This window comes from Armigeres subalbatus, chromosome 2 (assembly GCF_024139115.2).
Source record: "Armigeres subalbatus isolate Guangzhou_Male chromosome 2, GZ_Asu_2, whole genome shotgun sequence".
Lineage (NCBI taxonomy): Eukaryota > Metazoa > Arthropoda > Insecta > Diptera > Culicidae > Armigeres > Armigeres subalbatus.
Window position 1 is genome coordinate 120,889,371 of NC_085140.1, and position 126,279 is coordinate 121,015,649.

The window sequence follows — 126,279 nt, forward strand, 5'->3', positions numbered from 1 at the left end:
ACCCCCCAAAATATTCCTATAATGGACACTCTCGTGTTAATTTTTTATAGAATTGTAAAAAATCATCTAATTTTACTTTCCATAGCATTTCCAATGCATTTAATCAAATCATAGGACTGTAAGGTAGGTTCTCCCGATAGAATTTCATAGGAAAATGTTGACATTGTGCTGTAATAATGCAAAAATGGCTGGAGGGTCCACTATTGGTTAGGGGTCCACTATTGGGCACTTTACCCTATATATCTATATTTATAACTAATATATCAAGCTCTATCTGGTAAAAGGGCGAATGTCGCAAGAGAGAATTCTCTTCGTTGACTTCCCCTCTTTTAAATAAAAGTGACAAGCTGAGAATTTCTTTGCAGTTTATCACCTCAGAATGCAAGTTCGCATTGTTTTCTATCGTGCTGAGGTGATGAACCACAAAGAAATCAGCTGCTTGTCACTTTTATTAAAAAGAGGGGAAGTCGACGAAGAGAATCCTCTCTTGCGACATTCGCCCTTATTCCAGATAGAGCTTGATATAACTAATTAAAAGAGATTAAAAGCATAACATGTTGACAGGATGATTCGGAAAACTTGTTACAGTAAAAGTCTTCGTAAAACAAAAAATATGCGGAATATTTTAGTTGGGATACCAACCCGCATAATCATGGACCATACGTAGCCCGCATCTGTTATAATTGAAGAGAATAAGTGGTATAGTAGCGATGGTCTCACTAGTAGCAGTCAACTATAAATGGACAGTCTAATATACTGTTTTAACAGTAGCTCAGATGGTAAATGGCCAAACTACCATATGAGTAATGGGCGGTTAAGTATAATTAACATTTAAATCTGGTCGTTTTTTCGAACAAAATTTTCGATGTACCATACATCAGTTGGTAGATGTACAATTCAAGAACTATATAATTACACATCGACAGCATGTTATGTATTAACAGTAAGTGTTGATGTAGGCTTGGTATGGTGAATCAAGCTTAAAATTGTATGCTAACAATGAAGTGAATAGTGACAATATATCTTATAAAGCACATGTAATTTTGACCGCATGGCATGTCATTTTTCATTATGCGGGAATACTTTCACTCAAAAAGCTGCTGACTGCATCTGACAGTTCGTGACAGCAGTTGACTGGCAGCAGATGAATTAGTTTTTTCACATTTTTTCCTCTTTGCAGGTTCCGTCAGGTCATTGTCTATATTTATTGTGCATTTAGTCCAAAACTGTTTGCCTGACGCTGATGAACTGGCAGCAAGGCCCACTTCCGACGAGATTCATTCCCATTCGAAAAAATAAAATAAATATGCAGCACTGCACGGTGTAAGCTGTCACAGAATCAAGCTTTGTTTTGTCACTGAAAACGTCGCTGGCTCTAATTTGAAGTTCGTAAGTCGATTTCCACACTTCCGAGCGCTCTTCCGACAATGTGTTGGTGTCAATCTCAAATTTTGTTCTGACAGTCATGATGTCGGAAGTAAAACTTCGGAAGTCAGAAATCAATTTAGTGCTCGCGACACAATATTTATTTTTAAAAACATGCTCAAAACAGGTAATCTCATGCGCCGGACTACAGTGGAATGACTTTATTTGAGAACCCGTCACTCACCGCGTGGTGCCAACTTTAAAAAGAAAAAATCTGCCTGAAATCGAAATGTCAAAAACTTTCATCAATCATCATCATCTTCGAAGGAGAAAAAATTGCGATCTACGTGTGAAAATTTTGCTTCGTGGAAAAAGATTATTTTTCATTGGTTTGATTAGTTTTTCCTACCGAAATAGGTGAATTCTTCAAGGTTATTGATGTGGTGAACGGAAAATATAGAAATTCGTCGTGGTAAGTCCCGCCTGCGGGTGGATATTTGATTTCTTTTTACGGGTAGTCACGCAACCCGATTTGAGGAGCGTGTCTCGCAGGCACCAATATGGCGTTCGGTCATTGCTTCGGTGGGAAGAGTATTACAAAAATAGGCAAAAAATTATAGTTTATATTCAATGTTATTGCTAAGTTGGTTTTGCCAACAAGTTCAAAGGATTTGATCGAAATTAAAAAAAAAAGACTGCTGATTCATTTGAATAATATGAAAGACGCTCTCCGGCTATCAAGATTTTGTCAACCGCACTGCAACTAATACCGTCATATGTCGAAATTGAAAACAGGTGACTGCGTCACAATAAGAAATCAATTTGGGGCCGATTTGCGATTTGGGCGTAACTTGTTTTGTAAACATAGTGCTATCTAATGAGCAGCTTAAAGTTGTTCCCGTCCTTTTTGTCAACAAATGGGCATAAGAAGGATGGAAATAACTTCGAGCTGATCATTGGACAGCATTAGTGCTCTCCAATGAACAGCTTGAAGTAGCTCGAAGTTATTCCCATCCCGCTCATTGTAGTAGCAGCGGATTGTTTTAAAATAATAATCAAAGATACGAAATGGAAGCATGAATTATTTGAATAAGATTTGAATTGCTAAATCGAAGCAATCGGCGTTCGAGTAGTAGGCGCCCATTAGCACACGAATATGAGCTCGATTGACAGAACGAAACGAAGAAAGAGACGATACTAATTCAAATATTAGGTACATCGCCTGTAAAGAGCTACTCGTTTAGATATTCAACGGATGTTCTAAGGATATTCGCTCGGCCACGACACTCATGTCCATTTGTTGACAAAAAAGAACGAACAGGACGGGAGAAAGTTCGAGCTACTCCAAGTTGCTCATTGGACAGCATTGCTATTGTTTAATGGATTCTCTCCGAAACTAATCCTCTTATTTGATAGAGGAAATATTCTGTTGGATGCACACAATAATTTCCTTTTGTTTACAAAATAATAATATACGCTTAAATCGCAAATCCGTCCCGAATTATAAAAGTTATTCGATAAAAAAAATTCGACATGGACTAAGATTTTCTTTTGAACAATTCAGCTCATTGTTTGTAACAGCAACTGTAATTTATTGATTAAACGTGTTCCTTTCACAATACTATCAGGCTGAGCAAACAAGACTTGTTATGCGCGAACAAGGAAATAATAGTGCTATCTAATGACTCAGCTTGAACTTACTTGAAGTAGCTAGGATTTACTCGAGACAACAAAGCTCCCAAGCTACTTCTAATTAGGTTGTCAATGAACGCTTGCCAAGCACAAGATAAATTTATTTAGTATTTTTTTTATTTGTTTTTTGGGATTAATGCAAGAAAAAACAGCCTTTACTTCCTTTGCAAAGTTGCGGCTTCTGTTTGGTAATTTTCAAAAGAGTCAAATTTTTTTTATTTTTTTGTCTTTATTAGCGAGACTTTTAGCCCTGGGCAGTCAAAATATCAAAATCCCGAACCAGGGCTGACAATAGTCATTCTCGTCGTATGAAGAAAGCGTAAAAAATATAGCGACACCAAATCGGTTTCTTCGCACCACATGCCTACCACGAAGATAGTCGCGCAGCCAAAAGTTATGACGATTTCCGTCGTCGTTTCTTCACATAGGGGGAATGACGGCTTTGGCAGGTTTTGTTCTATTATTGTCAGGGGAGTTTTTTATGACTGATTATGCTCAAATTTGGCCTAAACATTCTTTGCATATCAAAGAATATTGTGACCAAATTTCATAAAATTCGGTCGACAAAAACCCCCCTGCCAATAATGGAACAAAACCTGCCAAAGCCGTCTTTTCCCCTAATTGATTGCACGTCGTTACAGACGGAGTGGTTAAAAACATTGACTAAAAACATAACTTGTTTTGTAAACATGTTTTTAACCAATGTTTTTTTGAGTGGTTAAAAACATAATGGCGTCTAAAATAAACAAATAATACGAACTTTGGTAACATAAATGTTTCGATAACATTAGTGCTGTCCAATGAGAGCTTGAAGTAGCTCGAAGTTTCTGCCTGTCCTGCCCATTTGTTGACAAAAAAAAAACGAGCAGGACGGGAACCACTTAGAGCTACATTGGACAGCACTATTTATAACGTCTTGATACGTTACTTCAAATTCATTATTACAAAAAATTAATAAAAAATCTTCGCATGGTAGCTGTCGCTTGAAGAATAATGGTACGGAGTCTTTGTTCTTCGATGTCGTCATGACGCTTTGATTAATGCACGACAAAAGCAATAGTCGTGCGCGTCATTGACGATGCGTCGAGTGGCAATTAGGACAATACAACTCGTCGCTACTGTGGCTTTTCTTGCTCCAACGATGACTATTGTTAGCCTTGCCCCGAACTACCTCGAGTTGCTCGAACTAGCGGGAACTATAGCTTCCAATCTGTTTCAAGCAACTTGAAGTAAGTTGGATTCGGCTGAATGGACGACAAAACAACCAAAAGTTGGTTGAAGTAGCTGAATAGACGCCAAAAATGAATAAAGATTTAGGCAGTTTGCAAAGCACAGCAAAAAATTACAACAGAAATATTTTTTCTGGCGATACCGAGTGTCAGCTCATAGGCAATAAGGACTATTAGTAGTTGTGGATGCTTTCTCCAAGATTTTTGGACAAAAAAATAAGGCCTTCCAACTCGCCGGATTTGAAGCAGAATTATCAATCGGTATGGCTTATATCTTGAAAACCAGAGCAAACAGAACACCAAATACGTCACTGAGACATTCGGAATCAACGACACGGAAATCCCCGACGCTTTCTTTATTTTGTAATTTGTAATTTATTAGTGTTAACGAATACCTGGTAGTCACCTTTTTTTCGGTTCAAAGATGAAACAATCATTAAGTATTATAATTGGAAAAACGAATAGCTAAATACAAATCACCTTTGTAATAGACAACCTTAGATATCGTCCAGTGCTTTCTCAGAGTCTTCGATTGTTTTTGACTTCTAGGGGAAGTCCATTCCAGCTGAATGCTCCATAGACCAGCACACTTCTCCTGCTGCTAGTGATGTTTCTTGGTATGTGAAACGAACTGATTCGTTGTGATTTGTGAGTGGCTATTTGTACGTGCTGTAATAAGATTGTATTCAGGATAAGATTCGTAAAAGGCTCCCCGCATGAAGCTGTAGTGACGCGATACTGGAAGTGTTGCATGTGATCATGTCCACTCATGTCCTAAGATGCTTTCACGAACGGTAGCCGTTGAATCTTTTCTCAGTAAGTTGTACACGAAGCGAACTTCTGCTGCTTTGAAAATTTGATGTAGTTAATTCTTGAGCTGAGTTATCCAGGAAAGCAAACTGTATCGCCGTACGTGAAAAATGGTGCAATAACCGCCTGCATCAATTTCCTACGCATGGGAGTTGAAAGGACAGATGCAGGACTGGTAGCATAACATCATATTGAAGTCGAGGAAAAAAAGTATTTATCATCTCAATCCCACGCTTGAATCTGATAACATTTAGACGTGTCTTATTGAAAGCAGAATAAATATAAAACTCAAAGGTTCAGCCCAATCGGGTTGTATGCAAAGGTGACGTAGGACCACGTAACTATACGAAATGGATGGTATTTGTCATCATAGTTTGTGTCTCTTTATTAACATTGAGAAAACTGCTCGGAGGTCAACTGAATCAAGAAGCCGAATAGTAGCTCCCAGTTGGATGGACTTCGAGTCTCCAACCGTGGAAAAGGGATTAACACGACTCATCGGCCGCATCGCCGCTGAAGCCACTCGAGTGGCTTTCAGTGGAGGACATCACAATCCTAGAAGACACCAAAACACCAAGAATGTTCGAAATAAAGGAAAAATAAGCAGAATAGGAAGTGGCGCGAAACCAAACGCAAATATATTTATTTACAACGTTCGGTTTCCGCCCGCGATGGAAGCGTACGTGTATCGTTTTTTATGGCGCCGGTGGCAAAGAGAGAGGAAGTTCAAGAATTAATTACACACAGTCCTTTTCAGGACTATTTATCCAAGAAAAGGTATTGACCGTTGGGAAAAATCTTCACCCAGACAAACAGACTATTCGGCTCAGGTTTCGGAATTTATCCGTTTAAACGACAATGACGGTTCTAATCATTTATTTTTAGTAATGCGCCATTTTAAAGACTAAAGCAGCTAAACGAAACTTTCCACTAAGATGGCGTCTTCATTGGTATGGCTTTCGTCGGCGGAAAGTGAAATTTTCTGGCACGATTCTTTGATTTTGTTTCTGTTAGTCATTGGAAATGAAATCGATTTTTTCCGGGTCATTATTTTATACAAAAGAAGGTTAATCCGTGATGAATTTTCTTTAGTGCTAAACTGAATCGTTTGACGACAGAAAGTTTTCCTTGGTAGGGGAAAGGAAAATGAACACCTTAAGCAACAATTCAAATAATTTGATATATTCATGACGAAATACATAAATGAAGGAAGCCAACCAATGTCTGGTATGCACTTGTAATATATATATCGACAATATTTGGTTAAAATCATTATTCTATTACTTTTTTTTCTCTCAATTTTAAATTTTATGATATACTGGATAATATAGAAAGGTGCACATAAAATGAACATATTGTGATGGGGATATGAACATGGTCTGGTTGCAAAATGAACATATTGTGATGGTGATATGAACACATTGAGATTAAAACGAAGACATTATTTAAATTTACTGTACATTAGTTAAATAATTACCTACTTTATAAAACAAAAATTCATTTATTTCATGTCAATTAGTTACAAGCGGTGCAAACCACAATATATGGGAAAATTTGCGCCACATACATCACACAAAACATCTTCAAATTCCTCGTCAAGTTTCAATACTTTCGTTCGTTTTTTTCGGTGCCTGTTTATTGCTTTTAGGGTTTTCGTTGCTTTCCGAAATAGACAGTCCTTGACGATAACTTATACTTGTCACTTCAACAACTTTTTCGGCCTTCCTTTTCCGTTTCAAAGTTTTCGCTGCTGACATCTTTGGGAGAGGTAAAATATCCTTTGGTGAGATGTTGAAAGAAGAGTTCGGAAAGGCTTCAGAGAATGAATCAAAATGCGAGTCTGTTAGTCTTAATAACATCCAGCTCGGGCGTAGTGGTTGAAGTGGAGAGAGCAATCGTTGTAGGAAGAGTAATCAGCTGTACTGTTGATCCATCGATCACCATTGGATCGGTTACCGTGATTAACGTAACAATTTCTGGCTGATTTGTCATTTCAGATGGAGCAAATCCGCATCACAGAACACATTTCTGTCTAATGGCCAAATTCCTGTTTTACGAAAACCGTTCACTGCCACGTTAACCGAAGCAGCTTTCGGGATAGCTACGCCCAAGAGTTCCGAGATATCATACATACCAATCACTTGCCCCGGATTGGCACGCATGAAATTTTCTGTAGCACTAGCATAGTAACGTTTGAACGGCGCCATAAAAGCTACATCCAAGGGTTGCATTTTATTAGTGCAGTGTGGCGGGAATGCAACGACCGTATCAAAATTAGCACGAGCCTTATCTGCAAACGATAGATTTTTTGTGTGAGAGCTATGGCCATCTATATAAATCAGCAGTGCCTGTTCCGAGGGGTTAATATGTTTAACGAAGTGGTCGAACCAATCCAAGAATGTGTCGCAGTTCATATATCCCGACGGGTTGTAATTGGATTCTGTTCCATTCGGGGTTCCTTTTTTTTAGTGAAAAATCACAAATGGCGGTACATGTTGGCCAGTTGCGGACATGCATATCACACCAGTGGTTAATGTGCCTCTCCCGCCAGAGGAACCTACAACCAAACTAGCAGTTAATCTTACCGTGTTGATTCCCGTTTCGTCCGCATTAAATATGCGTGAAGGAGGGAACTTCTTAGAATCCAGTAAATTTTCGATCATGCCATAAAATGCGTACACAGACGGTTTATTGAAGCCTCTAGCTCGAGCAGCGGATGTAGCCTCCGGAATGAAATGTGCGTATTTCGCCTGAGGAGCCCCTCTAGCCAGTATCTTCCAGCTATTTCATGTTTGTGGTTGAAGTTGTGCTCTAACCCATTTTTAACCGCCAGTTCGTAAGCCAAACATCTGACGTCCTTCATGTGCACTCCATAGAATCTTGCTTCCATATCCAAGAGATGGTTTGCCAGTTCCTTTTCTTGTTCTTTTCTCGTTTCTTTGAACCGAGTCCTTTTTGTTTGGTTGGACAGGCAATCCATCTTACCAGAGTTACTCTTGGGATGTTGCATTTCTCGGAAGCTGATTTTACGGACAGCGGCGGGACAGCTTGCTTTGCTGCGGCAACCTGTTCATCTGTCCAGGTCTGCCTTTTTGTTTTCCTGACGTAAATCCGAGACATCCGGGAGATTAAAATAATGTTTGCAATATTCATTTTAACAGCACAGGCAGGCCTGGTAGCGAGTCACTTTTTAGTGACTTGGTCACTATTTTGAGTCTAGTCACTAAAAAGTCACTATTAGTATCCAAAAATCACTAAAGTCGCTATTTTTCTGAAAATGGTCACTAAAGTCACTATTTTTGTTAAAAAGTAAAAAAATATATTTGTGCCTACACATCAAATGTGAATGTGATAGCAATATATAAAATTAGGGAAATATGCACCAAAGAAGTTCCAAGTATGTTGAGAAAATCGTGAGGTTATTTCCCATTCATGTCGACTATAATATTTTTCTTCACGAATGGAATTTGTTAGAATGCGAAAGGTTGATCTCGAGTTTAGAGTACAGAATTGAGGAGTATTGGAACTAGAACCACGTCTGTTGGTGAACGGTTATAGCCTCCTATGACAAAGATAGTGAACAGCCTCAGTTTCATCACATGACAATGATGTTTGATGTTTCTCAACGTCAGGATGAATAATGAGCGATAAGGACGTTGATAACAGAAAGTACATAATGATTGTGAAATGGTTGCTAAATCCGCCTTACGATCCTTCGGGATGAGTTTCGAAAAAATAAATTGTAGAGCAAGTTATGTCAGAAGATAATTCTGGCACAAGCCATTAGGCCAAATGGCGTTTTGACCGTGCGTAAAAACAGGCTTTACGAAAATGAGTTGCGGATCATATGCAGGAAGTCGTGAAAGAGAAAATGCTTGATTAATGGGTTTTTCACAAAGAAAAATAAAATAACACGACACTGTTCATTTTTGCTAACCAGGGTGTTCATATTTACTGTGAGTTAGTACTCCTAACTCCGGTAAGATTTGTAAAGAACATTAGGCTTTCTGAGAGAATGTCTGAGACTTGGAAATTACTGAACCGATTAGCGTGAAAATGTGTATACAGAGGTTTTTGGGGCCGGGTAAGGTCCTTAAAGACCAGCATCACAGAATCCAAAATTAAATTCACTCACTTTTCAACACTCAAAATAATTTTCACTTAGAAGCTACTTGAAAATATATGCAGATATTTTCCATGTAGTTTCGGGTGTAAAATTTAAATGATTCATTAGTTATGGCACTCATAATCCTTAATTCACTAGAAAATAAAACAAAATTTAAGTGAATTTTCGTTTGGCCATGTACTTACATTTTAAGTGAAACTTCGATAATTTTTTATCTATGGTGTCCCCGTAGTTGATATCCCGTCCACTAGAAGCGGACGAGGACAAAAAAAGGAGTAGAAAATTAATTCATATTCAAACATATTTTTTGCAAATCGTGCTCATAATGCTTCTGCAAAATGTTTCATTAGCGATTGTTAATAAACACACCTTTCGCTCTGAGAACCCCACTCATTTCTTTTCATACATTCATTATGAGTAGAATTCACTAGAAGAGTATATAGATATTATTTTCTATGTTCTCTTATGAATTCCACTATATTTCTTATTAAGATGCACTTGTGATTTGAGTAAGTTTTATTTGATTCCAGTAAGGCCGATGAAAGTTTTGATTTTTAAAGTCTACATGACTTTTTATAGTGGAATTAAAGTGACAATTATTTTGAGTGAAGGGCACACCGCTCAATACTGAGACAGCGGACAACTTTTGTTTTTATTATTTCAGCTTTGCTGCGTCGCAGCATGCGTGGAATAATGAAAATGACAGTTGTGCAATGATTTCATATTGAGTGGTGTGCCCTTGAAAACGCGAATTTTGTTTTGGATTCCGAGATGCTTTTCCTTAATTTCGTTCGAGACCTCTCCCCCCTTTGGAAAGGGGGGCTCCCATATAAATAAAACACAAAATTCTTAATAACTCGAGAATTAATAAAGCAAACCGAACAAAATTTAGTGTATGGAGATTTTTGAAGACAACAAAATTGCGAATGTAAAAAAAAATCTGGAAATAAATCAATTTTAGGCGAGACGAAGTTCGTTGGGTATGCTAGTCTAAAATAAAACAACCTTACAATATCCATGTATATTTTTATATCCTATCCTTACAATAAAAAAATCGATTTTTTCTAAAACTTCTAGAAATTATTGTACATAATTCTATTGCCCACATTTGACCGGTAATAGAATCTATTGTACGTCTTATGGAACAACAATATGGCAACTTGATTAGTATAATATAGGAACAGTAGAATTTATTGTTTATCAATAAAATTTATTGTATATTTATAATATTTTATTGTAGAGCTATTGTATTTTTTATCTGGGTGTTCCTGAGAAGGACTAATTTTCTTTTCCCAATACGCCTTTTCAATAACTAACTGCAACCAAACGCTTGTCGGGACCTTGCTTTGGAATTTCACTCGATGAGTTTTTGCTAAGACGCCCCCATTTTTGGAATACATTGTCAGCATTGCCATTGGTGGCACGGGATAGCTACAGACGCCACCACTAACGCGATGGTTTTCCGTTGAAACCTCTACCAGAGCCATCGTGCTGCTGAGTCCGCTCTGCGTGAAATCTTGTTCGACCGCGCGCTCTCTGAAGAATCGAGATCAAAATTAAAAAAGAATCGCGAGCGTCGAAAATCAGCTTTCTTGTATTCAATAAAGTAAGCACGTTAGCCCCACCCCTCTGTGATCGGATATGGGTGTAAATATGATGTGCACTCACCACGATTAACGAAGGGGCGGAGCTAATGGATTTATTCATTAGGATACAAGACCACTGCTTTCCGGCGCGCGCGAGCTATTTTGATCGGGATTCAGCAGTGAACGGTCCCGGATTGTGAATTTGGTTGTGAGCTATTAATGAATCAAAATTTGTTTTGCTGAAAAGAGTAATATAATAAATTTTACCCAAGACGAAATTTCTTCATCGTACAAAACATATTCGCTTGGCGCCTGTCGGTCTGAGCTGAAGAAATTTTCCTCTAAAGTAGCGTCTTTATCGATTTGGCTGTCGCTGCAGAAAGTGAACTGGCAAGATTATTTTGGTTTGTTTCTGTTAGTATTTGATTTAGTTTCTGTTAGAAATCATTTTCTTCCGGTTCGCCATTTCATACCTTCTTAGATCCGAGATTGATTTTCTTCAAAGTAAAAAACTTAATCATTTGGCGACGACAGAAAGTTGCCCTTTAGTGGCAGAATCACAAGCACGCGTCGGAGGGAGATGAGGCAATACATTTGTTCGAATGGATGAAATAAAATCACTAACAGCAACCAAGCTACGGCGATGCCACCGAAATAGGCCATTTTTGCAATAATCCCTTTCTGTACAGAAAATGCTGGTCCTGAGAAGATCCAATTTTCTTTCCCCAATGGGCTTTTCCAATAAACTAGCTGAAACCAAACCCGATGACTTTTCGATAAGACGCTACCTTTTGGAATAAATTTTCAGCTTCGCTACTGCATCACGCGGGATCGCAAGAGATTTTAGTAATCCACCTTTTCTTCACATAAAATGCTGATTCGTTAAGGTTGAATGATGACCACTGACGCCGACGACCACCATCAATGCGATGGTTTTCCGTTAAAAATGATACCAGTACCATCGTGCTGCTGTCTATCATATTTTCGTGACGGTCTCTGATTTTTCCAATCGCAAAGTGTACGCCAATATAGATAAGACGTAGGACTACGTATAAACAAATTTGAAGACAAATAGTTCAGTAAATTGTGATGAAAACAAGTGATATTTCACGTATATTTGCTTAGAATTTAGTTCTGAGCCGCGCGGATTTGGCGCGGAATGGATTTCATGTCGATTGGTCCATTGGCGATAACAAAAAAAAAAAACATTTTTTCTGCCCAAGCTTTCGCTTAATATTGATTCAAAATCGTATTGAATTTCCTACTACCCCATGACTAAGGATAAACTACAACAAATGTGTGGATTAATTGATATGAAATGATTTCCTTTTTACTTTTACGACCAAAATAACACAAGTCAGTCAAAAAGCCGATTAGTGCGTTTTGGCAGTGTCCCGATCATATAACACTAAGGATCTTCGAGTCTTCTTTTAAAGGGTCGATTTGGGAGTTTGTTGTAGGAGAAAGGCAACAATGATACAACTGTACTTTAGGAAGATTCATAGTGGAAAAGTGTAGAACAGATCACTCGTCGTTAGGAAATAGGAAACTACTGTAGTAGGTAGTCTATTCAGATAACGCAGTGATGAACTCTATTTTTAAGAAAAATTTGGTACTCTAATAAAGTTAAAAAAACAGATTACAAGCTTCATTACGTGTTAAAGTGGAGAAACAAGATTTAATGTATGAATGAGTATTGAGATCAAGTTATTTTTTATTATATAACAAATCAATACCAAATTTTCAAAACGACTTATCTGCTTTTGTAAACAAAGATTCAAACGTCGATTGGTCGAGTCTGATAGCACTCCAATGCAAACCGATACCACCATCAGGTAGCTGAAGCATTCACCTACGTGTTGATGGTATTGGTTTGCGTGGGATTGCTATCAGGCTCGTCAAATCGACGTTTGAATCTTTGTTAACAAAAGCAGATAAGTCGTTTTGAAAATTTGGTATTGAAATAGTGTAATCTGAATAAGCTATAAAATGTTTAAATGAGGCCGAATCAAAAATACGGAGCGACAATGACCTCTATTATATTCGATGTCAGGAGTCCTGTCTATTATGCAGCCCTTGGATTAATGGTAATGAAAATTTGTTCAATTTAGTAATTGTTATTACCTAGAGGATTACCTAATATAACATTTCTATTTGAATTTCCAATTGTTAGGATCGAAAGGAAATGAGTCAAGTGAATTCTCGTTTAGCACTTAGATTTAGCATTTAGATGTTTCGACAACTTGTCAACTTGTCATGAATGTATTTCGGCATTCCTCGTCCACTTTTCCATTGGTATCAATCTGCACCGGGTGTTCATAATGCCCCTATTTCCCCTAGAGTTCTCAATATCTAGACCAACATTTGAAAAAATCGTAACAGCCAAAATTTATTCCTTCTGGTTCTTTGTCCACATATATAGCTATATATGTAGACGAAAAATCAGCAGGAATAAATTTTGGCTGTTACGCCCTTTTCAAATGTTGGTCTATCATCACTAAACGGTAATTTTAGCTTCAATTTTTTTCGGTTTTGGTTTGTTTTTCGCACAGGATTGTGCGTAGTTATATCGAGAGTTCGTTGTTTTAATTCCATTAAATTTTAATGAATAAAGCATACAAGTATATCAAAATCGACCAAAGGGCAGAGCTGCACCTTTTCAAGGAACGGTTTTCGGATTTTAACTAACATGACACTGACTCCATTCAAGATTTATATTAACTAACAACAGAACAAGCAGGAATGCGAAACTGCGCAAACGTAACGAGTAGGTATCTATACAATAAATTACTAACCGTCCTAACACAAAACTAATGAACATAATAATGGCTGGCTCACTGCTTACGGGACGAAAACCGTTTGAAGCCCCTCAGTCTTGGTGCAATGTACTTGGCTGGTTTCCCCGTGGTCGGCGTAGGAGTATTTTCCGTTGTGGGTACAAAATCATCCGAAATGTCCATTTTCTTCATTCCTTTTGTTGTCGTTTCCGGCATGATGTGCCCCTTCTTGCTTGTCGGACTGAAATCGAACGAAATCGGAATGTAATCGTCAGTTTTGAGCGATTCGAAGTTGAACTTGGCGAATTCGAACGGTTCGTCGAGCTGACCGGCCAGGGACTTGATCATCGTTACATTACGAGTGGCAACGGCGTTCGCCAGCTCGGAGAATAGTAGATCCGGGGTGGCTGTGTCGTTTTCACTGTAGAGCTTGAAGTCTATCGTGCTCGGCGGAGAAGGATCCTTGATGGCGTAGGGAGTGCTTTTAATTTTATCGGCAAACTCGCCCGAGGCTTTGGAAACCTGTTTGAAGGCGAAGGTTTTCGTTTCCGGCAAATACACATATTCGGTTTGGTCGAAGTCATCTTGGTACATGGAATTCGGGTCGAACGAGTTGTAGCTCTCGGGTTCGAATTCCTTGATTTTTGTCGGTTCAACCTTGGTGCTTAGCTTGCTGGCAGTTTTGGGTTTGCTCCAATCTTTTGGTGTGCTGGTTAGAATGCTTGTGTACTCTTTTGCTACACTAATGACGCCGTTATTCTTTTTCTTCATCATTTGAGCATCTGGTGGGAACATCACTGGTCCTGTGTCGTCGTTGGCCAAGTTTTGAGTTTTCAACAGTTTGCTTTGAGTTTTGGCTGCACTTTTGGCTATTTCAAGCAGCTCCGCTGGATGCTTAAATTCTTCCTGTGGGGGTTCTCGAATTTTTGGGATACTAGGAATGTCGAATGTAGGCGGTTTTATGGTGATTTTCTTCATTTTGTTCGTATCGTCTGGGGGCCAGTACTGAACTTGTTCTTGTTTCTTGTGGCCACTCAGATCAAACGTTTCGAAGAATTGTTCCGTGCGATCGCTGAACATTGTGCTGGTGGGTTTGGGTATGGATACATTTTTGATGACAGTCACAGTTTTCACACGCCCTCCATTCGAAGATCCCATATCAGTCGCGGCATAGCTGTATGTCATGTCTCCGAGCACAACGCCTCGCTTGAACAGCGAAAAGCTGTGTGGATGTTCGATTGATAACGGTCGGACGGAGTGGACTAGTGCCATAGTAATGGTTACTATCTGGAATGAGGAAGTAATGGAGAAATTTTTATTCATTTGATGAAATTTAGATGGTAAGTTTGAAAAATAAAAAAATAAAAAATGTACAGAATAACAAGAGCAATACTTTTTTTACACAATCCTGTGTAATTCAGCAACGTGAAAACTAATTCATGCGAGTAGTACCATTAGCATTAGGGATTATTTTTTTTTAGTTTAAGAAGATTAGGTTTCTTTGTAATTCAGATATCAAGTTCAAGTTTATATTGCTCTCATGAAAGTCAGATCGGTTTAATTAGTCTAAACACAGCAGAGCTCCAGCATTCTATTAACCGGTGATCAATTTTTATTTTTTATGCCTAAAGCTTAAGTACGAGTGAATTGTTTTTCGTCTAATATTGGTTTAGTCCGTCAGATATCTGTGCCGATGTCTCATCCGTCTGCTAGATGTGTGACCGAACTCAACAAATATTCGACGTTAAGACAAAGAGCGTACTAATACGCAATACGCAATGGTGATTAGTGTTTTAGTTTAGTCACTACACAATGATCTGATTCAGACTATTATTGAGTATCGATGCAAGTTCTCTGAAACAATTATTCAGACAATTCATCATGTGCTCTCGTTCTCGAAGAACGTTGCATGTGTGTTATTAAGGACAATCCTCACGGAATCCAAAACTAAAAGCATTCGTGTTTTCAAGGGCACCCCATTCAAAACGGAAGCCACGCACAATATTGTCATTCATATTATTCCACGCATGCTGCGACGCAGCAAAGCTGAAATAATAAAAATGACAGTTGTGCGTTGCTTCCGTATTGAATGGGGTGCCCTTGAAAACGCGAGTGAAATTAGTTTTGAATTCCGGGAGGCTCGCTAAACAACGCTCCCATAGTACTGGTTTCGGATAGATTAAATCTCAACCACAGCATTAGACCATAAGTTGCTTCACTCGTTGCCATTGCGAGGACTTACGAACTGAAAGGATTGTTGAGAATTCGCGGATTTCGTGATTTAGGGTAAATCGTCGAATGTTGAATGGCGAAGTTTTCGCCTATAATACGCACGTACATTTATTATGGATAACAATAAGCAAGAATTTTAGCCGTTCGAGAAGATGTTTGATTCCAATTTCGAGTCAATTACTCCAAAAACTAGAGTTCCAGCCGAACAAAAGATACAAGTAAAGAATAAAACCACGAGCTTTGGAATCTCTAAAATAACGGAACTAAAATCTAAAATTATGGGTCGTTATTACGGAACATAAAATGCTTAATTTGCCTCCCGTCAATTTCTGTATTTGGTAATAACACTAACGTCAACATTTTCGATTATTTGACTGATTTCAGATCAATTCAAGAAAAAAAATTAAAACGACTTATCTGCTTTTGTAACCAAAGATTCATACGTCGATTTGACGAATATGATAGCAAACCCACGCAAACCAACACCACCAACAGGTAGCAGGAACCTTCAGCAATAGGTAGCTGGTGTTGGTAGATGGTGTTGGTTTGCGTGGGAGTGCTATCAGATTCGTCCAATCGACGTTTGCACTTTTGTTTACAAAAGCAGATTAGTCGTTTTGAAAATTTTGTCTTGAATTTTCCTATAGAACAAAATTGTTTTGACGGGTCCAAGGGTCCCCCCCTTGGAAAAAAAAATCAAATTTTTTTTTTTTCAAAAACTGCATTCAAATGGACGCAAATAAATGTCAATTGATGGAAATAACTGAATCTATCTCCCTAAAGTGCAATTTTGACCTCTCTTATGTGATTTTCTTGTTACTTTTAATAAAACACTAGAAAGGCACCATCACCGCTAGGTGGATTTTTCTGGGTTTTTAAATAGTTAGAGGTATCAATAAATAAGGGTTGTTTGGGAAAATAATCGACTTAACAAAAAAACGAGATAAAAATTTTGACCTGAGAGGTTGAAAGCAGAAAAATGTTGATCCAGGTCTTGTACAAAATCTTTCCGAGCTGGAAAAAATAATTCAATAATACCTAATTCTGTTATGATACCTTACTTAGATATAAATTTGGGTTGCATAAGTTGTGTTTGCGAGATCGAATTTTTTATGCCAAATGTCTTTGTTTAAGACAGCGGTTCTTAACCTTTTTCTTGAGAGGTACCCCTTCGTGTTTTTGTATTAATTGAGGTACCCCCCATTTTAATAAGCGTAGTTCATAAGATGGCCTCATATGCCCAATCTATAAGAAAGGGCACAGACAAAGTGTGCCAATTACAGAGGGATCATCCTTCTGAACTCGGCGTACAAAATTCTGTTGCGTATCCTGTTTAACAGACTGAGACCGCTTGCTGAGTCCTTCGTCGGCGAATACCAGGCAGGTTTTCGTGTGGGCCGATCAATGACGATCAGATGTTTAGCCTGCGAATGATCCTTGATAAATTCCGGGACTACAACTTGCAGACTCACCATATGTTCATTGATCTCAAAGCAGCGTACGATTCAGTGAAGAGAAATGAGCTGTGGCAGAAAATGTCCGAACATGGTTTTCCGGCAAAACTGATTAGACTGATACATGCAGCGCTGGATGGCTCGAAATCAACTTTTCGGATGGCAGACGAAGTGTCAACCTCGTTTGTGACCTTAGACGGATTGAAGCAGAGTGATGCACTTTTGAATTTATTGTTCAACATTGCCCTCGAAGCGGCACTATCATCACACGGTTGCATTTGCTCCTCGGTTTTGCGGACGACATCGACCTTATTGGAATCGATCGCAGAGCAGTAGTGGAGGCTTTTGTCCCACTGACGAGGGAGACGGCGAGGACAAGCTTAACAATTAACTCTACCAAGACAAAATACATGATGACAGGTAAAGATTGGGGAAGACCTAGTGGTGTTGGTGCAGAGGTAGTGCTTTATGGGGATGTGTTTGAAGTTGTTGAAGAATTTGTTTACCTTGGAACGCTTGTAACATGTGACAATGTCGTTTCCCGTGAAGTGAAAAGACGTATTGCTGTTGCGAATAGAGCCTTTTACGGATTAGGTAACCAGCTTTGGTCCCGCAACATGAAGACGGAAAAGAAATTTTATTTGTTTAAAACTCTTATTCTACCTGTGGCCCTTTATGGATATGAAGTATGGACGTTAAAAGAGGCGGCCCAGAGAGCTTTCGGGGTTTTCGAGCGAAAAGTGCTGCGTATAATACTCGGAGGGAAACTATAAAAGGATGTGTGGCGCAGACGCATGAATCATGAACTGTATACTTGATACAAAGAAGAAAATATTATGTAAAATGGTGTAAAATACGGCAGACTTCAGTGGGCTGGTCACTTAGTGCGAATGTCGGAAGAAAGAATAGCGAAAACAATATTCAACAGAGAACCAGATAGGGGCCGGCGACTTCGTGGAAGGCCACGAACGCGCTGGCTGCACGCGGTGGAATCGGACATGGGGACCCTGAACGTTCGGGGAAACTAGAGGAATATCGCCCAAGACCGACGCTGTAGGTAGGTAGTTCATAAGATTATCTTGAAAGAGTGCTTTCGAACCTATTGAAACGAGACTTTTGAGCATCTTGAAATGACGTTTCTGAACCTTTTGAAAGTAGGCTTCCAAGCTTCTTGATAGAATTCCGAGCCACTCGAAAGGAAGTTTCCGAGCCTCTTGAACCTGGGCTTCCGACCCTTTTGAAAAGAGGGTTCCGAGCCACTCGTGGGGGTTGGCTAAAAGAATTCTCAGCTCCTCTAATAGAGATTTCTGAGCCTCTTAAAAGAGGTATTTCATGCAAGGGGTATTTCAAGCCTCTTGAAATGAGGCTTTGGGCATCTTGAAATGACGTTTCTGAGCCTTTTGAAAGTAGGCGTCTAAGCTTCTCGAAGGAAGAATTCCGAGCCCCTCCAAAGGAAGTTTCCGAGCCTCATGAAAGGGCGCTTTCAACCCTTTCGAAAAGAGGCTTCCGAACTACTTGAAAGGGAGCCCCTTGAAAGGAGTTTTCCGAGCCTAATGAAATGGGTCTTTCATGCCTCTTAACACTTACGTACCTGACCCCCAATTTCATGGAAAACTATTTTTTCAAAATGATGGTTCTCAGCAGTCTTGCATCGCAATTTGGTTCTGTTTTCTGCAATCGATCACAAAATTCCTATAGTTTTTGGGACATTGGTCATCGTTTGGAAAATGGCCATGGTTCCGGAGATATTGATGGGAGTACTGGGGTAACCTCCCATCCCGGAAAAATGGCCACTTCCTGATCAAGCCGGAAACATGACTTGCGTCGTGTCAAACTTCATGGTTTTTCAAAAGAGTTCATAAGAATGTGTTCTGAGGACATTCGGTCCATCTGACCCCATTCCGGCACACCCTGGGTTGCTGGTTCCCTGGGGAAGTGGCCACTTTTGACCGGTTCTGAAACCTGGCTTGCGACGTGTCAAACTTCATGATTTCCTAAGAAAAGTTCATAGGAATGTGTTCTGAAGACATTGGGTCCATCTGGCCACATTCCGGCACACCCTGGGTTGCTGGTTCCCTGAGGGAAGTGGCCACTTTTTAACAATTCTGAAACCTGGCTTGCGACGTATCAAACTTCATAATTTTTCAAAAAAGTGTATAGGAATGTGTTCTGAGGGCATTCGGTCCATCTGACCCCATTCCGGCACACCCTGGGTTGCTGGTTCCCTGGGGGAAGTGGCCTTTTTTACCAGTTCTGAAACCTGGCTTGCGACGTATTAAACTTCATGATTTTGCAAAAGAAGTTCATTGTAATGTGTTCTGAGGGCGTTTGGTCCGTCTGGCCACATTCCGCCACACCCTGGGTCGCTGGTTCCCTGGGGGAAGTGGCCACTTTTGATCAGTTCCGAAACCTGGCTTTCGACGTATCAAACTTCATGATTTTGCAAAAGAAATTCATAGGAATGTGTTCTGAGGGCATTTGGGCCATCTGGCCACATTCCGGCACATCCTGGGTTGCTGGTTCCCTGATGGAAGTGGCCACTTTTTAACAGTTCTGAAACCTGGCTTGCGACGTATCAAACTTCATGATTTTGCAAAAAAGTTCATAGGAATGTGTTCTGAGGGCATTCGGACCATCTGGCCACATTCCGGAACACCCTGGGTTGCTGGTTCCCTGAGGAAGTGGCCACTTTTTAACAGTTCTGAAACCTGGCTTGCGACGTATCAAACTTTATGATTTTGCAAAAGAAGTTCATAGGAATGTGTTCTGAGGCCATTTGATCCATCTGGCCACATTCCGGCACACCCTGGGTTGCTGGTTCCCTGGGGGAAGTGGCTACTTTTTGATCAGTTCTGAAACCTGGGTTGCGACGTATCAAACTTCATGATTTTGCTAAAGAAGTTCATTGTAATGTGTTCTGAGGGCATTCGGTCCATATGACCACATTCCGCGACACCCTGGGTTGCTGGTTCCCTGGGGGAAGTGGCCACTTTTTTATCAGTTCCGAAACCTGGCTTGCGACGTGTCAAACTTCATGATTTCCGTAGAGAAGTTTATAGGAATGTGTTCTGATGGCATTTCGTCCATCCGGCCACATTTCGAGACACCCAGAGGGCGCTGGTTCCCCGGGGAAAGTGGCCACTTTTTAAATGGCTCTGAAATCCGTCTTGCGACATCTCAAAGTTTATGATTTTGCAAAACAAGTTCAAAGGAATGTATTTTGAGGGTATTTGGTCCACTTGGCCACACTCCGGAACATCCTGGGATGCTGGTTCCCTGGGGAAGTGGCCACTTTTTGAATGGCTCTGAAATCCGACTTGCGACATCTCAAAGTTCATGATTTTGCAAAACAAGTTCAAAGGAATGTGTTTTGACGATATTTGGTCCAACTGGCCACACTCCGGAACATCCTGGAATACTGGTTCCCTGGAGAAAGTGGCCACTTTTTGATTGGCTCTGAAATTCGTCTCGCGACATCTAAAAGTTCATTATTTCGCAAATCAAGTCCAAAGGAAAGTGTTTTGAGGTTATTTGGTTCCAATTGGCCACATTTCGGAATATCCTGGAATGCCGGTATCCTGTAGAAAGTGGCAAATATTTAAAAGGTTTTAAATCTAGCTTGCGAAGTCTCAAATTTCATGATTTCGCAAAACAAGTTTAAAGGAATGTGTTTTGAGGGTATTTGGTCCATCATGCCACATTCCGGAACATCCTGGGATGTTCCCCGGGAAAAAGTGACCAAGTGACCAAGTGCATTCCTTAAAATCTTGGAATGCTGGTTTCCTAGGAATTTATAAAATTTAGAAATATCATTCCGAAATACTTTCACCATTCTGTCAATCAGACACATTACATACAAACCATTGGTGTATGGAATAAATCAGCTAATGCTAATTGTAATTAAGAATTGTGTGATTATCATAAGTTTAAAATTTATTAGTATTATTCATTTTGAAGGTGGTCCACTCATTGTTTGTTTATTTTTGTACATTTAAGCAAGGAAGGAAAACTTCGTTTTACCATCACTTGCATCCACGCTCGGTAGGCAGCTTCGTCATTGACTCGTGTTTGTTTTGATCAGAAGATCGGCAATGCAGGCACGAATATCTCGCAGCATGCTGTCAAACTTCCATACCAAATCCGATCTTCAAAAGCCGATTGATAACCGAGTGTAAAAAATGAATATCTACCGGGGCTGAATTGAATATTTGGAATTGTGGTTGATTTGCACCGATAAATGATAATTATTTTACTTTATTTACTAAACGGATGCATTTATTTTAGAAATCTGTCCTCAAAGTGTTAAATCCATGCACTGCAGTATGAAATGATATTCATTTTTTGAGATTTCAAATTGAATATCAATGAGCAACGATGAAGATACCTTTTGACAATGCACACAACAATGCTGACACCCAGAGTAGACGCTTGCTGCTGTTCGTGCACATGCCGTCCTATTCATTCGCACATTCAGATTTGTAAATGACTGGTGATTTGATTGTGTGTTGAATGTCAACTGTTTGAGAGTAGTTGAAGTGACTGTTTCTGTCCCTGAATTCATCCCTTTAATTGTTGTATCAACATGCAATTATAACATAAATCGCATCAAACTTGATTTGTTTTATTCAAAATCGTTCAACATTTAGAAAAACCCAGTATGCTTCAGGTTGCTAAAGCTGGAAGGGTACGATGGGCAGTACATGGTACAAGAATGCTGAACAGCAAACCCACTTCCGCACCGACAGGCGTAGAGCGCAGCGACGGGCTGACGGTTGACGGACCAAATACATAACTATTTAGCGAGCGTGAGCCGCAACCAAATATGGAGAGATGTGGTCTCGCATCATGTATTGTGGCGTCAAATTGTTGATTCAGTGTTACATATTTATATGTAAGCCTCAGACATGAAATCATCATTTAGATAACAAGTTTGAACGTATTCCACCAGGTTACAGGAATCACGTGTCTGAGCATTGCTCATCAGTCAATTGTTAACATTTTTCCCTAAAACGCCTATTTTGCTGCATCAGATGAGCCACCACACTTACGATGACTGTTTCCGGGAATTCAATGTAAACAAATTATCCGTACGTTTAAGTCGCTGTTCGATCTCGTGTTCAAAATGTTAAGTGATTCGGAGTCGGAAAGCTCAAGTATTGCCGATCCGGATGCAATTGGTGTCGAAAATGATATACTGAATGAGCAAGTTGAGGATGATCCATTTTATTCCGATGACGAAGCAGAGAGTAGTGAATATGTTTCAAAGTGCGGAAATATAAAATGGAGCAGTATCCCTTGGCCAAATAAGAATAAATCTGGTAGTGAGGGTTTTGGCCCCAAGTTCAATGTGGATCTTAGTAAAATAAAAACTCCAATGGATGCATTCTTATTATTTTTGATTCATCGTTAATTGATTTGATTTGCCGCTACACCAACGCCGAAGGTGCCCACGATTCAAAATTCAAACCATTGGAATATGACGAGTTTCTCGCTTGGATTGGAGTGTTATATGGAGCTGGCAAGAATCACGATTCGAAGACTCATATACGAGAGTTGTGGTCTACAGACGAAGTCACGAGTCGTGTATTCTACTCAGCAATAATGTCAAGAGATAGGTTTGATGATTGATAAATTTTCTAGAAATCAAATTCATTTGATATGTTTTCTATGCATTTTAAGATATGAGCAAATATATAAATATATTCGGTTTGATGATTCGCTGAGTAGACGCCCAGCTCGTGGATCAAATACAAGCAAACAACCATCCAAAGATCAGAATAGCCATGATCGCTTACGACTAATTAGAGAAGTTTCTGACCGTATTCAAACAAATATTTTGACCATATATGAACCTTCGAAAGATGTTACTGTAGATGAGCGAATGATTCCGTTTCGCGGAAAATGTGCTTTTCGGGTATATATGAAAGGAAAACCTTGCCGTTATGGTATAAAGATGTGGTGCGCAGTTGACGTTCACAACTCAATGCTTGCTAATTTCGATATATACGCCGGTAAGCATTTAACTTTTTATATACTTTATATATATATACCACTCGAATGATAGTTCACTAAAAATGTTTGAAAAATTCCATTAAAAATATTCATCAATTACAAAAATTGAGTACTTTACCTAATTCTAGGAAAAATTGGAAACAAACCGGAGAAAAACCAAGCTATGCGTGTTGTTTTACAACTTTGTGAACCGTTTTGCAGCACACATCGAAGAATAACTTTCGATAACTTCTTCACCAGCGTTCCGTTGGCATATGAACTCTTGGAGAAAGACATGGTGTCAATTGGAACACTCAGATCAAATAAAAAGGAAATTCCCGTAGAGTTTCTCGGTAACTCAAAACCCCCAGGAACGGTTAGATATGGATTTCATGATCCATTAATGTTAGTGTCATGGACAGCGAAAAGAACAAAACCGTTCTTCTATTATCGACCGATCCTGAAGCCATACCGGATGTGGAAACGATTGAGAAAAATCAGCTGAATGCTGAGTGTCCTCCCAGTTCTTCGAAAACTGACACAAGAACGGTGGTGGTGAGTAGAATGATTGAAGCAACATAGATAATCCATTTGTTTATTTTATTGATGTGAGATAAACAAATTACTCGATATACAACAGCAATTGAGCATATTTTTGACAAACATAATTTTTTTATAGGAAAAGCCGAAAGTGGTGGAGCTATATAACTCTCTAAAGGCTGGTGTGGACACTCTAGATCGTGCGACAGGAAGCTACTCATGCAAAAGGCGCACGGACAGATATCCTCTCGCAATTTTTCTAAACTTTTAGACATTTGCGGCCATAATTCTTTCCACACGTTTTTAGCAGCTCATCCAACATATCTTCCGAATGACCGCAGTAAAAAGCGCAAATACTTAGACTGGTTGTCAAAGGAATTAGCTTTGAAACACGTCAAATCGAGGAAAAATGAAACAGGTCTGCACCATGAGGTCAAAAGCAAAATCGAGCTATTCATTCGAAATTTCGAGGACATGTATGGAGAGTCGAATTCACCGACATCTATTTGTCTATCATGCACTTCAACGGATGATTTAAAGGTTTGTGAATCATGTGGTAAAACAGCATGCAGCTCACATTGCCGGAAAGTTCAGTGTTTTGCATGCCCAAACTGCTTTGAGTCCCAAAACGAGTTTCCGGAGTTGCAACATATTACCCGTAAGTCTAAAAGGTGTAGTTTCTGCCCTCGAAACAAAGACGTAAAAACGATGATAAGTTGTGTATCGTGCAACAGTGCGATTTGCGAAAGACATGTAAAACGAGAATCAAAATATTTTGACATATGCCGGACCTGTATGGTATAAGTTGTTGAAATGTTGAAATGATCAGAAATAAACTACTCATAAAAATCAAATACAAAACAAAAAACCCAAAATATCACCTAGTATCGATAATACCTTTATAGTATACAGCCAAGAATCCGGATCCGGAGATGACCACATTCTTTAGGAACACATTCACATACTTATCGAAAAGTGTTCACTTGCTCCGGAAAACAAGCATTATAAGGTCGAATACACTTGAAAAACATACTTTTGAACTTGTTTTGAAAAATCATGAAATTTGAGATGTCGCAAACTACATTTCAGAACCATACCCTCTAGACACATTCCTTTGAACTTGTTTTGCAAAATCATGAACTTTGAGATGTCGCAAGTCGGAATTCAGAGTCATTCGAAAAGTGGCCACTTTCTCCGGGGAACCGGTATCCCAGGATGTTCAAGAATGTAGCCAGGAGAACCAAATACCTTCAAAACACATTCCTTTGAACTTGTTTTGCAAAAATCATGAACTTCAAGATGTCGCAAGACGGATTTCAGAACCATTCAAAACGTGGCCACTTTTCCCAGGGAACCAACATCACAGAATGTTCCGGAGTGTGGCCAAGTGGACCAAGTACCCTCAAAATACATGCCTTTGAACTTGTTTTGCAAAATCATGGAGTTTGAGACGTCGCAAGTCGGATTTCAGAGCCATTCAAAAGTGGCCACTTTCGCCGGGGAACCAGTATTCCAGGTTGTTCCGAAATGTGGCCAGATGGACCAGATACCCTTAACACATATTCCTTTGAACTCGTTTTGCAAAATCGTGAACTTTGAGATGTCGCAAGACGGATTTCAGGGCCATTTAAAAGTGGCCACTTCCCCAGGGAACCAGCAACCCAGTGTGTCTTGGAATGTGGCCGGATGGACCCAATGTCCGCAGAACACACTCCTATGAACTTTTCTTAGGAAATCATGAAGTTTGACACGTCGCAAGCCAGGTTTCAGAACTGACCAGAAGTGGCCACTTCCCCAGGGAACCAGCAACTCAGGGTGTCTCGGAATGTGGCCGCATGGACCCAATGTCCTCAGAACACATTCCTATGAACTTTTCTTAGGAAATCATGAAGTTTGACACGTCGCAAGCCAGGTTTCAGAACTGATCAAAGTGGCCACTCCCCAGGGAACCAGCAACCCAGGGTGTCTCGGAATGTGGCCGGATGGACAGAATGCCCTCAGAACACATTCCTATGAACGTTTCTTAGGAAATCATGAAGTTTGACACGTCGCAAGCCAGGTTTCAGAACTGATCAAAAGTGGCCACTTCCCCCAGGGAACCAGCAACCCAGGGTGTGCCGGAATGTGGCCAGATGGACCAAACGTCACATGAACTTCACATTTCAATGAACTTCTTTAGCAAAATCATGAAGTTTGATATGTCGCAAGCCAGGTTTCAGAACTGTTAAAAAAGTGGCCACTTCTCTCAGGGAACCAGCAACCCAGGGTGTGCCGGAATGTGGCCAGACGGACCAAACGCCCTCAGAACACATTACAATGAACTTCTTTTGCAAAATCACAAAGTTTGATACGCCGCAAGCCAGGTTTCAGAATTGTTCAAAATGTGGCCACTTCCCCTAGGGAACCAGCTACCCAGGGTGTTCCGGAATGTGGCCAGATGGTCCGAATGTCCTTAGAACACATTCCTATGAACTTCTTTTGTAAAATCATGGAGTTTGATACGCCGCAAGCCAGGTTTCAGAACTGTTAAAAAAGTGGCCACTTCCCTCAGGGAACCAGCAACCCAGGGTATGCCGGAATGTGGCCAGATGGCCCAAATGCCCTCGGAACACATTCCTATGAATTTCTTTTGCAAAATCATGAAGTTTGATACGTCGAAAGCCAGGTTTCGGAACTGATCAAAAGTGGCCACTTCCCCAGGGAACCAGCAACCCAGGGTGTCGCGGAATGTGGTCATATGGACCGAATGCCCTCAGAACACATTACAATGAACTTCTTTAGCAAAATCATGAAGTTTGATACGTCGCAACCCAGGTTTCAGAACTGATCAAAAGTAGCCACTTCCCCAGGGAACCAGCAACCCAGGGTGTGCCGGAATGAGGTCAGATGGACCGAATGTCCTCAGAACACATTCCTATAAACTTCTTTTGAAAAACCATGAAGTTTGACACGTCGCAAGTCATGTTTCCGGCTTGATCAGGAAGTGGCCATTTTTCCGGGATGGGAGGTTACCCCAGTACTCCCATCAATATCTCCGGAACCATGGCCATTTTCCAAACGATGACCAATGTTCCAAAAACTATAGGAATTTTGTGATCGATTGCAGAAAACAGAACCAAATTGCGATGCAAGACTGCTGAGAACCATCATTTTGAAAAAATAGTTTTCCATGAAATAGGGGGTCAGGTACGTAAGTGTTAAGGTCACTCCTGACGGAATCCAAGTTTTAAAGTGCTCGCGTTTTCGAGGGCACACCACTCGATACGGAAGCAACGCAAAACTGTCATTTTTATTATTTCACGCATGCTGCGACGCAGCAAAGCTAAATCAACAAAAATGACAGTTGTGCGCCTTCTCTGAATCGAGTGGTGTGCCCCCGAAAACGCGAGCACTTTTAAACTTGGATTCCGTCAGGAGTGACCTTAAAAGGAGGCTTTGACTATCTTGAAATGACGTTGCTGAGCCTTTTGAAAGTAGGCTTCTAAGATTCTTTAAAAAAGAATTCTGAGCCCCTCGATAGGGTTTCCGAGCCACTTGAAAGTGAGCTTCCGAGCCCCTTGAGAAAGGGGTCCAGGGTCTTTTGAAAGAGGGCTTCCAAACCTCTTAAAAAGGAAGCTTGTAACCCTCTTAAAAAGGTGGCATCTGAGTCTCTTGAATGAGAGCTTTCTATCTTTTTGAAAAGGGGCTTCCGAATCTCTTGAAGGAGGCTTCTAACCCTCTTGAAAAGGGTGCTTCTGACTCTTTTGGAAAGAGGCTTTCGAACCTCTTCAAAGAGAGGTGGTTGAAAGAAGGATTCCGAGCCCCTCGAAAGGAGGTTACAGAACCTCTCCCGAGAAGCATGAAAGAGGTATTTCGAGCCTCTTGAAGGGAGGCATTGATCATCTAGAAATTACGTTGCTGAGCCGTAGCTTCTTAAAGAATTCCGAGCCACTCGAAAGCAAGTTTCCAGCTATTTGAAATGGGCTTCCGTGTCCCTTGAAAGGAGGCTTCCAACTCTCTCGAAAAAGGAGCTTCCGAGCCTCCTGAAACTGGGCTTCTGACCCTTTTGAAAATAGCTTTCCGAGCATCATGAAAGGGGTCTTTCGAGCCTTTTGAAATGACGTTGCTGAGCCTTCCAAGCTTCTCGAATGAAGAATTCCGAGCCCTCGAAAGAAAGTTTCCGAGCTACTTGAAAACGGGCTTCCAAAAGCTTTTATGTTCAGAAGCACTTTCAAATTCAATATTTTAGTTAAGAAATATATTCTTAACATATTTCATAATTTTGTTTCGATCAAGTAGATTGCATTTGAAGATTTTTTAGATCTTTTGTCCCACAGCCCTGTGGCTGTGGTGGGCATGATTCGATATGTTTTGATTACTGATTGCTTTGCATATTATGTACAATACAAAGTCTTGCAATATAAATTTATACAATTATTAAGACTTTACCAATATTTTTTTTATTGGAATTGTATTACGTCATTACGCCATTACGTGATTACGTATTTTCGTCCGAGGTACCCCCTGGAGTCAGCGAAGGTACCCCGGGGGTACAAGTACCCCAGGTTGAGAACTGCTGTCTTAGATGGAAGCAATGCACTCTCCAATAGTCGAGATCTGTCCTGGCCACGTCCTTGTGAATGCTGAGGAAGGGGAAGGATGGTTAGTTAGACGACTACTTAAGAAAGATGCAGAGAACTCTACGATCTCATATAGGTGTGACGGGAGGTTTTTGGAATTGTTGGTGTGGGAGGTTATAACAGTAGGAATCGTTTTGGTAGAACGTGAAACACAGGTAGAACTTAATTAGAAAGAAACACAAAGTAGGAATGGGACGAGCCTGGAAGTAAACCCGCGACCTCCTGCTTATAAGGCAGAAGCAGTAGCCACTAGACCACCGAGCTCGTCTATTATGTAAAAATATGACTTTTGTTGTACATAAACATCGATGAACAATTTTTTATTATCGTCGAATAGATCATGGAACTTATAGACTTCGCTAGAAAGTTATCCTGATAGTTATAATCGAGTTGTCATTGACTATAGCTAAGTGTTACATCCGCTACATGTCTTGGTAATCAATATACTTCTACCCTAAACATGATATTAAAAAAAAATGTCAACTTGTTTGTGAATATGGCGACATTTTTAGTTGCAGCTGGTAAGTATTCTATTAAGTCTATTTGCATAGGTTAAATGACTATTCATATAAATAGTAGAGTTTGTAGAGGTTCCGTCTTCAATTAAGATGAAAGTTGGTTAACATTTTCTGTTGAACCTCTATAGAAAGCAATATCTGCTTTATTCATTTATTTAGTTAACATCTAAACAGATAACACTGAATCAACAATTTGACGCCACAATGCACGGTTCGAGGCCGCATCTCTCCATCCTCGGATACGCCCCACGCTCGCCAAGTCGTTCTGCATCTGGTCTGCCCATCTCGCTCGTTGCGCTCCACGCCGTCTCGTACCTGCCGGATCGGAAGCGAACACCATCTTTGCAGGGTTGCTGTCCGGCATTCTTGCAACATGTCCTGCCCATCGTACCCTTCCGGCTTTAACTACCTTCTGGATACTGGGTTCGCCGTAGAGTTGGGCGAGCTCATGGTTCATTCTTCGCCGCCACACACCGTCTTCTTGCACACCGCCAAAGATGGTCCTAAGCACCCGTCTCTCGAATACTCCGAGTGCTTGCAAGTCCTCCTCGAGCATTGTCCATGTTTCATGTCCGTAGAGGACTACCGGTCTTATTAACGTCTTGTACATGACACATTTGGTGCGGTGGCGAATCTTTTTCGACCGCAGTTTCTTCTGGAGCCCGTAGTAGGCCCGACTTCCACAGATGATTCGCCTTCGTATTTCACGACTAACGTTGTTGTCAGCCGTTAGCAAGGATCCGAGGTAGACGAATTCCTCGACCACCTCGAAGGTATCCCCGTCTATCGTAACACTGCTTCCCAGGCGGGCCCTGTCGCGCTCGGTTCCGCCCACAAGCATGTACTTTGTCTTTGACGCATTCACCACCAGTCCAACTTTTGTTGCTTCACGTTTCAGGCGGGTGTACAGTTCTGCCACCTTTGCAAATGTTCGGCCGACAATGTCCATGTCATCCGCGAAGCAAATAAATTGGCTGGATCTGTTGAAAATCGTACCCCGGCTGTTACACCCGGCTCTCCGCATGACACCTTCTAGCGCAATGTTGAACAACAGGCACGAAAGTCCATCACCTTGTCTTAGTCCCCGGCGCGATTCGAACGAACTGGAGTGTTCGCCCGAAATCTTCACACAGTTTTGCACACCATCCACCGTTGCTTTGATCAGTCTGATAAGCTTCCCAGGAAATCTGTTCTCGTCCATAATTTTCCATAGCTCTACGCGGTCTATACTGTCGTATGCCGCCTTGAAATCAACGAACAGATGGTGCGTTGGGACCTGGTATTCACGGCATTTTTGAAGGATTTGCCGTACAGTAAAGATCTGGTCCGTTGTCGAGCGGCCGTCAACGAAGCCGGCTTGATAACTTCCCACGAACTCGTTCACTAATGGTGACAGACGACGGAAGATGATCTGGGATATCACTTTGTAGGCGGCATTAAGGATGGTGATCGCTCGAAAGTTCTCACACTCCAGTTTGTCGCCTTTCTTGTAGATGGGGCATATAACCCCTTCCTTCCACTCCTCCGGTAGCTGTTCGGTTTCCCAGATTCTGACTATCAGCTTGTGCAGGCAAGTGGCCAGCTTTTCCGGGCCCATCTTGATGAGCTCAGCTCCGATACCATCCTTACCAGCTGCTTTATTGGTCTTTAGCTGTTGAATGGCATCTTTAACTTCCCTCAAGGTGGGGGCTGGTTGGCTTCCATCATCCGCTGAACTGACGTAGTCATCTCCTCCGCTGCCTTGACTTTCACTGCCTGTACTCTCAGCGCCATTCAGATGTTCCTCGTAGTGCTGCTTCCACCTTTCGATCACCACACGTTCGTCCGTCAAGATGCTCCCATCCTTATCCCGGCACATTTCGGCTCGCGGCACGAAGCCTTTGCGGAATGCGTTGAGCTTCTGATAAAACTTGCGTGTTTCTTGAGAACGGCACAGCTGTTCCATCTCCTCGCACTCCGCTTCTTCCAGGTGGCGTTTCTTCTCCTGAAATAGGCGGGCCTGCTGTCTCCACTGCCGTCTATAACGTTCCACGTTCTGCCGGGTACCTTGCTGCAGCGCGACCGCCCGCGCTGCGTCCTTCTCCTCCAGAATCTGTCTGCACTCTTCGTCGAACCAATCGTTCCGTCGACTTCGTCCCACATACCCGACGTTGTTCTCCGCTGCGTCGTTAATGGCTGCTTTAACTGTAGTCCTCCACCAGCAGTCCTCCAGAGGGGCCCCATCAAGCTCACCTCTTCCGGCAACGCTGCCTCGAGATGCTGCGCGTATGCAGTGGCGACATCAGGTAGCTTCAGTCGCTCTAGGTCGTACCGCGGCGGTCGTCGGTACCGAACATTGTTGATGACGGATAGTTTTGGGCGCAGTTTAACCATCACCAGATAGTGGTCCGAGTCGATGTTAGCGCCACGATATGTCCTGACGTCGATAATGTCGGAGAAGTGCCGTCCATCAATCAGAACGTGGTCGATTTGTGATTCTGTCTGCAGTGGTGATCTCCAGGTGTACCGATACGGGAGGCTGTGTTGGAAGTAGGTGCTACGAATGGCCATATTCTTGGAGGCGGCGAAATCAATTAGTCGTAGGCCGTTTTCGTTCGTCAGCCGGTGAGCGCTGAACTTTCCAATAGTCGGTCTAAACTCCTCCTCTTGGCCAACCTGAGCGTTCAAATCTCCTATGATGATTTTGACGTCGTGGCTTGGGCAGCTGTCGTACTCACGTTCCAGCTGCGCGTAGAATGCGTCCTTATCATCATCAGTGCTTCCGGAGTGTGGGCAATGTCCATTGATTATGCTGAAGTTGAGGAACCGGCCTTTGATCCTCAACCTGCACATTCTTTCATTGATCGGCCACCACCCGATCACGCGCCTTTGCATATCGCCCATCACTATGAAAGCTGTTCCCAGCTCGTGTGTATTGCCGCAGCTCTGGTAGATGGTATGATTACCTCTAAACGTTCGCACCATTGATCCCTTCCAACAAACCTCCTGCAGCGCTACAATGCCGAATCCACGGTCCTTGAGCACATCGGCGAGTATGCGTGTGCTCCCGATGAAGTTGAGAGATTTGCAGTTCCACGAACCGAGTTTCCAATCGCTAGTCCCTTTTCGTCGCAGTGGTCTTCGCCGATGGTTCCGGTCCGTACTCTCTTGTTGATTGTTCGTTGCTTATGATTTTTAAAGGCTGGCTTGCAGGGCCTGACACCAAACCCCCTAAATTTCCGGAGGACCATTCCTCCTTATTTCCGGTGGACCATGGTGCACAGTTTCACTTAGAGTCCCTCGCTGGCACTCGGAATATCTGCTTTAATATTGTCTTTATCATCACTTTCAACTCGGTGAATTAAGGGAATATACTTGATTTATCGACTAGTTATTGTTTTTTTGCATATATCTATAAACTTATTTTGAATCATTAATTTTAAAACAATGCACAAACTCTAAGCATGGCTGATTTTCACGCAAAAGCATTTTGTACGTGGCCACATTTGATTGTTACTTAACAGAATTTTCTGTATTATGTGTGCGCTACTCGGACTCGTACGGGCCCATTTTCTGACAAAAACTACCAAAGTAACATTTTGGTGTTATTATGGTTCTATAGAAGCTTTGTAGAGCAAATATTGGTTTTGATGACCGTTATAAAACCAAAAATGTTACTTGGGTATGTCTAAGGAGGGGAAGGCCGAATTTCCGGTGAGATTTCGAAACCTTACAAATTTTCCAAATCCATTGAAACCATTTGGGACCATTTGGGAAGCACCCACTATTCCCGTCCACAACGTTAATAACTCAACCGCGTTCCAACCAAATGGCTTGATTGTTTATACAGCACTAGATATCGACAGGAACTAACCATGTTCTAAAAAACAAGTAATTCGGTTGTAATGCGCTCGAGTAATGAACGTTACTGACGGGAATAGGGGGTACTGCCCAAATGGTTCTCTACCCTATTACTAACGATAAACTATTGAAAATAACATTTTACTAACAACAATGTTCAAATCAACTAATCTATCTCCGCAAACTCATTCCTTGTCGAGCTACCGCGCGAGACGGTCGGTTTTGTCTTGCGCTCCGGGTTTGAATCGTTTTTTTTTCCTAGTGAGGTTTTCCGAAGTGAAGTGCTATAAACCCAGGCTCCCTGGAAGTGGTTCTATTTGACGAAGTCAATTAGTTTCCATCAAACGAATTTCTGCTACATCGTTACCGAAACAGCCACGTGATCCATCGGCATCATATCACGCGCCCCGCGCCCCGCGCCACCGGGCCAAATGCGTGCGCTCCGCATCAACTATCGGCATTAGATCGAACCGAACGTGAACGCAATCATACAGTGAAGTGTGCGGCATTGGTGTTGGTTTCCTGCGCGTACACAGATTGAGTCGACCGGTTGCAGACACAGCAAAGACTACAGAAGATAAGAATAAATATAAAATACACCCTTCCTTGTTTCCCCTCCTTGTACCGCTTCCCACATCACTAAAGTTAATAGTTGAATAGGTAGTAAATTTTTTGCTAGTTTTAGTTACTCTCCTCTCCCATTTTAAACGTTTCTTCCTGGTGTGCCGTTGTGGTGTGCTACCACCGGCAATGAGTAACGATAATTTCGGCGGGGGCCCGTCGCGCTCCCTATCTGAGTCTTTATTGTTGGGTAATTCAAATGAACAATCAATGGACGTGAGCAACTTTTCCCTCACCCCTCCGGTGACCTCTCATAATACATCACAAACGAAATCTTCATCTACGACCCCCCGCCCGAAGGCTTACCCGCCGAACTCTGGCGGGCCTTTTGTTGTCTTTTTTCGACCTAAAGGGAAAAAATTGAATACAAGTCAGATCAGCAAGGATCTGGCGAAGCGATTTTCGTCGCTGATCCGTATTGACACGATTGGTACAAGTAAGCTTCGGGTTACTGTTTCAGACCGTAAACAAGCAAATGAGATTGTCACCTGTGAGCTCTTCACACTTGAGTATCGCGTTTATTTACCCTCAAATGAGGTCGAAATCTCGGGAGTAGTCACCGAAGGGAGTCTGACCTGTGATGAAATCAAGCAGGGCTTCGGATGCTTCAAGAATCCTCTCTTCCTCCTGTACAGATACTGGACTGCAGGCAGATGCATTCAGTGCTGCGAGAGGGGAGAAAAGGTTTTTCACTTTCCGACTCATTTTGTGTGACTTTCTCTGGATCAGCGCTTCCGGATTTCGTTGTCATTGGGAAACTTCGACTACCAATTCGGTTGTATGTACCGAAGATGATGAATTGCACCAATTGCAAGCAGTTGGGTCATACGGTTCAATACTGCTGCAACAAACCACGTTGCTCATCGTGTGGCGAAAGACATTTTGACGGCGCATGCAAAACACCGCCGAAATGTGTATACTGCAACGGAGACTCCCCGCATGCACTCGACGCATGTCCAACGTAAATACAGTGACGAGAAACCCTTAAGCGATCTTTGCAACAGCGTTCTCGGCGTAGTTATGCCGAAATGTTGAAGAAGGCCGCTTCTTCTATCGAGTCATGTAACATCTTCTCTAATCTACCAATCGACGATCAGGGCTCTGATTCTGACGTTGACGAAGGGATTCCATTTACATTCAAAGGTTCGACGAGGAAGCGGGTGAAGCAAAGCCAGAAACCGTCAAAAAAGCCTAGAAAGCTGCCTCGCAATAATCCCCAACACAACATGCCCAATTCTGAAACAGGAGCAAATGCCTCAAAACGTTCATCTCCGGGGTTCAACCTCCGCGAGACTAGAGACTTTCCGCCTCTTCGGAATGTAAATAAAATCCCGGATACTGCAGTTTTCCCGATATGGCAGCCAGAAAATGAGCACCCAGAACGTCCTGAGCAAGCACAGAGCGCTCCAATGTTCACATTTTCTGGCATCGTTGATTTCATTCTCAACTTTTTTAGCGCTTCAGATTCAGTGAAAAACTTAGTCAATTCAATCCTCCCTCTTTTGATTCCGCTTTTGAAGCAGCTGGCTTCTAAAATGCCCATCCTCGAAACAATCGTATCCTTCGATGGCTGATTCAGTCAACAAAGCTAATACGATTTCGGTTCTACAATGGAACTGTCGAAGTCTTCTTCCAAAGCTAGATATTTTCAAATTTTTAGTCAATAAATTACAATGTGATGTATTTGCGTTAAGCGAAACATGGCTAACTTTTGGTGTAAACCTTCTTTTCCTTGATTAACATCATCCGCCGGGATCGTGCAAATTATTATGAAGGGGTACTTTTAGGAATAAGGAAGTACCACTCGTTTTACCGAATCGATCTTGCGCCAATGTCAGGCATCGAAGCTGTCGCATGTCAAATGACTGTTCGAGGAAAAGAACTCAGTATAGCCTCTGTATATCTCCCACCAAAACTGCGATACCTCATAGAGATCTTTCGAATATTTGCTCGGTTATGCCTGAGCCACGGTTGCTGTTGGGTGATTTCAACTCCCATGGAACAGGCTGGGGAGAACTTTACGACGATAACCGCTCATCCATGATATATGACATCTGTGATGACTTCAATATGTCTATTTTAAATACCGGAGAAGTTACAAGAGTGGCACCTCCAGCCAAAGATAGTCGCTTAGATCTTTCAATTTGTTCGAGTTCATTATCGTTGGACTGTACATGGAAGGTGATCCAAGATCCCCATGGCAGTGATCATTTGCCAATCGAAATTTCAATGTCCAATGGAACATACCAGAATCCCCTAGTCAACATTGCATATGACCTTACGAAACACATCGACTGGAGCAAATATGCGGAGGCGATTTATGATGGTGAACAAGTTGAGGTGCTTCCACCGCGTGAAGAATACCAATTTCTATCAGATCTAATTCTTAACAGCGCGCTTCAGGCACAACGTTTCCCAGTGCCTGGCAGTTCGGTTCGTAAAAAACCTCCCAGTCCGTGGTGGGATAATGAGTGTACAATTCTGTATCGCAAGAAATCCATCGCGTTCAAGGACTTTCGAAAGCAAGGTTTGGTCGATCTTTTAAACGGTATATTGATTTTGAATCCCAGTTTAAAAGCTGGTTAAGTCGAAAAACGCGATTATTGGCGCAGCTTTGTCGAAGGATTGTCGCGAGAAACTTCAATGAGAACCCTATGGAATGTTGGCAGGAGGATGCGTAACCCATCGTCGGTTAACGAAGATCGTGAAAATTCTCCGCGGTGGATCTTTGATTTCGCTAAGAAAGTTTGTCCGGATTCGGTACCAGTTAAGCAAACCTGTCGTGATACTTTAGCTCACAGAGACGATATGGACCGACCCTTTTTGATGGCCGAATTCTCAATTGCTCTATTATCATGCAACAATTCCGCCCCAGGGATGGATAGAATTAAGTTCAATTTGCTTAAAACCTCCTGACGGCGCGAAGAGGCGCGTTTTGAACATGTACAATCGATTCCTGGAGGATAATATTGTTCCGGATGATTGGAGGCAAGTGAGAGTGATAGCCATCCAAAAGCCGGGTAAACCTGCGTCCGATTATAACTCGTACCGTCCTATCGCAATGCTGTCGTGTCTACGTAAGCTTTTCGAGAAGATGATTCTTTACGGTTGGATAGCTGGGTTGAATCAAATAATCTATTGTCAGATACACAGTTTGGTTTTCGTAGGGGGAAAGGAACGAACGACTGCCTTGCGCTGCTTTCTTCGGAGATTCAACTTACCTTCGCCCATAAAAAGCAGATGGGTTCTGTATTTTTGGATATTAAGGGTGCTTTTGACTCAGTTTGTGTTGACGTCTTATCTGACAAGCTACACGCGTGTGGACTATCGCCGACTTTAAACAACTTCTTATACAATTTGTTGTCAGAGAAGCATATGAATTTCTCTCTTGGTGACCTGACAACCTTACGAATCAGCTACATGAGTCTCCCGCAGGGTTCATGTTTAGGCCCCCTATTTTATAATTTTTACGTCAGAGACATTGATGTATTTCTCGTCTCATGGAAAATAGCACTTTAAAATAGCTTGCGGATGATTGCGTTGTTTCCGTTTCGGGATCAAACGCACCTGAACTGCAAGAGCCGTTACAAAATACTATGGATAATTTGTCTAACTGGCCTTTGAGACTTGGTATCGATTTCTTTCTGGAGAAAACTGAGATGGTCATCTTTTCAAAAATGCATAAACCGGCAAAGTTTCCGCTTCAGCTGATGGGTAAAACGATCTCTCATAGCATGTCTTCCAAATATCTTGGGGTGTGGTTCGATTCAAAATGTACATTTGGAAAACACATTGTATATCTGACACAAAAATGTCAGCAGCGAATCAACTTTATGCGAACAATAACAGGTACATGGTGGGGAGCCCATCCGGAAGATTTGCTTCGGTTGTACCGGTCAACCATCCTGTCAGTTTTAGAATACGGTAGTTTTTGTTTTCAATCCGCGGCAAAGACTCACATGTTGAAAATTCAACGTATTCAGTACCGGTGTCTTCGCATCGTATTAGGTTGTATGAACTCGACTCACACGATGAGTCTAGAGGTACTTGCAGGAGTACTTCCTTTGACAGATCGTTTCGCGGAACTTTCGCTCCGGTTCCTCATTCGATGTGAAAATCGCAACTCATTGATCATTGAAAATTTCGAGAAGCTGTTAGAACAAAATCCTCAAACCCGTTTCATGAGTATTTACTACTGGTACATGACGCTGGATGTGCGCCCATCTACGGTAGTTACAAATCGCGATAACTTCTCGAACTTCGTCGGTTCTGATGTAGTTTTTGATAAATCCATGAAGCAAGAGCTCCATGGTATACCTGAGTACCATCGGGCGTTGTTGATACCTTCTTTGTTTTCAAGCAAGTATGGGTACTCTAACGAAGATAGAAGATTTTTCACAGACGGATCTAAAATGAATGGTTCCACTGGTTTCGGAGTTCATAACACATTTCATAGCGCCTCATTCAAGCTCCAGGAACCTTGTTCTGTATACATCGCAGAGCTTGCTGCCATACACTATACAATAGAGTATATTGCCTCTCTTTCACCCGACCACTACTTTATCTTCACTGACAGTCTAAGCTCTCTGGAAGCCATTCAGTCTGTGAAGCCAACTAAGCACTCAGCGTATCTCCTGACTAGGATTAGGGAAGGCTTGAGAGCTTTATCGAAACGCTCCTACACCATCACATTGGCCTGGGTCCCTTCGCATTGCTCAATTTTGGGTAATGAGAAAGCGGACTTCTTGGCTAAGACTGGTGCTCTACGAGGCGATATTTACGAGCGACAAATCGCCTTTTATGAATTTTTCGCATTGGCACGCCAAGAGACCTTGACAAGTTGGCAAAAAAAATGGAAGAATGGGCAGATGGGTAGATGGCTACATTCAATTTTCCCACAGGTATCGAAAAAACCGTGGTTCAAAGGGTTGAACATGGGTCGCGATTTCATTCGCGTCATGTGTCGCCTGATGTCCAATCATTATGTACTAAACGCGCACACTTTCCGTATTGGGCTTTCAGAAAGCAATCTATGTGTTTGTGGCAACGGCTATCAGGATATTGACCATGTCGTGTGGAATGTGACGAACATCGTGAAGTAAGATCTGAGCTGACTGACACTCTCCGAGTCCGAGGAAGACGGCAGAAGCCCATTAGAGAGGTGCTGGCATGCCTTGATATCGATTACATGCAACTTATTTATTTGTACTTGAAGCGCATTGATGTTAGAGTTTGATTATAGCTCACACCACGTCCATTGTATCTCCTATTCAACTATCAAAATCTCGTCGTAGTATCATTTCCAAAAAATCCTTATCCTTATCCTTTCTCTACAACAACACCACCATAAATTCTCACGACTCCCTTTCCATCCTATTGAAAAAAAATGTAGTCCCTAACCTTAACTCAACCGCGAGTATATCGGTTTCCCAAACTAACCTAGTTTTAAAGACTCAGAATAAAATTGTAAAAATGTAAAACAAGAATTTCGGCTCCGTTATGCCCAATGGCGAATGAGCCTTACAAATAAACGCAATACAAAAAAAAAAAAAAAATCTCCGCAAACTAATCGGACGAAGTTATACTATTTTTGATCAACCGCATATGTTTTTCTCTGCATTAAATGTCGTGTTGGATGACGTGTATGCGACAGTTTGTACGAGATTTCACGGAGAACGATACAACGGCACAGCAATAACGGATGCAGAAAATTCAAACCGATGGCGCCGGCATTGCTGGTGGCAGTTGTCGGCGAAAGTTTGCAACGATGGTATCGGTTCCAGCGCAAAACCATCAGCATCAAAAGTTGTCGCCGTTGGTGCCATTTTAATTATTTAGACTAAGGCCGGTGTCGAGTGGTCTTTGCAGTGCACAAGAGATTTCTTCAGTCTACCAAATATCCGAAAATCATTTTCCACCTCATCGATCCATTTTCATCGGGTTATTGAACGACATTCGGGCTACGTGCCCGGCTCATCTTAGTCGTCCAATTTTCGCGATGTGAGCGATGGATGGTTATGCCAACCGCTGCTGCAAAGATGTAGCAGCAGAAACTTCACATGCAAGAAATGTCGTTGATTCAAGATAGCAACATCGAAATTTTATCCATAAAATTACTAATCAGCCACAACCTTTGTGTTCAGAGTTTTGTCTATCCGAGTCATCGCTGAAACGTCGCTGGATCGACGTCGACGTTTCTGTCACCGAAGTAGTTGAGACAAGTTCATATTCTTGTTTTTGTCTTATTTGTTGTCGACAATAATGACAGCAGAGTCCGCTTTTCGTACAAAATGGCCAACTTTGAAAAGCTGTAACTTTGTGCCTCGATGACCGATTAAGCTAAAATTTCGGCAGTGAACTACAAATATGTTGAATTTACGTAAATTATCATTTTTTGAATTAAGCGGTTTCTGTTTTGGAAACATCTGGATAACAGTTGATTGTGATGTATTTCTATGTATGGTCTACGAGCCTTCTATGAATAGTTCGTTTTCGAAGTGAAATAATAGCTTTTGAGTACAACTTTGTTGTACCGGAAAGGCGAAAGATAGAAATGAGCGTGTACCGTAAGCTTGATGCTCGAAAAGTTGTAATCTACACTTATCATTGCTGCTATTAGCGGGAAAGTAATTTTCATTGATATAAGCGGTCGGTACCTCAATTTCAAGCGTGAAATCAATCTATATTACCAGAGATGCACTATTAGTGACAGTTCAGAGATTGTAGTTCTCATCATCCGATATGCGATATGTAATTTAATATAACTTTAATCTTAAATCATAATATTAAAACTGAATCGGTTCGTTTCAGGACCACAATTTTACACAAAAGAGAGAGTTGCCTGTGTGTGTCGTCCTCTATCCCTCACTAAAACGGTGGCGTTGATCAAACAGTACGAATAATTTGATCAGATCTCATGCTCCGTAATTGTGCCCTTTTTGTTACCACTACTACAAAAAGGATTCACTTCTGAAGCAAGATAGGTTTCTTCAGAATGTGTATGGGAAATAACATGTACAGCAAAACATCACAAAGACGCCTTTATTCGTACTAACAACCCAGGGAACAGAAGGTCAAGAAGAGCGACCGTTGCTAACTGAAGCGTGAACACAATACCTGGGACTTAAGTTTTGTTAATACAGCAATGAAACAAACAAAGTATAAACTAATGATATGGAACGCTCTAACCGGTTTAAGTTCCTTCACTATGGAAATAACTCTTGTTTTGAACATGATACACCATACACCATGCTACACTATGCTTCCACCTGAATTGTAGTCGCAATTCTCAAAACTGTGCCCGATTCGGCGGATGTGAAGATGTTCATGAGTTTTGTAACTGTGTCATGATTGTTTCTTTTCGGGACATAGCTAGACCAACATTTGAAAAGGGCGTAACAGCCAAAATTTATTCCTTCTGATTCTTCGTCTACACGGTTAGAAAAAAGTACCTAATATTAGGTACTTTTCACTCAAATCGGGGGTTCAGTGTGGGAACCCAAAATAAGGTAATTTTTTCTTGAAATTAGGCAAAATTCACTTAAAATCAAGTAAAATATACTTAATTTTAAATAGAAACTAACCAAAAGTTAGGTAAATTTCACTCAACTTTTGTAAACATGATATTACTCAACGTTGGGTTCCCACACTTTAATGCCCTTGTTGAGTGGTTTTGCTCTTCATTTTATGACAACAAAGGAAAGAGGGAGGGAGATGCAAGAGAAAAAAAGTACCTTAAATTAGGTACTTTTTTCTAACCGTGTACATATATAGTTATATATGGATTCATAATGGAATCAGAAGGAATAAATTTTGGCTGTTACGTCCTTTTCAAATGTTTGTCTAGATAGGCTGCGGTCCCCCAACGTTGTGTCGTTTATCAGCAAAAGCAGTCGGAGGAATGCAAATTGCATTATGCAACTTCGGCTTTGTTGGTTAACCAGGCAAAGATGCCCATGCTCAACGTGTTCTGATTTTTACTTCATATCTCATCGTTTAACTAAAATCAAAACGGCGTTAGCTAAAATATTTTATTCTTAAACGCGAATTGCTGGACAAAATCAGCAGACAAAAATTGACAAATCCAATCGCTTGCGGCACACTACGATCTGTAGCGCATTCCTATGTCCGAAATTTAGCATTAGCATTAGCATTAGCATTGTTACGGTGTAATTCGTAGATTGGACACTAGTGATACTCATGTTTTACTTTTGAGATCCTTATCTAGAATGCTATCAGAAATCAAGAAGGGGAGTAGTCCTTGATTCCAGTCTTAAACAAAAATAACAAAAGCATGAGGATTACTACTCCTGGCCACGCCCATCTTCACCGTAACTAGGGAGAGGAAGGAAGTGTTGATGTAGTACTTACTTAACGAAAGGCCACCGACTTAGCGACACCCTCATAAGTACCACGGAGTTGGATAACGAGGAAGGTATTCGTTGGGTAAGGATTTGCCTGTAGCTGGCAATGTAACCGTGGTAGATCTTGCCCCACGCAAAGGTGTCTACCCAGCGTTACGGGTGACCGTAGAGCATTCCTATGTCCGAAATCACACAAAACAGAAAGTTGATTTGTCAATAAAATGTTTCAAAGTATTAAACAATCGAATGGCAGCTGCAGAAAATTCTTCAGCATCAATTGGCATTGGCTGAGGTCTTAGTATAATGTATTCATCACCTAAGGTACATTCCATCTAAGAGATAGTGATTAGTCTCAAATCAATATCTGTGGTAACGGATGAAAGTGATGCTACTTTCATACAGGCTTGTACTGCCCATGATCGCATATTTGTAACACTCGCATTTTTGTTCATTTTGTAAGAAGCCTGTGAATCGTTCAGAAAGCTCAATTTATACTGCATCTTATCCCACATCAGTAAAATAGGCTTTAATATCTTGCTTATCTTTGTTAAGATCTAAATAATTGAGTTTGTGGGGAGGATTGACAAACGATTTACAAAATCAATCAAAATGCAAATGTTACAAATATGCGATCATGGGCAGTGTACCACCTGCGATTTTTTGCGAATTGTTCAATGCAACAATTTTGGTTACTTTTCATAAGGCGAGTTCTATCTGTGTAGCGGGGACTATCTGTGTAGTTCGCGATAAAGCTAGGAGCTGAATAGCTCAAGGATGAAAGAGTTCGGCTCAGAAAAAGAATACGCTCCCGATCCACCAACGGGATCAGGCCGAATAGATCACGAGTTAAAGTGCCGGTCTCTGGTTTTTGAGGCGCCGTCAAGGACATACACGATGGAATCCACTAATGTTTAGCCCTGTTTAGCCCTCACCTCGCGTTCTTGGATTTACAAATCTCTGATTGGTTCTGATAGCCACTTTTCACAGCTTTTGTTAAGGCAACACCTTCGCAACAAATGATAATCTCTTTCCAGATTGATAAGATAATATCCTGTTCTCAGATGATATTGCATTGCCTGAATATACAGTCTATCTAAGGTTATACGGATGCAAACATAAACCAATTCATTTTTATACATATAGATTCATTTTTGAAGAAATAGCTTTCCATTACCTCTTGCTGTAAGAGAAAGGCGAAACAAAACACAAATGCTACGTCTATTTAGTTAGGGTATATGGCTCAAACCTTAGCCAAATATGCTGTGGTTGAGCACATTTCTCGTTGTAAATCTTCGTACCGTGCTGTGCCCTTATTCCAACCAGCGCCTAATTCCGTTCACAGAAGATAAAATAATAAATAATGAAGATTTTTTGTATAAAAATAACAGAAACATATTTTTGTACTTTTATATGATTATGTATGCATGAAATGAAACGAAAAACAGCGTCATTTTTAGCGATTAAAAGTGAAAATTTCAACAGAATTTGTTGGTCGTCACTACAGGCGCCATATTGACTGTTTTTATTAAACCACTTGCTAAGAACGTCTCATAATATTTAAGCATTTTTAGGTGAAAATTTGCCCTGAATTTGAAACAAAGCATATCTAAATCAGTTCCTTATTTCGTTCTACGGGTTTGGAGGATGGATTCGGAAAATTCCATTCTTGAGAATATAATCTATGAGTAAGAAGAGGTACATCGTACATCGTGAATGTTGAACTTTAGAACTTCTATCATGCAAGCAGTCAGACCGAAAGGAACTCCGTTTACAACTCTAGGTAAAATAGTTATAGGAACGTTTTTCAATTCATTCATGCCGGGAAAACGCAGTTTTTTTTCAGTTGATGGTGAATGACGAATTGTCAAGTGATTGCTGGACAATGTTAAGAAAGGGTTTCCGAAGAACACGGACAGTTTCAAACAGCACAACCCATTTTATTGTGGCGTTCTTTATCCAGATATTTTTTGACGAGTTTCGAGTCCATTTTTAAAATACTGCCATCTCTGAGCTATCAATAAGGGTATTTTTTACCGAAATCCATTAATACTTTGTAGAAGTAGGGATTTTCGGTGTTTTAAAGAATACTGAGCAAATATTCAATTTGAACGAAACAGCGATAAGAACAATTCCAAACAAACAGAGACATTGTTTTGGAAGATTCAGGTCAAAATTGAAGGCCTAGTGTTCACCCTCAAGTCTACATTACGTTGAGGATAAAGTAGAAAAGTCCGATAATGAATCGTATCCAATGAGGTAGACTTTACTAAGGTGGCACAGATCAGCACAGCGTGTCACTAGTTGTCTCTTTCTCTCTCCCGTTGTTCTTATGCAACGCAAATAGTGACGTCACTATTTGCGTTGCATAGATCAACGGGAGAGTGAAAGAGAGAACTAGTGGCACGCAGCGCTGATCTGCGCCACCTTAGTAAAGTCTAGCTCCTTGAATCGTATCTGTCCTTATCTGTGGTACCTAATGCTACTGGGCAGCTAGCATTAATGCATATGTTGAACTCGAATGGAAAGTGAAACAAACGAAAAAACAGCCAACTTGGCTAAACTAAGGAAATATCATCGTTCAATGTAGGGGGAATGACGGCTTTGGCAGGTTTTGTTCTATTATTGGCAGGGGTTTTTTATGACTGACTAGGCTCAAATTTGGCCTAAGCATTCTTTGCATATCAAAGAATATTGTGCCCAAATTTCATAAAATTTGGACGACAAAAAACCCCCTGCCAATAATAGAACAAAACCTGCCAAAGGCGTCTTTCTCCCTATTTTAAATTTGAAAGAAAATAACATTTTAAGTTTTTGTTTTGCAATAATAATTAATGAAAAGATGAATTTATGAGAAAAAATGCCTGATCTCCAAAAAATAAAATGTTTTTGAGGTGATTGGAATTAGGAACACTAAAGAATGGAATCAGGAACAATGCCATTTCCGAATATTGGAATTAGGACCACATAATTGCTCAAGTTTGTTTTCACTATTGGAACCTAAGTTTATGAATGCATCCCAACATATTTTATTTTCAATTGTATATAGAAAATGACACTATGTAGCGAAATTGCCGCTTCAAAATACTTACCGGCTATTTTTTCGAGTTTTTAGACATAGCTTATTGTCTTAGGTTACGCCAAGAAGTCAAAAACACAAATTGTTCACAATATCCTATTTAAGCTATCAAATATGTCGAGCGAAATGGACTTGGGGGGCAACAGGGACTATGTCCAAGGGCTTGACCCCTCCCCATGGCCACTGCAAGTTAGGGGGCCTGCCTAGGACGTGGTGGGGTTTGACAGTGGGCTCTGTTAAACCTCTACAAAAAGCTGCATGTGTCTATAAGTAGGCCCGATCAAACCCAGTCAACTGAACACATGAACGTATATGGTAGGATGCTGAAGTGGAGGCGATAGAGGTGCTTCTCCATACAAGATGTATGTATATCGTACGATTTTATGTTGACTGGGGAGCGACCGTGTGCCGCACAAAGCGCACAAGCCCAACACGAGTGCCAACCGGCACATCAGGATTAATACCAGTGAGATCCTGATTACGGTATACTGGTCACGGCAAATGACACAAACGCGCGCGCGCGAAAGTGATGCAAAATAAACGACATGTAAAATAAACGTAAATTGACAAAATATGTCTGGCTGAACATTCTTCTTCTTCTTTGGCATTACATCCCCCACTGGGATATTGCTGTCTTGCTGAACATTCTTATTCATCTTATAAGGGTTGTTGATTGACATTAGCTTTCCGATTATTATCAATGCGGTTGAACAGCCGTGAATATTACTTTATTTTCAATTTTAATCCCGTTTCTTGTTTTACTTTCCTTACGTTAAAGAAATGATTACGCGGGCGCCTGATCCGAAATTCAAATGAACAATCGCTCACTTTGAGCAATTGATTGTTTATTATCGCGAAGGATGAGCAATTGAACAAATTAAGGAAATGCTAATACTGTTATGTAGAAGTTTCATAGGTCACATCACTTTCCATGGTAAAATCCTAATCTATGTTACTGATTCCCCACCCAACTAACACAACTTCCTTCCCGAGGTAATTGTGGGAATGCAGAGGTATTTTCGGTCTCTAGTAGCAACGATAACCACATACTAACATTTCCCCCCTTTCCCAACTGACTGTAAGAACTTGGCCGGCGAGCTGCTGAAATATGCACTTCGAGAATAGATGGTAAATCCCAACCACTATGGACTTAGATCGTGATCGTAGTGCAATTTGCACCAGTTCTGATCAATCACGGAATAGCAACCAATGATATGTACAGTCAGTCTAAGCTAAGCTAAGCTTTAATATATTAAAGGATACTAGCGTAAAACGCTGTAAATATTAGACATAGAGCAATGTACTGTTAGGCAAAGTTGTAGATGAAGAGGAAACATAGTACTGGGAGTCCACCATAATAATAACACATTTCAAAATTCAGCCTCTGGAATTAGTTCTTGGCTGAATACTAAATGATAATGAAATGATAATTTACTTCTCTGCTAGGGAGCTAAGCATGTTTCCCACCCAAAAACAACCTAGCCTGGACCGAGAATCAAACTCGCCATCTCCGGATTGGTAATTCTACGTCTTTGCTCGCAAAGCTAACAGGAGACACAAATGTAGTGAACGTCATTTGAAACACCCCTTAAAAACGGCGGACCTGGAATAAGTGCTGCGAAAAACTCAACATCTCGAAACTCATGGACGATTCAAATCCCTTGCGAAATGAAATACGCCGAACTTATTTCCAAAAAAAGTATGATTCAAAGCATCTGTTTTTATTATTTTGGATTTTTTATGCTATGTTGAATGCTGTGTCTGTGTAATGCTCTGGACATAGAGAACAATAATAATTTTGCCAACAACTCAATGATTATTATTGAGCGTCTTAGGGGAAATGTTATAAATTTAAAAGACTATTCCATTTACTTTCACTACAATCAACAGGTACGTATTTTACGTATTCTACTTTAAAATTTCTTCAGTGTTTTGTATTGTTATCGAGTCGATAACAGATACGAAATGCGTATATATAAATAGTGGAAGTAAATGGAATAGTGAAGTCTTTTAACTCAAAAACTCAAGTGCGGTGGGTTTCTCATTTAAAAGCACAAACGAGTATGCTAAAGCGTGAGGATTTGATAATTTAGATTTGAGATTGATTTCACCAACAATGCCTGGAATGCAATCGAAGTCTTTTGCATACAAGATATTCAAACTAAATATTTAGCATATTTACATAGAATATTTTCAAACACATTTGCATCCATAGCGTAAATGTCACATTATGTCAATAATTAAATTCCTTTATCTCTGGCCTCCGCCTTGAAAATCCACTACACTACACCCATCCCCCAGATAAACGAACAGTCGCCTCCACTTTAGCATCTTATGTTGCATCATATACGATTTTGTGTTGACTGGGGAATTTGGTTGAATCCTTCGAACACTTGCTGGAATGGATCATATTTCAGAAAATTGCCACTTGAATTTCGAACGGCTAATTTCAGTAAAATAAGAAAAGAAAATTCTCAATTTTCTCGCTAATTTGTTATGTTTGACTTTTAATCATAATTTTACACAACTTGGCAATATTTTGGACGTACCCGTTTTCATTATATATTGCCAATATTTCAGATAATCTACCATACACACGTATTCACCGATCTGGGCTGCGCAAATCTCGGTTATAGTTTATTTGCCTAAAATGATATCGGTTAATTATGACATATGACAACGGCTGTTTTGAGACCCGTACAATTACCAACTTGTGGCAATTGGATAATATGACATAGTAGGGTTGTTGTTATGATTCTTCACCTCGTATATACCATATATATTATAGAAACCAACGGAATGAAAAGCAATGTTGCTAGTTTTTTCAGTAATAAACACGCATTGTAGCAAAACAATTGATTCCGTCCTTAATTACTTTCTAATCAGATGAAATCCATTTGTTGCAGTGATTTTAAAAGTAGGATAGTATTCTTGATTGTTTTAATGTATTCTGCAATAATGGTTTAACTAATGGGTTTAACAAAATAAAAACGTTCACAAGAAATGCGTTTCTCATGTCCTTAATATCACACCGAAAAAAAAACACAAAAACTCACTTGCACTAGGTTTGCCATGTTTAAAAAAGTTTTTTTTTCCAACAGCACTAAATTAAGAAACTCGCACTACCTACTAATACCGCGTATCCATTGGGTGGCGAAATAAATCCGTATACTAAGTACCGCTTGATGCGTGGACCTATCTTTATAGTTTTTCCGCACCAGTTAGTTACATATCTTCGTCATTCAGGAAAAGCTAAACTTTCCCCACCCAGCTTCGAACGCTCTCGGTGACTGCAGTGATCCAGCGTAAATATGATTGTCCGCTGGTAGCAACTCCAGCAATCGTTTCTTGCGGGTCCACATGTTTTATGGTAGCTCAAAGCTTAGATCGTTGTTGGGGGTAAATAATTCAATGAGGAGTCTATCGGAAAACTCGTTTCTTTTAGTTGGTAGTTTTGCAGAGCAAGTCCAGTTTGATGAAAGATGATATTGATTAATTCGAACATGTGAGCTGCCCTTGTCAGTTGGGCTTTATCCAGGGGCACCCTTTTCAATATTGTTCTTTTCTCTTTTCTAGGGTCTAAACATTGACGCCTGCACAAGGTCGCGAGGTCATCGGATGAGCTAAAGAATCTAGAGAACACTTCTAACCATCGGAATTGGAGGGGTTGGGTGTTCCTTCCATTTACAAAAAATATACAATAGTTGGAAGGAGTGTCATTTTGATTCGCCAGAATGAGTGTCATAATACGATTGCAAAACTTGCCCTGGTCGGCAAATGCACTGGATGTTCGTAACTTTTTTAAAGGTCTCTCCATACCGGACGGCGGAGTTCACATCGTTGGCGGCGAAATGGGCGACGCATTTATCGCTTTCAGGTTTGTATATCGTTAGTTTACATCACTCGTAATCTTGTCGCTCATTTCTGCAACAAGAAGAGTGTTCCGACGCTATATCAATTAGTACTCAGAAACATTGCATCTGCAGCCTCTCAACGATCTTTCGTACGGTATTGGGTCACGAAGGGGTTACATGGCAGACATCCACTTTGCTGGTTGTCTATCTCATTGCATAATGTGTACGTCCAGTATAAACAACTTTCTTACGGGAAAAAAATCCTAGTTTTATTCTCACTGCCAGGTATTCATTGTATAAGTAGGTAAATGTGATAGATATTCCACGTTAGCGTGTATATCTAACGGTTAGCTCAATCCTATTGGCAAGCATGATAGAGCGGTGTTGAATATTTCCGCACAACAATGTGTGTCGCAACTTTTCCGGTTACTCAACTCAGCATCATCAATTACCGATGATGCACATGATTATCTAGCAAGATCGAATATGCTTCCAATCAAGGAAGCAATCTGAAGAAACCAAATGTCTACAATTCACTGTTTGGACAAATCCTGATCGTGAGCGTTAACGCGAAACCCCGTCGATCAGTAGGTTGCACTATCTTTTATGGACGCGGCTGCACTGCATGTTTTTGTATCTTGTCGTTACGATTGGTCTCGACCATGTGCCCAGTACCGGTTTCTGGATGCGTATTGCAAGTTGTGTAGTGCACTTCAAGCCTATAGATAACTCGAAGGCACAATAATGTTGGACTTCTGTTCGCCCGTGGTTTCACTTTCATTCACGATCAAGTTCAATTAGCACTTTTATGAGACTTATGTAGCCTAGGGTAGGGCATTGAACATTTTCGTAAAACAATTAGAATCGAACGGCAAAACATCATTATATGCTATTGGAATAGTAATTCATTCTGTCAATATTTTATAATAAAGAGTGCAATAAATGAATGTTTGGATGAAGAAAAAGTTTAGTTCAAAAGAAATTATGCCTCGTAGTTGCTATCTTATGTTATGATTGATAGGTAAATTACAAGTTTCCATGTTGGGAAGAGAGATTTTCTGAGCAGCTGATTGTAGCATAAACAGGTAAGTGAATTAGTCAAACGATTTTTCTTTTGAGCTTCAGTAAACTACTGTGCTATGCTGCTGTTCATCAAAGGCAATCAACGGCTTTTGGAATTCGTGAAGTCGAAGCTCCAATGTGTCATCTGAAAAAAGTTTAGTTTGTCGTCGACTTCGTGAATGCTGTTGCAAACGTCGATTATACAGTTTTACAGCTTTTTTCAACCTTTGTTTTGTTTATCCTAACGAATGTTATTAAAAATACGGGGTTGGAATTACGTAATCAAGTTTCATGTAACATCTTTGTAATCAAAATTATTAATATAATTTTGTTATTATACTTTAATAATGATAAAACAGATAAATTGGATTTTGAACTAATACTATTACGAATTACAATGTTTAAAAACTCGTTGCGCATATGCATATCAGTTGTGTCCAATGAGAGCTTGAAGTAGATCGAAGTTTCTCCCTGTCCTGCTCATGTCCATTTGTTGACAAATAAGAACGAGCAGGACGGGAACAACTTCGAGCTACTTCGAGTTGCTCAATGGACAGTACTATGTACTATCATGTGACACATTTAATTCGAAAAATGTATTGGAGGTAGCCACTGTCTTTCCAACATTTTTTGGTAATGCTTAGAGGAAGGAGAGGGGTATTGGGAGAAGTGTGATGATCCGTCTAAAATGTCTAGATGCATCATATAAAAAGTGTGACAAAGGGTGAGCGGGTTCAAATTGATCAATCTTACGTAAATAATGAATCTTTCCTAAATGTCCATGTTGGGTTATCGGTCTCGGGGGTGGTCTACCCAGGAAATAAACAATTAATTTTAACCGAAATTCACGAATGTTAGTGTCTTTCTATCGATCATGAATCGTTCGTTTCAGAAAAACATGCTATATCGAGAAAAAACAATTTTTTGTGATTCTTTTGATTAATCCGGAGAAAATGCTTGCTTTAAAAGTATTAGGGTTAGTGCGGGCAAGATGGGTCATGGGGTAAGATGGGTCAGGGCCGTTTTTGAGCATCGTATACATTTTAATGTGGAGATTATGACTTTGTAGGAGGAATAATTTGGTTCTACTTTATTGTCACTCGATTTGATGATTTGATGAATTTGATGATTTATTTTTAGAGTATGGCAAGGTAAAATATTTTTCTTATGCGAAACACACTTTCTATAAAACGTGTAATCTCGTCGAGCAATGTAAAATTTTAACATTTCTAGTAACATAGTGAACGTATTATAAGTAATGTAGGTGATGTTATACTAACTGCGTTGAAACAAATAAATTTGATCGAAAATTAGACATTCTTTCATGAACTTACAAATGGGGCAAGATGGGTCAGCACATACTGAAGGGCATAGTTCGTATTCAAAACATATTTTCCATTGATGGTTTAATCATTTTAAGTTTACTTTTGACATAATGATGTTATTATGGTCGCATCGCTTATCATAGTGAATCCAGATCCAACGATACCTTCCCACTAACAAACCATCCTTCCTGTGTTTTTTGTGGAGACGCAGAGGTAAACACGGTCTCCGAGCAGCAAAATTCACTTACTAACTTTCCTTCCCGCTTCCTACCTGACTGTAAGGACGTGGCCGGCGCCGTTATTGATCATTATATTGTTTGGGTCACTGAACTTGCACAGTGAGAATTTTGTAGCCACTCCCAGCTAAACATTCAATTGATTCATTGTGCAACTTCACTGATCCTGGTCAATCACGGAGTAGCAACCATAGATATGTACAGTCAGTCTAAGCTAAGCTAAGCTAATGATATTAATTTGTTTATTGAAATTGTCTATGTTTTGTCTTTAAGAAAGCAATACTCAGACGGCTTGTTTTTATATATTATAGAATTTGCAAACAATTTTGCACACTCACAAAAAACTTCGCATTATATTCATGAGTTCACACATGGATTTTTGCAATGGGGGTAGCGAAATGGATTCCATATTTTCGACACATATATTCCATGTGCCCACATGCAATGCATGAGTGTTCACACATACTATCCACGTGGGTCATAGAATCCATGTGTGAATTTGTATGCAATTAAGTATGTGCCGACGCATGATATGCATATTTCAGAATACATGGATTTTTGCCATAAAGTATGTGTCGATTTTCCTGAGTGCAGACATCCAAGGCTCAAAAATTATTTTTTATTCAGGCTCTGTCTCATTTCCCGAATTAAATTTAATTTTACTTAAAACTGACAGTTCAAAAATTAAAAAATCACCCGGTCATAAGAATGGCTGCGTGCTACCCAGCAAATCCAATAAGACATCGATCAAGAATGATTCGATATGTGTCAAAAGTAATCCTGCTCATCCAGCAGGGTTATTCGATAATTATTGAACTGTCACTTCTAAGTTTAATTTGAGTTTAATTATCCAATTGAGACAGACCCTCAATATAATCATTGGCAATAAAGCTATCTATCTGTGTGTAATTCAATATTGGGAATAAAAACATTATTAATTGCAGCATTTAAAGGTGACCATCTTGCCCCGCTGTTTGACCCATCTCACGCCATTTTTTGATTGAAAGAAAAATAGACTTCTACTTTAATGACTCGAAATGGAATAAAAAGTGGAGTTTTTGTTATTTCATACCTCTGGCTTACAGATTATGAGCTATTTTTATAGATCCATGTTGAAAAGTTGAAAATGTTTCTGTTTTGAGATATTCAGGGTTCGCCTTAGGCGACCCATCTTGCCCCATCATACCCTATTATAACTCATTATTACCATATCATGGGGTTCCCGAGGCGTAGTTGGCTACAAGTTTAGCGGATGTTCATGGATTCGATTTTCAGCTCCCTTAACAACTTTTTGTCATGTCCCTGAAAGCAGCTTGAAGGACGATGCTTTGTGGTACGCTTCTGCATCATAATTACTGGACTGCGACTGATAATAATCCCCATTATAATCGACTCTGAGACCAAACTGTAGGTATGGTTAGATGTTATTTACATAACAACACGATCACGCTGTGCCCAAAGCCATTTTCTTTTCAGGAATTTTCTTAAAACATTCTTCAAAAGATCTAAACTAAAAGAACAAAAAATTGAATGAAGCCATCCAGCGAAACGTTGAAGCTTTTCTGTGTATTTGTCAAAGCATTAAGGAATACGCCCTCTTAGCCTAGCGGTAAGATGTGCGGATACAAAGCAAGACCATGCTGAGAGTAGCTGGGTTCGACTCCTGGTGTCGGCCTAGGCAATTTTTGGTTTGGAATTGTCTCATGTCATGATATACGAATGCAAAAATGGTAACTTGCTTAGAAATCTCGCAGTTTTTAATAACTAACTGTTGCGGTGCTTAGGGAACAGCTGCGAGGCGGCAATGTCCAACTGGGTGATGTAATGCTAATAAGAAGATGAAGAAGATTAAGTAATACGCGGGAATTCTAAATATGAAGAAGTTGACAGAGGGGTGTCTAAATAAATGATTTTATAATTTCTTTTCTTAGATATTGGCAAATAATGAAAAATGAAATAAAAAAGAAACGTTACATTGTTTGCCATGGTGTCTATATGTATGTTTTTTTGGGGAATTTGTCATTCCAAGCCTTGTTTTTCAAGGGGAAAATGCGATCTGCAATGAGAATGATGAACAATTAATGCATGGAATGCTCGGTTTTTTTTTCTGTGGTACTTTTCATTATTAAAAAAAAGGTCTTTTTGTGCGTATTGAATTTTGTTTTTCTCTTTGAAGATAAGATAGGTTATAAAGCGGATCTCTTTGGAGGATAAATATTGTGCTCAAAATTAAATGTATAGTAAAGGCAACAAAACGTCATACCAATTGGTATTTCCTGACAACAATCTTATCTGGTCTTATTGTCTCAAAGAACTCATATTTTTTAGGCCTCACTATATTTTAAAAATCAAAACCAAGAAACTGAAAAAGTGCTGCACGTACCGGCCTCAAGAATTGGGCTGATGATGGTTCAAAGTCTCGCGAATGTTAGACCAAACTTGAAAAACAACACAATTTACTAATTCAAATTTCAATCTTTCTGATGAAATGGTTTATCGAACAATTTGTATGAAATTTTTACATTTTGTCCTCCTATATCTATAAAATTGAGTTGGCATTCGTACGCCCGCGCATCACTCAAAAAATGGACAGACTAAATTCTGCTCATTTATACTTGATTTCTTCTTCTATTAACCAGGCGAAAAATCGAGGTAAGAATAAGCAGATCGTTTTCTGCTGATTGAAATGCTGAAAAAAATTAATAAAGAATTAATTTATTAACAGACTTCCAATTTAATTATGAACGCAATACAAAACTATCTGCAAACTAACCAACTTTGGGCGAGACTAAGTTCGGCGGCCACTAATTTTAGGTATATGACGTCCACTCTTTTAGAGATTTCTAGACCGTTCTCTATCACACTTTTGTATACCTAGTACTGTCACAAAATCTTTGACCTAAAAGTACGTTTTTCGCTTAAGCAGCGCTGTGAAGCTGATTCGGCAAAAAACGTACTCACACCAATCTCCTCTCCCATTAAACCTGTGACTTTGAACGACTTACCATTTTTTTCTCAAAGAGAATTCCTTCCTCCTGTGAGGAATGTCGCGAAAGGTAGGTTAAAGGCTATTGTTCAATATTGCTTTGCCAGCGTATTATGGCAGTTTGGATATTATAATACGAAGAACAGTTATTTACAATACAGTTTGTCATAATTTTGAAGTGATAGAAGGAGTAAGACCAGTCTGAACAGAGGGAGTTTGGGCCTAATTACGGATTCCGGTATGTATTAATTCTAATATGTTGCCTTATGAATGATGATTTTCATTTAAAAAAAAGTAAAATGCGGCCAACTGTGTTTGAAGCATGAACGTCGGGATTGGGAGACCGGTATGTAGACCACACGCTCATCGACACTCGGATACTCGGGGAAGTAACTGCATATAAAAATCACTGTTGGTCGAATAATTAGTCGAAGATTAATAAGGCAACAGTTATGAATTTCGATGAGTTGCACTTCACTATTATGTGGAAACGGTAATAGCGCAGCAAATGTCAAATGATCGGAATGTGCCGTTATTTTATGTTATGGAAATGTTAAAAAAATGTCATGGGATTGCTATTACTAATTTGTTATTAACTTTTTTCAAAAGTAATTCATATTTCGTTTTTTTCATAACATGTAATGCTTAAAGGATCCTAGAACTGTGTCAAACAGATCATTGTTCTAAATACAAAGTGTGAAGCATGAGAACGAAATTTAAAAAATGTGACGGAATGTCATGACATTAATGTCATTTGACAATAAATTGGCTCTCGCGCCGCCAATCGCCGATTTAGAGCAATGACCTATTAGAAAAAGGTTTAAGTATCCTTTAAATGCTATATGTTTAAATAAATAATACAATTGTAAATAACCTATGAAAAAATCTGTGGTGATTCAATCGAGGTAGTCTTATGAATCGTTTGATTGGTAAAAACGATATCAAACGTTAAGAAAATTATTTTGAGCTTTTTAGTGGAATGTCTTCACTTGTCATAAGACGAGTCGACTTGAGTCAAGTACGAGACATTGAAGACGACCTTACTGTTGAGGTCCAAATACGTATCTGTCAAGGTGCAATTAAGTGGTGGAATTAAATAGGATTGTACAAACTCATCTTATGACAAGTGATATCAAACGGTTCGGAAAGTTATTGTAGTTGTAAATCATTGTAAGAAAATGGTCATCTACAAAACGCATATTTTTCTTTTTTTATTTATCATCTGACTTGAACACCTTTATCTGACCTATGTCTTAATGGAGTTAAAAATCTAGATGTGACACAGTCGAATTGCTGAAACCTTTCGTTGAACATGGATACCATAAACCGTATGAAGTTATGTCGCCAGAAGGACATTTCGTCGTTTCAAAGATCTTTCAGAGACATATACAGGGGTTAGACAAAAAGGTTGAGATAGGCAAAATTTTGTCGAAATTCAAATAAGCATAACTTTGCGTAGAATAATCCGATTTCGATAAAACCGGGACCATTGGACGCGGACACTCTTCTAGTATTCTGTCTTCTTCTAAAACCTTAGATTAGCCCTTGACCACCGGAGATGTTCCGGGTTTTCCGAGGGTATGTTGAAAATGCATTTTTTCTTCTGCTTGTCATTTTATGTGACGTTTACTTTCATCATGTTTTATGCTTTCTCTAGAAACTAGAATTTATATGCCGTCTCATGCTGACTGCAGATTGAAAATCCGTCAGGTATACGCAGAAATATGGCCATTTCCGTGAAAATGGTTCGGGATTGACCGTGGATCGATTTTGCTCCACAGTGCTCATCTGATTCTTTACCATGTTCTGAATGTCCTCTGAAAATTTGAGCTCATTTGGATTAAAACTGATTTAGCACAAGCCGTTTCAAGTTTTCATGCAAATTAGTATGGTGAAATTTATTTTTTCAGTATACTGTTAATGACGTTTCTCCATTAAGCGCAGGTTAAGGCTCTATAAACCATAATCAATCCGATGATGACGATGATTTTATTCGAATACGCACTAATACTAATAAAGTTTTGAACTAAATTCAATATTTTGGGGCTATTTGCCGACTTACCTCAATCATTGCATATTCATTACATTTTCATATTAATTTTTCACTTAACCAAACTAACAATTACTGAGGAATTGCTGGAAAAACGCTGAAAACTGCTTTTTTCTTAGACCGACATTCGCATTTTTATCGAACGCATACTACACGGATACAAATTTCATCCATTTGAATCAAAAATATTCATGTTTGTTTGCAAACAGATAACAATGTTTGAATCAAACATATTTAATTTGAAAACAAAATAAAATTCCTGTTTGTATTATGCATGCACTAGTGAGCAGCCCCTCGCTAGCTCTTACAGATGTAAACAAAAACTCGGAGGCTGCACCAAAGCAGCAGCAAAGGAGTGAAAGCATATTTTTCCATGCTTCTAAATTGTTAATGAGGATGATTTTAGGTACAAAAAGGTATACCTTACTTATAAGTAAATGAAGTACGAACGTGCACATATGTGAAATCTGGTAGTCTAATGCTACCAGAATATGAATATTTGTAGAATTGATAGAGAAATATTATTAGCGGCCGAACCAAAACAATAATATGTATGTTTGCTTTAAACAATCCGCTGATTGAAACAACAGGAAATGTATATTTGATTCAAACATAATTTACGTTTGTTTTGATTGCTACATTATGTTTGTTCATAACCATATTTATATTTGATGCCAGAACAAATTGAAATTTTGTTAGATTTTACCTAGAATATGTTTGAGTCTACCGTAATTTTTTTCTGCGTGTAACTCCAAACGTTCGGAGCAAACACATACACACGCACTTAATTTTTCACTTGATCTTTTTCCACTGTTTCCTTGATTTAATCACTTCTAAAACATATTCACTAACTGAGTTTCACCTTTTTCTTCAATCTTGACTACCAATTAATTCACTTTACGTCCAAAAACTGTCAAAAACTGCTTTCCAGAAATCGAAGTGAGAGACAAATTTGACGACCGTATTGTGAATGCAATAAAATGCGGAAGACTCAAATTCACTTGCGCAATAAGTGAAATGGTGATAACAAAATCTACGCGATGCAACTTCGTTCAATCCGAACAATACAACGTATACGCCAGCCACGTCCACGCCAACACGCAAACAAAGATGTGCATACACAAGAAAATAATCATCTCTTCACTGTTGCCAGATTTATTTATTGGAAAAAATCATTGCTGATTGTCGGATTGAACAAATAAACCAGAAATAAAAGTTTAAACAAGTTATGTAAGCTTCTGTTACATTCCAAGTGGTGTATACAAAAATTTTAACCGGTAAATACCCATATATTTGATACACCGTGAACATGTGTTATGATATAAAATAAACATTTCGTCAAGTCTGGTAACATTATGCATCAGCTGGCATATTTTTAACACCCCATTTCCACCCACCCCAGTTGTAAACAAAATTTATTTATCGCTGCTGCACTTATCCGTACCTGGGAGCTGCGGACTCAATCGAATCCAATTTTCAAGATATTTTGCTTGAAACTCGCAAATTTCCTCTCAGTGTTTACTGTGCACGTTACGATTTTCTCACATTGAATTATCATTATGTTTATCTTTAAAAAACTAATTACAAATATTTCGTCAATTTGCCGCATCGTATAAACTAACGTATCGAATGTTAAATTAATTCATACCCTCTACTTATGTTGAATCCGTCGATATATTTAAAATGACGCCGTAAAATTGAAATTTGTTGAAGAGGAGCTATATTTAGTAAGAGTTGATTTATACGTGTACTCTCTCGTCTGCGCTCAGAATGCACAAAACCTCTCTCGATGCGATGGATACTTTTTGACAGCTTACTTTGGAGATTCTTTGACACTCGTTTTGACTCTATCCGCAGCTCCCCTGGGAGCTGCGGACTCAATCGAATCCAATTTTCAAGATATTTTGCTTGAAACTCGCAAATTTCCTCTCAGTGTTTACTGTGCACGTTACGATTTTCTCACATTGAATTATCATTATGTTTATCGTTAAAAAATTAATTACAAATATTTCGTCAATTTGCCGCATCGTATAAACTAACGTATCGAATGTTAAATTAATTCATACCCTCTACTTATGTTGAATCCGTCGATATATTTAAAATGACGCCGTAAAATTGAAATTTGTTGAAGAGGAGCTATATTTAGTAAGAGTTGATTTATACGTGTACTCTCTCGTCTGCGCTCAGAATGCACAAAACCTCTCTCGATGCGATGGATACTTTTTGACAGCTTACTTTGGAGATTCTTTGACACTCGTTTTGACTCTATCCGCAGCTCCCAGATCCGTACCAATTGCCTCACTATTACAAACAAGCGCTACAGTCATTAATTTTCAAAACATTGTGATGGAGTCTTGAGCCTTAAAAGAAAACCTACATAGCTAAAAGGGATACTCAACAGCTTTTACCCAACGAAAACCGCATGTTGATTAATCGTCCCAATAATTAGTAATCGATTTTAAGACAGGTTGCGAATCTTTAGTCATGATCGTTAAACTTCTTTGAGGGCATCACTGAAATGTGCAGTGCAACATAGTAGCCTGAATTTGCGTGTGCTATCTTTCGCGCCAGGAGCAGCAATGTTGCCTGTTGATGAGTTATGCAATAAGCTCCAGAAAACCACGGTATAGATTAAATTCGATTACTAATTATTGGAACGATTAATTGAGATGCGGTTTTCATTGAGTTTGTTAAGTATTCCTTTTAACTATGTAGGTTTTCTTTTAACATGCGCTTGATAGGGAAGCGTCGTTAACAGTATAATGAAAAAATAAATTTCCCCATACTAATTTGCATGCAGACTTGAAACGGCTTGTGCTAAATCAGTTTTAATCCAAATGAGCTCAAATTTTCAGAGGACACTCAGAACATGGTAAAGAATCAGATGAGCACTGTGGAGCAAAATCGATTTTTTGAACCACCCTATTGACCATATAACCTGAACAGATGTCACTTTGGCAGAGCACCCGGAACCTGTTACAAATTGGCTAAAGAGTCTTACAGACCTTAAAATGTATCTTTATTATAGATTCTATATTCATCGTCTTGGAAAAACATGAAATTTTACACCCATGTATGCATGGTTCCAGATGGTTACAAAACCGGTCCCTTCTCGAAGGCCCCTGGAATCTGCTATAAGGGTGGCAGTGGACACTATCATCCTGGAAATGATTCTGTAATCATCGTCTTGCAAAGCCATGAAGATAGATACCTATATTCGCATTATTCTGATCTGTTACCATTTCATCATGTTCCCGGAACCGTTTTTACGGAAATGGCCATATCTCTGCGTATTTTTAATAGATTTTCGATCTATAGCCAGCAATGGTCGGCATATTAGTTCTAGTTTCTGGAGAAAGGATAAAAAATGTCAAAAGTGAACGCCACATAAAATGATAAGCAGTAAAAAAAATGCATTTTTAACATACCCTCGGAAAATCCGGAACATTTCCAGTGATCAAAGACCAATCTGAGGTTTTGGACGGGAACAGATTAGTAGAAGAATGTCCGCGTCCGATGGTCCCAGTTTTATCAAAATCGGGTTATTCTACGCCAAGTTATGCTGATTTGAATTTCGACAAAATATTGCCTATCTCAACCTTTTTGTCTAACCCCTGTATGTCCATATCAAAGAGAAGAGCTGGAGCATCGAGCCAATCATTGCATTACAGATCTCCTGTTTTACAGTGATTCTAAGGCAAATTAAGTTACATCGGTGTTCATACAGAGGAAGAAGTACGGGATCATGTCAAGGACGGTTTCGAAGTGTACTGTATTGTTCAGGGAACTAACAGTCAACGGTTATGAAATTTAGTAAATGCTCGTCTTTGAAAGAGAAGAGAAGTTGGAAGAACTATGGTAAACTATTCATGAAGCCAGTACATCGAACTACAACTCGGTCGAAATGGTTCGAAGTGTTCAACTAGCAAGACTTTTATATAGACTGTTTGCCTAACGACGTGCGGCTACGAACCGAGCGAAGTGCAGTAATAACTCTTCTCCTTCGTATACCAAGTTTTCTTCGACTAAACATCCAAAATCAAGTCAAATTGTTCTACTGGAAAAAGAAGCTGTCATATAACGAAAAAGGAGCCAACAAACTTCTATAAATAAGGGAAAAATTGGGAATTGGTCTATACATGACTATGTGAGCTACACAAGAAAAGTTGGAACTGCATGACCTGCATATACCACCTATTTTCGAAGTACACGTTTCAGCAGCTCACATATCTAGATTAAAGAGGCTGCACTCATAACAAACAGATGAAGTGTCAAAATTGGAACAGCGCATTTGCTGTCAAATCGATTGTTCCAATCGAGCACAAGGTTGTTAAAGGTAGGAGTATTGCGTCTCTTTGTTTTTAATCCAGGCTCGTTAATCTAGATCAATAACGACGCCAGCCAAGTCCTTACAGTCATTTGGGAAAGGAGGGGAATGTTAATAGTGTGTAGTTATTGTCCGAGTTTGCAGAAATTGCTCTCAATAGATAATAAAAAAGACGCAAGGGATAGAATTTTCCTCAACGTGAGCAAATTCATTCTATTTTCTCAAGTTTTCCGCTACAGTTCTGTAAACAATGAAAATATCTTTTGATCAAAACGATAAACACTTGTCGATGGAAACATTTTCCTGATCATTTTTTTAGCAGAAGAGATAGCCGACGAAAAGAGTTTGCTTTTCAGTTACGCCCTATGATATTTAGCGTTAGAATTTCAAAGGGCAACCTCAAATCTAATGCTTTGTGCTAGGAAAATAATATTCATATGTATTGCATATCACATTTGGAGCACTTCAGCGCACCTCGAATAGCCTATTCATATTACGAGCATTTACTAAGTATTCTACGTGATATAATTTGAAATGAAGAATAAGATGAGTGAACTTTGACATCAAGATACTCCTTATCATGTAATTAAGCTCGTTATCTGAATTCCGTGATGAACTTAATATTATTAAGTTAATAATATAAAAAATAACGTAAAGTCTGAATGGGCTATAACCTTAAACGAATCACAGTGAATCTGCCTCATGGCAGACTTCGTGGCCCCACGATTAACGACGTCAATCGTAAAACCGCATGTGCTATGGAGTGTGGGTTCGACTCCCGCCTCGGTAAGGAGCAAATTTTTCGTAATCGAAAAAATCTCTACTGATCCACTGAGTGTTATGTGTACTATCCGTTGTCTCTTGTGCTAGGTGTTAAGTGTTCAGTCTGTACGACCTCTGGTCGAAGACGGTGTTCCTGTTTTTTTTTTATTATGGGACGCCATGGTCTCGAAGAAATGAGCAAAAACGGAGAGCTGTTCGCAGAATTCGGTTGAACCAGAAAATCATTTTCCTCATCGAGGTACAGTACGAGGCCCTCTTGTGTGTGTGTTGCACAACGGTGGCATTATGCCCATGAGCACCGAGATGGCTTCAAATTGTCGGGTGATGTTGAATTCCTAGCTCAACGGCGCTCTGATATGCAAAATAAGCTCAACGACATTGGCGAGCGCTACTATTGACGGCGGTACCAAGATCGAATTCAGCGAATGGATCAATAAGTTAAAGTTTATATGCTAGTTTAACCCTTAAAGGCGCAAGGCATTTTTTTTTCGAAATCGTCGGGAATATTTTTACCGTAAATTACCATTGAAATCATTAACATTAAACGTATTTTCGGTTTGTTGTTTTAAAACAAGAAAATAAGAAATATATGAACAAAAAATCAGATAAATGAAACTATCAAAATCCGGATTTTTAATTCCAACGTGAAATTTGTGTTGCTATGCGCCACTGAAACATGGTGTGTGTCAATGGAGAACACACAACAACTGTAGTGTTAATCAACACATGTTCGCGGTATATAATTCGTGCCTCTCAACTGAATCTCAAACGTCACCAGAGGCCGATAGCAACTGAAATTATAGAACGGAAGTGCGGCTGGGTCGGCTACACCTTATGTAATTGTGGAAACGAAGTCTGTAAATAAGCACTAGACCGGAACCTAGAAGCTCATCGCAGCAGAGGCACACCCCTAGGTCATGGCAGCGTAGCATCCATAATGATATATAAAATAAGTCGACCAAATTTATTTTAGCAACAGGTCAGGCGATAGCTGGACATCGCTCAGGATAGAGATCTTTCAAGTCGGTCCTTTGCAACACTCGGGGTGTGATGATGCCTTTCTCGTGCATTATAAAATATATAGAAAAAATCACATTAGAAAGGTCAAAAAAGCTCTTTAGGGTAATAGATCACATTTTTTCGATCAATTTGCATGTTTTTGCATTGCCACCATTTTGGATTTTTTTTCGGTTTTGAATTCCAATTTTTCAATAATTTCAAAATGCAATGTCCGATCGGGCTAATTTTTAATTGCAAACAATGGGACCGCATTCTACGTCGAATGCAACTTGTTGCGAGTAAATCGGATAATGCTAATTTTTAAAAAGTGTGTCTACAAAATTTGTACACATACACACACATACATACATACACACATACAGATATCACCTCAGTTCATTGAGCTGAGACGATCGGTATATAACAATATGGGTCTCCGGGCCTTCTATCAAAAGTTATTTTTGGAGCAATAATAAAGCCTTTCGTGTGTATACAGGGCAAGACGTAGAGTTATTAGATCAGTCGAATTTTCTTTGTAAGTGTATACAGGGCCGGATGTGTGGGGGAGGGGATCCGGGGGCCCTGAAACACGACTGGACAAGAAACAAATTTTCACTTTCTAATTAATTTACTCACCCGCACAATGCAGAACAAAATTTCGGTGACCGGCTGATCGTTTTGCTTTCCGCACAAAGCAAAACTAAATTTGGACGTCCGGCCGATCGCTCTGCTTACTAAAGAAACACGACAGGACAAGAAATGTTTTTTCCCTTTCTCTGCCAGTCAGCTGCTGTCCGAAACAAGAGAAAACACGCACTGAAGAATAAAAAGTATAATGGAACAAAAAGTCGAAATAGACAAGAAACTAAAAATAAAATAAATCTCGCACAATATAAGATTTATTCATTTCTTAAATCAACAATCTTTTTGCTTTTCTGACCATTATAGCGATGGTGTTTCATAGAAAAGAAGTCAGAAAAGAAGGTTGTTATAAGCAGAGATGCAGATTTTGTTGAAAATACAAGCTTTAATTAGGAACCATACAATACTAACGATGCGAAGACGGAAATACTCGAATATAAGTTGGGAGGATCCAGAAATACTAGAAACATCAAACATGAAGAAAATGTGAATGAACGGATGTTCATTGCAATACAATTCGATGAATCTTAACCACTGTGCAACTGCCCAGCAGCTGTTGTGGCAGTCGGTCTCGGAGTCGAGGACTGATGTCGCCCTCCTGTCCGACCCGTACAACGTCCCTGTCGATAACGGCAATTGGGTGGCGGACGGGTCTAGGATGGCGGCTATTTGCACGACGGGACGGTACCCGATCCAAGAGGTGATACACTCCTCTGCTGAGGGTGTCGCGATAGCTAAGATCAATGGTGTGTTCTATTGTAGCTGCTATGCCCCACCAAGGTGGCCATTAGAACAGTTCAACCAGATGATAGATAGGCTATCGTCTGACCTAGTGGGTCGTAAGCCGGTCGTCATAGCAGGAGATTTTAACGCTTGGGCAGTGGAGTGGGGTAGCCGCTGCACCAATCGAAGGGGTCAAGCGTTACTAGAGGCGCTAGCGAAGCTCGACGCAGTGCTAGTCAATGATGGTTCCGCTAGCACGTTCAGAAGGAACGGGGTCGAGTCATGGATTGACGTAACGTTTGTCAGTCCTGGTCTGGCACCAGACTTGGATTGGAGGGTGGACGAGGGTTACACCCATAGTGATCATCTAGCAATTCGCTTTAATATCAACTATGACGTGCAACATCCGGGGTCCGGGGATCCCTGCCAGGTCCGGGGTGGAGAACCAATCACTTCGACTGCGAAGTTTTCACGGCGGCCCTGGGACTGGAAGCCAACACTGAAGGTCTAAGCGGGGATGCGTTGGTAGCTGTCCTATCACGCGCGTTTGACGCCACCATGCCGAGGAAAGCCCTGCCGAAAATGGCAGACGCCCGGTATACTGGTGGAGTCCCGAGATTGCGGCCCTTCGATCAACCTGCCTCAAGGCTAGACGAAGGATGCAACGTGCCCGCACCGAGGATAAAAGAGCAGACCGCCGTGAAGTGTTTCGAGCTGCGAAAATGGCCTTTAACAAGGCCATTGAGAGCAGTAAGAGAGCGTGTTTCGACAACCTAGGCGAAGGAGCCAACGCGAATCCATGGGGTGACGCCTACAGGATAGTGATGGCCAAGACCAAAGGGAGCTCTTCACCCTCTGAACGGTCCCCGGATAGGTTGGCGAGGATTATCGAGGTACTATTCCCGTCTCGAGCCACAAGTCCCTGGCCTCCTGCACCACAAGGCAATATGGGTGCGGCCGAAATGGTGGCTCCGGTGACGAACGAAGAGTTACTCGCGGTGGCCAAATCCCTGGTAACGAACAAAGCTCCAGGGCCTGATGGCCCCCCGAAAGATGGAAAAGACAGAAACTGGTGTTGTTGCCGAAGGCCGGGAAGCCGCAAGACGGGCAAGTTTCTAGAGAGGAACATCCTCAACAGGCTGACCCCGTACTCAGAGGGTACGAACGGCCTGTCTAACAACCAGTTCGGTTTTCGCAAGGGTAAGTCCACGTTGGACGCTATTAACTCGGTGGTAAAGACCGCCGAGATTGCGATCCAACAGAAAAGGCGAGGTATTCGATACTGTGCGTTAGTGACACTTGATGTGAAGAACGCATTCAACGGCGCTAGCTTGGATGCCATCGCGCTCTCGTTACACCGGCTTAGCCTGCCGGTGAACCTGTACCGGATTTTGGAAAGCTATTTCCAGAACCGTGTACTATTATACGAGACCGATGCCGGTGTGGCGTGGCCGTCGATTGAAAGATGAATTTTGGATCTGTCGATGGAGCTGAAGCTCCGCTTTATTTATATATGCTTAAATCTATACCTTTCTCTATTATCAAACGTGTTTTCCATACGCAGATGGATAATCATAAAACTAGTGGGTGCCCTTCGGGCAAATGAACTTGAAACTCCTCTTCAGCGCATGCATATTTAATGTGATGTTTATCTTGGTGTCATGATTTCAAGGTCATTACATCTCGATGCGCATTATGTTGAAGTACATCTTTTGCCTTTCTGTATGATATCCGATACTGCGCCTGGCTTAATTTTATGTCGACGGCCCTTTATGATTATACGCACCTTAATTAACATATTTGTTTATTGCATATGTTGACATACATGTTTTGTGTTTCCATATGAGTTTATCTACTAGCTTAGGTTTACATTATTACCAATGGTGCATGAACTTATGCTAATGCATACGTAATATCGTTGGCTACACCGGTCATAAAAGCGTACCTATTACCGCAGGAGTTCCGCAAGATTCAATATTGGGCCCGGTACTATGGAACCTTATGTATGACGGGGTTCTGAAGCTAAAGTTCCCTCCTGGTGTTAAGATCGTCGGTTTCGCAGATGATGTAACCTTAGAGGTCTACGGGGAGTCAATTTCCGAGGTAGAAATGATCGCAGGACACGCGATCAGGACGATGCGCAGTGGTTGAAATCCCGAAAAACGTGATCGTCAGCTTTTTCGGTATGAAATCGTGTTTTAAATGGCACAGTATGTTCAGCAAGTATGTTGCATACATCAAGGGGTATCATTTGAGAAAATTTTATTTTTGATTAGTTCACCTAAAAGTGAGATAGTAATTTAATTTTTTTTTTCAAAATAGGGGGAAAGACGGCTTTGGCAGGTTTTGTTCTATTATTGGCAGGGGTGATAATTTCAAGTGTCTGTATGCAGATTTACCTTCCGCTATAAAAAAATACAATTCGATGAAGACAGTGGTGATGAATCAATTTGCCGCTGATTTTTTTTTTGATACAACATTACAAAATGATGAGATGATCCCAAAGTAGATGAGTTTGAAGGTAATCGCAGATTCGAGCGTTCGACAAAAGGCCTTCTTCCCGATCGATATCGCGAGGAAAATCCGATTAAAAGATGAATCTCGCAATTATGAAGAAGCATATCATGGTGCGGAAAAGGAACATTGGATCATTGGATGATAGCTAATGGAAAATCATACCTGGGAGTCTGATAGACCCCACCCCAGGCGGGGTGTAAAGCGGATTGAATCTTGAGAATGGGCCCTAGTTATTAACTTCATATTGACTGTGTTACTGGTAAAATCATTCCAAATCTTATTCATCAAGTTCTTGTTAGCAAATTTTGAAGGAAAGCATCAAGCTTGAGTTTTTCATGCGAAATCGTTTTGTTTTACTCATTTCATTCATTTATTTAGTTAACATCTGAACAGATAACACTGAATCAACAATTTGACGCCACAATGCACGGTTCGAGGACGCATCTCTCCATCCTCGGATACGCCCCACGCTCGCCAAGTCGTTCTGCACCTGGTCTGCCCATCTCGCTCGCTGCGCTCCACGCCGTCTCGTACCTGCCGGATCGGAAGCGAACACCATCTTTGCAGGGTTGCTGTCCGGCATTCTTGCAACATGTCCTGCCCATCGTACCCTTCCGGCTTTAGCTACCTTCTGGATACTGGGTTCGCCGTAGAGTTGGGCAAGCTCATGGTTCATTCTTCGCCGCCACACACCGTCTTCTTGCACACCGCCAAAGATGGTCCTAAGCACCCGTCTCTCGAATACTCCGAGTGCTTGCAAGTCCTCCTCGAGCATTGTCCATGTTTCATGTCCGTAGAGGACTACCGGTCTTATTAACGTCTTGTACATGACACATTTGGTGCGGTGGCGAATCTTTTTCGACCGCAGTTTCTTCTGGAGCCCGTAGTAGGCCCGACTTCCACAGATGATGCGCCTTCGTATTTCACGACTAACGTTGTTGTCAGCCGTTAGCAAGGATCCGAGGTAGACGAATTCCTCGACCACCTCGAAGGTATCCCCGTCTATCGTAACACTGCTTCCCAGGCGGGCACGCATTCACCACCAGTCCAACTTTTGTTGCTTCACGTTTCAGGCGGGTGTACAGTTCTGCCACCTTTGCAAATGTTCGGCCGACAATGTCCATGTCATCCGCGAAGCAAATAAATTGACTGGATCTGTTGAAAATCGTACCCCGGCTGTTATACCCGGCTCTCCGCATGACACCTTCTAGCGCAATGTTGAACAACAGGCACGAAAGTCCATCACCTTGTCTTAGTCCCCGGCGCGATTCGAACGAACTGGAGTGTTCGCCCGAAATCTTCACACAGTTTTGCACACCATCCACCGTTGCTTTGATCAGTCTGGTAAGCTTCCCAGGGAAGCTGTTCTCGTCCATAATTTTCCATAGCTATACGCGGTCTATACTGTCGTATGCCGCCTTGAAATCAACGAACAGATGGTGCGTTGGGACCTGGTATTCACGGCATTTTTGAAGGATTTGCCGTACAGTAAAGATCTGGTCCGTTGTCGAGCGGCCGTCAACGAAGCCGGCTTGATAACTTCCCACGAACTCGTTCACTAACGGTGATAGACGACGGAAGATGATCTGGGATATCACTTTGTAGGCGGCATTAAGGATGGTGATCGCTCGAAAGTTCTCACACTCCAGTTTGTCGCCTTTCTTGTAGATGGGGCATATAACCCCTTCCTTCCACTCCTCCGGTAGCTGTTCGGTTTCCCAGATTCTGACTATCAGTATGTGCAGGCAAGTGGCCAGCTTTTCCGGGCCCATCTTGATGAGCTCAGCTCCGATACCATCCTTACCAGCTGCTTTATTGGTCTTTAGCTGTTGAATGGCATCCTTAGCTTCCCTCAAGGTGGGGGCTGGTTGGCTTCCATCGTCCGCTGAACTGACGTAGTCATCTCCTCCGCTGCCTTGACTTTCATTGCCTGTACTCTCAGCGCCATTCAGATGTTCCTCGTAGTGCTGCTTCCACCTTTCGATCACCACACGTTCGTCCGTCAAGATGCTCCCATCCTTATCCCGGCACATTTCGGCTCGCGGCACGAAGCCTTTGCGGGATGCGTTGAGCTTCTGATAGAACTTGCGTGTATCTTGAGAACGGCACAGCTGTTCCATCTCCTCGCACTCCGCTTCTTCCAGGCGGCGTTTCTTCTCCTGAAAAAGGCGGGTCTGCTGTCTCCGCTTCCGTCTATAACGTTCCACGTTCTGCCGGGTACCTTGCTGCAGCGCGACCGCCCGCGCTGCGTCCTTCTCCTCCAGAATCTGTCTGCACTCTTCGTCGAACCAATCGTTCCGTCGACTTCGACCCATATACCCGATGTTGTTCTCCGCTGCGTCGTTAATGGCTGCTTTAACTGTACTCCAGCAGTCCTCAAGAGGGGCCCCATCGAGCTCACCCTCTTCCGGCAACGCTGCCTCGAGATGCTGCGCGTATGCAGTGGCGACATCAGGTTGCTTCAGTCGCTCTAGGTCGTACCGCGGCGGTCGTCGGTACCGAACATTGTTGATGACGGATAGTTTTGGGCGCAGTTTAACCATCACCAGATAGTGGTCCGAGTCGATGTTAGCGCCACGATATGTCCTGACGTCGATAATGTCGGAGAAGTGCCGTCCATCAATCAGAACGTGGTCGATTTGTGATTCTGTCTGCAGTGGTGATCTCCAGGTGTACCGATACGGGAGGCTGTATTGGAAGTAGGTGCTACGAATGGCCATATTCTTGGAGGCGGCGAAATCAATTAGTCGTAGGCCGTTTTCGTTCGTCAGCTGGTGAGCGCTGAACTTTCCAATAGTCGGTCTAAACTCCTCCTCTTGGCCAACCTGTGCGTTCAAATCTCCTATGATGATTTTGACGTCGTGGCTTGGGCAGCTGTCGTACTCACGTTCCAGCTGCGCGTAGAATGCGTCCTTATCATCATCAGTGCTTCCGGAGTGTGGGCTATGGACGTTGATTATGCTGAAGTTGAAGAACCGGCCTTTGATCCTCAACCTGCACATTCTTTCATTGATCGGCCACCACCCGATCACGCGCCTTTGCATATCGCCCATCACTATGAAAGCTGTTCCCAGCTCATGTGTGTTGCCGCAGCTCTGGTAGATGGTATGATTACCTCTAAACGTTCGCACCATTGATCCTTCCAACAAACCTCCTGCAGCGCTACGATGCCGAATCCACGGTCCTTGAGCACATCGGCGAGTATGCGTGTGCTCCCGATGAAGTTGAGAGATTTGCAGTTCCACGAACCGAGTTTCCAATCGCTAGTCCCTTTTCGTCGCAGTGGTCTTCGCCGATGGTTCCGGTCCGTACTCTCTTGTTGATTGTTCGTTGCTTATGATTTTTCAAAGGCTGGCTTGCAGGGCCTGACACCAAACCCCCTAAATTTCCGGAGGACCATTCCTCCTTATTTCCGGTGGACCATGGTGCACAGTTTCACTTAGAGTCCCTCGCTGGCACTCGGACGATGATCAGCCGCCCCTAACGTGGAGAACAGACGCTGTTGTGAGCCGATCCTGACATGGAGAACAGACGCTCAATAAGATTTGCACCTCCGAAGAGGAGCAAACCCCCCCTTCCCTGTCAGCACTGTCAGCAAAACTATTTTGCGTAGTTTCCCTATAAATAAGGGTCTTTGCGCTAATGGGCTAATATATGCACTGTTTTTCATCAATCTCAATCCACCCTTACTGCTTCTATATGCTTCATTTAGGCGGAATGTTACAAAAAAAATGGAATATGAAACTTTTGTTGGCGGATCCATTATGTTATGGGCAGCGTACTTAGGCGGTAAGATAAAGGTTAGCAGCGTATTTTTTTTATATGAAGTAAATGCGCCTCACTATTTCAGGGATCGACTGTTTGTATAGGCGGTCACCTTAGATCAGTGGTCCCCAGCCTGCTTACTATCGAGGGCCACACAGCAGTTTTAAACTGTTGAAGCGGGCCGCGGTATATTTGCAATATTTGTTTATCATTTCGAATTGAATTTTGAAGTATAATACAAAGTAATAAAAAAATCTGTTTAAAAAAACATACTTGTAAGGGTATTACATACTACAGCGTAGCTGAGTTTTAGTTCAATTATTACACACTTCTGCGATAGCGGGCTTAGCGTGAAATTTTACTTTCGCAGCAAAATCTACTCGGCTTAACTATTTTACCAAATAAACATCTGTCGACCGATTCTAAGAGTTTTTTTTTTATCCTCGGGGATTATTGTTCTATGAAAGTCGTTGCAAATAACGACAGCATGTTTAAATCGTGTTTTTGAAGCCAGGTGAACTTACCAGCAGTACTTATTTTTCGACTTTTTCGATCTGAGATATTCAAACGGGATTAAACCTGCATTGCCCGACATGTCGACTCGTTTATTTGATCTTTTTTCTCGGAAAATGGTCATCAGGAAAAAGACTCAATAACGGGCCGAAACGTCGGACACTGCAAATGTAAACCTGTTTGAATATCTCAAACTAACAAATTCAGAAAATAAGAACAATTATTCTTAGTGTGAAGTACGTTAACATAACGCATTTTCAGGAATTATAAATCAAGAAATTTTCAATCGAATTTTGCCACAACTTAATATATTTTAAAGAATGAAAGAATTCATATTAGGGTGCAATGTATGACAACATTATTTTTACCTAAGAACGTTATATATTCAGCTTGGTTAAAGCGCCAAAACTACCATCAAAGTATGTTGCCGTTAGCCTACATATCATGTATGAAGTGAGAAATTTATTTGATTTTGATGATAAAAAGATTATTGGTTTATATGTTTCTTGAACATCAACATAATTTGAACAAGACATACACACTCAGTTTTTATTTCCGCAGCTCGGCAAAATCCGCACAGCCGTGGGCCCAGGAAAATGCAAAAAACTGATCTCTCGTCGAAAATGAGGTTTGTTAGCTGGGTTTCGGCAAATTATTTGCTGATTTAAAGCAACTTTGACCGATTTCTCGGCGAAAAACATGTTTGCTGGGGCTCGGCTGTGTGAATCCCGGTAAAAGTTGAACAAATTGCTGAGATCCCGGAAAAAAAAATTAAGTGTGTATGCTCAGCCCGAGTACAACGAAAAACTGGACACTATGAAAGCTTTTCCTGGATGTGATATTTGTCAATGGGCCTGAATTCTGAAACCCTTCGCGGGCCGCAGGAAAACGCTTCGAGGGCCGCACTTTGGGGATCACTGCCTTAGATAGTGTACCTACCTTGTCCTTAATACATCATAGCACGAATATAGAAAATCGTCAGGTAGTACTGAAATAACATTTGAAGCCCAACATTCGATATTTACAAACTGTCAAATTCACGTTTTAACCATACATCCGAGCAAATCCACGAGCTCGCAGGCCCACCAGAGGTCGCACAGACTGAATATTGACTGAACACCTAGCATCAAATTAGATTAGATTGGCCGGCTGAAAAACAACAAAACTCCTGAGGTTGGCCAACTACCAGGAGAGCTATTTAAACACGGTGATGAGGCTAGAGCGCTGCACTGGGTAATTACCAAGGTTTGGGAGGATGCCATCGACTAACGCCAATTGCAAGAGAGTTCGTTGGGTAGTACCAGGCGGGATTCATGGGTGCAAGCTCTACCGCGAATACAACGTGCCCACACGTCATCATTTCATCGACTCCAAAGCCGCATATGATACAATCGATCGAGTCAAGCTATAGCAGCTAATGCACGAACACGGATTTCCGGATAAACTGATACGGTTGATCAAGGCGACGATGGATTGGATCGGGGATGTGCAATGAGCAGCTGAAAAAAATCACAAAAATAAGAAACAAACCAAATTCCTTTTCATTGCTTCGTTTTTGATGCGATGGTAATAGGAGCTATGGGATGAAGTGCCGAACCGTTCCCCTATAAGTATTTCGACCTTAACAACAAACCCGTTTTCAGGAAAAATATTTCAAAATGCTGGATACGGAAAAAAGAATAGCAAAAAATCCAAAAATAGATTATACGGAAAGAGGCAAGGGACATCTACTACTTAGCCTTGTACACCACGTTTTGGTAAATATTTTTCTCTCTTTAAGATCAAACTCCTGTCTTGTATATAGACTGTTCCAGAAATTATGCAATTAAGTATGTGCCGACGCATGATATGCATATTTCAAAATACATGGATTTTTGCCATAAAGTATGTGTCGATTTTCCTGAGTGTGGTGCGTTATGAGAAAATCATTAATTGGGATCTCTTTCTCGGCAATGGGTTCCTGGGGTATGATAAAAGGTAAGAATGTATAATGTGCCCCACCTGGCTAAAACGCCCCCTTCAATTTTTAGAAAACTATAACTAACTAAACTAAATAAAAATCAGTTGGTAACTTTAAATATTTGCAAAACCATCATACTATGTGAATGTGGAAGTATTTTTGTATTACAAAATGAAAATAATAGCAAAATACAAAAACTTACAGTTTTGATGTAACTTTTAATGCTTGTTTGCTCAACACCTTTGAGCGATTCTAGCATACTGTCCGCAAGACTTGCACTGGAACACTCAGTTGGGCAATAAAATAACTTTTCTCAGTGGCTAATATGATATAAAATTGCTTCCATCTTCGATAATGTAACGATTTTTGAAAATTTGTTTCACTGGTCAAAACGCCCCAGTGTAGGCAGGACGGTATGCCCTTACCAACTGGACACAAGCACAGCGAGCCTGCAGCAGTTGCTTCCAAATTATATGGAAAATATTGAAATGTAATTCACACCTGTTTAAATGGACTTATGTTCGTTTTTTAATGTTAAGCACATAAGGATTTGTAACCTTTTTATTATGGGATAGATAAAATACTAATGAAGGGCTATGAAACGTCTTTGGTTAAGGTGGTATTGCCCAGGCACTTCTTAAAATCGATTTTTTAACGACTTTTCAAAAAAGTTTTATTACGTTAATTAATGATTTGAGTGTGTTACTTCTACGTGATGTTAAACGATTTACAATGATATGGAAATGCCAATATCATCTTGCAAACATAGACGTACATGTTCATGATAGAATTATAGGCGAAAGTTTAGAATTGATGGTTCCGGCAGGCATGAAGAAAGTTTTTATAGAAGTTGATTTGAAAGCGAGCGGAGGGCAATATTTGTGTGGAGATATATCACCTTCCACACTGATGTACTTCCCTCCCCCTTCATACGGGAGCTTGGCAGAAGGAAGGTCGTGCGATATGTGCCATCACAAATATTGCCCTCCGCTCGCTTTCAAATCAACTTCTATAAAAACATTCTTCATGCCTGCCGTATCCTAACGGAACTATCAATACTATACTTTCGTCTCTAGTTCTATCATGAACATGTACGTCTAAGTTTGGAAGATGATATTAGCATTTCCATATCACTTCATTACGTGTTCTCCGTAATATTTTTATATGACTACTCACAGGCAATGCATTTGCGACTTTTAGGACTACCAAGTATCACAAAGTTTCCATAAATTGCGTTGAAAAGTAAAAAGTTATCATAAGTTTGCCATTGGGGGGGTGGGGGGGGGGTTGTATTATTATACCGTCTTACCCTACAACTGTTACAAAAGGATGTTATCGATCATTTAGTAATCTGCTTTCGATCATTTAGTAGTTTGTCAATTACTCATTCCAGTGTCTAAATTTTAAAATGTGTTGTGTGGTGAACTTCTAGTGCGACGGTTTTTCTGCAGTTCTTGCAAACAGGTCGATGTTTGAATTCCACTATTAATGGAGTTATGGCTCATCCACAATGGTGAGTGCATGGGTTAATTGTCAAAACGCGCCGCTGCGCTCATCATTGTGGGGAGCCCTTTAAGACGCCAGTTGCAGTAACTGAGGGAGCGTCCACAAATTACGTAACGCTTAGAGGGAAAGGATGTTGATCTAAGTGTGACGGTTCATACAAGTAGTATGAAATAAGGGGGGGGGGGGGGTGTTCAAAAATAGCCAATTTTTGCGTTGCGTAATTAATGGATCTTCTCTTATACTAAATCAGCGGTTCTCAACCTGGGGTACATGTACTCCTGGGGGTACCTTCGCCGGGCCCAGGGGGTACTTCAAAAATGCATAATAGCGAATTTTATTCAATTTGAATCAAAACTTGTTGATAAATTTTTGATTTACCGTCATCGGGGCTGACAATGGGTCTAGGGGGTGAGAATGGGTCATCGCTCTCACCGACAATCTGGAGGTCGGATAGAAAAATCAATCAAAAAGGTCTCTTATAATTTAGTTTTCTTGCTCTCAGATACATTCAATCTATTCTACAAGCATTCTAAGTAGTTAAAACAGTGACCCATTCACACCCCCATTTAACCGTTTGGCACCCCCGACGACGGTATGTATATTTTTTTACTTCAAAATTTTGTCTTGTACATAATATGCATGACGATCAATAACTCAAAGACTATTGAATCCTCCCTCCACAACCAGCACATTGGATGAAGGGCTGAGAGACAAAAGATCAAAAGGACAGAATGACCAATGAACAAATTTTAAAAATCTTCTACGCAATCTACCTGATTGAAACAAAATGTTGAATGCTATGTTGAGAATATGCATATGAACTAAAATTTAGAGTCTACACGTTTGAAAGCCACTCAAGTTGCTTCGTTGCAAGAAGATTGAAAGCCTCCTTCTAAGCAGCTCAGACTCAGAAGACTCCTCCCAAGAGGCTCGGAAGTCTCCTTTCAAGAGGCTCGGAAGCCTCCTTCCAAGAGGCTCGGAAGCCTCCTTTCAAGAGGCTCGGAAGCCTCCTTTCAAGAGGCTCGGAAGCCTCCTTCCTCCTCGTGGCCAAACGATTTCTCTATTGCAAAAATAGGGGGTACCTCAATGAATGCAAAAGTGCGAAGGGGTACCTCTCAAGGAAAAGGGTGAAGCCAGAGTAAACGCGACGTGCGATGCGACGCGACAGTGCAATTTGACAGCCTGAGTCGCGTCGCGTCGCATCGCTCGTCGCGTTTACTATGGCTTGCCTCTAACCAGTGTTGCCAAAAATACAGAATAATCTGTATTTATGCAGATATTTTACTCGTTTTCAAATACAGAATCTGTGTACATATACACATATACAGATTTTTTGGATCACGATCTGTATCTACAGATATTATAAATTTGTATTTTCCGTGAAATGTCTTTAATATTTTTTAGTGTTTTCTTATTTTACGTTTCTTATACTTATGCAACTAGGGAGTTAATTTCTTCATGAACAATCTTCGGAGTATGGCGGCATTGGTTCGACAGACAGTTATGGGTTTTACCATTAAAGTGAAGAGAGGCATCAACTTCGTAGTTGCAAAAAGGAAACGTTCATCTTCATATAAGGGAACTTGTCAGCACTTCATCTCATAGCTTCCATGTTCCTCCCATCAAAAACAAAGTGATGAAAAGGAATTTGATTTGTTGTTTATTTAGTAATTTTTTTTCAGCAATAAACACGCATGTTTGCAAAAAGAAGCGACGAGATTGTTACTCTATTTCTTGGTTTTGCAATGAGATGAATATATGTTGAGATGAAAAACGGAACAGTAAATCATGTTTCGGCGAGATGAATGGGAAGGAGGTCGGTTGTCGGCTCCCTTTCGTTCTTGGTTCATAACTTTTATTCAATTGAACAAAGTGGTGATATTTGCATACCAATGGAAGTCTATAGGCAAAGGTAATAACTGGTGATGAAATTTGATTGATTCTATCTAATGAAAACATGTTAATAATAATTTTGATAAGTGTTGATTTTATGCCGTTTAGAAAAAGGTGGTCAGTTGTCGGCACCCTAAAAACGCATTGAAAACGGAAAAATATAAACTGAGGGCGTTATGGCTGAAAATATCAATATATAATATGTGAATGCCAATGAAATTATACGTTTTTAATCAAGTTTTCAAAAACTGTTGTTTTTGCTCACATCGTGGCTATTAAGGTGATTATACAATCTAGCCGTGTGGTGAATTTCGAATTCACCACACGGTTTTCTACTCCTGTTATCAAAAGTTCAAATCTAGCGTAATAATTTTTGTGCAATGCTGAAATTAAAGTCGATTGTTTAGCATTAGTTAGCAAACGATCTACGGATGTTTTATCGCCATGGGCGTTGTGGTTCTTTCAATTCGTGCTCTTGAAAAATCACTAGAAAAAGCACGTGGTTTCCAAGATGGCCGATTTGTGGCTTTGACCTTAACATGAAATTAGTCAATTAACTTTGATTTGTCTTAATATCTCCCTTGGAAAATGGGGTGCCGACAATCGACCATGTTCGGATGCCAACATCCGAAATAAGCAATCATTTTGAAAAGTGAAAATAAAAGTTTAATTTAATTAACCAATCAATATTGAATTACAAAATAGAGTAAATTTACTTACGTAATAAATTTACCTTTTCGATCGTTTTATTCGTTTTGTAGTAGGTAGTAAGCAAATGAAGGGGGTCCCGTACATAGTTGGCTACACGTTCGTCTTACCATACCCTCGTCAGCCGCCGGATCCGCAGCCCATACGGTTGCGTTTTGGGGTACGCGCCTTACCGCCAGGGCTGCCTGATGACGACCGACAACTTGTTCTTATCGGAGGCATTCCTCCAATGTTACCCGAATTAAATGGCAACCGAACAATGCAACGATCATTGGATACACGAGATGGACAAATGGACACGATGGACTCACGACAAGATGAACTGGCAACGACAACAATAACGAATAATGCACTCAAAATAATTGTCACTTAATTTCCACTATAAAAATCAGGTAGGCTTTACAAATCTACATTTATGACGACCTTACTTGTGTCTAATAAAACTTACTCACATGTCATATGCATACCAAAAAGAAGTGTAGTGAAATTTAAATGAAAACGTAGAAAACAATATCTATATTCTTTTCTAGTGAATACTACTTGTCACGAATGTATGAAAAATATATGAGTGGGGTACTCAGACCGAAGTCCAGGTTTTGCATCAATCGCTAATGAAAAATTGTGCAGAAACATGAGAGCAATTTACAAAATAAGCCTTTGAGTATGAAATAAATATTTCTTAACTCTATTTTTGGTCCCGTCCGCCTCTAGTGGACGGGAATTATTATCACTCACACGAGTATTGCGCCAACTAATATTCCAATTCACTTAAAATCTATGTGTTTGTTGAAATTTCAATTCACTTAAATTTAATTACATTTTTTAGTGAATTGAGAGCAGTGAGTACCATCACTAACAAATCATTTAACTTCTACAAACGAAACTAGATGGAAAATATCCGCATATGTTTTCATATAACTCTTAAGTGAAAATTATTTTGAGTGTGGATATCTAAAAATAGATTCTGTATGGATTCTGTACAGCAGAATTCCATACTGCCGTTGGACGCATAAATGTCACATGTTACATTTTTGATGTTTTGACGTCTAACGTCATAATTTGATACGTATTTTTGAAATATTTTGTCAAAACAGAGGTTTTATTCTAGAAAACTCGAAAAAAAATCTAGAGTCAATTTGTCACATTCGAACAAATGGACGCATACTTGTCACACTAAAAAAAAAGATAGAACAATCACACAAAAAGACACATAGCACTACGTGATGTGTCCTGAGGACCGTCCATAAAATATACCATGCTTTTAGGGTCATCTACAATCCACGTGGATAGTTAAGAAGGGTGACTGGTAAGTATACAAGGTCTTTCCCTACTTTCAGTTGTTCATGAAAAAAGAGGGGAGGTATTATATTGTCTAAAGCCTCTCCAAGTATAACGTGAACGGTTTCTTGCTAGAAGGCGATATGAAACTGTGACATATAATTAAAACATTCATAGCCCGTAAAAAGTGATAAAAAGGAACCCTTTAGCAAACCAATTTTTTTGTAAAACTCATAATTATTGTGACATGTTATGGCGATAAAATGTATTCAAAGTATGAAACAAGTACAAAGATTAATCAGAAGCTTCTTGCTTCGTCGGAAGATCAATGAAAAACGATTTTTCCTCTTCGGTAACAACAGGTTGAACCACTTTCATTAGAGAAGTTTTCTTCAATTCTTTGAGGAGCATTTTGCCAACGTACATTTCTAATCTAATCTAATCTCATACTTGCGCAGCCAATACTTGAAAGCATCCTGGAAAATGACGGTTTCTAAATTCCGTCATTTTTCTTTTCATACGGCTAGGCCAACTACGCAGTATGTACCGCAGAGATGATTTCTAGATACTGAGCGACTTCAGAATTTGTAAACCCTTAAAGTCGATCCATACCATGAAATCGAGGGGATAGGAAGAAAGCGTGGACCTCCCGTACCAAACGCTTCCAGTTAGTATAAATAATAATCAAATATTATATTAATGAATTTTTCGTTGGGAGCGAAGCTATTTAAAATTATGAAATGCTCCATTCGGCAAGTGATGGTTGACGTCGTGCTCAGAATAACTACGTTCTCTATAAATAAGAAAAGAAGAAGAAAATCATCATTAGTAGATGGTAACGTCAGCTTCTTTCCTCGGTAACAGATGTGATGACAATTCTGAAAATAAAAGAAGCGCTAGCACAACATTAGAAGATTGGACACTTTAATTATACTCATGTTATTTTTGAAATGCTTTTCCAGACTGCTATCAGAAATCAAGGGGGGTTAAATCCTTGATTCCAATCTAAGAAAAACATTACAGGGACATGAGTATTACTATCTGCGGTTGGGAAGCATCTAGGAAGTTGGAAGGAAGGATTAGTGTAGTATTTACTTAATGACTTACCGACAATTTCATAAGCACTACAGAATTGGAAATTGGGGAAGGTTTTCGTTGGGTCAGGATTTGCCTGTAGCTGGCAATGTGACCGTGGTAGATCTTACCCCGTAACACACCACGTAAAGGTGTCTACCCAGCATTACGGGAAGAGGAGCATTTTGCCAACGTACATTTGTATCAAAAGAGGATGAATCCTTTACAACCAACTTAAATTGCTTCTTGTAAAGCAACTTGCAGTATTTAAGGTCTTTACTGTTGATATTGTTTGTGCATTCAAGTTTACGGCCTTTTTCAAATACCACTTTTCGCATGGAATCCACGTACGGGCGTGGCTTGTAGGTGTTTATCGTATACTCCAAAACGGTGAGCTTTGAAGAAGTTAGTTGCTTGCATATCAAGTACGTCAACATTTTTCTTTGCATTGCCAACCACAGACTTGAAGTTTTCATAACTAACGACACGGTCATGGTGCATTTTGGAATCAAACACCGCATGGAAAGCGTCAGGCCATTAACGTATGTCCCGATTCAAAGTTCTCCAAAGTTCTTATTTTGCGATCCACAATTATCCAACCAAAATATAATTGTCTTCAGGTCAGCGTACTTCATAATTACTTTGAAAATCAGCTAAGGATTTCGTTGGCTGTGCGACCATTTACTGACTCGGACCGAATGCACGCAGACAATGGGAATGATCGTATGTAGGGGCCAACCGGCGAAAAGCTCTCATTAAAGACCAACAGCCTTTACGAGAAAATAATGCTCTTGAAGCAATCCCACTGTGGAAGCCGTAGGACCTAGAAAATAAGTTCATAACTTATAAATAATTGAGAACTTTTTTGCAAATCCACAGAAAAACTGCTTCACCTGGTAGCACTTTGTCACCATCATTTCGATAAGACAATCGTGATTCCTTTGGACGTTGAAGATGTAGTGCATATCCTTGTCCCGGACAAGAAAACTATGCCACTGCCGCTAAGAATCGGTTGGTCAACCTCTGGGACCGGTATTGAAACATTTGCCGGCTCTGCAAACGGAAAACGATCACCTGTGTCATTTTTCAAATCGAACCCGAGGAATTTTTCCAGAGGGGGACAACGGATTTTTTTTCATATGGAGTTTGGCAAGTATGACAGTACCCTTCATTTTTGGCGCATAAATTTATACTCCAATGTCAAAATGCTCATATACTATTATAAATTGTGGTGGTATTTGTAAAAATTTGTATTGTTTACCGTTTTTACAAGAGAGAGTGGTGTCGAAAGCACATATTAAATTAAAGATCGCAACGAACAAAAATACACCAAATCCGTAAATATGTAGTGTTTTCACTTTATTCCTTACGCGAAATATGCAGATAAATAATTATGTTGGTAGAAGAAACTCTGTGCTGAGCAGAAACAGTTGTTTCTTGCATTATCCAAACTTTGTGCGTTTCAGAACATTCTCACTCACTGCAGTGTTTATTTTTCATAGACTACGGCTTGGTGTTAGTGCCGTCGGCATTCGCTCGATTGGTGGCAACAAAAATTTGACAGCTTAGCACCCGCCTGAATTTTTCTTCCGACTCCGCGCCTCTGGATTGTCTGTATTGGATATTCCATTTCCGGTTCCACTTCTACCGACAGCGAAAAATCGCACCAAAGAAATACAATCGTTGCTCGCGAAATGTAAAAACAAATTTACAACAACTATCTTCCAGTTCACGGTGTGACAAATATGCGTACATTTTTCGCCTGGCCAGTGAATTTCGCTGCATAAGTGTCACATTCGGGTTTTGATTAAAAAAATGTGGAAAAAATAATTGTTTTTGGCAATGTTTGAGTCCGGCCCATGAGTAGGGTACATCACTACTTGGGCCTATGGACCCGATTCCCGGCTCACTGCACAGAAAACTAAGGATTTATACTTTTTGGAAGCCGTAGGCTTATGATCAGGGAATCATTTTTTCTGAAATGCGCTTGCGAAACAAGCGACAAAAGAGAACCAACGACAAAGCTTTGTTTTTGTCGGAGATAATAATGACAAAGATTCGAAAAATTTTGTCAGCAACAAAAAAGAAGACAATCTTGTTGCTAACTTTTCATCCCGTTATTTTTCATTATTTCTAGAGCAAATTTCGTATTTCTGCTTTTATGGAAATATTCGAGAATCGAACAATGATTACAAAATTAGCATCGTATTCTCGGAAATATTAGAGCATGCAAGGCAAATGATTCTTGTCATATTGTGTTCGGGTTCTGATAAAGGTTTGTCGCTACACTGAAACTAAGAGCGAAGTAATTTTAACCATGGTCGTGTAGTAAAAATAACAATTATGTGTATTGTTGAAATAAATTGATAGATCTTATTAATAACAACATTGTTGTTAAATTCACTATGTTGTCATGACATATTTTACTATGCCCATAGTAAAAAAAACTGCTACTCCTGTCAACTTGATATTTTTTTTCAAAAGCACGCAATTTTATTCACTCTGTGCTAGCAAATTTTAGTTCTTTAATTATTTATATCATATAATGTAAAATGTGTGCAACAAAAGGCAATCAAATTGTAGTATGGATGCAGAGCAAATTAATGGTTTGTATAGCCATGTTTCAGACAAAATTTATCCTCAAACTTCGTTTCTTTTTTCAGCCCGTGACAAAAATCCGGAGCTCTGGGAAATGTTCGGTGGATTCATCAATTTATTTTATTTTTACCGGTATGATTTTTGTTGTTGCAATGAATTGTATTGAATTCATATGTACTTTTCTATAGAACATGGCGTAATGATGGATTTTGTGATCATCTCAGCGGCCATTGACGATGCGGCCGTGAAGGAAGTTTTTTCGGTGACGAGAAAAAAAATGTAGCCACGAGATCCGAGGACCGGTAATTCTCCCGTGTTTGCATCCAAACAACATCTCTCGTGAATACCTTCTCATATTCTTTCTACACAAGTAACTTTGACTTTTTGAACAACAATCTCGGATGGAACGAAAAGGAAAATTGGGACCCAGTTTCATAAAACGCACCTGTGTTAAAACAATCAACATAGCGAACACCAGGTTTACCGTGGTTGACCAAGTGGTCGAATATTACAATGTGAATGGCAACGTCAGATATTTTACGATTTTAGTATCACGTAGAAAACTTTACCATTTCTACTATTAATTAATCTCGTTATGTAACTTGTTGTGTAATAATTGCAATTCGTAAAGAAAAAATAAAACATTATTTGTAATTTAATCATTGTGTATATTTATAATACCAAAAATAGAGACAAACGAAAAATTTCCATTACAAAAAACTACTGCGAAGTGCAGTTGAATTTACCGCACAATTATTATTTTAAATGCAACAAATTGTTATTTTTTTAACCTCAGTTTAAATTCAGTTTAATTCAGTTTAAACAACCATGTTTCATGGTAATTTTGACATTTGTTTGTACATTTGTTGCCATGGTAAAATCCACTACAGATTATGTATGAAATGAACGCGGTATGTAGTCTGCACAAATCAATTGGTACTGTGCATTTAAATTGAACTATCAATATGGTAATTTTTACCACAATGCTGTTTTGAGTGTAGGTGCGTTTGTCAGTAACAAACTCTGTTGACGACAATGGGTATATTGTTAGGCGTTGCTCGAATAATGATTCCCTGCTTATGATTGATAATTTTAAAAAAGTCTTCCATTTATTTCGCACATTACTCAATATTTTTCAACCATTCATTTAACTCCTAATTGGTCCAATTATAGAAAATAAAAATATAGATTCCGAACATTCGCTCTCCATTGCTTCATCACTGAGCCGGAGTGAATCTTTCCACTTTTACAAAACGAAATTTTCATATAAACACCTACCTGAAAATCGTCACAGTTCTCGATACAATCATTGCTTGAAGCTGTTAATCACCACACAATAATTCTAAACTCACGCACTTTAATCTTTTCTATTTGTTCGTTTGACTAGAACTAATATAAACATATTAGAATACATTTAAAAATGTATCCTCAAACCGAACAAAAATTCACCTCGCCATAAGAACTTCTAGTCGCAACCGTGCTGCCAGAAGGCCAGGAGTCTTTTTTAGTATGAAAATAATACTTCATCGTTTATAGGAAAACTATCTAATACGTTGACGCTATCATGTTATTTATAATTCTCTCGATTTCGAAAAGTTCAAAAATATAGTTTTTAAGCGTTTGGAAGTAATTTGGATGAGTGAATATATCTTTTCAACCAAATAAAAATAATTATAAATAATACCATAATACCGTCGGCGTTGAACGTGCATATTTTCGCTTACGTCGCCTTTTCTACCGTCCCGAGAATGAGAGTAAGATGTTGAGAGATTAAGCGAAATTTTGCTTAGGCCGGGAACTGGTTTGGAAGTGGGCCGGATATGCAATCGCTATGACTGAAATGAGTGCTACACATCGTTAATTTATATCAAATGAAAGCTTTTTCAAACGATGTTTACCAAGAAAAGCTATTTTTAAGCAGAAGTGAACCCTTTTGCAGTATTACACGGCCCACGAAATTCAGGAAAAGTTTCTTCCTGTCATAAATATCATTTTTTTATTTCTTTATTAAAGAGGCTTGCAGCCCTAGGCTGGCTCACCTCTGGACAAATATCAATTAAATAATGTAGTCGTATGCATGTTAGGCCGGGAATGGGGTAAGAAACCCTATTTTTTCATGCGATAAACTCAATAATAAAGCGAAATTTTGCGATAATAGGATGAATGCATTTTGAAACTTCAAATGCGTTTTTCTCATTTTTCTCGTTTGTAACATGTGACATTTATGCGGCAGCATAGTAAATCACGGCACAGTAGCGGTTAAGAACACAGAGTGCCTACCAAATAAATATACGAATAAAAAAAAGTAAGCAAATGGCAACAAAAACACTTCCGAGTAGCACAGTAGCACATCAGCACAAAAAAATAAGAATAATCGATTTTCTTCCCAAAGGTTGAACTTTACTACATTTCACAGGCCAAATCTCAATTGCTGGGTTGATGAAAGCGTCGTTCTGTTATAGGATATACTTCATCATACAACATACTTCATGATTTTTCCTATTGATTAATAGATAGCCGTTAAAACCCAATTAAGCGACAATAACAGTTCCATTCAGATATCGATACAGATTTTTTGAACAAGAAATACAGATGAAAAGATTTTTTTGGTGGAAAATTCAGATTTTCATTCACCCTCACCCATTTACCCTGCCCCTAACTCGTTTTATGACAAGTCAATTGACTTGCCTAAAGTTGAACATGTTTTACTTTCTTTTCGTTCAAGTAAGCTCAACGAAAGTGCATGAGTGATAAATGAATCAGATGATGATTGAATGAACGACTAGAAATGACGATTCAGTAGGTAGAATGTTGTGAGCTAATAACGAAATGTTTGATCTAAAAACCGGAACAAATTGTTTCATAAAGATCTGGGCTAACTCACCTGCCATAAGCCAATTTCCTACTATACCATTTAATTCCACCACTTGAATGTAACTTTAACAGATACGTATTTGGACCTCAACAGTAAGGCCAACAGTGTCTTGTACTTGACTAGATTTATCGACTGACGAGTCAAGTACGCGACACTGAAGTCGGACTTATCTACTGTTGAGGTAGAAATACTTTCCACGACTTTTTTCAAAGATTTCAATAGGAAGGAATCATCTATGGAAAAAATGCTAGAACAAAAGTTATTTGGCATAGCTAAAATTAGTGGAAAACAAAAAAAAAGTTTTTGATTGTAAATCAATAGTTACTTGATTGTTTTCAATAGTTTCACTATTTTTACTCAAAATTGATTATATTTGCAGTCTAATGAAACCAAAAAGTTGCCTCTAGGTTGCGAAGGCCGACGGAGGTCCTTCGTAGCTTAGTTGGTTAAAGCACCAGTCTAGCGTACTGTAGGGTCATGGGTTCGAGTCCCATCGAAGGGAAAATGGTTACCTCCAATACATTTTCCAAATCAATATCTTCCACATAACGTACATATTCACATATGAGTTTTCATAACATTGCAAATTAACGTCCAAGTCGGGTGGTTTAATCCCCGGAAATAGGCAATTAACTTTGATTGAACCAAAAAGTTGTGCCAAATACTGCTTTTTGTTGTTGAAATAATTCGATAAATGTTAAAATTAAGGTGCAAAATTTGATGGAGCTCTACAGCTACCATGGGAAGGATAGGGTTAAGTTACAACCAAGTGGTGGAATTGAATGGGATAGTACGAACTCGTCTTATGGAAAGTGAAAACATTTTACTAAAAAACTGAAATATTGTTCTTATTAACCACCTGACTAATCACGCAGTTGAAAAAATTAAGGCGCTTTTTTATATGCTTCTACAATTACCTTGGAAAAGTGTTTTGGTCATAACTATCGAATACATTTACGGGTTTGCTCCTTTGAATGTGAAAAAAAGTTAAATTTCTGGTCGAATTTAGCTAGTTGCGGAGCATCAACACGCTAGCACCAAGAAGTGTGTCACTACCGTACAAAGAAAACAGTCGTATACCATGTATACAAAAGAGGTCTGCAATGTAATGTTCTTCAGTTTTAGAAACTAAAAAAAATATTTTTGCCCTTTTTCCTCAACAAACAGCACCGACGAAGACGCCCGTCAAGCAATGATGATGAATGGAGGTAAAATAAAGGAAGTGCAGGTCACGCTACTTCTATCCTCTCGTGCTGAAATGCAGAAGGTCATCGAGGAGGCCCGACGCACAACGGTGTCCTTTATGCAGCTATCTGCCCAGAGTGCTCCCGCCATCCCGCAGCAGCCTCCGATTATCCCGAAAGCTGCAATGCCGGCTGTAACAGTTGCACAACAACCCCAGCCGCCGGTTATAAGTCTATCGGGATTTTTGGCGCAGAACCTTAACCAACAGAAAAATCAGGCCATCTATTCGGAGATTCCTGGTCTAGGATATTTGGGTGGTGGAATGTTTCAACCTAATGCTCCGGCGGCTGGGTTATTTTCGGCGCTCAACGCCCAATCATATAATGCAGGGGCGTCTACAAATGCAGCCTTCACTCAGCTTTCCGAACAGTTGAAGAAGGTTGGCGAGGCGGAAAAGGCGGCAGGATCAATGAATGTGCCGGCATCAAACTCCTCATCACTGAAGAAGGAATCTGGAGAAAGGAACAGTCGTAGGAGCCGGTCGAGTTCCCGTGAACGGGATAGACGCCGTTCGTCTAGGGATCGATCTAGAAGTCGCGATCGGGGTAGCAGACGACGTGGAAGAGATCGCAGCCGTAGTCGTGATAGAAGAAGCAGAAGCCGCAGCCGCGATCGCCGTGATCGCAGGCGTCGATCACGATCCCGCGATAGACGCGATGATCGAACGAGAGATAAAAGCCGGGAAAGGGATCAAAAAGCATCGTCGGATAAGAACTCTAAGCAGAGAGGATCTAGGTTTACTGATCGTGGAGACAGCAAGCCGAGTTCTGAGGAAGTTGTTAAGATTCCGAGCCCAAAACTAACGCCAACCGCACTACAACCGACGAGTTTCACTAGTCCTTGGGATACGCCAATTCATAAGAATTTGTTGAATTTGGCTAATTCTGGATCGGAGAAGCCAGTCGTTCAGCCATCGATTCCAAGTCCTTTGCAAAGCTCAAAAGCAGCCGGAGATGAAGTGGAAGAACGTACAGAACCGGAACAAAAGACTTTTGTACAGAATCCGATTCTGAGTTACCGGATGAACTTAATGCCAGCTGTAAACTACGGATCGTTCCAGTCATCGAAGCCGCTAAGCAATGAGCAGTTAAGTAAGCTACAGCAGTTACAAACCCAGCGGGACTCGAAAATCTTCCAAGATTCGACGAACATGGGTGGAAACAGACAAGGAGGGCATTTCTCTGACGGAGAAAGCACGACTGTTGCTGGAAATAATAATAATAATAATAAAGGTAGATTCGATTTCCCGCCACGTAGGGATGGCGGCAACAATAGATCTGGCGACGGTTACAGCACTGATGGAGGGTTGAATAAGCGAAATCAGAGTATGGAAGAGAGATCAGGCAGGTATGATGACATCGAGGGGCAATCCGTAAAAATATCCCATTTGCAGAATGTTACTGGATATGGAGAGGTACGAAGGTTCTTCCATGGACAGACGATCTCAAGCAATGGAATAAAGATGATCAACGATAAGAACGGCAGGCGAACTGGAGTGGCTCTAATCAGATTCATGCGAAAGGACGGCAAGCGATATGCGCTCTCGCGAGATGGCATGAGATTGAAAAATTCGGTGGTTAAAATTGAACCGATTACGGATCAAGAGTTCGATGAAGCTGTTGACTCGTACCGCCCGGGCTATGATGATGTTCCGAACAACTGGAGAGAAGTTAATGCGGATCGGTTTGAGCAAAAGGAAGAAGATGTGATTGAAATTGGCGATGAAGATCAAGAAGGCAAGCAAGGATCAGTTGTGGTATGGAATTTACCTTCTATGACGTCGGAGGTGGATTTGATGAGAATCTTTTCGGACTTCTCGGTTGTGGAGGTCCTTATCATAAAGAACTACAAGAATCCGAAACAGTTGGATGGGTACGTCAAATTTCATCGACTGCAGGATGCCCGGAGAGCGTGTAATGCAACGCATAAGCACTACGTCCGAAACAAGCGAGTGTTCGTGAAGCAGTGTTCGGATATTGAGTATGATGCGGCCAAGAATGAATATGAAGCTCCACAAGAACCGGAGCCGGTGACTGTGGAGCTGGATGATTCTATTCAAGATTCGAATGAATCTACTAAAGATTCCAAGAAGCAAAAGTCGGATGATGATCAAATGGATTTAGCAGAAGATGAAGAAGATGATGAAGATAGGTTGCAGATCAACATTAATGAGCCAACTCCACAGGATGAGCCTGAATACGTGTTTGGATCGCCTCCGCCTAACATGCCATCTGGTCTGCCAGGAACTAAGAATAACGAATACCAACAAGCACCGGTTAACAGAGGACCGTTGCCAAATCAACAGTTTGACGACAAAATTCAAGAAGAAAGTTGGGAACCAGAACAAGCTAAACAGTCTGGCCCACCGTTAAACCGTGATCCCAGGGGTATGGTCAACCTGAACTTTAATCAACAGCAGCAGCAGCAACAACAACAACAGCCTCCAAATTTACAACAACAACAGCAGCAGCAACAACAGGCTCAACAAATATCTCAGCTGAATCTTGGATTCGGTGGAGATATGAATCGAGATCCACGTCGGCGCCAAGACGCGTCGAATCAGCAGTTTGGGATGGATCAGGGTAACTTTTTTGCTGATAATAGTCGCGACAGTTTTGGTTCACAGCACTCACAACCACGTTTTAATCCCCAAGGTCCTCCTCCGCTTATTGACAGTAATCGGTTTGGTCAGCAGCAAATGGGCCCCATGGGTCACAATAATCGTTACGACCAGCAGCAGATGGGTAACAATCGCTACGATCAACAGCAGCAGCAGATGAGTAACAATCGCTACGATCAGCAGCAACAGATGAATAACAATCGCTATGATCAACAGCAGCAGATGGGTAACAATCGCTACGATCAACAGCAGCAGATTAGTAACAATCGTTATGATCAACAACAACAGATTGGTAATAATCGCTACGATCAACAGCAGCAGATGGGTAATAACAATCATGGCTCCATGGGTAATCGTTTTAATCAGCAAATGGATTTCAATCAAGGACCGCCAATGGGTGGTAATCGGTTTGATCAACAAATGGGCAACAACCAAGAAGGTTCAATGGGCAACAATCGTTATCAGCATCAGCAGCAAATGCCCAGTGCCCAAGGCGGTCAATACGGTAACAATCGGTTCAATCAGCAAACAAATAGAAACAATGATGCTGACGAAATCGCTGGAGCCAATGATAAGACAACTTTCATCTTGATCACCAATCTGGAGTATGCGTTACAGGAATCCAAAATCTACGATTTCTTCGACCAGGAGGGATTCAGTCCTAAACACGTTCATATTGTGCGTAATAGGAATGGTCGATCAATAGGTGAGTGCTTGGTAGAGTTCGAGTCACCCCAGGAAGCCGAAGAAGCGCTTTCCAAGCATGGTGAAATAGTCGGTAAAAGGAAAGCTTTTATCAGACATCTGAATCGAAAGCAAATTATGGATCAGATGCAAAGGATGAACAAGAATGGACCTGGTCAAAATTATCAACGAGAAGGAAACACTAATTTTGGCAGTAACAATTTTGATGGAAATGATTTTAGAAGCAACCTTGGTCGCAATAATTTTGGTAATAATGGTAAAGGAGGATTTGAAGGAAATGATAATCGCTTTATGAATGACAATAGAAATTTCCATGAAAATAACTTCCGGGAAAATAACTATCGAACATGTCCGGATGAAACTTTTGGCGATAAAAGGCAAGAAGACGATGCAATAGTTTTGGATGATAACATGGATCAACCGCAAGAGAACGAAAAACCAGTGGTAGAGGTTGAAAAATGTATCGATCAGCAAACAGTCGACATAAAGGAAATCGTACAGCCTATCAAACAGGATCAGCAGGATGCAAGAAATGTGGGAAACGTTTCTGTTCAGCACGGCCCTGAAAAGGATGATCCACCGGTGAAACAACCCGGTGCTGACTATCTGCAACAATCTAAAGAGAATCAAGATGAAGACGTTGAAGACGAGGAAGCTGAAGGGGAAGAACATGAGGAGGAATCATCAGTACATAATGAAGACGAAAATCACGATGAAAACACACAGCAGGAACAACATACGGAACTTCAACCGCAACATCAAATGAGAGAATCACAGGGGCTGCAACAATCCCAAACTACGCATCAGCAAGAAAGTGAAAAATCAGAATCCACTATGCAAGATGAACATGAACCGGACATGCAACAGGATAGCCAATCGGAACCAATCAAGGGTAACATCCTTTGTTTAGGAAATCTGCCGTTCCGGGCGAAAAACGAAGAGTTGGTCGTCTATTTCCGCGAGTACAATATCACCATAGAGGATGTTAAGCGGCGCTATCTGCCTGATGGGCGGACTACGGGGGACGCGATGGTCCGGTTCCGAAGTGCGGTGGATGCGAAACAGGCGATGCAGAGTCATTACAACAGACGTATCGGCGGACGGCCGGTTCGAATGCGTATTCTGGACGATTGAGGTGTGCGAGACGAGGGTGAATGGAAACACGCGTAATCCGACGTTTTTGAGCGGATTTCTTTAACCTAAGCTTATTGCATAAGTTATGAGTTTTTGATTTGAATAAATTAACTTTATCTGCTACATATGATAATGAAGTCACCGATGTACATATATAACTAGAATACAGCTATAGTACGTTTGAAAAATACAAAATTAGATGTTTTCTTTGGAAAGAACTGGAAGAAGTTTTACTAAATCAAGACCATGTGGTAAGTAATTAGAATTAGGGTTTTTTGTTCTTTAATAAGGCCGTTACAAATATTAATTTAACATTTGGTCCTACTGGTCTCCGAAAGGTCAAGAGGAGGGATAATAAAAACTAAATATTAAAATGAAAAAAAAATCAAAAATCTCCTCGGATTTGTTAAAGAATGTTTTGAAAATCCTCAAAATTATCCGAATTTTATTTAATTTAATATTTGGCAAATAAAATCCGAGGGGGGGGGAGAAAGAATAGATTTTTAATATTTGTATCAGCCTAATACTTAATAATACATTTATTTCATACATCACCACCGAAGAGCACAATTATTGTTTTTTTCCACTTGTCCACGAATATCTTCGCCGATGACTAATCGCAATAAAAAAAATCAATGAACTTGACTCAAATCGAGTAAAGTACGACACACAGAAGACGGCTTTATAGATGAGGACGAAATACGTATCTGTAAAGCAATACAACGTGGTGGAATTACTTGGAATAGTACTAAACTCGTCTTATTATAGTTCATGAATGTTGTTAAGGTGGAACTCGTCAGAATTCAATTTCAAATCTACCTCAAGAAATGGTGTCTCTAAATTAGTGTGGTGACATACATTGTCTTGGTTAATGAATAGGTTGATTGATTAGTTTGTGAATCGCAAATTATGTTTGTTGTGGTACATAAACTTTTGTGAAGCCTTGAATACGTGCCCGCATTCTTATAGGATTTGGCATTGGTGTAGGCAAATCATTGCAGCTCAGGAATTTGAAGTTAGACTTATCTAGACAATAATTTTTGTTATTTATTCAAATCAACCAGGCTATTTATTTTATCAATTTTCTTCGGCCATTATTCCATGAATTCCTTAAATTAATTCTTCCGGATATTGCAAAAGAGATTTCTTCGAAATTTGTCTTAGGAATTTATTCAGAACTTCTTCCAGAAATTCCTTCAAAACATTCTCCAGGAATTCTTCCAGAACTTCTTTCGAAAATGCTTTCATGAGTTCTTTCCGAAATTCTTTCAGTAATACGTCCGAAATTGTTTAGTGTTTGTTGTGTTTTGTTTGTTTTACTCTTTAGAAAATTCATTTAATAACTCCATTCAAAACTATTTCATTCTTTAATTAAGTTTCAAAGGTTTTCCTGGAAGAAATACTGAAAGAATTTGTGAATTAATTTACGAAGGATTTTCGAAGAAACTTTTAATCTTACTTATGGATCCTGTACACCTCCGGTGGCGCAAAGGGCCGACTTGAAAGATCTCCATCCTGAGCGTTGCCCGGCTATCGCTGTAACCTGTTGCCAGGTTAGATTCCGGTCGACGACGATGGAGCTCGTTATTTGAGATCCAGTTATGAGGCCACCAGGCCCGAATTATATACCGCAGGCATCTGTTAATGAACACCTGCAGCCGTTGAGTGTTCTCTACTGATACACACCATGTTTCGCTAGCGTATAACAGCGCAGATTTCACGTTACAGTTGAAAATTCGTATTTTGGTGTGTTCACTTCAAGGATGTTAACGATCATTCAGTAATTTGCGTTCGATCATTTAGTAGTTTGTTAATAACACATTCCAGAAGCTGAATTTCAAAATATGTTGTATGGTGAACTTCTAGTGCGAAGGTTTTTCTACAACTTTGACTAACGGTTCGTTATTAGAATTCTACTTAAAACGGAGTTAGAGCGCTAGTTGCAGTAACTTGAACTAAATGATTGGAATTTTGTTATCATTTAGTCTAAGTTACTGAAACTATAGCTATAACTCCGTTACTAGAGGAATTCAAATAATGAACCATTAGGCAGAGTTGTAGAAAAACCTTCGCACTAGAAGTCCACCATACAACATATTTTGAAATTCAGCTTCTGGAATGTGTTATTAACAAACTACTAAATGATCGAACGCAAATTACTGAATGATTATTAGCACCCTTGGTTCACTTATCTGCCTGTTTTTCCAGATATTTCTTAAACTCGCAAAGGCAGCCCTTGCTTTCTTGATCCGTGCGCCTATGTCGATCTTGGTACCGCCGTCTGACGCCATTTGGCTACCAAGATATTGGAAGCTTTCAACATTCTCCACTGGTTGCCCGGCTACTGTGAAACTGGAAGGGGTCACCGTGTTTACATCCAACGATTTGGTTTTGTTGACGTTGATGAATAAACCTGCCGAGGAGGAGCGCTCGGCAAGGTCGTTGAGCTTACTCTGCATATCAGAGCGCCGTTGCGCGAGGAGTGCAACGTCATCAGCCAATTTGAAGTCGTTTAGGTGCTCCATGGTTATAGGCTGCCATAACAACCCGCGGTTTGGTTCACGGTCATTCGCATCTACCAGAATCTCATCGATTACGATGAGGAACAGTAACGGTGATAGAATACATCCTTGCCTCACACCAGCTACGACCCGGATAGGGTTGGACAGGACCCCATTGTGCAGCACTCTACACGAAAAGGCCTCGTACTGTGCTTCGATGAGGCCGATGATTTTCTCAGGAACCCCCTTGCGTCTCAGGGCGCCCCACATATTCTCGTGATTGAGACGGTCGAGAGCTTTTTCGTAGTCAATGAATACCAAGTAAAGGGACTCTTGGAATTCGTTGACCTGCTCCAGAATGATGCGGAGCGTGACAATATGGTCCACACAGGATCTTCGGCACGGAATCCGGCTTGCTCGCATCGATCTTCTCCTGAATCCGGGCTAGGATAATTTTGCACAGAACTTTGAGAACGGTACACAGCAACATAATGCCTCGCCAGGTATCGCATACAGTCAGGTCACCCTTTTTGGGCACCTTCACTAAGATACCTTGAATCCAGTCGACCGGGAAAGTTGCGGTGTCACAGATATTACGAAATAAACGATGCAGTAGTTGAACGGATGTCATGGGGTCAGCTTTGAGCATCTCGGCTGATATGCGGTCGACCCCTGGGGCTTTATTCGATTTCATGCTTTGGATGGCTGTTTGAATCTCTAGCAGTGATGGAGCTTCGATATTGACGCGTGTTATACGTCGGATTCTAGGCAGATCATGCCGAGGTGGTGATGGCCTAGCTGGCACATGAAAAAGTTGTTCGAAGTGCTCGAATCAGCGTTTCAGCTGGTCAGTTGGGTCGGTCAATAACTGATCATTCGCGTCTTTCACAGGCATCGTTGCATTCATTATCGCCCCGCTTAAGCGTCGTGAGATATCGTAGAGGAGGCGAATGTCCCCGGTTACGGCGGCTCTCTCTCTCCTTCGTCGGCCAGAGAGTCTTTTAATCCCTGGAGAAATATTTGAAGGAATTCTTGGCGGATTCTTTGAAATTATTTAAGGAACAACAATCTTGAGGAGGAGTTTTTTAAGAAGAGGGTTTTGTGCAGGAATTACCATATAAATTTTGGAAGGCATTTTTAAGAAGAGAGTCTGAATGGATTTTCGAAAAATAAAAATCCCCCTAAGAGTTTTTGAAGGTATTTCTTGAAGACTTCCCAAAAGAATGCTTAAAGGAATTTCCAGAGGAATCCGTTAAGGAACTTCTGAAGGAATTTTTGATAGATTTTTTGAAGGAAATTCCGGAAGAATTTAGAGGAATATACCTACTGGTATTGCAGAAATGCCGCGAATACAACGTGCCCACACATCATCTATTTATCGACTTCAAAGCCGCATATGATACAATCGATCGGGACCAGCTATGGCAGCTAATGCACGAACACGGATTTCCGGATAAACTGATACGGTTGATCAAGGCGACGATGGATCGGGTGATGTGCGTAGTTCGAGTTCCAGGGGCATTCTCGAGTCCCTTCGAAACGCGTAGAGGGTTACGGCAAGGTGATGGTCTTTCGTGTCTGCTATTTAACATCGCTTTGGAGGGAGTAATACGAAGGGCAGGGATTGACACGAGTGGTACGATTTTCACGAAGTCCGTTCAGTTATTTGGTTTCGCCGATGACATTGATATCATGGCACGTAACTTTGAGAGGATGGAGGAAGCATACATCAGACTGAAAAGCGAAGCTAAACGGTTTGGACTAGTCATCAACACGTCGAAGACGAAGTACATGATAGGAAGAGGCTCAAGAGAGGTCAATGTAAGCCACCCACCACGAGTTCCTATCGGTGGTGACGAAATCGACGTGGTTGAAGAATTCGTGTACTTGGGCTCACTGGTGACTGCCGATAACGATACCGGCAGAGAAATTCGGAGACGCATAGTGGCTGGAAATCGTACGTACTTTGGCTCCGCAAGACGCTCCGATCGAATAGAGTTCGCCGCCGTACCAAACTGACTATCTACAAAACGCTTATTAGACCGGTAGTCCTCTACGGACACGAGACCTGGACGATGCTCGTGGAGGATCGACGCGCACTGGGAGTTTTCGAAACGAAAGTGTTGCGTACCATCTATGGTGGGGTGCAGATGGCGGACGGTACGTGGAGGAGGCGAATGAACCACGAGTTGCATCAGCTGTTGGAAGAACCATCCATCGTTCATACCGCGAAAATCGGAAGACTGCGGTGGGCCGGGCACGTAGCAAGAATTTAGGACAGTAATCCGGTGAAAATGGTTCTCGACAACGATCCGACGGGAACAAGAAGGCGAGGTGCACAGCGGGCAAGGTGGATCGATCAGGTGGAGGACGATTTGCGGACCCTCCGCAGACTGCATGGATGGCGAAGTGCAGCCATGGACCGAGCTGAATGGAGAAGACTTTTATGTGCAGCACAGGCCACTCCGGCCTTAGTCTGGTGAAAAAAAAACCTACTGGTATTTGGAAATTTGTTTAGGAATCTCTTTAAAAATTTATTCACGAATTTCTTAAGATTCTTTAGGGATTCCTTCGGATTTTTTAACGAAATTCCTCCAAGGGTTGGGTTATCTAGCAAGTTCCTTGACATTTTTTCTGAGATTCCCATTGGAATTCTTTCAAAACTATCTCAAGCAATTTCTAGATAATTTCTCCGGGCAATCCTTTGAAAATTCCTCCAGCTAATTCTTTGGTAACTTTAGGAAGCTACCTACATATACTGACAATACTAGCTCTGTACACATCGTTGATTCGTCCTGTCGCCCTGCACGGTTATGAATCATGGACATTAATAGATGCAGACTATTAAATTCTCGGAGTGTTTGAGCGGAAAATACTGCGCTCAGTACTTGGCGGCGTGGAAGAAACTGATAAATGGCGCAGACGAATGCATGAATCACGAGTTGTATCAAGTGTACAAAAATGCAGACGTAGGCAGGCTGATAAAATACGGCAGATTACAGTGGGCTGGACATGTAGTGCGTTTGCCGGAAGAGAGTTCGGGAAAAATCATGTTTAGCAGAGACCTGGAAGAGGACGTCGGCTCCGAGGTAGACAGGGGTTGTGTGGGTGTATGCAATCGAGGAAGATGCGCGTGCAGCCAGCGTGCAGGGGAACTGGCGACTGCGCGGCCCAAAAATGAGCGACCTAAACTAGGAAACATTCGGTTTTTCTCTGGACAACACGAAGTGTACGACCATCATGGGTAGAGGTAACTTTAGGAAGAAATTCTTAGACATTTCCCTCAGGAATTCCTTCTCAACATTCCCTCAGGAATTCCTTCACACTAGAGATGGGCAAAACAGCTCATTGCAGTGAGCGGATCTGATCCGTTCAGCTCATTAAAAAGAGTCAGCTCCTGAGATCAGCTCTTCAGTTCTTTAATGCTACATATATTGAAAAATAATTTTTAATATTATTAGTTTGATTGTAATTATTGTTCAAAAATTTGAAAAATTGATGTAATTCATTCATTCATTGCTTCATCATCCATCTATTTGCCTCACTTTGAAGTTTTTAAAATGTTAAGCTATAGTGAGGTAATAATTTCTTTTGAAATACTGACAATTTTAAACTAATAACATTTATTACGCTTTTTCTGACCGTCTAGTTTTGAAGTCTATGAGTTCAATAATTCAGTCCCTAGTCATATGTAGGGACACGGCAGGTATTTTCGTCTGTTCGTCATAGTCTCGAAAACCAATAAAAGAGGCGCTTTTTTGTAAAACTCATACGTACCAAATCGTAAGCTCAGGACAAACGTTCTGCTATAGTGGAGTTCTAGCAAATGTACGTTGCTTTCTTTGGTTTTAGCCCCTACGACGATGGACGGAAATACCTGCCGTGTCCCTATATGAACCATATTGCGTGTCATAAGTTTTCTCTTCATACTCGGCACAGTAAATCAATGCCTTGTTTGCGCGCGCTTCTAGCCATGCGTAGTTGACATTTTCAAACAAGCGAGCGCATTCATCTAATTGGTTTCCGAAATGCGAGAGAACCAAAAACAAGAGAGTAAAAAATACAGAGCACGGTGCAACAAACAAACAGAGTGCACATGTAGCAGTATGCTAGCGGGAAAACCCGTCGCAAGCAAAAGATCCGCTCCGTGCAAGACACAGCTCCCAGTTCGGTTCCCAGCGACCCAACGATAGAATCGCGGCGATGAAATCGCTTAGGTCTGGGGAAGCTTTAAACCACACAGTTCGCTAGATTCGGTCAAGACTGATCCGAATCGAGATCCGTGTCGCAAGGATCTGAGCTGGTAGCGAAGCTCTCGCTTCCATGTCACAGCAACTTCGAGCTGAACGAAGACATGAGCTGAACCTAAGAGTATTGTTCGGATCTTCGGATCTTTTCCTTGGTACGGTTCGTACCGCAGTACTAGGTATCTTTTGTGTGTCCTTTCGTAGCGCCGAGTATGTGGGTATGAGTTTAGAAATAGACGGCAAGCTAGTTGGATTATTTTTGCTTGTGTGTTTCTTATTCCTTCCTGCAGCAAAAATGCTTTTTGTTGCTTAGCTTGATGGTGCTTGAGGTGCAAATAATAAACGATCAGCATGTTCGCGGTACTGGACTGGAATGCTCATACAAGCTCGCTTGTGCTGTGTACCGCGAGCGTGGTAATTTCGTTTGTGTTGTACGCGCATACTCGAGTGCGTACGCTCGATGGAGTTTCTCTAGGCGCGTGTTTGACAATGATTTCATCAATTTAAAGTGAGCTGCTGAGCTGGGGTTCTTTCAAAAAGATCCATGGTTCATCAGCTCAATGTAAGGAAGCGAATCTTTCGAACAGCTCCTGAGCGGAGCGCCCATCTCTACTTCACACACAACTTCACAACAAATCTATTTCTTTTGATTTTATTCGGAAGGTCATCAGAAATTCATTCAAAACTCCTTTAGAAATTTCTTCAGAAACTTATTTAAAAATTCCTTCTAAAATTGCTTTTGGGATGCATTCGGAAATTCTGTTAGGAATTCCTTTGGAAATGTTTGTGTGGATTTCTTCGAAATTTTCTTAGAAGGTTCCTAATCATTTTTCTTCGGAATTTACTGCCAAAGTTCTTCCGGAAAATCCTCCAAAAATTTTGTCGCAAACGCCTTCATAAATTCTTGCCGACATTACTTCAGGAATTCACTCGGAAAGTCCTTTAGAAAATTCTTTTAGGAATTCCAGGGAGTCAATATTCGAGAAACGCCTAACAATATACCCTTTGTCGTCAACAGATTTTGTTACTGACAAACGCACCTCGCAACAAGCCTTTATCAGAACCCGAACATAATATGACAAAAATCATTTGCCTTGCATGCTCTGATATTTCCGAGAATACGACGCTAATTCTGTAACCATAGTTAAATTCTCGAATATTTCCATAAAAGCAGAAACTATGATAGCATAAAACCAAAATTTGCTGTAGAGATAATGAAAAATGACGGGATGAAAAGTTAGCAACCAAATTGTCTTCTTTTTTTGTTGCTGACAAAAAATTTCGGATCTTTGTCATTATTATCTCCGACAACAACAAAGCTTTGTCGTTGGTTATCTTTTGTCGCTTGTTTCGCTTGCACATCCAAGAAAAATTGATTCCCTGAGGAATTCCATCGGAAACTAGTTCATTGTTTGATAAATTTTAAAATGAATTCCTGCAGGAATATTGTATTGTTTTACCAAAGAGAACCTAGATTTGAGGAAAAATATTCAATTTGGTTGGTCATCGTGCCCCAGTCTTATGGAACGTACATACGGTCAAGCAGTTTGACCAACATTGACTCCACTGCCGTAATCTGGAAAAGTGACGTAACAGCCATTTTACAACATGCATGTTTTCCATTTTTCTGTTAAAGAGCTCGATGAGTAGTACTCGTTAACATCATTTTTGGAAAATGGCGTATACGTCACTTTTTCAGATTACGGCAGTCCACCTCTCGTTTATTCAAACATCCATCAAGTTTTACCAACAGCTGCACAAACAATCAATTTATTCGATCAACAATATCACACACGAACGACCGAAGCGCAAACTTGAGCACCAACCATCAAAAATATATAGTTTGTAATTCACTACAAATGCTCAAACATGTTCAGGCGAACCTTGTCTGCTCGACAACTCAAACCAAAAATCAAACCGTTTTAATTTTTTCAGGTTAACTGTCAATGGTTGTTCGAACACACACGTTCAAACAAAGCAGCACCGAAGGTTTTCTGGGGCAGAGTCAATGTTGGTCCAACTGCTTGACCGTGTGTACGTTCCATTAAGCAGCGTACACACCAGTCAAGCAGTTTGACGTACATTGACTCCGCCCTCAAGAAAACGCTTTGGTTGCTGCTTTGCTTGAACGTGTGTGAAGTTGTTCGAACAACCATTTGACAGTTGGCGGCTCGGTTGGAAAAAAATAAAACGCTTTGATTTTGGTTTGAGCTATCGGGGGCGGAGTCAAGGTTCGCCGAACATGTTTGAGCATTTGTAGTGAAGTTGCACACTGACAAAAAACTCCGCATTATATTCATGAGTTCACACATAGATTTTTGCAATGGGGGTAGCGAAATGTATTCTATATTTTTGACACATATATTCCATGCGCCCACATGCATTATATGAGTGTTCAAACATACTATCCATGTGGGTCATAGTATCCATGTGTGAATTTGTATGCAATTAGGTATGTGTCGACGCATGATATGCATATTTCAAAATACATGGATTTTTGCCATAAAGTATGTGTCGATTTTCCTGAGTGCACAAACCCCTATACAGTCAACTTTCGCTCGTTGGGCTAAACTCGTAGCCCATCTAGCGTAAGACTTTCGTTAGTTGGGCTGAGATTTCATCTGTCAAATCAGCGAATACAATAGAAATTCAGAGCTGCCAACTGCGAAAAAGAAAAAAAAACTGTCGTTGATGTCATAATTTGACGTCCACCTTCGTTTTAAGTGGGCTACAGCCCAACTAACGGGCGCCCAACTAAATCGTAGCCCATCTAAAGATAGCCCAACGAGTGAAATTTGATTCACATTTTTTGATGATTGGTGCTCAAGTTGACGTTTCGGTCGTTCGTGTGTGATATTGTTGGTCGAATAAATTGATTGTTCGTACCGCTGTAGACGCTGTTGTTACTCAGCTGGTATCAGTTATGTTGATCATCTATTGAGATTTGTGCATACAAGAACACGAAGTGCTGAATAAACTGTCCTTTATGGCTGTCATTAATGGATTCCATTGTGTATGTCCTTCCAAGATCCAGGGGTTACAGGTGGTGAACGAAGCGCCACAGCAAATTATATGTATACACTGGATTTTGTTTTTACACGATTTACATTTTCTCAATTTTCCACTCATCCTAAATGTTTAACGTATATTAATTATCATGTGATTTTTCTTTGATTTATTCTGGATTTTTGAAACATGTTGCGAAGAGTTTGGTGGCAAATTGAAGTCACACGATAAAAAATACGAGCGAAAAAAATCGTGTAAAAACAAAATCCTGTGTATATGTAACTCAAAGAATAGTACTACAAATTTTTATGAATTTTAGATATGAATGATATCAAAATCCTGAATTGGAAATAACTTTTGAAAAAAGTTATAAACACAATTAGTTCTGTGGCACCGGAAACTAATTCTCGATACTGCTCAGGAGTCACGAAAGTTGTTAAAATTAAATCAATTTAAATGACATTTTGAAATCAGGTATTGATTAGTGTCGCCGGCAATTAATTATTTTGAATATGCTGTTTGATGATCAGAAAACGTAGAATTTTAATTGCAATTATAATCCACTGAAGTCAATTTTTATACGGGCGATTCCACGCCGGTTCACGCCACCGCCGCCGCTGCCGATAAAAGTCAACGGCACGCCGCCTTTGCCGATGATATGACTGCGCACAGGTCTGTGATACGCATTTAGCCAAGACTCCAATTTTTTGCGATACTAGCTGTGATAAAAAGTTTCATTCTTGCACATTCGTTGGTGAACAGTTTTATTTCGTGGAGAAATGTGCAACAAGTATCGGTGCCCCCTTATTTGGAACTTTCATATGCTTCCTTCGGAAATGTCAGAAATGTCTCTAACGTGCAAGACAGATTGGCAAACAGATTAGCGACAAAAAGATTATGCTTGCCATTGTGTCTTTCTCTTTGTATGTGTAATGCGATTGTTATGTCTGTTTGTTTGTGTTATAATCCCCAGGCCCTTTCCTGCCCAATGACCTTTTATTGTATACTACTTAACCTCAACCAAGCCGCGGGTTTTTCGAGACTAACATCTAGACTAATGTGACCAGACATTCCGCGTTTCGCGGGACGCTGCATTTTTCAACTTCGTTTTACAAATTTATTATCATTCATACAGCCTTGCAAATATTGTTCCAATTTTTTTTGGGCCAAAATCTATGCGAAATGCACTTTTGGAGGATCCATTTTCGAGCCAGTGACGCAATCCAGACAGGCGTCCCGCGTTTCGCAGGACGCTTGCTGTTCACATTAATCTAGACCTTAAATGAAATCTATGAAGAAAATTTCCTCGGAGAAATACAGAAAAATAAGTCATGTCGATTCACATTCTCCTCACTGGGTAACATTCCTTTCGATGTCACGTCGCCGCCGACGATTTCCGGACCGGCGCACACATCTACTAGAGTTCCTGTGCTAAAACACTTTCAGTTCCAAATTTTTCAAAGAAAGAGTTCAAAAAATATTCTGTAAAAAAATCCTACATCAATAAGCCGAGTCAGAATGAACTTACATCTGATCTCGATACAGTATTGATAGGTTCTACAAAGATCATATTTGAAGGCATTACAAAAGGTGACGATTTCATAGCAATGTGATCCGCACCCAATGGAGACGGATGGTATTTGATGGGCTGTTGAACATTCGCGAGCAGTATGCGTGCATGGCAACCGGCAACCGCTAGGCTCGCCTCTCGGTCGATTAATTAATAATTCAATCCGTTAATTTCGCTTTCGATAATGAAACACTCGCAGTCGATTCATCTTTCGTCGAATAATTTGCCCCGGAGCGGTAGTATGTGGTCCACGAGGGTAACATGTGTGCGACACGTCGGACACATCGCGCAATCAGTGCATTTGGGCAGTCCGAACCGAACAAAACCGTAAACCAAATGACGTCGTTGCAGCAATAAACTCATCCATATTATATCATTGCCGTAATGCATCCCCAGGTCGCACTCTAAATAGGCTCGGGAATCCGGGTCGCGGGTCGCGTCGATGCGAAATCGTTTTTAATCAAATTGCTCACACCATTAAATATGCATGCCATATCACGACCAATCTTCTGTTTCGTTAAATGAATCATGTTTATTTTGTAGCCCAAAGTGTAGTTTGCTCGTAGGGGTAGAAGTCTCGTTTCCGGTCATGAACTAGAACTTTGCATCAATTCAATGTAATATTCATTTTGACCCAAATATCATAAAGTTTGGAATAGCTCAGTTCAAAATTTTTAGCAAAATTGTTGATGGAATTTTAGCTTTTGAAAAATTTCAAAATTTTGCTTAACAATGCTTTATATTATCGATGTCGTTGGCGACAACCAAATAGCTGAATGGACTTAGTGGAAATCAATCCACTCGTGTCACCCCCCAAACCCTTCAAATCAATGTTGAATAGCAGGCACGAAAGACCATAACCTTGCCGTAACGCTCTGCGCGTTTTAAACGGACTCGATAATGCCCCAAAAACTCGAACTACGCACATAACCTGATCCAAGTCCAAGAGTTTAGCTGGGAATCCGTGCTCGTGCATTAGATGCCATACATCGCTGATCTCGATCATTACGGTTTGTTGTCTACGCTCAAGCCGCCGAAAGTACAGTGAGGAATCAATTTACCGTGTGCTATTTTTTAACGTAAGTGCCGAATCTTCTTTTCGAACAGCTGGGATCGCCACCAGTAAGACTGCCACTATTGTTATTTGGAACAGACTGAGCGTTAGGTTCTTACTGGCGTGGGGAACGATACATGGGGATGCTTGTAGAGGAGCCAACACGCCACAAATTGGGACGAACGGTTACACCGCAACGTCGACAAGCATTTCCATGATTTGTGTAACAGATTCGAAGCACCTAAAACAATTTGCAACTGAAGGTGGTTGGAACATGTTTACTGGACATATACATGAAAATAATCTCACACATATACATTTACCGCAGAGATGTGGTCTACTGGCTCGGTAGCTTCGTCTAGCTGCCCAAGTAGCACAGTTCAGATCGATTTGGTTGAAGCAACTCCAATGTGACTGGATTTGGTCGCATATGAGTCACAGTGACTGATATATGACAAGTGTGCTACTTGGGTGTTTACACTGGAAATTTACCTCGGTGTCCAGGGACCTCAATTCCATACTTTCACCCAGGACCTCCTGAGCTGTATCACTCGGATGTGCTGCATGTTTCAGCATTAGGTACAGTCCACCAGCCCTGGTACGTTTGACGCTTCGCACGACCGGACTCAGGGCAGCAGGGACTATGTCCAATGGCTTGACGATCCCTCATCAGACCATCTGCAAGTTTTGGTGCCTGCTTAAGATGCGGTGGGGTTTGATAGTGGGTTCTGTTAAACTTCTATAAAAAGCTGCATATAACCGCAAGCAGGCTCCGTCAAAGCGACCGTGTGTAGCTCAAAGCGCACAAGCCCAAGTCCTGGTGTTAGGTGGGACGCTAAACAGACCTGACACGACGGCCCTCCGACGAGACAGAAAGTTTGCGCAGGACCAATAAGCCGCCTTTAAAATCAACAATTACGTATTACATAGAAGATAATACGACTCTATAAATCGGCAACGAATAAAGCATCACGATTGGAAGCTTGGAATATGTAAGTCGCTAGGCTTCGCAGGTTACGACAGGATAATCTACGACGAATTACATCCCCGTAACTTCGACGTCGTAGCGCTGCAGGAAATCTTGCTGGACAGGACAGAAAGGGTGGAAAAGTGGGCATCGAGCGGCTACCTTCTACCAAAGCTGTGGCACCACCAACGAGCTGGGAACCGGCTTCATAGTGCTGGGAAAGATGCGCCAACGGGTGATTGGGTGGCATCTAATTATCGCAATGATGTGTAAGCTGAGGATAAAAGGCCGTTTCTTCAACTATAGCATCATTAACGTGCACTGCCCACACGAAGGGAGACCCGACGACGAAAAAGAAGCGTTCTATGCACAGCTGGAACATACATACGATGGATGCCCAATGCGGAACGTCAAAATCGTCATCGGCGACATGAACGCACAGGTAGGAAGGGAGGAAACGTATAGACCGGTCATTGGACCGGATAGTCTGCACATCGTATCGAACGACAACGGCCAACGATGCATAAAATTTGTAGCCTCCCGCGGAATGGTAGTCCGAAGCACTTTCTTCTCCCGTAAGAATATCTAAAAGGCTACATGAAAATCACCTAATCAATAAACGGAAAACCGACATCACGAACGTACGCACTTACTGTAGTGCGAATATTTAATCCGACCACTACCTCGTTGCAGTATGCCGGCGCTCAAAATTCTTGACGGTGTACAACACGCGTCGAATTCGTTCACAGCGGCTAAACATTGGGCGGCTACAAGACGTTAGACTAGCCCAAGACTACGCTGGAAGTGGCACTCCCAACGGAAGAGCAGCTTGGCGCAGTGTCTCTTGCAGATGGCTGGAGAGATATTTAATCCGCCATTGGAAGCACCGCATCCGCAGCACTAGGCACGGTGCCCCTGAATCCAGGAAATCCAGGAGGAGCAAGGTAAAGTTGGAGTTGACCAACTACCATGAGAGCTGGGTAAACACGGTGGTGAGGCACTGGCTAGAGTGCTGCACTGGGTAATTACCAAGGTTTGGGAGGACGAGGTTCTGCCGCAGGAGTGGATGGAAGGTTTCGTGTGTCCCATCTACAAAAAGGGCGATTTTTGTTTTTTCCAAAAAACAAAAATCTTCTAAAAATTTTGTCTCGCAGTCACGGGGGTGATATGTCCAAAACCACCCCCGTGGCTACGCCACTGATTCTCGAGTATCTTCGAAACGCGCAGAGGGCCACGGAAAGGTGATGGTCTTTCGTGCTTGCTATTCAACATCACTTTGGAGGGAGTAATACGAAGGGCAGGGATTGACACTTAAGGTAAAGTAAAAAAAAATAAACATGTTATGTCAACAAGAGAAATGTTAAAAAAGGAAACATGTTACAAGCGCATAGTCTCAACCTAGTATAAAGCTAGTGCTTCTACCTTTGTGTTATAAGAGAGGTGAGATTTTTTTCACCACCCAGTTCAGCCAACCATGCATGTTTTATTTAAAATAATTTAACATTGCCGCCGTATCCAGGGAACTAACATTATCGTTGTGGCACGGCTTTGAAAGCGCACATTCCGGCAATTATCGTTTTGGTGTCGAGCCTTGCTTTTATTTTATGGAAATTACATTTTCGCGGCTTCCGGGTTCTCTCGCGCAATGATGATAGCAGATTTGTGGTTTGATTTCTGTTTTAATGTTTCGGTTATTGGATAGCTGTATGAAATTTATAAACCTAAGTGGGCAGTCTCCAGTACTGGAGACAAACAAACCTTTAGGAGATTCTTCAGTGAACACACATCTTGCCAGTACATCTTGCCGTAGATCTAACAGCTGAGATCTCATGTTTTCAACGATTCTCGGTAAACATTTAGCCGAGATTTCGGTAAGCCTTACCGAGACTTCGGTATCTATTTTAGCAAAAATTCGGAGAACACTGACGAAAATTCAGCAGAATTCCGAAATTTTTAACTGGCTTAACAGCTATTGGATTTTTCGTGAAAATTATTCGATTTTGAACTGATTACTGAAATATACGGAGAGCGAGCCCATCATGCTTCTTTGGTTTCCGGAAAGTCAATTCTTCAGCAAGTCTGCCATTAAAACTCATGTGGACGCAATGGAGGAGTACAGAAGTTACAGAAAGAGGTTATCGATGTTGTGCTGTGTGTAAAAAAAGTTTGAGCTGGGAAGCTACCAATTGTTCGCGGAGCTTGATCATGAATAGCTACTTCCTGGGCCAAGTGCTCATGTACGAAACAGATGGAGGCCAAGAAATGATGTTAATCATGGGATGAATCGCCGAAGATTTACTATTGCAAATTCTAGGTGCAATAGAAATGGATCCATTTGAAAATTTCTCTTATAAGATGGCTCAATAATGACTCGAAATCCACGAATCCTGAAACATTATTTCGGTGCCAAAAGTTTAAAAAAAGATTTTATAAAGATCTTGATAAAATTTGGAGTTTTCGTTGAGTTGTTTTAAAACTTGGAGTTTTCGTAGAGTTGTCTTCGAACATTATTTTTTAGTTATTACTGAATTCGTTAATCATTAATCACAATTACCAACGTGTTATAAACGACAATTCTTCTAAAGTTTTAGAAATATGTCACTATAGGTATAAGATTTCTCGACAAAATGGCCTTGATACAAATTTATCATGCTAATCCACTATCTTCGTTCCTCCCAATATGCAGACCGTCGATAACAAAGTATATGATGTCTGGAATTTTCGCATTAATCATAAATTGCTCGGTTGGGTGGTAATTCCCCTAACGTAAAAACTTACGGTTCGTCCGTTGTTTCCATGCACCGTTCAAAGTTTGCCCTTGTCGATGATGGGGATAAAATGCAACCACCCCCCACTTTGGGGAACAAGAGACAATTTTTCATCATTGCTCTCCATTGATCTGCTACACACTTACTTTGAGTCCTTTCTCTGCGAAGGATTATTTCGCTGAAATCGGTAGAGGATTTGGATGCGACCGAAATATTCAAAAAATAGTGCAACAAGCAGCATTGGAGCTGTTTTTGCCGAGGTTTTTCGCTAATAGAACAGTGCAGTGCACCACCGTAGTTGCTAAAGTGTGATGTGAGATTTCCAATACCTAACCCTTTTTTTCGTTGCACATTGCACGTACCGGTTTTGTTCATGTGTCGATGAACTTGGCAGAATTCAGTCCATTCAGCGATAGTTGAATGAACTTCGATAACACCAGCGGATATTCTTCCCTCCCCCTTCATACGGGAGTTTGGCAGAAAGAAGGTCGTGCGATATATACCATCAAAAATATTGGCCTGTGCTCGTCTTCTATAAAAACATTCTTCATGCCTGCCGTATCATAACGGAACTATCAATTCTATACTTTCGCCTCTAATTCTATCATGAACATGTACGTCTAAGTTAGGAAGATGATATTAGCATTTCCATATTATTAAGAAGTGAGAAGTTAAAAGTAAGAAGTGAGAAATGACAAATTTGAAGTGAGAATTGTGAAGTGAGATGTGAGAAATGAAAAGTGAGAAAAGCAAAAAGTGAAAAGTGAGAAATGAGAAATAAGAAGTGTGAAGTGAGAAGTAAGAATTGAGAAGTGAGAAGTGAAAAGTAAGAGGTGAGAAGTTAGAAGTGAAAAGTTTGAGCAGTGAATGGTAAAAAGTGAGAATCGGAAAGTGAGAAGTAAGAAGCGACAAGTCGAGGCTCAACGAGGAAAAGAGTGAAACAGAGCCAGCATGGTCAAATCAAAAGCGGATGGAAATGCACAAAAACGTTCAACTTTTGTGATTTCACATCTGGATGAGCCAGAGTTTCCGCCGCTTCTGGGTACATCGCCACCAGCCAGAAAAAGAGCAAGAGATCGAACGGAACAACCTCCGGGCGCTCCAATGTTCACGCTTTCTGGCATTATGGAGCCCATTCACAACTTCTGTAATGCTTCCGACCCCATTAAAAACATGGTGAAAACAGTTCTTCCTATTCTGCCCCTCCTCGAGTCATTTGTATCCTTCGAAGGCTAACTTCATCAATAAGGGTAACATGATTTCGATTTTACAGTGGAACTGTCGAAGTATTCTCCCCAAATTTTATATTTTTTTCAATTTTTAGTTAACAAATTACAATGCGACGTTTTTGCGTTATGTGAAACATGGCTAACACCAGATGTGAACCTTCATTTTTCAGATTTCAGGATCAAAAAACAGCACTCCTTCTATAGAGTCGATCTTGCCCCGATGTCAGGCACCAAAGCTGTTGCATATCATGTGACTATCCGAGGAAAAGACCTCAGTATCGCCTCGATATATCTTCCTTCAAACACTGCAATATCTCGTAGAGATCTTTCGCACATCTGCTCGGTTATGCCTGAGCCACAATTGCTCTTTGGAGATTTTAACTCCCATGGAACAGGCTGGGGGGATCTGTACGACGACAACCGTTCAACAATGATATACGATCTCTGCGACGACTTCAATATGTCAATTTTGAATACAGGAGAGGTTACACGAGTGGCACCTCCAGCAAGAGATAGCCGTCTAGATCTTTCATTATCGTTGGACTGTTCTTGGAAGGTGGTCCAAGATCCCCATGGTAGTGATCATTTGCCGATCGAAGTTTTAATTTCCAATGGACATAATCAATCCGCTTCTATCGACCTCTCATATGACCTCACAAAGCACATCGATTGGGGGGAATATGGGGAGGACATCATCGATAGCATACAGTCGATAGAAACACTTCCACCGCGGAAAGAGTACCAGTTTCTATCTCAGTTGGTTATTGACAGCGCTCTCCATGTACAACGCCGGCCGGCGCCAGGAGCTTCGGTTCGTAGGAAACCCCATAGTCCGTGGTGGGACACCGCGTGCACACACACAGCTCTATCGTGAGAAATCCAACGCGTTTAAGGAATTTCGGAAACACTGATCGATCGTTCTTCACAAACGGTACATCGCGCTCGAAGTCCAGTTCAAGAAGCTGGTCAAGGTGAAGAAACGCGTATATTGGCGTACTTTCGTTGAAGCCTTTGTCGCGCGAGACTTCAATTAAATCTCTTTGGACCGTCGGAAGGAGAATGCGAAACGCGTCGTCCGTTAACGAAGATCGTGAAAGCTCGCCTCGGTGGATACTCGACTTTGCAAAGAAAGTTTGTCCGGATTCGGTACCAGTGGAGCAAGTATCAAGTGATACTTTTGCTGACAGGGGTGATATGGAACACCCCTTTTTGATGATTGAATTCTCGCTCGCTCTCCTTTCATGCAACACTTCTGCTCTGGGGATGGATAGTATCATGTTCAGTTTACTCACAGACGCCGCGAAGAAGCGCCTATTGAATTTGTTCAATCAGTTACTGGAGTGCAACATTGTTCCGGATGATTGGAGGGAAGTGAGGGTGATAGCCATCCAGAAGCCCGGAAAACCCGCGTCGGATTATAATTCGTATCGCCCAATCGCGATGCTTTCCTGCCTTCGGAAGGTGTTGGAGAAGATGATCCTTTTCCGGCTAGACAAATGGGTTGAATCTAATGGTTTGTTGTCAGATACACAGTTTGGTTTTCGTACGGAATAGTTGCTTGTATTGCGTTGCTTTCTTCAGAAATTCAGTTAACTTTCGCTCAAAAAGAGCAAATGGGCTCAGTATTTTTGGACATTCGGAGCTTTTCATTCAGTTTGCGTCGATGTCTTATCCGACAAGCTTCACGCCTGTGGACTTTCTCCAATTTTAAACTACTATGTGTACAATTTGTTGTCAGAGAAGTGTATGAGTTTTTCTCATGATTACTTGGCAACTTCACGAATTACCTACATGGTATCCCCAGGGCCTGCGTTTGAGCCCCCTTCTTTACAATTTTTACGTCAGAGACATTGATGAATGTCTCATGCCAAATTGCTCTTTGAGATAGCTTGAAGATGATTGTGTTGTATCCGTTTCGGGCCAACAGCGGTTGATCTGCAAGGACCATTGCAAGATACTTTGGACAATTTGTCTACTTGTGCTTTGAAGCTGGGTATCGAATTCTCCCCGGAGAAAACTGAGATGGTTGTCTTTTCAAAAAAACATAAGCCGGCTAAGTTCTCGCTTCAACTGATGGGTAAGACAATCACTCATAGCATGTCTTCTAAATACCTCGGGGTCTTTTTTTTTTTTTTTTTTTTTAACGAAGGTAATGGAAATCTGCAAACAGACACCTGGGGAGGCGAACCCAGGTAGTGTGGGATGGGATCACCACCCCGACCCACTAAAACCAACTCCTTCCTCTCCAGTCATTCCCCTGGCCCGCAATTAAGCAATACTGGGGATGACTATTGGGCATTGCGCCCCTCCATGACGTACACAAGTGCACGTATGCGCCTCAACTCTTCGACACTCCCCATGCAACACATTTGCATTAAGACACACTGGCACCACATGTGCCCCAACACTCACCTACCTATGCTGCTTGAATGACTGCAAGGGTACAACGGGTACCTTGCAGGGGGTACCCCATGCCGCCATCTCACAGCATAGGCAGTCCTCACTCAGTGTGGTGTTCACCCCATCCTGCAACAGGGTGGCACCACTTGTCTACCAAGCCGGAGGCGACCCTAGGTTGGTGGCTCCTATGCCGCTCCTACCTCAGCTACGAGGCAGACCCTTTCATGTCTCCTATTTCTGAGGTGCCGCAGAGGCATCAACCCCCCGACACTCCTGCCAGTCATAGCGAGACTTTCGTGTCCCCTACTTCTGAGGTGCCGCAGAGGTATCTGCCCCCCGACACTCCTGCCAGGCCTAGCGAGACTTCACTCATTCCGTCCCTGACAGCCGGATCACACTACTGCCTAAGCAGCCACTCTGACCATACGTACCATGCGAGTCTAACTTGTGTGCTCGCTCATACATTCAGTCCCAATCGCTTGCACCACTTGTGCACCACTCTCTTTGACATTCAGTCACTCACCCAGTGGGGTTGTAATACCCCATCTCCCATTTTTATCCACTCTGTGCACCTCCTGTGCATCGTTTAAGGTGGAACACCCGGCACGTCAAGCGTGCCTAACACTCACCTACCTGGGCTTTGATACTGTCAATAGGACTCCATAAGGTACTATGCCGGTAGCACCCACCCATTGACGTTTCGAGGCCCAGGTAGTCTCAGCCAATGTGGTGGTCTCCCATCCTGGGACGGGGTCACACCACTACCTTACATGTCTCCGATTTCTGAGGTGCCGCAGAAGCATCAACCCCTGACACTCCTGCCAGACGCAGCGAGACTTTCGTGTCCCCTACTTGAGGTGCCGCAGAGGTATCTGCCCCTGACACTCCTGCCAGGCCTCACCAGACTTCAGTCATTCTAACACTACCGACCATGCGTACCATGCGAGACTTACTTGTGTGCTCACCCATACACTGGTCCCTCCTCATTCTGTGGGGGTATTACGAGTAATACCCCCAACTTCCATTCGCTTGCACCACATGTGCACCACTTGGGGTGTGTGGGTACCACCCACTGCCACCCGCTTGCCGCCGAAGCAGCCCTCACTCTGTGGAACCTCCACAGGCTCCGTTAACGACCTGGCTAATTGTTTCACCCCCAGGCCATTCATCCCTTCGGCACGGGTCGCCTGACACCTTGGGATTCGGGGTTAGGGCTTGTATGCTTTAAGCGGCACACGGTCGCTTGATACCTCGGGGTCTGGTTTGACTCGAAATGCACCTTCGGGAAGCACATTGTGTATTTGACACAAAAACGCCAGAAACGAATCAACTACATGCGAACAATAACCGAAACATGGTGGGGAACAACAATTCTGTCGGTTCTCGAATACGGTAGCTTCTGCTTCCAGTCCGCGGCGAAAACTCACATGCTGAAGCTTCAACGGATTCAGTACCGCTGTCTCCGTATCGCGTTGGGTTGTATGAATTCGACTCATACGATGAGTTTAGAAGTACTTGCGGGAGTACTTCCTCTGACAGATCGTTTCGCGGAATTATCGCTCCGGTTCCTCCTCCGTTGTGAGGTTCTCAATCCATTGGTCATTAACAACTTCGAGAAGCTGCTTGAACAAAACCCTCAATCTCGTTTCATGAGTATTTACCACTGGTATATGACGCTGGAGGTAAGCCCATCTTCGGTTGACACCAATCGTGCTAACTTCTAAGACTCCTACAGTTCCTCTGTATCATTTGATCTGTCTATGAAGCAGGAGGCTTATGGAATACCAGACTTGCTTCGTGCGGAGTTAATACCCCCATTAATTACAAGCAAATATGGGCACGCCAGCCAGGAGAGAAGCTTTTTCACAGATGGGTCAAAAACGGATGACTCCACTGACTGGCTTCGGTGTTTTTAACGTTTTTCATAGCGCCTATTTTAAGCTCAAAGATCCTTGTTCCGTGTATACTGCTGGGGTAACAGCTATACACTATTCACTCGAGAGCAAATCGCATCTCTACCTCCTGACCACTTTATAATCTTCACCGACAGCCTAGGTTCATTGGAGGCTGTTCGGTCAATGAAACCGGTGAAGCACTCAGCGTATCTCCTAAATGGGATATGAAAAGCATTGAGTGCTCTATCGAAACGGTCATTTACAATCACCATGGCTTGGGTCCCGTCTCATTGCTCGATTCCGGGAAATGAGAAAGCGAACTCTTTGGCTGAGGTGGGCGCTGTGGAAGGTGATATTCACGATAGGCAAATCACCTTCGATTAATTTTTCACATTAGTTCGTCAAGAAACCTTGACAAGTTGGTAGCAAAAATGAACAAATGGGGAGTTGGGTGGATGGCTGTATTTAATTTGCCCGCAGGTGTCGAAGCGTCCATGGTTCAAAAAATTGAATATGGGACGAGACTTCATTCGAACCATGTCTCCAGAATGAATTTATTTATTTATTGTACATGGTCTTCAACTTGTAAATTGCACTGATTGTTTGCACTGATTGTTTGACTCTTCAACTTGTAAATTGCACTGATTGTTTGACTTAATCCTATTTTTAAAAACTAATTTGGTAACATTAAAGTCGAAAAACAACACACTTCGTTGAATAGTCTGCAGCATAAGTCCAATGGATTATTTTGACCGTAGTATGTGCGGTGACCACGGATCTCGTCTAATGTCCAATCACTACACTTTAAATGCACATCTTTTCAGAGTGGGGCTCTCAGAGGGTAATCTCTGTGTTTGCGGCGAAAACTATCAGGATGTCGATCATGTCGTGTGGGCGTGCGAAGAGCATCGTGGCCTCAGATCTGCTCTAACTGAATATCTCCGGGTCCGAGGAAAATAACCAAAGCCTATTAGGAAGTGTTATGGGTCTCGAATACATGTCCCTTTGTCTACCAATTCTTGAAAGTTGCTGATGTTAGACTGTAACCATTGTCCACCCATCTATTTGGCTATCGTAATCCCTTAAGAATGTCTTCATCTTGTCGTCACTCCCCATGCCCGCCGTTCAACCCCATCCGGATGTCTTCTATCTCGTTGTTGTCTCCCGAAGGAAATGTATCTTTGTCCCGTTACAGATGTGAAACATCACCAAGAATGCCAACCATGTGAACATCTGCATTGTAATTGATTAAGCACCCTAAATTCCTTTCCCTTCCTACTGTATTATTGTAATCCCTAACCTCGACCAAACTGCGAGTCTTTCGGTTCCCCAAAACTAACCCTATATATAAGAATCATAAAATGTATAGAAAAATATGATTTTGGCTCCGTAACGTTTCATGGTGAATGAGCGTACCAAATCAACGAAAGATAAAAAAAAGCGCAAGTGAAAAGTAAGAGGATCAAGGAGTGAGAAGTGAAAAATGATGTGAAAATTGAAATGTTTTATCTTAATCTTTATTTCTTTTCATCATTCCTTCTCATTCCTTTCTGCTTTCCTTGAGAAGTTAGAAGTGACAAAATTGTGAAGTGAGAAATGAAAAGTGAGAAGTGAAAGGTAAAAAGTGATAGGTGAGTGCTGACTTGGCTTATCTTATTTTTTACTTCTCAATTCGCTCTTTTCACTATTCATTTCGAACATCTCACTCCTCACTTCACTTAAAAAAGAAATCAATTTTAAATTTTCGGCCAAACGGTATTCTGTCAAATGACCCAAACATATCAAATGACCCAAACATATCAAACATATTTCTTCATGTTATGAAGAGTGTTTGAGCAGTTTTGCCGCCGCTGCTGTCGACAACAGTCGGAAGTAAGCGTTCTCTCTGCAGTCCGTTTCGTTCTCCACACAGTGTGTGCAATTTGGTAGTGATATTATCACATACGCTTTGTCTCGCGGTCTTTCACATTTGCTGCATTCGGTGATAGTGCTTGTTTTGCTGTTAGAGGAAACATTTCATAATCTAGATGTGTGTAATCGTAAACACCATACAGTTTCGATTTCCTACGGGCAGAGTTTTCCATTAAACAAATAAGCCTAATAAATAAATAAATAAAAAAGTGTTTGATATACCTTCCTAACTCAATGGTTCCTTCAGTATCGATCTTCTGACAATACAGATGTCAACAAATGAACATGTTATTTGTAAATTCGTGAAATCATCCTGACTACATGTTTTATGTCGTGAGAATGTAAAACAAAACATCTTAAAAACAAAAATTGAAAATCACATGTTATCAGCAAATCTTGCAAAATTTCTCTCTGTCTGATCCTTATAGATTCCGAAACCCCAAACCGATCGGCGTGAAAATTTGTATGCAGAGGTTTTTGGGGCCTGGGAAGGTTCTTAAGATGGTTCTCGAACCCTCCCCCCTTTGGAAGGGGGGGGGGGCTTCTATATAAATTAAACAGAAAATTCTGCAAAACTCAATTTCAGGCAGAAACGAAGTTCGTCGGGTCTGCTCTTGTAATATAAAATATCTTCTATGATCAATGAACTGTTCAACAAAAATCCTTTTCACAACTTTCTTCGAACTTGTTTTTGTAATTCATATTGCTAACCATCTCAATAAAAAAGATGCATTCGTTGTTACTCGGGATGTTTATCTGTGCTTGATTTGTCAATATACAACCTAACATAAATACTCTATTCGTCATATAATTCGTGTCCCAAATCCTACTCTTTGGTTGCTTTCCTTTTAATGTCACAAACCGATAAGGGCCGTACACCAATTATGTAAGCAGCTTTTCTGAGTTTTTCAACCCTCCTCCCCCATGTAAGATTTTCTTCATACAATTTAATTTTTATTTATATGGAGCGTAAGAAAATGGCAGACTCTCCCTCTTCTTTTTCCGTAATCGCTGACACCCACGAGCATCATTATTGATGCGAAATTGTGTCATGATAAATGTGAAACTAGGTTCACTTTTAAATTTACATGGCTGTATTATTGAAACAAAAATGATAAAGTACCAGACGGGAATCAAACATTGGTTCACTGCGTGAGTGTCACTCATGTTACCACCCAGCCATCACCGCTTCATGAGGAAGAAGAGATCAAAGTGAAACAAGTTTTACATTCTTCCGCGTATGCTATGTTCATTGCATCAACCCGTCGCACATAGGAGTACGCAGTATAAAAGCGTGGCCAAAACTATGCCAATCATTTTGTCGGCTGTAAATGCATTCAATTTACAGTAAAGCGTATTTTATTGTTTTTGTGCTCTTTGTATTACACTAGTAGTGAAGTATGACCACCGGCGACGTCAGTTGTTATTATTAGGTAGAGCACCACTTGGCGTAAGAACGCTGCCTTTGGGAACTCCAGCGTGCTTGCGACGAGTGGTGTCCTCCTCTCACTCTGTCAATGAGTATGGTTTTTATGTTAATTTTCATTCTTTAATTATTACTTACCAAGATTGCTGAAAATGTGCTTCGTTTGTTCACTTCAACTATATCAATTTGTCATCAGATAATGTTAAAGTCCCTGGATAATGTATTGATATTACAATTAATGGAGCAGATCAGATAAATTCGTTGCACTTCAACCGCTTTATTTTTTAACAACCTTTTACATCCGAAAAATTCGTATCCTTTTCATCAAAGTCCAGCTCTTCTTTGAAAGCGAACCATTTTATGAGCTTTATCGCCTAAAATCATAAATATTTATTTTTTCGCCTAGTTTTTCTTAGAAACTTCACTATATTCAATTAAAACAACTTACGATTGCGTGAGGATGCGTGAAATGTTTTCGTGGAGCTTATTGAGGAAACTTCAATCTTTCCAACGCTGACAATTTTGTTGCTTGATCGGGCTTGGAACCCAATTAAAAGTTTAATTTTGTAAAACATTATTGTAAAAAAGGTAAAAAAGCTAGCAATTAATATCATCATTATGGATCACCTAAAAACAATTTCAGACCGAATCATGCTTGGAAACGATTTTACATACCCTCATTATTGATACCTATATTGATTTTCAATCAATAAAACCCAGAAAAACACGATAAAACATGAACATTTTTTCATGGACAATTGCGATAAAACTAGCATGTAAATTATGGTGAAGTTTTGGCAGCCAGCATTGCTCACAAGTAATCAATATTGATCCAAAATCCCAGGGCAAATTAGTATTACTATTTGAGAGTACAAAAACGAAAAATAATATGGAGATATCTGAAAATATTGTTTTTGGACTTTTGGCCAGGATTTGGGGTGAAATACTTCTTAGTGCGTCGGCTGCTTGGGTGTTGGGTGCGTGTGTTATCATTTCATACTTTCATCGCACTGGTTGCTGTGCTTTGGGTTTGATGGATGTAAACTTCAGTTTGTTCTTCATTGAAACTGTGGCGATTGAACTGAAGCTTTCGTGTGCATCCAAGTTGACTGAAAAATAAATCTCAATTCATATTACGTTTTGCGTTATTGTGTCAGCTTTTTCAATTACGTCACCTGTAACATTAATAATTTTTTGGTGTGTAATTACTTGGTACTTATGAGAGTGTCGTTGAGTCGGGGGCCTCTCTATAAGTTAGTACTACATCAATACTTCCTTTCTCTTCCAAGTTACGGTGCCGATGGGCTTGACCAGGGGTAGTGATCCTCATACATTTAAGATTTTCGTCCTAGATAATTTTTGCCATTACAATGGAAACCTGATTATTTTAAACATCATTAAAACTATATAAAAATAGTTTTTGTTATTTTGAAGTACAGGAACATTGAACTACACCATTGAGGAATTTTCTGTCTTCTAATAAATGATATAGTTGGAACGGGTTTCTGAGGTTGTATTGTATTTCATTTATTAGAATTTATTTGGTAAGGAAACGACACCCATCTAGTGGTTGAATACTCGACACCGATTTGAACCACCGATGTAGGAACCTTTCACATGTAATCTAATGATAGTGAGATTGAACATAAAGAAAGATCCAGAAGTTCCAGATCCTATTCGTATTACTTTTACCAGCATACACAGTTGTCAAATTAAAACCATTACACAAATCGTAGAAATGGATGCTCTATTACCAGTTGTCCAGTGATGATTACAGAAGAGAGATTGACGCTCCACAGCTGTCGACAGCTAATCAATGCATTCGACCTGCTGGAATTTATTTGAGCTTCAAGTTCCTAAAGAAACCAACTGAGTAGAATTGATTTAATAAACACCGACACATCCGACATGAAGACGTTTAATGGAAGTTAGATTTGGAAGCGATGACAATTTACTTCGAACGCTCATTAAACAATGCTTCTTATGTGTATAATAATTAGGTATTAAGCCTGTTGATTGTATTTAATAAAAAAGCAATAAAGAGTGAAAGCGGAAGCACTAAGATCCGGTACATAAAAAAGAAATATTCTCTCCTCGGAGTAGGCAAAGCAATGATCCATCAATTATCAATGAGGCACCTTGCGTCTCCATTACAGAGTCACAATTTCATCCATTTTCCAAAATCTCATACTTTCAGAATATCGGGTGCTGATCATTTGCATTTTCAAGGGAAGACTCTCACTCCCGCTAATCTCACCCGCCTTCAACGTTTTTTCTCGTTGTTCTCTCACTGCTAGGAGTTACTGAGTGAGACTGCTGCATCCGGTGATGAGACCGGCTTCGTCGTTGTTGTTGGCGGTCTTCTATCGCACAATCTTTTCGATACGGGAATTTCTCTTGCTCTCAGCAGAGGGATGCAGTTCTTTGAGGGATTTTCAAATGTTGAGGATGATGGAGCGTGACTAATGGCGAACCCAAAACAAGTATGCTCAAGAATTTGTGATTGTAGAAACGAAAATCTGATGATGCAAGGATGTTAATAAATGAAGGATGGATATATTTTTATGGCTCTGCTTATACGTTTTGTAGCAAAAGTCCAATTTTCGATACCTTTCGATGGAAAACTTTCAGCAGAATTTGTGAAATAATCATGCAACTAGAATGAAGTAACATTCTTTAACATGTCGTGCCAAATTGTCTAGATATCCGTCCTCATATCACAGTTGGTATAGATTGATGGTATTCTCGGTAGTTTACTCTCTTACACTACTAATCAATTTCTTGATATTACATTACATTTTGCCATTAAACTAATCCTCACTTCTAAGAACATTTTTGTATATAGTAGTTTTTTAACTACTATATACATTTTTACCAAAAATTTCACTTTAGAACCGTTCTAACCATTCTAACATGCTCCGCGGACCACGGTCTGGCGCCACCTCGGGCACAATGTAATCAGGAGCTCGTTCGTTGTCCCGCAAGAGTCAACGCCAGAAGGCAGCATCATCGTATGCATCGAATCGGTCGGGTCGGATGCTCGGATGTTTATGCTCCGTCGTCTGGTCTCGACACTTGTTCAGTCTTTCGTGGACCGGTATCCGAGTTGGACGTTTTTCGCCTAGCGCGTAACCGCGGTAGTCTTCCGGGTTCTAAAGTTCATCATTATCATCCCACATCCGACTTCGGTGGTGCTGAGTTGTGCTGCGTTGAGGGGGAGTTTGTCGCCCCACCGACTGGATTCGGGGTTGCCGCCAGCCGCCAGACGTACGCCGTCTTCTCGGGGTAGGGGTTGATAGACATTCTTGGAGGATTTATCTCGTTGTGTGATGGTGAAGGCAGGCCGCGCGGTTTCGGAAATTAAATGAGTTGATACACACGCGGCTGGTATTGGAGTCCATCTGCTTGTTGTCGTCTTGTGATTAATTAATTACAGTGATTTCTGAAAATTGGATCAAAATGTGATATCGCATGCTGTTGTCGACGTCGCGCCGGTTGTGGGTTGGTTTGATGTGACATGTTTTCGCTTTTATGAGTAGTAGAGCGTTAAATTCCTTACGGGGTTCGTGGAACATTGTTGCCTCTTGAGTAAACGGGGAATATTCTCCGCCTGCTTCGCGAGCGATAAGTAAGTGAGTCTTAAGCGCGACTAAAGCAGGGGGAAGTTTATGAGTTTGTAGTGAATAAAGTATGAACGCATAGTCGTAATAAATAAAGTAAAAGTTTATCATGAAATCTCAGCTAAAGACCTAAATATATATTTTTTTCAGTAGGTTAATAGTGAGCAAATTAAATTTAGCAGTTGTACAATTTTGCACATAGCACAGGATTCTTCTCCCAATCTTCTTAAAAAATGTTCAAAACGAGAATTTGATAGATTCCATTTAAAATTCGTTCTGCAAACTAATTTAAAAATCATGTTTGATATCAAGTCTGCATTCAAATATTTATTCTTTTCAATATGTTTTCCAATCGGTTTTACTCCATGAATTATAGTTGCTTACATCGTGTGCTGAGTGCAAAATCTCGCCTCTTGTTGTTACACACTTTCGGCATTGATGACTGCATAGTGTTTAGTTCAGTGGGTTTTGCTCCTTTTTTGGAGTGGCAATCGTAAACAAACGTAACGCAAACCAAGAAATTTCAAACATTGTTCCAAGCAGAACGATGTGTGAACAGCACAACAAGGAAACCATACCGGAATAAATCTGATTATATTTTATCAGTATTAGACACTACAAACGGATTGAATCACGGTGATTTGGTGAACTAAAAGCATCAACAGTCTTATAACTGGTAAGTAATATTTATAATTTGAAAGGGTTTTACATGAAATATTTACCCAAGTAAGCTTCCATGCTCGACGAATTGAGGTAATGTCTGTATGTGTGTATGTATTTGTGTAAGTATGTATGCATTTATGTGGGTATGTGTGTGTATGTATGTATAGAAAAAAGAAAAACCCCTTCTAATCAAGTGAGATCAAGGTTTTTCTGACTCGTTTTTGGACCCCAATAAACTTTGTAAAAATGGGCTTGGAATCCCCGCTTTTCGCATCGCGTTCGAAATTTATATGGAGATTAGTATGAGAAACGTACTTTTTTACATTTTTGCTCCTATTGGTTTCAATTTATCGCCAATCACGTCACTCAATACGTTTGCATATAGACTGAAGGATGCCGACATACTTTGCTGAAGAAGGTACGATGCTGGCACGGATACAAAAAAAAAGTTATAACGCTCCGAAGATGGATTGTTTGAACCGTGTGCGAGAAATCAATGTTTCTGCCAGCACTACCGGCCTGTTAGGAGGCAAATCCCTTCTTCCTTCTTATCCGGATTTTTACATTGAGAAATGATTCCGAATAACTTCAATTAGATTCCCAGCCCAATAAGATCGAACACTCAAGAGAACACTCAGTTAAATTATTGGTCCACGTATTTCGGCAGTGCTGTCAGAATAAACGATTTTTTGCATATGGTTTGAACAATCAAACTTTGAAGCGTCATAACTTTTTTGCAACGTTCCAGCAACGTACATTCTTCAGCATTATTTGGGTTATACTTTAACGCAATGTGCCACTTGGTGCACAATGAACCGTAACATCTAAGAGTAAAAATGCAAAATTTGCGTTTTTCCATTCTCATAAAAACTTGAAACGCGATGCGGAAAGCGAAGAAGCAACCAATCGGGCCCAAATTCTGTACAGTTGTTTAGGACCCAGAATGGTTTCGAAAAACCATTGATTTGAAAAAATGACCATGATGCCCCACTCTAGTATGTATGTGTGTGTATATATGTACAAAAAATGTGAGGCACACTTTTTGGTACTTTTGCATTATCCGATTTGCTCCATGTTGTTCGCTATTGAAAATTGGCACGATCGCCAGAGCTATGGTCATATTGGTGCACTAGCATTCGTGGCTTAATTGGTTCATTTATAATTTGGTGTCAGTAGTAAGAACAATAATTGGAGGCGTTAATCAGTCAAGTGAAGAATCAATTTAAAAAAATGTCAGGAAATTTAAAATATCACGAAATTTTTATTGCATTTCATCGTCTTCAAAATGCAATGCAATCATCTAATGTATTGAAAAGGTCTCTAGAAATTCTTTGGAATTTTTTTTTTCAAAAACTTACAATTCAAAAACTATTTTACGTTTTCTTTCGGATATCATTGGAAATTCCATCACTCGGAAATTTCTCCAGTAATTCCTATGGAATTTCCAGCAAAAAAAAACCTTTTCAAAAATCTAGGACAGCATTTCAGGAATTTTCTTAGGAGTTTCCGAACGAATTGCTAACGGAAGTGACAACGGAACTCCTGAAGGTATTTCTTTGGACATTCCTCCAAGTTTTTTTTTTGAAATTTACTCTAGGGATTTTTCCAGAGTCCTAAATATGAGAAATACCTTAGAAACTTCCTCCAGGAAATTCTTCGTAAATTATTTTAGTAAAACGATATGAATTTTTTTCACAAATTCCTGCAGGAATTTTTGTTGGAAGAATTTTTCCGAGATTTTTCAAAAGAATGAAATAGGTAATATTAATAGAATTTCCGGAAGAGTTACTAAGGGAAATTGCAAAGTTATTTCCAGATGAAATTTACGAAAGTACTCTTAAAGTTATTTCCGAATGATCCTAAAATATTTTCTGAACAAATTTCAGACTTAATTCCCGAAAAAAACTTAAAGGAATATCCGAAGATCTCATGGAATTTCTAATGAAATATCCGGAGGAATGTCCGAATGAATTAAAAAACATCCAAAGAATTTTTTAAGGATTTTTTAATGTTTTCCAAAAGAATTTCTGGATCTATTTCCAAAGTAATTTCCAGAGAAGTTGCCGAAAGAATCCTTGGAGAAAATTCCGAAGAAATTCTTGAAGAAATTCACAAAGAAATTCAAGAATATCGGAAGTTCCTTTAGGAAATCGTTCAGAAATTCTGAAAGAATTTTCAGACATATTTTTAAGGAATTTTTGCAAGAACTCCTAATTTTTGATGGTATTTATAGATTTATTTGCGGAGGATTTTTGAAGAAATCCCTTGAGGAGAGAGAAGAAATTTCCGATGGAATTCTTGAAGAAATTTTCGAAGACTAACCGAAATAATTCCTGAAGGAGGATTTTCCGAGCAAACTTTTGAATAAATTAATGAAATATCACCTGAATGATTACTGAAGAAATTTCCGAAGTAACTCCCGAAGTAAATTCCTAAGGAATTCTCGAGAATATCTGTTGAGGCTACCGTTCGCCTAAAGCCTTGGATATGGGCGTAGCCAGGATTTCGAGAAGGGGTGGAGGGCGGCGGTTGGTTTCCCATAATTTTTAAGAATAAGAATATTCCGTGGAAATTTCGCAGAATTGCCAGTAAACATTTTTACTTATTTCACGAAAAATCTTCGAATTTCTTGTGTGAATTCCATAAAATTTTCCGTGAACTGTTTCGAATAATTTCTTGTGAAAATTTTAAAGGATTTCTCCAGGAATTTGCACTGTAAATTATAGAGAGCACAGAAAATTATACCGAAAATGAAATCAACTGAATGGAATTTTCGGAGGAGTTCCTAGATTAATTCGCAATGAAATCCTGAAAGAATTCCGGGGGTGGAAACTTCCAAGACATTTCTCTGAAAATTCTCCTCCTGGAATTCTTTTCCAGGAGTTCCACCGGCATTTCCACCAAGAATTTTTCTAGGATTTTCTCGAGAATTATTTCGGTAGTCTTCTATCAGCAGTTCATCTGAAAATTCTTCCGGGAATTTCTGCAGAATTGGAATCTTATTTAGGCTTCTTTTCAGGAATTTATATAGATTTTTCCACTCAGAAGCTCCTCCTGAGAAATTTCTCTTATGAGCTCCCTTTCAGGGAATTCTCCGGGAGGTCCTGTGATGATGATGATGGTCCAGCTACATACCCCAACAAAGGTGTTCTGTAGCTAGACGTGAGGATTTGTCTATATAAGATGGAATTCTCTTGGTTTCTGAGGATGTTTCTGGTAGTTTCAGGGTTCTGTTTGAAAATTCTTCCGGGAGCTCTTTTTCAGAAATTCCTTCCAGTGAAAAATTCCTTCGAAAGTTCCTCCGGGAATTTCCAACAGCAATTCATCCTGGAAGTTTCTCCAGAAATTTCTCCTGGGAGTTCCACCAGAAGTTATTCCTAGTGAAATTATTTAGGTTCTTTCTTCTAGAAATTAAGCAGTGAAATTCCTCCCTGGAAGTTCTTCCGATAGTTTCTCTGGGAGCTCATTCGGGAGGTCCTCTAGGAATTCTTCTAGGAGTTCCTCCTGAAATTCCTCCGGGTGTTCTTACGGGAGCTTCCGCTGGAGAAGTTCCTTCGGGAATTCCTCCGAGAGATCCAATTCAGCAGTTTCTATGAGAATCTCTCTGAGTTTCACCGCAAAGCAGTTTCTCCGGGTGTTTCTCTGAAAAGGAACTCCTGGAGGAACTCCCAGGAGTAATTTCCGGAGGAACTCTTGGGGATTTTCTGTAGGAATTTCCGGAGAAATTATCAGAGAATTTCTCGGCGGAACTTTGAGGAATTCTTACTGAAGAACTACAGGAAGAATTTCCGGAGTGGAAATCCTGGCGGAACTTCCTCGTGAAAATTCTAGATGAACTCCCAAAAACTTCTGTAAAAATTCCAGGAGGAACCCCTTGAAGAATTCTCTAAAAGAACTTCCCGGAGGAATTTCGCAAAGAACTCCCAGAGAAATTCTCAGAGGAACTTCTCTGGAGGAATTTGGTACATACATGCCTAAAGAAATGCCAAAGGAATTCCCTGGAAGAAAGCCTGATTGAATTCCTGAAGGAACTACTGGTGGAACTTCAGAGGAACATCTTGGTGGAATACCCTAGTGGAAGAGAAAAAATATTTCTGAAGGAACTTCCGAAATCCCATTTCAGAAATTCTGCCAAATATCGTCCAGGAATTCTGCTAAAAGTTCCTGGAGATAATACCGGAGAATTTCTTGGAAAAACTCCTGGAAGAACTCCCAATAAGCACTTCCGTGAGGAATTCCCACATGGAAGTCCTGAAATAATTTTAGAGAAGTTCCTAAAGGAATTTTCGAAAAAATATCTGAAGGAATTGCCAGAAAAATACCAGGAGGAATTAATGCAGAAATTCCCAGATGAAATCCTGAAAGTATTCTCCGATGAATTGCTGAAGAAAAAATCTCTGCGGATTGTTCTGAAGAAATTTCTGGAAGAACTCTTGGCAGAGAGTGAAGAAATTCCGAGTGAAGTTCGGAAGGAATTTTAGTACACTTCTCCGCGAAAATTCTCCCGGAGAAAGGGGATATTCTGAAGTACCATTAGAAAAGAATTCCAGATTAGAAATTGTTAGATGATTTCCTGCTATTGAATGTTTGGAGGTATTCTGGAAAATTTCCTGGAAGTTATCCTGGAGGAATTAAAGGAAGAGTTCCGAGAGGAATGCCCGGAGAAGTTTCTAGAAGAATTTCCGAAGGAATTTCTTATAGATTTACAAGTGAAATTATGGAGCTAAATTAAAGGATTTCCGTCATAAATTTTTGAATAAACTTCTGGTAGAATTTTGGGAAAAATTCCGTATGTATTCTTGACGGAACTCTCGAATGCATGCCTGAAGGAAATGCTGGATTCTTCCTGAAGAGAGAATAGCCGAAGAAATATCATCTAGAAGTGAGAGAAGAAAAGATATCTTCTAAGTGAATTTCCTCGTGATTTTCCTAAAAAAATAGTGGGGGTTTCTTGATAAGGAGGAATTACAATTACATGAGAGGATTTTCTACCACCTTTCAGAGGGAATTGTGGACAACTCTCCTGAGGAATTTTAGTCTCCAGGGAGCTTCTAGAAGGATTTCAAGGTTGAATTTGTGAGTCTGGAAATGTTCTTGAGTTGTTTTGATCCTTCATATATTATGGATCCTGGATGCCCTAATAAGTTTTGGGAATTTTTTGAATTTCAATCACCTATTTCTGTATATGATTGGATCGTAAAGTGCACATGTTTGAGGGGATTCATTTCAGTACCCGTTCAATCTTTCCACAATTTAGAGGGGGGCGACGCCACCCCCCTGCCCATCCTTGGCCTTGGATTCCGTTCCTCCGGGGATGACAAGGCCTATCGAAGATTCTGGGCCAACCAACGTTGCCTAATGCCGAATGATCCTTGAGTAGTTACTTGGCTTCGAAAAGGAGAATACTTTTGCTTCTGAGTTGACCTTTTTGAATAGCTACTTTTTCCTCCAGTCAGGAAGAAAAGTTTTCACTTTGCTAATATCACTGAACTATATTTACCTTCATTTGGAAGTTAAATTCGGATTCATTTACGAGAACCCTGGAGTGAGTTTTGAACTTGATTTATTTTTGAGTAATATGTACAATATGAGTCTTAATCCCACAAGCGGTGTAACATCGATATGTATTTTAAATAATGGTTTTATTTCGGCTGATAATTTTCCGAATCCCAACGGTCTCATAAGGGCTAAATTTTATCACCATTTTTTCTATTTGCTTATGGCGGTTCCAGATCAGGAGAAGATTGCAACACATTTGTAGAGCTTAATGTATCCTTGCTAAAGGATAAAGAGAGATGGATAATTTATGCACGCGTGTAAATTGCGTGGGCATATTTTTCTTATCTCAAGTGCTACTTAACCTAACATCTGCTAAGCATAGAAAATAAAGGAAAAAGAGAAGGTCTGCTTTCCTCTACTTTTAATTTCATTTTCTTTTGAATTGTATCTGCATCTAGTCCTGATCAGTATTTCTGCTAGTTCAGTCTGATTTTCAATCTGAAAATAAATTACCTCAAGTGTCTACAATTTCAAAAAAGTATGATGATGAATTACTGTAATCCCTTTATATTAGTTTTTTTGGTAAGTCTTAATTTGATTCAAAACAGGGCGTTTTGTTTTACAGTCCGAACTTTCTGAAAGAAATACAATATGAAAAAATTTCAAGAAATTTGGCTCGATTTTTTTCTTTCGACTAAAATCCTTCAACAATTCCTTCAGAAATTCGTTTAGAAATTCTTGTCTCAAATCTATTCTGGTTGTTCTTCGGAAATTTATTCACAAAATCCTCAGAACTTTCTTTGTGAACTCCTCCAGGAATAATTTATATAATTCCACCCGTAGGGATTCTTTAGTTAAACCTCCTGAAAGGCCTTTGTAAATTTCTCCAGAAATTCCTATGTTGAATTCCTTCCAAAATTCCTGCAGGAATTATTCCGGAACATTTGTGTAAAACTCAGATTTAATCCAATTAGCGGTGATGGTGCCTTTCTCGCTCGTTCAAAAGGTTTAGGAAAATCTAAAGGTTACACCAATTTGCGGATTGGTCTCATTTTTCATATTTATTTATATGCATAAAAACCTCGCCAAACGCAGTACTCAGGCAAACAAATCGGATGAGCATAAGAGTAAAAATGGCATTTTTATTTTGTAGTTTTAAAATTAGTATTTCTGCTTCTATATTCGCATAGATCCAAGTAACCATAGTGTATGAATCCGATATATAAGTTACTGTGATTGATGCAATATTTGCTTCTCAGGTCCAGCACAGATTGCATTCGACGCAAAATCTTGTCCCATTGTTTCA

General features: G+C 40.6%; 2 protein-coding genes and 1 pseudogene across 3 annotated transcripts; 2 read left to right on the plus strand and 1 right to left on the minus strand.

Annotated features, from left to right (window-relative positions):
* The first annotated feature begins 1,664 nt into the window (after window positions 1-1,664).
* LOC134210753 (uncharacterized) lies at window positions 1,665-90,412 on the plus strand. 2 transcript variants are annotated; one of them, XM_062687001.1, is made up of 4 exons: window positions 1,665-1,837; window positions 48,416-48,716; window positions 85,681-88,340; window positions 88,413-90,412. In XM_062687001.1, the coding sequence occupies exons 2-4, from the start codon at window positions 48,574-48,576 to the stop codon at window positions 90,215-90,217; spliced, it is 4,608 nt and encodes a 1,535-aa protein (XP_062542985.1). In that variant the 5' UTR covers window positions 1,665-1,837; window positions 48,416-48,573; the 3' UTR covers window positions 90,218-90,412. The 2 variants fall into 2 exon arrangements, with proteins under 2 accessions (XP_062542985.1, XP_062542984.1); XM_062687000.1 differs by having other exon boundaries at window positions 85,681-90,412.
* LOC134210756 (uncharacterized) lies at window positions 13,420-48,111 on the minus strand. The gene is made up of 2 exons (XM_062687003.1): window positions 47,896-48,111; window positions 13,420-14,872 (listed from the first exon to the last, which is right to left on the minus strand). The coding sequence occupies exons 1-2, from the start codon at window positions 47,911-47,913 to the stop codon at window positions 13,643-13,645; spliced, it is 1,248 nt and encodes a 415-aa protein (XP_062542987.1). The 5' UTR covers window positions 47,914-48,111; the 3' UTR covers window positions 13,420-13,642.
* Window positions 22,394-38,502, plus strand: LOC134215208 (uncharacterized; annotated as a pseudogene).
* Window positions 90,413-126,279: the final 35,867 nt, after the last annotated feature.

Excerpts from the sequence above, each read along its gene's own strand:
- LOC134210753 (XM_062687000.1), top strand. The coding sequence starts at position 48,574 with ATGAGTGTCATAATACGATTGCAAAACTTGCCCTGGTCGGCAAATGCA. Across the intron at positions 48,717-85,680 it reads GACGCATTTATCGCTTTCAG|CACCGACGAAGACGCCCGTC; the intron begins GTTTGTATATCG and ends CTCAACAAACAG.